At 46.2% G+C, this 109,053-nt stretch overlaps 1 protein-coding gene across 2 annotated transcripts; it reads right to left on the bottom strand.

Annotated features, from left to right (window-relative positions):
* Positions 1-48,488: 48,488 nt before the first annotated feature.
* Positions 48,489-96,709, bottom strand: LOC146811724 (perforin-1-like). Of its 2 annotated transcripts, XM_085618723.1 has the most exons (4): positions 96,599-96,632; positions 95,220-95,245; positions 59,855-60,439; positions 48,489-54,038 (listed from the first exon to the last, which is right to left on the bottom strand). In XM_085618723.1, the coding sequence occupies exons 3-4, from the start codon at positions 60,394-60,396 to the stop codon at positions 52,952-52,954; spliced, it is 1,629 nt and encodes a 542-aa protein (XP_085474849.1). In that variant the 5' UTR covers positions 60,397-60,439; positions 95,220-95,245; positions 96,599-96,632; the 3' UTR covers positions 48,489-52,951. The 2 variants fall into 2 exon arrangements, with proteins under 2 accessions (XP_085474849.1, XP_085474848.1); XM_085618722.1 differs by lacking the exon at positions 95,220-95,245 and having other exon boundaries at positions 96,599-96,709.
* Between the last annotated feature and the right edge of the window lie 12,344 nt (positions 96,710-109,053).

The following is a 109,053-nucleotide window of genomic DNA, read 5'->3' as shown; positions in this document are numbered from 1 at the left end:
TTTCTGTATCTCGGGCAGTAGCAAATCATTCCAGGCCTCGTCTTTTATCTCAGATTTCCTCTTCCTGATAGCTAGGTTATATTGTTTCCTCAATAACGCTATCAGCACTCTGTCTCTAGGTTTAAACTTTAGGGCCTTAAGAAGAGTTGAATGGGCCTTAGAACAGTTTGTATCAAACCATCTGGGGCCCTTTGGTTTATTAAACTTTGCCTTTACAGTCAAATCTAAGTTGACTTGGTGGCAAATAACACTAAAGGCCTCGACCATAGTGACACTAGGGTTTTTATTGTCTAAACAGATGGCAATTTCACCAGCGACTTTGGCCATAGTTTCCTGTAAAAAGGTTATTGGAGTAACTTGATCCCATTTGAGCCTCCGGTTTTGATCTCTTAGCACAAGATCTGTCGCACACAGTGTGTCCATCTTCCTATTTCCCAAGACTCCTTGAGCTAAAACCTCTAAAATCACAGGGTTGTGATCACTAAAAACAGAAGTTTCTACCTTATAGGCAAGTACTTCAGGTAGAACTCTTAAAGATACAAAAATATAATCAATAATTGTGCCGGAATCATTACCCACGTATGTCGGTAACCTCAGATCATTTGAGCAGGTACATGATTCATGAAGGTTGAGGGTAGCCAAGAGCAATTCCAAAACCTCTCCGTTTGGTGTGTGTTCAAAATGCGGCGGGGAGGAATAAGAAAAAAAATTCTCAGCTTCCCTTTGACAACCCGCCTGGCAAGGATGAATGTTAAAATCTCCCATAAGGATCACCTCATACCCATAGGAACTGTTCTCAATGTGAGTGGATAAGAGATCCTCTAGGGATAACAAATGCTCGTTAGGAAATTGACTGGCCGGGGAATTATAACAATTAACGAGTAAAATAGAATTACAATTTGGTGAAGTCAGTTCAACCACTAAGCAATTTTTAGATTTAGACTAAGGTGCCGATCACGATCCGGTAAAAACCGGGTACGAACCGTCGGACGGAGCAAAATCTCCGTCCGACGCGTACCCGGTCGTCAATTTTTACAAACAAGGAATCACGATTCGCACGGGTACACCAGTACCGTACGAATCGTAAAAAAGCCCGACCGACCAAAAAAAAACTACCAATGCGATCCGGAAAAGCGCCGACCTGACGTCGGGACGCTCGCAGCCAGCCATTCACGACCCAGGAATCACGATTCGCACCGACGTCACCCCGCACGGTGAATATTTTGCGGCAGCCAAAAATTGCCGGGAAATCAGGACGACGCGAACAAGGACCACCAGTACGCGACGGACAGACGACGACGCGAACAAGGAGGACCAGTACGCGACGGACACACAGGACCACGCGACCAAGGAGGACCCGTACGCGACAGGACGACGCGATCAAGGAGGACCCGTACGCGACAGGACGACGCGATCAAGGAGTACCAGTACGCGACAGACAGACATGGACCCGAACCTACGAGTCATCCCTGCCCTCATAGCAGTCCACCTCCTCTACAGGTTACGACGCAGACGCCGCAGAAGGTCAGAATAACTAAGGGAGGGGGGAAAGTGGGGTGGGGTGGTGGAGGCAGGACCAGGGCAGGCCACAAAACAACCACATAAGTCACACACCACACATGGCCTGGACATACCTGACTCCCATGCCCTGGTCACCACGAGGGGGTGGGGGCGTGTCCTGATAAGCCAGCGACCGCCACAACGGAAGTCCGTCACCACGCGAACCGGCAACACAACCAGACAGGTACGTCCCGTACCCACGCCTGAAGAGCGTGGGTACGAGTCGTACCACGCCCACACACGTCACCCCAACAATGGCGGGACGGATCGCACCCACGTGGCAAAGGCCTGGGTACGGCCCGCACAAGCATCACATAGCATGGGGACGGAGATGTACGGACCCTACCCCCACCCCGTATGCAAGGAGCGCACCCCCCACCCCAACAGTGAAAGTACGACCCGTACCCCCACCCGCGTATGCAAGGAGCGTACCCCCCATGCCAACAGTGTAATTACGACTCGAACCCTCACCCGCGGACGTACGGACCGTACCCCCACCCCCACCAGTGTAAGTACGACTCCTACCCCCACCCGCGGACTCACGGACCGTACCCCCACCCCAACAGTGTAAGTACGACCCGTACCCCCACACGCGTATGCAAGGAGCGTACCCCCCAGCCCAACAGTGTAAGTACGACCCGTACCCCCACCCGCGTATGCAAGGAGCGTACCCCCCATGCCAACAGTGTAATTACGACTCGAACCCTCACCCGCGGACGTACGGACCGTACCCCCACCCCCACCAGTGTAAGTACGACTCCTACCCCCACCCGCGGACTCACGGACCGTACCCCCACCCCAACAGTGTAAGTACGACTCCTACCCCCACCCGCGGACTCACGGACCGTACCCCCACCCCAACAGTGTAAGTACGACCCGTACCCCCACACGCGTATGCAAGGAGCGTACCCCCCAGCCCAACAGTGTAAGTACGACCCGCAGCCCCACACGCGTATGCAGAGAGCGTACCCCCCAGCCCAACAGTGTAAGTACGACCCGTACCCTCACCCGCGTATGCATGGAGCGTACCCCCACCACACCAGTGCAAGTAGACTCGTACCCTCACCTCGAATGCATTGAGCGTACCCCCACCGTGTATGTTCCAAGCGTACATATCCTGAAATCAGAGGTGTGTGTGCAGAGTCCACCCAGCAGTGCCCTGAGACAGGAGGGGTGTGTTCAGAGTCCTCCCAGCAGTGCCCTGAGACAGGAGGGGTGGGTGTGGAGTCCTCCCAGCAGTGCCCTGAGACAGGAGGGGTGTGTGCAGAGTCCACCCAGCAGTGCCCTGAGACAGGAGGGGTGTGTGCAGAGTCCTCCCAGCAGTGCCCTAAGACAGGAGGGGTGGGTGCCTATCACTCCCAGCAGTGCCCTGAGACAGGAGGGGTGTGTGCAGAGTCCTCCCAGCAGTGCCCTGAGACAGGAGGGGTGTGTGCAGAGTCCACCCAGCAGTGCCCTGAGACAGGACGGGTGGGTGCAGAGTCCTCCCAGCAGTGCCCTGAGACAGGAGGGGTGTGTGCAGAGTCCACCCAGCAGTGCCCTGACACAGGAGGGGTGTGTGCAGAGTCCTCCCAGCAGTGCCCTAAGACAGGAGGGGTGGGTGCCTATCACTCCCAGCAGTGCCCTGAGACAGGAGGGGTGTGTGCAGAGTCCTCCCAGCAGTGCCCTGAGACAGGAGGGGTGTGTGCAGAGTCCACCCAGCAGTGCCCTGAGACAGGAGGGGTGGGTGCAGAGTCCTCCCAGCAGTGCCCTGAGACAGGAGGGGTGTGTGCAGAGTCCACCCAGCAGTGCCCTGAGACAGGAGGGGGGTGTGCAGAGTCCTCCCAGCAGTGCCCTAAGACAGGAGGGGTGGGTGCCTATCACTCCCAGCAGTGCCCTGAGACAGGAGGGGTGGGTGTGGAGTCCTCCCAGCAGTGCCCTGAGACAGGAGGGGTGTGTGCGGAGTCCTCCCAGCAGTGCCCTGAGACAGGAGGGGTGGGTGTGGAGTCCTCCCAGCAGTGCCCTGAGACAGGAGGGGTGTGTGCAGAGTCCTCCCAGCAGTGCCCTGAGACAGGAGGGGTGTGTGCAGAGTCCACCCAGCAGTGCCCTGAGACAGGAGGGGTGTGTGCAGAGTCCTCCCAGCAGTGCCCTAAGACAGGAGGGGTGGGTGCCTATCACTCCCAGCAGTGCCCTGAGACAGGAGGGGTGGGTGTGGAGTCCTCCCAGCAGTGCCCTGAGACAGGAGGGGTGTGTGCGGAGTCCTCCCAGCAGTGCCCTGAGACAGGAGGGGTGGGTGTGAAGTCCTCCCAGCAGTGCCCTGAGACAGGAGGGGTGTGTGCAGAGTCCTCCCAGCAGTGCCCTGAGACAGGAGGGGTGGGTGTGGAGTCCTCCCAGCAGTGCCCTGAGACAGGAGGGGTGTGTGCAGAGTCCTCCCAGCAGTGCCCTGAGACAGGAGGGGTGTGTGCAGAGTCCACCCAGCAGTGCCCTGAGACAGGAGGGGTGTGTGCAAAGTCCTCCCAGTAGTGCCCTAAGACAGGAGGGGTGGGTGCCTATCACTCCCAGCAGTGCCCTGAGACAGGAGGGGTGGGTGTGGAGTCCTCCCAGCAGTGCCCTGAGACAGGAGGGGTGTGTGCAGAGTCCACCCAGCAGTGCCCTGAGACAGGAGGGGTGTGTGCAGAGTCCTCCCGGCAGTGCCCTAAGACAGGAGGGGTGGGTGCCTATCACTCCCAGCAGTGCCCTGAGACAGGAGGGGTGGGTGTGGAGTCCTCCCAGCAGTGCCCTGAGACAGGAGGGGTGTGTGCGGAGTCCTCCCAGCAGTGCCCTGAGACAGGAGGGGTGGGTGTGGAGTCCTCCCAGCAGTGCCCTGAGACAGGAGGGGTGGGTGTGGAGTCCTCCCAGCAGTGCCCTGAGACAGGAGGGGTGTGTGCGGAGTCCTCCCAGCAGTGCCCTGAGACAGGAGGGGTGGGTGTGGAGTCCTCCCAGCAGTGCCCTGAGACAGGAGGGGTGGGTGTGGAGTCCTCCCAGCAGTGCCCTGAGACAGGAGGGGTGTGTGCAGAGTCCACCCAGCAGTGCCCTGAGACAGGAGGGGTGTGTGCAGAGTCCTCCCAGCAGTGCCCTAAGACAGGAGGGGTGGGTGCCTATCACTCCCAGCAGTGCCCTGAGACAGGAGGGGTGGGTGTGGAGTCCTCCCAGCAGTGCCCTGAGACAGGAGGGGTGTGTGCGGAGTCCTCCCAGCAGTGCCCTGAGACAGGAGGGGTGGGTGTGGAGTCCTCCCAGCAGTGCCCTGAGACAGGAGGGGTGGGTGCCTATCACTCCCAGCAGTGCCCTGAGACAGGAGGGGTGGGTGTGGAGTCCTCCCAGCAGTGCCCTGAGACAGGAGGGGTGTGTGCGGAGTCCTCCCAGCAGTGCCCTGAGACAGGAGGGGTGGGTGTGGAGTCCTCCCAGCAGTGCCCTGAGACAGGAGGGGTGGGTGTGGAGTCCTCCCAGCAGTGCCCTGAGACAGGAGGGGTGTGTGCAGAGTCCACCCAGCAGTGCCCTGAGACAGGAGGGGTGTGTGCAGAGTCCTCCCAGCAGTGCCCTAAGACAGGAGGGGTGGGTGCCTATCACTCCCAGCAGTGCCCTGAGACAGGAGGGGTGGGTGAGGAGTCCTCCCAGCAGTGCCCTGAGACAGGAGGGGTGTAACACATGTGTGTGAGGCCGGAATTATCCACATGCATACTGCCTACAAGGGAACATGTCCCCATGAACTCATGTCAACAGACTCCACACACAAGTACAGTGATCACCAAGGATGCCACGATTGTTGCAGGTGGAGACATGGCCCTGCATGCATGGCCAAAGTAGAAGGGCTCCGTCACACACACAGCTCATGTAGACACAGCTCTGCGCTAAGCATTGGGAACACCCTGCAGGGAAGAAAGCTGGGTACACAGAGGAAGGAATACACCCTGGGACAATTGCACCATGCAGTAACTGCTTACATGAACAAAGAAAGTTAGCCAACACCTTGTGATGGCACACAGATCCCAGGGTCCCCCCAATGAGCAGCACACTACTACATATCCCACACACCCAAACCCTTAAACACCACCCAAAACCATGTAGCAGCCCCACCAACACCAATACCAGCATAGCAGTAGTGTGAGAATGAAAACAAAATTAAGCTTTATTCAGCATGAGCACAATGTCCGTGCATCGCAGGCAGTTCAATATTCACAAAGCCCATAGGGCAGTCAATGATTCCCAGCTGGATGGGGGACACAGTGGGATGCGTGTCCCCTACCTTGCCTGCACAGTCAAATGCCATCGTCTTCCACACTGGTGAGGGCATCGGGGGGGGGGAAGCAACAGGCACCGCACGGACATCAGGGCAAAGGGGCGGCGTTGTGGGTGCAGGGATGGAGGACTCCACCACAGGGGGTGGGTCAGTGCCAAAGGCGGAGGCCAGGATGGCACTACACACCTTTGCAAGGTCCTCCAGGGAGTCCCCTGCACCCGAAGGGACCTCAGGCCCCAAGGAGCGGGGGGGGTCAGAGGGATGGGTCGCAGCGCCACCGGGGGAGGGTGGAGACAGGGGGGGAGACTCAACCACCCTGACCGAGGACTTCATTGACCGCTTGCGTGGTGGTGTAACTGTGGGGCTCAGGGACAGAGCGGCCATGAAGGAGTCCTTGGGGGAGGTGTGGCCAGGAGAGCTGAGGGGAGGGGATTTGGAGGGATTGGACTGGGTGGAATGCGGACTCCCACTATGGCTGCGTGTCACACGTTTGCCCCCCGACCCAGTGGGTGTGCCTACCTCACCCTGTGTGTGCGTGTCAGGAGGATTGCGGTGGACCTTCCCTGCTGGTGTGGTGCCTGTGTCTGTTGATGTGGGTGCATGCCGACGTCTGGGTGTACGTGGGACAGGCATGGAAGTGGGAAGTGTGGATGGAGCAGGGGTACGTGGGGGGAGGTCGCGCTGCAGGAGACCCACTGCTGCAGTCAGTGTGGAGTCTATGGACCTCAGCAAGTTGCGTTGGTCAGCCTGCGATGAATGAATGCCCTCCAAGAATGCCTCGATGTTGGTGAGGGTTTTCCCGTGGGCATGGAGGACATTAAGGATCGCAGCCTGACCAACCTGCAGTTGCCGCTGGATGTCCACAGACTCAGCATTGGCGGCAGCAGTGGAGACAGGGGCAGGGGGTGCGGTGCCTGGCAGGAAGGAGACATGTGGGGACCGGGCACGCTGGGAAGGGACACGAGCAAGTGGGAGGCGGCTGATGGGAACTGAGGGGGCGGTGCGAGGTGTTGTTCCGCTGTCAGCTGCTGGTGCAGCCACCGCCCACTCGGAGAACTCCTCCTCGGACCTGTCAGCTTCGTATTCTGACGTGCCAGTCGACAGGTCCTCGGCCGCACTATCCTCCACCTCTGTCCCACTCGATGTGCCAGCCCCGATGTCACGGCTGGCACTGGTGCTCGGTCCCTCCGCCTTGCCTGTGTCCATGTCTCCCTCTGTGTCCCCCGACGATGCTGTGGGCAGGGTGGAGAGACAGAAATTAATCAGACAGCTGTACACATCAGTCACATGAGTCCAATCGACATAGGTAACACTGCATAGCCTGAAAAGGAAGATCCATAACATCTTCAAAACAAGGTACCGATGTAGGGCATGAAACACACAGTTGGATGAGCCACCATGCCACTGAAATACCATGGAGAGCATGAGACAATAGCTAAAGACAGGAAACGTAGTCTGACATAGCACCCAGGCCCTGGGGACAATCCAGCACTGCATCTGCACCACACAGCGTTGGCGAACATACCGATGACCAGGGACCATATCCATGAACTTGAGACACATGCTGCATAGGTAATGCAGAAGACATGCCCAACATGACTCGGTCACTGCACCTTGCGTGTGTGTCCAGAAACATCACACACTGCCCAGTCCCAGCAAGTAGAAATCCGGATTTGACACATAGGCATTGCCCGCCCCAACAAACCCCTACACGAGGCAAATTGCTGAGACACAGGTGGCACCAACATCTCATAGTCTGGGTGATAAACACAGGGGCAGGCAAAACAGCAAGATTGGACGCCAAACAGCCAAGGTGCGCCTGTACAAATAATGAGGTACCAGTGCCCATCCTCAGATGAGTATAACAAGACACACAGGCACTGGCAACTGTGAGTATGAAGAAGGACAATCAGGTCAGGCTGCACAGTGGACACCTGTACATAATAGCACGTCTATATACATGGTGACAGGGGACAATGGCACAGAGCACAACCTACGCTGTAGACACTGAGAGTGTCCACGTTTATGATGACACATACAACACTGAGGAAAAGGTGCCCCAGGGGACAGTAGTGGGCGCGCAACTACATGCTACTGAATGGTAATGACTGCAACACACGTCACCATCCCTGCACTATGCGCATCGCACACTCATGCACATCATGTCACAGGCCACTACATAGGACATGCGCGCTGTAAGGCATGACACATGAGAGACCAACTCCCATGTCTGGAGCCAGCATCAGTGCCAACTGACATGGAACCCACATGCAGTGAACTTGACAGTGCACAGGCAAGGTCCCACAACCTGTTACACACCACCCCCAGACATGCTGCTACAGTCATTGTTCTCGTGGACAAAGCGCCAGCCTACATTACCTTGTGAAGGAGTGACTACACACAGACCAGGGAACACATTGCAAGGAGGGGAAGGGTGGCAGGTGCGCAGCGCTATACTGGTGCAAACTGGATCTGCACAGCACCTTTAAACCCTGCCAGTGAATTCATGCTACTGTGCCCTTCCAAATGCCGGTGACACACAACAAACACACATGTACCTACCCCCTTCCGGCTGCTGCATCGCCTGTAGGTGCCTCTCCAGGTCTGGAAAGACCACCGGCAGCACACGCCTGTGGAGGTGGTTCAGACGGCGGCGGCCGCGGTTCTTGTGGCTCACAGGTGAGTCCCCCAGCAGGAGCCGTGCAATCCTCCGCGTCCAGCACCGGATATCCTGCCAGCGTTTCCTCACCTGGGACAGGCTCCGCCTCCGACCATCCACACCCCTCACGGCACTGACGGCGGTCAGCCAGATCTGCTCCTTGGCAGTGGCGCCCACCTGTGAGGAAGAACAAGTGACACCACATCAATACACCAGCCACATGTCACAGAGAGACATATGAGTACAAATTAGCTGGTTACAACAAGGCATGTCATGCAGTCAACGCATTGCACCTTTGTCATAGGGACATGATCCTCTGGGGGAAGGCCAAAAGCAGTACGTGCCATTGAAAGGACACAGGTGGAATGAGGGCAACTACACAATCAATGATCCAGGCTCACACTGTGCATCACACCCACCCCTCCTGTCTCAGGGCACTGCTGTTAGTGATAGGCCCCCACCCCTCCTGTCTCAGGGCACTGCTGTTAGTGATAGGCACACACCCCTCCTGTCTCAGGGCACTGCTGTTAGTGATAGGCACACACCCCTCCTGTCTCAGGGCACTGCTGGGAGGACTCTGCACACACCCCTCCTGTCTCAGGGCACTGCTGTTAGTGATAGGCACACACCCCTCCTGTCTCAGGGCACTGCTGTTAGTGATAGGCACACACCCCTCCTGTCTCAGGGCACTGCTGGGAGGACTCTGCACACACCCCTCCTGTCTCAGGGCACTGCTGTTAGTGATAGGCCCCCACCCCTCCTGTCTCAGGGCACTGCTGTTAGTGATAGGCACACACCCCTCCTGTCTCAGGGCACTGTTGTTAGTGATAGGCCCCCACCCCTCCTGTCTCAGGGCACTGCTGTTAGTGATAGGCACACACCCCTCCTGTCTCAGGGCACTGCTGTTAGTGATAGGCCCCCACCCCTCCTGTCTCAGGGCACTGCTGTTAGTGATAGGCCCCCACCCCTCCTGTCTCAGGGCACTGCGGTTAGTGATAGGCCCCCACCCCGCCTGTCTCAGGGCACTGCTGGGAGACATCAGGCACCCCCCCCTGGTACCCCCCCCGACAGTACATGGCATGTGTGTCACACCAGGACACAATGCCTGAAGTCACAGTCACAACATAGGGACAGTCTGTGGCAGTGGCCTATGCACTCACCTGATACCCTGGTCGCCCATACAGCATGGAGTACTGTGGGAGGATCACATCCAGCAGAGCCATGTTCTCCTCCAGGGTGAATGGCTGTGTCCTCTCCACAGCCCTTGACATGGTTCCAGGGAATCAGTAGCAGCAGCTGGGTCGACGAATGCAAAGATGTGCAGGCAAGTACTCCCTCATGGGACCTGGCTGCCTTATATGTGCCCTTCTGCCCAGTCTCATGCACAGGAGTACAGAGTGATTGGTCACTCACATTTGCATCCTATGTTTCCACCAATCCCTTCAAACCTAGCAGTCTGTGAGTTCTCTATCGGTTTCATTCTCCTGCATGATGTCAGCCCCACAAACACATTGCAACAAAGTAGAAGAATTCCAACTGACTTCTGCTGTGCACCTTCCAGAACAATTTCGAAATTTGAACTTGGTCTCCATGACAACCAGCATGCATGTAGGCCTTAATACTTGTCCCCTATGTAATTTGGAGCATCACACACAGGTACGGTGCGTTTCGGGGCCCTAGGGCACCCCAAATGCATGGCAACGGCCCGTACATGCATGCCTACGTTCACTATCACTATGGGTCTGCACGCGTATGCGTACTCGTAGTGGTACGGGCCGTACACTCGCATGTACGCTCACTATCACTACGAGTACGCATACGCGTGCAGACCCATAGTGATAGTGAGCGTAGATGCGTGTGTACGGTGCGTACCACTACGGGTACGCATACGCGTGCAGACCCATAGTGATAGTGAGCGTAGATGCGTGTGTACGGTCCGTACCACTACGGGTACGCATACGCGTGCAGACCCATAGTGATAGTGAGCGTAGATGCGTGTGTACGGTCCGTACCACTACGGGTACGCATACGCGTGCAGACCCATAGTGATAGTGAGCGTAGATGCGTGTGTACGGTCCGTACCACTACGGGTACGCATACGCGTGCAGACCCATAGTGATAGGGCCGTACACAAGCATCCATGCTCACTATCACTATGGGTCTGCACGCGTATGCGTACCCGTAGTGGTACGCACCGTACACACGCATCTACGCTCACTATCACTATGGGTCTGCACGCGTATGCGTACCCGTAGTGGTACGGACCGTACAAATGGCTGTACGCTCGCCATCACGATGGGTACACATACGGCAGCACTCCCACAGTGATTTGGGAACATACACAGGCCCTCTTAGCAGCAGTACGGCGGTTTTTACACATCACAGTGGTGATAGGCGACACACAGGTAGGAATAGGGCGGACATACTTGTCCATGGATGGACATACTTGTCCAGGAATGGACATCAAGGCATCGTCTGTGCATTACTACATGTGTGGGGCACAGGTGTGACAGGCTGTGATGTGGAACATGACTCCTGAGTGGGGAAGGCACCAGATGTATGATGAGATGTGTATAGGTGTACTGTGTGACGGTGCAATGTGTGCCAGGCATGCCCTTGACTCCTTTGACATGTGTGCATGTCGTACTGCGCACTTGGGGTGAGCGTCACTGGCATGGCACGGACACCAACACACGGAAGTGTCCCATGATGCCCGGTACAGGGGTCATGACACATGACTTGTCACTACCCACAGTGCACAATGTGACTATGTCATTTATGTGTCCGGGATTTTCATCAGGTTGATGTTGTAGCACCCTCAAAAGCTGCAGCCGTTGCAGCAACCAACATGTGTCTGTGTGTAGATTGTCATTGCACACTGTTCCGCACACCATGCCACATGTGTTATCGGATGTGAGGTGCACATGCATGCATGGGACACGGTGTAGCGTGACAAGGCCATGTCAGCATCCTCACAAGGAATGTGTGGTGAGTCATGACATGTGCACCTTCATGGCAAGGTGTGTGGGCAGGCCTAGTGTAATGTCAGGTGACCTGTGGCTCCGGTGTTCCGCAACCAGTCTCTGCAATCGGCATCCCACTTCTGCTGATGTGTGGGTGTATGTCACTCCTGTCTTCCGTCGGGCTGTTCACTTGCACTGGGACACAGCTATTCCCATGGCGTGGCATGGGGAGGTTCTCAATCTCCGTGTGTAGCTGGGTCTTGGAAGGAGTGTCACCTTGCATCCATACGTGTCCTGGGCATGTAGCACATACCTCACTCCCTATGTTGCATGTGTGTATTGCCAGATTTACATGTGCTCAGTAGACATGAGTTGTTGTCGTAGTGCACTCACTCTTCATTGTCACTTCCAAATTACTGCAGAGCGCCGCCTCTTGCCCGAAGGATTCCAGACTTGGCTGCCATGCAGGAGAATGACAGCATCCGGCTCTACCGCTTCACCCAACCGTTGATCCTGGAGCTGACGGCGAGACTGGCACCACACCTGCAACCGCAGCACAGGTATCCTACGGCACTGACACCCCAGCTGAAGGTAATGGCTGCCCTACATTTTCTTGCCACGGGTACCTTCCAATATACCATAGCTCATGTTGGTGGCATGTCCCAGAGCATGTTCAGCGGTGTGCTGCATGATTTCTTGGAGGCCATGTTGATTCACCTGGATGACTTCATCAAGTTCCCAACCCCGGAACAGATGACTGAGGTCAAGCATGGATTCTATGCCCTGGGAGGGATGCCCCATGTCATTGGGTCCATAGATGGGACACATGTAGCTTTGGTACCACCACACGCACGGGAGGTGGCGTACCGCAATCGGAAGCACTACCACTCCATCAATGCCCTTGTGGTGTGTCTGTCCAATATGGTGATTTCACATGTCTGTGCTCGTTTCCCAGGATCAGCACACGATGCCTACATCATGAGGCGTAGCGGGATGCCTGATATGATGATGCAGCTGCGCAACGAACGGGCATGTGTTGTTGGTGGGTACAGTCTGTCTGTCCTGTATTCTGTATAGCCGACCAGCACGACCGCTTCACCAGTTCTAACGATGTCCATGTGCTTCCCATGTAGGGGACGCTGGCTATCCCAACATGCCTTGGCTGCTGACACCTCTCCGCAACCCCATCACGCCGGCCCAGCTCCGCTATAACACCGCCCATGGCCGGACAAGGCGAGTGATAGAGAGGACGTTTGGCATGCTGAAGAGCCGATTCCGGTGCCTCCACAAGACCGGCGGTGCACTCCCTTATGCCCCGGCGAAGGTCTGCAAGATCTTCATGGTCTGCTGCATGCTGCACAACATGGCAGTTGAAAGAGCTGTGCCACTCATCCTGAATCAACATGACGAGGACCATCCACCCGTGGAGGACGAAGGGCTTGGCAATGGGGCTAGTGATGTGGAGGATGTGGAGCCGCAAGAGGACATCCGGACTCGGCTCATACGCGACTTCTTTGCTTAGTGGTGAGTACCAGTGTCTGAGTGTGCACGCATTGGTCCCCGTGTGGCATGCGTTGTGATGTGTGTCTCCACCTGCATGTATGGCACGTGGGTCAGAGGTGTGTGTGGGTGTGTCACTGGAGTGATGGTGGCAGTGATGGTCGTATTTCCCCAGTCATAATTGTGACCTAGCATGTTGTCATCCATACATGTGTCGAGTAAATGCACATGCAAGTGGCTGTGCTTTTTGTGGCTGACTTCTTGTGTGTCTCTCTTCCCCAGGTACCTGCGCATGCCGTTTGCTGGTTGCATTGTTGTGGCACTGCTATTCCTCATGGACATGACATCGTGGGCTGACTCAGCGTTACAGGCACGGACACGTTTGGAAGTCTCCATGGGGTAAGGGATGCATCTGGGGTGTATTGGGTGTGGCAGTTGTTCACGATGTGTGCACACTGCCCCTGTCGGGGTTTGGTTCCTCTGCAGCCATGTTGCATCCCCATGGGACACGACATGCAGCTGTGTACACCTGAATAGATGGGCTGCCTGGTTGACAGTCATCAGTGATGGGATAGTGGATTGTGATGATGGCATCAATGTGTTTGACACTGCCCTCGGACACATACGGTTAGCATTGGCTTGACATGGTGTGGGACTTCCACATCCGCGGATCTATGGTGTATGGCAGGCTCTCCGTGTGCAGCTGTGGGTATTTAGCTGTTAGCCGACGCTTGTGTGCCAGTACCATGGCTATCACGCATTTGTGCTGCAGAAGGGGGGTGCCAGTGTTGGACCCACATGTCACTCCACATGATGTGTTCATGTGTACTTCGAGTTGCCTCTGCAAACCAGAATACATGACTAATAAAGGTGTCCCTATGCCTCCAAGGTGCCTCTTCTCAGTCAATGCTGGTGTGTTGGCACGGTGCATCCTGCATGTCTGGCATGGTATTCCCTGATTGTGGCTATGTGTCAATGTGTCGAGTGGCAATATGCAAGCTGTGTGTGTGGGCTGACACTGTGTATTGGGCATGATGTCCATGACTGCGTGGGTATCGTGACATGTGCCATCCCCATGCATCCAACGTTGGACATGCCCCCATTCTCTGCATCCACCGGACTCAAGCTTGCAGGACATGGTTCTGCCACCTGTCTACACATACCTGGGTGCCAACCAGGACACTGGACTGGATCCCTGACCTCTGCGCATGACTGTTGGTGTACTCAATGTGTGTGTCAGCACGGTTGTTCGGCCCCCCCCTCAGCTGGTTGTGCCCATCACGGGTGTGTATGGTGCTCCATGTCTGTCTTGCCTAATAAACTGTGACCCATGTGTCCTGTGCCAGACTCAGGCCCCAGGGTGTGGATGGTTGAAGAGAAAAGATGACTCAGGCATGTTTAGACTTTACAAGACACATGTTAGGTAATAATGCTACCAGCAGGCATCTACTCTTCATAGTGTGATTTATTAGTGGGGGGGGGGGCAAAGTGAGGGGCTTTCCGGGATTAGGGAATCCAAAGTTCAGTAGGGGAGTTGGTGTCCTTGCCATTGGAAATCCTCAGAGTCCATGCCACAGTCTTTGTCAACATTGGTCAGCCAGTGACCAGCAGGGCCATGTGGCAGAGAATGTCTCTTGATGCTGTGATGCTGTTGCTCCAGTGGGCCAGGTGCCAGGCCAGGTGTCCTGGGAGATGGTGATGTAGCAGCCACCCTCACGGTCCTTTCCGTGGACGACCCGGCCTCCTGCGGGGAACCTCACCAGCAGGCCGTGACGACGTCTGGGATGCTCCGTCGGATGTTTCCTCCTCCTCCTCCTGATCCCTCCCTGTGGGTGGTGATGTTCTCCGCCTTCTGGCACAGGGAGGGTCGGCCATGGTGTCGGCCATCCGACGGAGTGTAGCGTGAATCCCCTGGAATGCCGTCACTTGCTCAGCCTGTCTGTCCTCCATCCTCCGTTGCTGTACCAGTAGACAGGCAATTAGCTCCGCATGTTGCTGGGCCTGCTGGGCCTTGATCCCCTCGAGGACGGACACAACCTGGGCCATGCCCGTGGTGTCCTGCCGGTATGAGTCCAGGATGTTACGGACATGTGAAAATACCGGATCCCCAGCCAACTGGTCAGGCTCGCGCCTCCGCCGTCCTCCACTCCCACCACCGCTGCCCACTTGCGCCTGGCCTGCACTTGTGGGCACATGGGGTCTCCGGGACCCCTGAGGGGTGGCATTGGCGTTGTCGCCTGCCTCCTCCTTGGTGCCCGGTACACCGTGTCCCTCCTGGCGAGCCTGGCTGTATTGTGGTGTTGGGGCAGGGATCCTGGGTGTCTCCTGGGATGTGGCAGGAGTGGGGGTGGTGGTTGGCACAGTTGTACCTGACGCAGGTGCTGCAGGTGGTTGGACACCAGAGGGGCCAGGTCGGTCGGGGTCGTCCGCAGAGTGGTGAGAGTGGTCGCTGCCGGTGGGATCGGTCTCCTGCAGATCTGGGTCCTGTGAGTGTTCCCCCCCAGTGTTGGGGGGTGCACCACGACGTTGACCTGTGTGTGAGAGAGACAATGTTAATTTTGGTCCATGCAACATCCATGTTTCATCTGTTTCAAAGTTGGCACATTTCCTCTTGGAATTAGGATCTGTCTTGCATTCCACTCACAGTGCACTTGTGCATGGGTGTGTCCCTTGGGCACCACTTTGGCCCCTTTAACTATGTGTGGCACAGTCTTACTTGCTGCGTCAAGTGTGACTGCAGTCAGCAGGGGAGTGGGCAGGTGTGGCGAGCCATGCATTGGCGCCTTCCGTGTAGCACTGTACATGCGCACATGGAGGGGATCCACACACTTATATGATCCAGGTAGCTGTCCTTGTTCACGTGTACAGGTTGTGACATGGCCCTATGTTTTGCCATGGTGAAGAGGGGGGGTTCTGGCACTGGCCACCCTTGTCTACATGCACGCAGTCTACCTGCTGACGAGCAGACATTCACACACGCAACACGGCTGATTAGCTCTCCCTGTGTCTTGCTCCCTCTGTGTCCCCCTCTCCCTCCCTCCGTGTGTCAGCCTCCTCCCTCTGTCCGTCTCCCTCCCTCTCTGTCCCCCTCTCCCTCCATCTCTGTCCCCCTCTACCTCCCTCTCTGTCCCCCTCTCCCTCCATCTCTGTCCCCCTCTACCTCCCTCTCTGTCCCCCTCTCCCTCCCTCTCTGTCCCCCTCTCCCTCCCTCCGTGTGTCACCCTCTGTCACCTCGGCCCAGCTCCCTGGGCACACACTGTTAGCAGATCTTTGAGTGGCCCTTGGCTTGTTGATGTGAGTTAGTTTCTGATCTCCAGGCAGCCATTGGGTGTGATGTGTGTCTGTGCGCTGCTGCTGTGGTGGTGTGTGCTGCCACTCTTTCACAATGTTGGCTGTTCATTAGCTGCTGTCATGTGCAAAACAGTGCCTTCACCCCCATGTGTTGATGCAAGGCGTCCGCCATTTGCTGGCAAATCATTCCTGTGTTGGGACACACTGTTTGTCTGGCTGTGACCTAGGCCATATGGGTAGAGTGAATTGTTGTCTGCTTCTGAGTTGCACTATGTGGTTTTTTGGGCCCAGCCTCCCGCCATCCGGGTTACCGTGTCATGTGTTGTTGTCTTCTGTGGCCTGTGACTTGACATTGTCCAGCTGGGTGCATGGGGCATGGTGGCAGCAGTGGCATGTGCGTGCTCATGGAGTGTGGTTGAGTCATGCGATGGCTTTTGGTGGTTGCGTGCCTGTTAGTGATGTTGGTTGTGGATGCCGTTCCCCCCATGTGAGGTGCGTTGTTTGTGTACTCACCCGGGTCTCGGAGTCCTTCTAATCCTTCGACTGCCTCCACCGGCAGTATGGCCATCACCCTCTCCTCCCAGGGATGGTACTGTACGGGTCTGCGGGAGGGCCCTCCTCCGGTGGCGTTGGCCTGGTCGTGTTCATCCTGCCTCTTGGCTCGGACCCTCCTCCGCAGATCGTACCACCTGTTCTGGCATTCCTGCCTGGTCCGTCTGGTGTCCGCAAAAGCATTCACAGCATCGACGATGGTCTGCCAAATGGCTGTTTTTGCTGCCTGGCTGGTGTTTCTGACCAATGTTCCAAAGATCTGTGGCTCGACTCTGAGGATTTGATCAACAAGAACCTCCAACTCTCGGTTACTGAACTTTGGATTCTTGGTAGTGGGCATGATGAGGGGTGTGGATGGTGGGGGGGGTGTGGATGGTGGGGGTGGTGTGTGGATGGTTGTGGGTGTGTGGGTGTGGTTGTGCAGGTGCGTGTGTGTGTGAATGTGATGAGGGTGTGTTTGTGAAGGTGGTTGTGTGAAGGTGTACAAGTGTAAGGTGTAGTAAAGGTTGATGTCTGGTGGTGTGGGTTGTCTGTGGGGTCTGGCAGCAGTGGGTCTGTTGCAAAGGCTCATGGTTTGTGTGTGTGGGCCCTTTTTATTGGTCCATTGGTGGGTGTGGCTGTGTTTGAACTTTGGGTGGGTGGTGTTTAGGGCCTCTGTTTGTTTTTGGCAGTTGCAGGTCAGTGAAGGTGTTGTTTTGGTGTTTTTTGGCCATGTTTAGTGGCTTTGTGCCATTCGAATGGTGTATTGTTGTGTTGTTTTGTTTTGTCCTGGTTGTGTCCGTGGGTTTTGAGCGTGTGTACGGTGTGTACATGGGCCATTTGGTTGTACGGTGCTGTCCTTGTGTGTGGCTTGGTACGACTCGTACATGCGGTTGTGATGTTGGGGCCTGGGGTGCGCTCCGTAGTTAGGAGGTTGTGTTGGGGGTAGGACTCGAACGTACTGGGTACACGGTGGTACGACACGTCCAGGGGTGGGGGTAGGACTCGAACGTACTGGGGTGTACATAGACGTTGGTACGACACGTACTGGGGTGGGGGTACGACTGGAACGTACTGGGGTGTAGGTACACGGGGGTATGACACGTACTGGGGTGGGGGTGGGGCTCGAACGTACTGGGGTGTAGGTTCACGGTGGTACGACACGTACTGGGGTCGGGGTACGACTGGAACGTACTGGGGTGTAGGTACACGGGGGTATGACACGTCCAGGGGTGGGGGTAGGACTCGAACGTACAGGGGTGTAGGTACACGGGGGGTATGACACGTACTGGGGTGGGGGTACGACTGGAACGTACAGGGGTGTAGGTACACGGGGGTATGACACGTACTGGGGTGGGGGTGGGGCTCGAACGTACTGGGGTGTAGGTACACGGGGGTACGACACGTCCAGGGGTGGGGGTAGGACTCGAACGTACAGGGGTGTAGGTACACGGGCGGTATGACACGTACTGGGGTGGGGGTACGACTGGAACGTACTGGGGTGTAGGTACACGGGGGTATGACACGTACTGGGGTGGGGGTGGGGCTCGAACGTACTGGGGTGTAGGTTCACGGTGGTACGACACGTACTGGGGTCGGGGTACGACTGGAACGTACTGGGGTGTAGGTACACGGGGGTACGACACGTCCAGGGGTGGGGGTAGGACTCGAACGTACAGGGGTGTAGGTACACGGGGGTATGACACGTACTGGGGTGGGGGTACGACTGGAACGTACTGGGGTGTAGGTACACGGGGGTATGACACGTACTGGGGTGGGGGTGGGGCTCGAACGTACTGGGGTGTAGGTTCACGGTGGTACGACACGTACTGGGGTCGGGGTACGACTGGAACGTACTGGGGTGTAGGTACACGGGGGTATGACACGTCCAGGGGTGGGGGTAGGACTCGAACGTACAGGGGTGTAGTTACACGGGGGGTATGACACGTACTGGGGTGGGGGTACGACTGGAACGTACAGGGGTGTAGGTACACGGGGGTATGACACGTACTGGGGTGGGTGTGGGGCTCGAACGTACTGGGGTGTAGGTACACGGGGGTACGACACGTCCAGGGGTGGGGGTAGGACTCGAACGTACTGGGGTGTAGTTACACGGGGGGTATGACACGTACTGGGGTGGGGGTACGACTGGAACGTACAGGGGTGTAGGTACACGGGGGTATGACACGTACTGGGGTGGGTGTGGGGCTCGAACGTACTGGGGTGTAGGTACACGGGGGGTATGACACGTACTGGGGTCGGGGTACGACTGGAACGTACTGGGGTGTAGGTACACGGGGGTATGACACGTCCAGGGGTGGGGGTAGGACTCGAACGTACAGGGGTGTAGGTACACGGGGGGTATGACACGTACTGGGGTGGGGGTACGACTGGAACGTACAGGGGTGTAGGTACACGGGGGTACGACACGTCCAGGGGTGGGGGTAAGACTGGAACGTACTGGGGTGTAGGTACACGGGGGTATGACACGTCCAGGGGTGGGGGTAGGACTCGAACGTACTGGGGTGTAGGTACACGGTGGTACGACACGTCCAGGGGTGGGGGTACGACTGGAACGTACTGGGGTGTAGGTACACGGGGGTATGACACGTACTGGGGTGGGGGTGGGGCTCGAACGTACTGGGGTGTAGGTACACGGGGGTACGACACGTCCAGGGGTGGGGGTAGGACTCGAACGTACTGGGGTGTAGGTACACGGGGGGTATGACACGTACTGGGGTGGGGGTACGACTGGAACGTACTGGGGTGTAGGTACACGGGGGTATGACACGTACTGGGGTGGGGGTGGGGCTCGAACGTACTGGGGTGTAGGTTCACAGTGGTACGACACGTACTGGGGTGGGGGTACGACTGGAACGTACTGGGGTGTACCTAGACGGGTGGGGGTATACATACACGGGGGGTACGTGTCGGACGTACGGGGGCTGGGGGGAGTGTTGGGCGCGTATGCGGGCACGTGTCTCCATGGTTGCTATAGGAGTTCGGTGCGGACGGGGTTTTTTCCATACGGTTGTACGCTCGGACGCACGGGATGGATCGTGATTCCTCGGTCGGACTTGGCTTTTCACGTTTGTAAGGTAAATCGTCCGAGGACGTGTCGGACACATTTTCCGACCCGAGGACGTGTGGGGAATGATTCCCAGTGCGGTTCGTATGGACTTTTTACCATGCGAATCGTGATTGCCAGTTCGTACGGCACTTGTACGATTCGTACGGTAAAAAGACCCGATACGAGTCGTACGGGGACATTTTTTGCCGGATCGTGATCGGCACCTAAATATGTCTAGGTTTACCTTTGACGTCAAGTGAAATATATACAGCCAACCCGCCCCTTGCTCTTCCTGCTTTACTGGGGTCTGCAGGTACAAAAAAATGAGAATAACCATCTAAGGCCAAGCAATCTAACGTTTCCCAAGTTTCCTGAAAAGCGAGAATGTCATAATTCCTGATTTCGTCCAACCAGTTCTTATCTTTAAATTTGATTCTAAGCCCAGCAATGTTCTAGCTCATAATTCTGCAGACCCTGGCGCCTGCAGAGGACTGAGCTGACAAACCAAGAGCAGGGTGTGGTCCCTCCACATCATTGTCTTGACTTGGCAAAAGTCAGTCATTTTGGTCCATAAAAGATAGTGGCGCAAAGCGGTTAAACAGTTCTAAGGGCTGTGTAACAGGGTTAAGCATAAAAGGTTGATGACGATGAACTGGTGCGTTGTTCCTTAAGTCTTGTCCCCATCTGAAGTGAGAATCCCAGTTGGTATTCCACCCTGGGGCAGGAGTCCTTGGGATGGATACATTCTGCTGTTCCCCATAAAAGAATTTCAAAGTGAGGGGGACCACGGTGCCTTGTCTTCGTTGGGGAGGAAAGATGTTTGCAAGAATATTGGGAAGAACGTATGCATTTAGAAAGCTCACAGCCACACAGTCACCTTTAAATTTTTTTGGCCGATTTCCCAGCCAGGGAACCCTAGTTGCTGATTTAATTACACTTACTAGGTGATGCTGTCCCCCTGGAGCTAGCCGCATATTACTAGTTAGCCAATGTAGGGCTTTGCTACACAGTGAATTAGAACTTTCCGCTATGCCTCTTTCCAGCGGAGGGACATTTGCAAGGACTAAGACCACAGGTGTGGCTTCAACAATAAATTGCAAAGGATCCGTAGTAAAAGTTTGGGCTTGTACTTGTGTTTGCACTGGGGGAATATTAGCCGAAGAGGTTGGGTTTGTTGGAGAACATGGTAGCGTAGAGCCCTCAATAATAGCAGTCAAAGTTGGTGGCGATGAATTCTCCCCAAGTGGTTCTTTTCCTTCTCCAACACCCATATCGCTTCCGGCGACAACTCCCCTAGAATTATTGCCCAAATGAGTAACTAACGTAGTTATATTTTCAATACCACTTGCAACTGTATTTTGGAGACCACCCAGCTTCTTAACCTCTGCTTGCAGTTTATCAATCTTGGATATGAGAGGTTTAACAATGATGTTGATTTTAATCTCAATGAGATCTGCAATTTTATCAAGAAGGACTTCTTCAATAGAACAGATAGGATGATCCTCAACGTGAGTCACTTGTTTGCATTTTGGGGTAGTAGCCCTCTTCCGTTTTGTCCCTGAGCGTAACCCACCCCGCTTTAGAGGAATCTTTGTACATTGTCGTTTAGGTCTGGCTGCGTGACCCATAGAAGATTGGTCGAGAACAGAGACCTGAGACTGCGTATCTTGGTCAGAATCATTATCATTGTAGTTATCTGCATTGCCCTCAACGAGCAAGCCCTCAGAAGCCGGGGTTGCATTATCCGGAGTGCCAGGTGTGACTTGGGAAGTAATGTCGACAATCGTTTCTGCACTATAAACATCTTGCATGGTAATTTCATCAGTCAAAGTAGTAACAAGTGTGGGTGGAGACAGACAAAGCAAATCAGGAGATTGGCTCAGCCCCAATAACTCCCTCCTTTGCATATTAATCTTCTGTACGGTCTGAACAAGGTAATTGTTAATCTTGTTTTGTTGAGCTCCAACAAGTTTTTTAGGCATAGCTTATAATATAACAAATGTTAATGAAGAACGCAAGTACGACTGTAAATAAGATCTTATATAGGTTAGGCTTACTTAAGGAATGATAACAAAAATGAATCCTGTGGCATTTCTGGCCCTGCCCCTGCCTCCTCCTGCCGATGAGGGCCGTAGAGGGCCCGCCCTTTGCCCGGGCTTCGCCCCGGGCGTCCCGCTCGCGTCCCGCGACGCGGGGCTCCTTCTCCCTTTATGCTGCCTGGAAGCGCTCGCTGGCGCGTGTTGCGTCACCTCCACGCGCCACCGCGAGGCCTGCCGGGAGCTATAGTCCCCCAGAGCGGTGGCGCGGTTTCCAATGCCCAGGATTGACTCTCGACGGTGGCGGCCAAAGCGTCAGGACAGTTAAACAATATGTGCCCAGGATTGACTCTCGGGGATGGCGGCTGGGATTCTGCCCAGTTAGGTTCAGGTAAGTACCAGCAAGTGGCTCTCGGCGGTGGTGACAGGTTCGTAAGTCTCCCGGCGCTCTGCCGGGCTCCTTCTCCCTTTATGCTGCCTGGAAGCGCTCGCTGGGGCGTGTTGCGTCACCTCCACGCGCCGCCGCGAGGCCTGCCGGGAGCTATAGTCCCCCGGAGCGGTGGCGCGGTTTCCAATGCCCAGGATTGACTCTCGACGGTGGCGGCCAAAGCGTCAGGACAGTTAAACAATATGTGCCCAGGATTGACTCTCAGGGATGGCGGCTGGGATTCTGCCCAGTTAGGTTCAGGTAAGTACCAGCAAGTGGCTCTCGGCGGTGGTGACAGGTTCGTAAGTCTATTTGGTTAGCTTGTTGATTTAATTCAAAACAGACTTCTCAAATATAGCCACTTCAGGACCTACCATCTCCAGGGTAGGAGTAAAGGTTGATTTAGGTTTGCTGCCTGAATCAAACCAGGTCCTGAAGAAGGTGGAATACAAAGCAACATAAGCCATCGAAACGCTCGTCGACCAGCCTGAGTGACACGCCTTAGCTCTCAGCACAGCACTAGAGGGTTAAGTCCTTCACCCCTTATGGTTTCATCTGTGCATGTTGTCTGGCTCTGGCGGGTAGTATGTATGTATAGTGTGATAGTGACATGGATGCGAAGTGTGAAGAGGTATATATGAGTATGGGGGCCTGTGATTTTGGATATTCTAATTAACTGTTAATATCCTTATGTTGGTTCTAATTGATACATATTTCATACTGTGTTTTACATGATTCTTGTTTCTTTATAAAAAAGCATATCTGTAAAGTTTGTCACATTTTTGTATGGTTTTGTATACAACAATATATTTAGATAAAAGAGATGAAATATATATATTTTTTTTAAATGATGAAAAAGAAATAAAGTATGAAATAAAGAAACATCATTAATGTGTACAATAGGAGTGTTTTTGTGCCCTATAATATGAGCTTGTAAAAGCCTTATGTAAAGAAATATAGGTCTAGAGGGATACTATTCATTTATAAGTTTTGCTTTTTCCCCCTTTTCCCTGACCTCTAATTCAACTGTTTTAGGGGGTTGCCTTACTTCTCCCACACTAGTGAGTGCCACACAGGGTTTACTACACACACACATTATACACACATGGGGACACACATAGCCGTAAGAAGCCATGTATGGAGGTGTTACATTCTCATAGTAAGAGGAAGTAAACTTGAAATGATGACCAGTGTGTTAAAGGTATCTATTGAGGAATAGTAAAACCTGACTCCATCGATGGCTGGAACAATGAAATAAAAGGCATCCAATGGTGGTGAATTACTAGCAGAGGTCATTAATTCGATTACAATCATCAATTCATGAAACACACATAAACAAAATTACTATTGTAGTCTTTGATATATTTCATCATTAAATAATTACGTTTTTCATTTTGTCTTTCGTACAATTCATCATGAAAAGCATTGTCTTTTATTCGCTTTCATACAACTTATCATTAAAATCAGTTAAAATCAACAATGATTTATCAAACCATATCCCCTTCTCATAGTGATATAATATATTGATCTGTCTCTGCCTATGGCAAGTTTCTCGTTTAATTATTAACAATTACTAATCTTATATAGTTTGTCAGCAGACAACTTTTTGTTATCAATCCTTACTTATCACACAGTGTTCGATACAATCTTTGATCCATTATAATTATTTTGAATCTATAATACAATACTTCATTAATTGTGAAACGACATTTATGGTTTTCAAATTCTCCCACTCCTTATCTTTCAGGATACAAAAAAAGGAATGCAGTAGATATTGTACCTACTAGTATATATTAATAATAACAACTACAACAATAATAATAATAATTACTATTATGATTACGATTATTATATTTATCTTATTATTGTTGTTATTCCCATCATCATTATTATTAGCTCAGTCATAGAGGTATGGCAATATCATCCTTAACAATATGTAAATGTAAATGTGCAGATATTTATATAGCGCAAATCACCAACCGGTCTCTAAGCGCTTGCTTAGGGAACCCGTCCTGGTATTCCCCTGTGAGATAACCCAGCAGGGCATCCACAAGGTGAAAGCCAGGCATCCCGCCGCGAGGGGCCATTGTGGAGATTAAGCAAGCTATTGCCCAGAGTCGCAGAGTGTGAACCCATGAATCGAGTATGCACTGGAGCGAGAATTATCGAGTCCATGGACAATTTATGGACTCAAGACCCAGCCGAGCCAGGAATTGAACCCTGGTCCCGGGCTGACCTCTGCTTTCAGGTCTGCCTACTCTAACCAGTGAGCCACACTTCTCCACGTCACAGTCGAAAGTTCCTAGACCACTTCCTTTGGGGGCCACAACAGACTGAACAGTAAAATATAAAGTGTTTAATGTTTTCCATTTCAAAATGATCACACATCCGCATGTAGATACTTGGTATTCCATTATCAATGATCTGCATTGCTGTTCAACCAAGAGCCTGTTATCTTTGCTTTACTTATAGGGCTGAATTCCCAAAGGTAAACTTACACTTTTATGTAAGGTTACAATTTATTTACTATAGACATACTGCAAGTTAATAGTAAGTTTATGATTGCCAACACTACACAGTCAGGGCGAAGAATTCCTCAGATAAAAAATAAGACAGGTCTATCTATGTTATTTTACATTGGATTAATTTAAAGCTACAGCATGGAATTTATTATGTTCTGTCTCTACTAAAGTGTCTGCTGATCCAAATTGAGCCATTACCTTTAATTCTACATCACTGATTGTTAGCATAGAATACAGAGCATTTCTTGCCAATTGATATTACTTCCCCATCAATAGGTAGCACATAACTCTCTTATTTCTCATCATTGTGTCAAGGTTCACCTCTCAAGATAGTCACCTCATTTTTTAATCAAAATGTTCTTACATATGTGTGATAAATGCCATTTTATCCACATTTCCCAAATTTGAAGCCTGATAGAGGCCAATGCGGGGTATGTATTTACATTCCCAGGTGTGATCTGCTACCCCATCTGACCAATTAAATTCTGTTTTCATTTTGATCCTTCTATCTCTTTAAATTCTTACAAAAATTATTCTGATCACCCTTGGACAAACTTCCTGTCTCCCCTTTGCCTTCATTGGTACCAAACCCTGGCATCTTCCTTTCATTAGATTCAGAGTGTTCAATTTCCCGTGCAATATCTAAAGCCTGCTCTAAGGTAGGATCCTCAATGGAATATAACCTGTCCTGTACTGTAATGCTTTTTGTTTTCTATTTCAACTGAAGACAGATCATTTACTGTTTATCTTCCCTTAAGCTGCATGTAGATGCGTGTGACCTTTAAGCAACCATATAACCATCGACCGGTCATCCAGCATTTGTAATCTCTGGGAAAAATGCATGTCTCTCTAGGACAACAGTTTGAATGACAAGGGCATAGTCATCCACCACTTCTGATGCTTCACTATGCTCCAAGCCCCTTCCTTCAATAACTATAATTGAATTGGTTCCCCACATAGGTGTCCCTGTTATCTCATTGTCCTGAAGAGAACTTTTAAATGTATTATATCCTAATGGTGTCCGCTGAAAGGTCCAGCATAGCATATGCCTCATATGACCTAGTGGTTGCATTGAAACCATCAAAGGATTATGATCTGATGTAATTCTAGGGATGATATCATTATTAGCACATGAAAGAATACTGTGATACTAGAAAAAGTCCAAGCATCAATTAGTCCCATGTCCCGTCACTAGCTTGCACTTATTTCCTAGACCACTCCTGCTCACTAAAACACAGCTCAGTTTGGAATTGTTGCTGAGTATTGGATGGAGAAAGCTGTTGCATGAAATGTTAGTTCGGTCTAGTTAAGTAAAAGCAGTTACTAATAACAAGCTGCTGCCAGACATAAATGTGGAATCCCCAGTAGCCTCCTCAGAACACTACTGGACCTGAGGAAGATCAGAGGAAGACTAAATTTGCTGTCAGAGACCTAAGATGAGCTGAAGTACTGGGCCTTCTCTCTTGTACCTAGGACTCAGAGAGTTATAAGGCTGACCTCCTAGTAAAGTTACAAGGCACATCAAGTTACAAAAGGCCATTCCTGCAGATATCCAGCTGACCATTTCCAACTGGACCAGACCTGGACCCTGCTGGTGGCCTCTGTTGGAGTGAGTTCTGACCCCCAAGTGCTAATCATGAGGTCCTGGAACCCTTTGCTTGGCCTGATTGGATTCCTCCAACCACCCCTGGAAACCTGGGCTTTGGAGACTTTTTGGCTGCAAAGACCTCTGGAGGACCAGGGCAAACCTGTCAAGCCTCTGAGATGAAGATTCAGGTTTCTCTTACCCTGAACTTTTCCACATCAGCAAATCTGATTCAGCTGAACCTCGCTGAGACAGTATCTGGACTCATGGAGCACTCTTTGGCTACAGCCTGCAGCCCTGCCCTGCCCTGCTGGAGGAATCTGGACTGCAAAAAAGTGAGAACAAAGTAATAAGAAAGTAGCAAGCAATGGGGTGACCCAGTTATGTGCAGAACCTGGGGATTCGTACATTAAGTGAACAGTGGTTCTGCCACCTGTTGTCTTTTAGAAAGCGTCAAATGTATTTATTCAATTTGTCCCTTTCCTCCGATGAGACTATCATTTAATGAAAAATATCCAAATTAAGCCCAAGCAAAAGAAACTCATGCACTTCTGAATTAGTATATGATTTTATACCAAACTGGTGAAAATGATGTACTCAGAAATGAGAACAGGACATATATATGCACACACAGATATATTATGTATATTTACACATATTGACAAATGACGTGAAGTGAAACAAAGAAATATATTTACATATCACAACACAATATATACATAACAAATGAACATATATTCAAGACACACATTTAAACACAGTGTGAGGTATATGAAAATTTGATTCAACCCGACTGGCAATCGATCTGGTTATTCTCGATTGTTTTGGGTGATCATTAACACTTGAAAGAATGCGTTGACGTTTCGACCCCTGGATGTTATTGCGATATAGTAATCGTCTGTGGGGGGACTTCTTCAGGACTATATACAGAGTCTGTGTGTGGCCTTAGATAAGGTTCCACCTTGATACCAAAATATTGGTATTGTCAGCACGGCAGCTTGAACAAGATATGTGGTTGACCTGAATCAAAAGCAGTTATCCTTATCAGCTGGTTGTTTTAGAAATCAGTGGCACTGCGTGCCTTCAACTCTCTGGCGTCTGGCGCTCGGGGTCTGCTATTGTTATTCAATACTTCACAGTGGGTAATGATTGTCGGGCCGACCACCTCCAGACAAAACTTCCTTGTGGGTTTCCAGGCTAATTATTGTCTCAGAGTTCTCTCTGGCATTGCATGTCTTGAAATCAATCCCTGGAAACTGCCTCCAGAGATTGATTTCAAGACATGTAATGCCAGAGAGAAGAAGAGAAGATGCCGAGCGCCAGACGCCAGAGAGTTGAAGGCATGCAGTGCCACTGATCTTTAAAACAACCAGCTGATAAGGAGCAAGCAAATAACAAACAGACTATGGGGCAATGACATACCTAACTTTCCACCAGTCTGTCACTTTCAGCAAATTAAATCCAAAGAGCCACAAACTGAAGTTGAGCTTAAAAACTCTAATGAACCTTGGCACAGCTCATATTTAGAATATACAGAGTAACATAACAGCCAATTTGGAGAGCTCAGCCGCACTAAAAAATGTCTGATAGCATGGATCAGCTCACTTTTCCAATGACCACGAATTAACACCCTTCAGAATCACCAAAGCCCTCAGAACTTTTCAATTCCACAAATACGACTGAAGATGTAGTGGGTATGAACAAACATCAAGGATGCAGTATTTGCATTTCTGCAGTAGTAAAAGTTGTACATTTGATTGTATTCAAGGATATTTGCAACATAAGACAGATTGTCTACAATATGGAATTGTGTATTTTGTTTATGACAAAACGGTCATAGTAATGAATATCAATCTGAATAAAATTATACCAAAAGTCTTCTCATAGGCATACGTCTGTAAATCAAATCAATAATGCAAAGATCTCAATCTAGTTACAGGTGAATCAAGACTTCTGATTCTGTCAGTTTACTTCACCCTTTCACAGACCCACACAATGTTTGATCATTGTGGGATTTACCTCACTTGAGCCAATGTTGTTGTACACCATACATTTGCTTTCGTTGTACCTATTAAAGGACTAACTAGTTGTCCAGTGCAACCTTTATGATGTGAATGAGCTTCTTGACACCTTGTTGTAGGGGGTTGTGAACAGTTAACCTATGGGCATCCGCAATCTAAAAATGATTCCCATATTTGCACATTTTGAACATGTGATCATTTAGCTTTTGTATGACACTCACACAATCCTCAACTCTGGCCAGTTCTTGCACTCATTGTTTGTGTGTAAATGTTGTTGGTTTCCTCCAGTGTTGGAACATGCATGTCTTTGCTACTGCTAATGCTAGCCATCTGTGTCTGTGGTTTGTGTGTACTACGCAATTGGTCATGTAGTGTAGAATGGCCTAACGGTTCGATGGGTTTACTGTTAAATCAGATTGGAACCTAATTTGGTCCTTACATCTGTCCTTTAGGGTTACACTTTTGGGCATTCCCATAGAATGTGAGTTGAATCGCAACTATTCTGCTTGCCCCTCAAGCACTCTGAGTGCGGTAGTAAGCCTACTCTGTGTAATGTCATTAGTGACCAGTGACAGTTATGAAGGTTTTAAAGTGGGAACATTTGAGCTTGATTCTCGTAGTTGTTTGTCATGGGTTGCCAGTATGCTTCCCCATTTCTCTGAGGTACACTCATGATTCAATTTTACTGTCATAAGGTCTTAGATGAATCTGATATTTGATTACACTATTCAGAGTCAATCAAAATACTATATGTACCAGAGATTGCACCATTGTATGCCCCTATCTTCTCAATGTAAATTAGAATGGGTGATTTGGGAACATTAGTTGAATGTTTGCCAGGTTGGCTATGTAGGCAGCAAAATAGTTGATGGTATTTCCATTTTTCCAATGTATCTCAGTCATTTTCCCATACTAACTATGTGAACAACCTGATGTCATTATGTGGTACTAAGTGCTCTATATTGCCAATACCTGCTGATTTCCAAACATTCCAATTAATGAGTGATCCACCTACTTCAACAAAATTTTTGTTCCACATTGGACCAGAGAATGAAACCATGGATCTACACAGAGCAATCTTGAGGAGCTCTCTAGGTCTGGAGCATGCATATTATAGTTAGATTAATAGTGAATGTGTTTGGTGCCAGTATTTGTATAGAGCATCGAGAGGTGTGCGTGTATAATTTATTAAGCTTTAATCTGGGTTTAGAGGTCCCCCATATAAATGATTTGATGGTCCTATCAATTTTCTTGATTAAGGATTTGTGTACCTGAATGGCAAGCATGCAGAAAAAGTAATTAATAGGCCCATGCAAAATGTTTGTTACACCAGTGAAATCGTGCATAATTGCCCACATACCATGTTGCGCAAAATACCCAAAATTACATCATTACACCAAATCTCATCATTTTCTGTCTGGTCAGAGAAAAATACTATTACAGGAGCATGGGAACACGCAAATAATATTTCTTGCCACTTTGTTAAGTGAAATGTGCATTTGTGCACAAGTGGCGCACATACATGCCCTAAGGGCATGTATGTGTGCCACATGGCACTTTGTAAAAAGGCAAAAAGTGCTGTTTGAAATGAAATCGCAAAATACCACCAACTTGAAGTTGGTGGTATTTTGCGATTCCTTAAGGCAAAATCGCAATTTGCGGTGCCTACCAGCATAGCATTTAGGGAATCGCAAATTGCGATTCTCTAAATGCTTGCGCAAAATAAGGAATTGCAATTTTGCGATTCCCTATTTTGCGAGTAGGTTTAAACTTACCTACATTGCTCACAGTGAAATAGCGATTGCAAACGCTGAAATTCTGCGAATTTCAGCGTTTGCGCTCGGTATTTGGCTTCCTACATCTGGCCCTAAGTGTATTACCCAATATTGCAGTTTTCTTTCTTTTCTCATTGCTGCATTCATGACCATGAGACCAAGGCAACAAGGGCAGTGCCTGGGACAACAATAGAAAAGTTAAGGGTAACCGTTTATAACAATGGCTACCCTTAATTGACGTCCATGGGCGTATTCCCACTTGTGTAACCCATATGTTCCAGACATCATGGCTCCTCACACAGGTGTCTCTGATGTTACCACTTCCAGGACCACATTCCACAGCCCATAGGTCTACCGCTTTACTGGCTGGCAGCGTTAACTATATCCAGGATAAATTTACGAGCAGCAGTGAGTGATGCTCTCAGGGCAACAGCTCATATTAAAGGTGTTGTGCCAGCATTTCCACCTATGGCACTAAGGGAGGTGCCGTCCGTCACACCACCTGTAGACAGTGTGCGGCATCTCACAACTGGAGGTGAGAAGTCTTTCTTCCAGCTCGGGCAGAAGGTGTTGTGTTCTGTACCTAACTGAAGCTTAGAATAGCTTTCAGATCAAGTTCACAAGTAAAAGTGCAATGTCTGTCTGCATGATGTTTAGATGTAGTGCATCAGGTCGTGCTTTCGTCAGTCACTCCATGTGGGTGAATTAGACACTTTGGGCCTCACTGACTTATTTTTGGCATGAGGCAGCACCGCAGCCTTCCTGCTGCGCTGCCCTATGTCAAAAGAAAAGGGCAGGAATGCTCCGTATCTATGAGATACGGTGCATTCCTGTCATCTTTTACTGCGCTAGTGCGCAAATGGCTGCCTATCGCCAACTCAGGCACCCTTGCACCATGGGACACCTTCCTGCACAAAAACAATCAATGGAGGTGATTTCCTCTTTCTGTGTTCTGTTGAATGCAGCACACATAGAAGGAGAAAAAATGAGGAGAAATAATTCTATTTCTTCTTGTTTCACCTCCCCCTATACCTCCCCTGGGGATGCGTAGGCTTGTTTTGACGCATTCCCAGGTTTGAGCATGTTGAAAATCTGGGAATGTGTCAAATGCCATGGGTATTACATCAGAACATCCACAGCAACACCCATGGCACGCCTCACTATCACAGTGTGAGACAACACGTCAACATGCCCTGCATTGCCTCACACCATATCTATGTGGCCAACATGCAGGATGGCTTTTTATGACCTCGTCGATATGGTGAAGCCCTGTGCACCACTGGAATGTCAATAAAAGTTACTTTCCGGCTGTACACAGGGCTTGTAAATAAGCCCCTTTGTGCCTCATAGAGTGCAAGGAATGCCAGTCTCCAGAGGCATGCTAATTCTGACATGCTGCCCATGGGCAGTGCTGGGCACCCAGAATCTCTCCAATGAGACTTCTGCGTTCTCATCCTCAAGAGAGCTTACACATCCGGGTCTGGTGGAGCAGTGTCTAATGCACCGCTCACATGGATCTACGGTAAGCCGAAGGTCACGGGATCAAACCCCAGTGGTTTCAGCCCAGTTTAATTCTACTGAGGGCGGGTAGGGTACCAATAAGCGCGTACTACTAGCCTTTCTTTTGCAAATATGCACATTATGCTGTGCTCAGATGTGCCTTGCCATAGGAACGGAAGAATTTAACGTCACTGGATTTTAAAATGAGGGCAACCTGTGATTTGGCTTCCGTGACTTATCGTGAGGAACAGAAATCATCAAAGCATGTATTTGATACAAGAGATCTGAATCCTTTGGTGTGTCTTCACTAACAAGCAAAAGTGATCCTGACTTAAGTTGATTACCTAGGGCCCGATTCACAGAACTAACTTAAGACAAAATCCTAAACTTACTACCATTTTGGTATTCACAGAAGACACTTACTCATTTTGGTATTCACAGAAGGCACTTATTCATTTCGGTACTCACAGAAGTTAGGAGTCCTAACTTTAGGACTCCTAAATGCCTTCTGTGAATACCGAAAGTCTTAAAGTTAGGATTTTTCTCAGTTTAGGAGTAGTAAAGTTAGGACTTCTAACTTTAGGACTCCTAAATGCCTTCTATGAATACCGAAAGTCTTAAATTTAGGATTTTTCTCCGTTTAGGAGTAATAAAGTTAGGACTCCTAAATGCCTTCTGTGAATACCGAAATGCTTAAAGTTAGGATTTTTCTCAGTTTAGGAGTCCTAAAGTTAGGAGTCCTAACTTTACTACTCCTAAACTGAGAAAAATCCTAACTTTAAGACTTTCGGTATTCACAGAAGGTATTTAGGAGTCCTAAAGTTAGGACTCCTAACTTCTGTGAATACCGAAATGAGTAAGTGCCTTCTGTGAACACCAAAATGAGTAAGTGCCTTCTGTGAATACCAAAATGGTAGTAAGTTTAGGATTTTGTCTTAAATTAGTTCTGTGAATTGGGCCCCTAGATCTGCTGTCCACTCAGTGTGGTCTCATTAAACTATCTTTGTCTAGAATCAGGTGTCGCGCCATCTTTTTATGATTTGGTTCCTCACATCCCCGACACTGCAGCCTCTTTGAATGCCTGGCTTTGAGGACGTTGGCTTCCCATAAGCGTCTGATTCTTTGAGCAGGTGCTCAGTGTACTTCTGGTGGCTCTCATAGGAGAAATTAAAGGATGTACACCTATGCCATTGGCGTAGACCTGTTCTCTGATGACCACAACATTCCTAAGAATGAATATCCTGTTTTTACTACAGAATTCTGTATTCTCTGCTCTAGAAGCGTGACTGGGGCTGAGAAGAACTCCCATGGCCCACATCAGACTGAAAAAACAGCTAACTCTAATAATGAGAACTGGATGCTTATCAAAACTCCACTTCCAAATTCAGAACTTCTGAATGTGGGCGAACTTCAAATTAGGCCCAAACAAAATTTTAATTATGCCAACGTAATTGGCATAATTTCAGGAATTTTGCGTGTTGCTGGTTACATGAAATTAACAAAATAACATAGTCCTCAAAGTACCCCAACATGTCGATTTCTGGTTCCCCATCTGTTTTGGGATGTACATCTAGTAACTTCAATATCACATTCACACCCCAGTGTGGCAGGAACAAAGTGCCAGAAATAATAGTTATGGGCGCTCCTGAATCACACATCATGTCCAACTTGAGAGTCGCACCCAAAGTTACTTGACATACGGGGGGAATTCTCAAGAACGTGTGATAATCATCACAAAATTAGCTTAGCGCAACTTTGCACATCGCAGTATATCGCGGGAAAATAACACTGTGTTAACGTGGCATTCACCTCTAGGTTAACAATATATCTGGTATAATAATTTCCATCAATTCAGAGTTTTTTGCTTCAAGCATCCTGGGACCGGTTTCGGGTTCATAACTCTCATCAGCCAGGCTATCTTGAATCCAGTGGATGGATATGCCCAGACGTGGGTCCCGTGCTCTCCATGCCACTGGAATCAAGCTATCCTGGCTGAAGAGGGGTGAAACCACAAAACCGGTCCTAGAATGCTTGTTTCCAGTCTAGGGTGGACCTGGCTTGGCAGTGTGGGCTGGACTGTTCCCATGAGGCACAGGGTCAAGACTGATTTGCATATGGCTGGGTTCAAACTGGAATGGCATGGTGAGCAAACAAACGATGGATTTAGGCCCAGATCTCTGTACTGGAGTGAATGTATGACATTGTTCTGCATTCTGTCCATCAACTGTTGTTTCCACTCAGAGTGCTCCAGGTGTCTGCTCTGAGCCATGATACATCCTGTGTAGTGGTCTCCTGGTCTTAGTCTCAGCTCAGTGTGTTCCAAGTTTCTTGTCTGAGCCATGGTGTATCCTCTCTAAGGGTCTCCTAGACTCAGTCTCAGCTCGGTTGTTTCCAAGATTCAGGTTTGAGCCAGGGTGTATCACTCTAGGGGTCTCCTCGTCTCAGTCTCTGCTTGTGTGTTCCAGCTCTCCGGTCCCAGCCAGGGTGCATCCTCTCTCAGGGTCCCTTAGTCTTGACGTCAGCTCTGTTTGTTCAAGGTCACTGGTTTGAGGCAGTGAGGCAGGGTGTAGCCTCTGACCATTGACCTAGAACATACTGAGCTGAGACCGAGATCAGGAGATGCCCAGACAAGATACCCTCTGGCTCGGACCAGAGACCTGAACAAACCGAGCTTAGGACGTATCCTCTTCCAGGGTCCTCTAGTTTTGGTTCCAGCGCAGTGTGCTCCATGTCTCTGATCTCAAACAATGTCCAGCCTCTGCCCACTCTGAGGGTCTCCTATTCTCAATGCAGGCTCAGTTGGTGTTTTCATATTTCACCCTTGCTTCTGGTGGGGTATCATGAACCTCAGTGTGGCTCTATAGGGGGTCTAGAGGTCTCAGTGCTAGATCTTTATGGGGTCTTCAAATCTCAATGTTAGCTTTGTAGGTGTCTAACATTCTCAGTATTGGTTGTGTAGGGTCTTCTAGTTTCAGTTCTACCTCTGTAAGGGCCTTCTTGACTCACCGTCAGCATTGTAGGGATCTCCTATTCTCATTGCTGGCTCTATAGCAGTCTTCTAATCTCAATGTCAGCTCTATAGAGGTGTCCTGGCCTCAAAGTCGGCTCTGAAGGCACCTGCTAGCCTCAGTATCAGTTCTGTTCTGAAGGAGTTCCCAATCACAGTGCTGCCTCGCTAGAAGTCTCCTTGTTTCATTGTTGCCCTGTAGGGGGTCTTCTAATCTCAATGTAGGTTCCATTGATGGTCTTCTATTCTCAGTGTTGGCTTTGTGGGGGGGTCCTTCTAATCTTAATGTATCTTGGCAATCTTCTGTTTGAAGACGTTTGAGAGGTCATTCCAGAGTGCGTGGGATGGGATGATGTCGTTGTTGGCAGCTGGGCTATTGGAGAAGTCCTTGACGATGGTGAAGCGTTCTTTGCAATTGTTGGAGCTGGCTTTGAGTCTGAAAGTTAGGGCCTTTTTTCTTTGCATCTCGTAGCTGTTGGTGGTAGAGGTTGAAGGTGGCTTTGTATCTGGATCATGCGGTGGTGTTTTTGTTGACTCTATTTTCTCACAAGGTGTTTACAGTGGCTCTTGGACTCCCTGATGTCGTTCATGTACCCACTGGGTCATTTACTGTTATTGTTGGTCTTGTTTCTGGTGGGAGCGGTGCAGTTAGCACAGTTGGTGAGCCATATATTAAGGAGCTTGGTGTTGACATCGAGGTTCCTGGTTTAGTTGGGTGGGCACTCATTGAGACAGAAAAGTCCTCTGCTTAGTAAAGACATGTACATAAGCCCTGAGTGCCTAATTGTATCATCTGGACCCCTAATGCAGATTATTTCTGTTTTAAGAGAAGATGGATCATGTGTGTGCACCATGGCAGAGGCCTGTTTCATGGATTGCTGTCTTGTTGGACCGGGTGTGGGCACCCAAAGTACTACCTTCATAGTGGTAGAAGGCTACTACCTTCACCAGGCATTAAACAGCACAAGTGATGTGGTGGCAGCGTACTGTGTGATGATAAATAGTAGTGACCGGATCCTTTTTACCCTGAGTCATTGAAGTGAGGCCTACAGGCTCACCCACTTTTTTAAAGGTTCCACTGCTGTGTGTTTAACTCACCCTAGGCCTACATTGGGTTGATGTAGAAGTGCATGCATAGTGAAAACATGTGCGGAGTGCATGTGAGTGTGCAAGACATACACCACACCAAGGGGACAGTGTGGAACAGTGTGACATGCTAAATGTGTGTGCGTTGCAGAGGGTGTTTAAAGTGGCACACTCTGGTGCAGTACAGAGACACTGTGTGGGTGAGGTACATGTGGAAATGCTGGTGGTAGCATGGTACAAGGCACACAACAATACTAGGCAATGGAGTGTGCTGTGGATGTGTGCTGAGCCCAGAAATGCTTGCACTGGTACATTGAAAGGAGGACCTTGAAACCGGTCCCAGGATGCTTGTTTCCGGTCCAGGGAAGACATGGCTTGGCAGTTCGAGCTGGACTGTTCCCATGAGGCACAGGGTCAGACTGATTTGCATATGGCCATGTCTGAACTGGGGTGGTGGAGTGAGCTAAAGAATGATTATGGATTAAACCCAGATCAATTGACTGGAGGTGAGTGTTTGATTTGCTCAAACGCTCCGTCCATCATCCCCTTTGGTATCCATTTTGGAAAGCCCATGCTGCCTAGTGAAAACATGAGGAGTAGAGGAACCTCACCCAGACAGAATTGTATGTTACTTCATTTCTGTGCGCTGGGTGGAACAAGCACTGGGTGAGCCAGGTTCTCCCTGTGCATTTCAAATGGATTTTTGATTCAGTGATAGATCACAAGGAAAGGGCCTGGACACATCTCTGAAAGAGAGGGATGAGGCTCAAAAGGGAAAAATAAAGGGTAGGGCTGAGGGCCCGGGAGTAACCTTTGATGCACAGATCACTGTGGTTGACATCCAGGTGTGAACTCTGGTCACTCCCATGAATCTTGCTGTTGGTTAATCAGCTTTTGAGCCCTATTTGCTGTTACAGACATCTTTCAGAGGGAAGGATGAAGGGAAGAGATGACCATTTCAAAGAAGCAGAACCCCAACATAAAACTTTAACCCTTTCGATGCGCATGACGGAGCGGTTCCATCATGCGCATCGGTCGCGCTGTGCGTATGACGGAACCGCTCCGTCACGGCCCCGCCCGCGCAACGAACCTTCAGCACGGCACGGTAATCAGCGCCGCGCTGAAGGGGTTAAAGGTCCAGACCCTAAATCACTTTTTGTGTCCGGAAAATATACGTAGGAGGATTCTAAGTCCCCATACTTTGTCATCTGGTAAGCAGCCAGCTGGGTTGTATGAGTAGGGGAACCTCTGCAAGACTGCTGCCTGTGACCAGGACTAGGGGCATAGCCTGCTAGTCTCACTGCTGGGTGAGAGGACATCACCCAGGGGAACCAAGATCTCCTGCCCTGGAGTCTGAAGCACAAGTACCTTCCTGCTCACCAAGACCAGTGCACCCATAAGGGAAAGGAGCGTGTTGGAGGAAGCAAGATCTAGTGGGGAGCCCAGATGTGTGAAGCTCCTGTGTGAGGTGTGAGAAACTGTGCTGCATTGATCAGGCATTGGCCGCATGCTGCATTGTGAATTTCAGCAACCCGTATGCCAGGAGGGGCTGCCGTGCACCGAGAACTGTGCCGCACTAATACTGCATTGATTGGGCCATTACCTGTGTGAAGATTGTGGAGGTTGGCGACCCGGCACGAGGGACCGCTGGGTGCTAAGAAATTTCATGGCATTGATTGGGCCATTGCTCGTGCGCAGGAAGTTGCCGCAACCTTGTGTACCAGGAAAAGCCACGTAGGAGGCAACCTGAGGCCAGCGTGACTGTACTGTGAGGTTCGTTGAAGTGACCCCGTATGCCAGGAGAGGCCACACGAAGCGCTGAGTCTGGAGGTCCGTGTCATTGCCTTTGACCCAAATTGCTGCTACATCCAAGACGAGGGAGGTTTGAATCAGAGGAGGCTCCAGTTCAAAGAACACGCCATCGGAGCCCTGTCGGAGTAAGGAGACTGCCCCCATCCCCAAGCGAGGAAGAATAAGATTTACTGCATGTGGCTGGAGAGGGAGCAACTCTGATTGTCAGGACGCTGGTAAGTGCAGCTCAAGAGAGAGAGCCGGCGCCTGCCAGGAGCTGCGTCTGTGAACGCTTCCAGCCTAACTTTGCCGATCTGGGCGAGGACCGCACTGAATTGCTGCCAGGATTCGTACTGCCGGAGCAGATAAGCTGAAAACCAGGCCTACCAGGCCTCGGGGATATACCGCCTTTGGTTTTTGCACCCCTACTTGAACTCTAAGTGGCTACACCTTATTGACTGAGCCAAGAGGGGAAAATCCCATGAACAGGGCCTACTGCTTTCCAATCCCTGGATGCTGCTGCATGTGAGTGGAGAATAGCAACACTCCATTTACATGGGAACTTAGTAGCCCTGGATGTGGCCTGCCAGCTACTAGGGTGCCTACCTCGTGAAGGGCTTTGTTATTGCTTTTTAAATATTGTTTAACTTTGCATGTGTAGAATTAGAATAAAAGTACTTATTTTATACAAAATAAGTACTTCACTGGACATTGATTTATTTTGTGCGATGTGTGCATGTTGAGTTATGAGTCGTGTTCGCTGATCTGTGTCTACACATCCCTCAAAGAGAGCCTTGACTTCTTGTGCTGCATTACCAATTGAGAGTCAGGTGCAGAAGGAAGCACTTGACCCAATTTATCCGGATCCATAGTGGGGTGGGCCCTAGAGCATAAGGAGTAAATGGCCTCAACAACTTCGGTTGGGCCCAGTAACCCCTGCATGCCCCGGGGCCCTCTAAATGGGGCTCTGCTAATTGGCAACTAGCGGTGGGTCACCTAATGTTTTAGGAGTGAAAAGATACAGAGGTGGTATTGGCCATTTCCAATTTACAGCAGCAATGCAATAAGTGTTTTTTAATGTCTACTTGCAAAGGCAACACGCTTTGGCAATGGAGAACACAGTGTAGGGAATAGACCTCATTACCATGTCCATAGATCCGAAGAAGAATTTATGTAGGGACAAAGGGTAGACGATTCCTAGGAGTAGGGACAGAGAAGTCCTTGCCAATTTTATTAGGGACCAGTTTAAGATACTGGGTGAAAGGGCGTAGGTTGTAGCAGACTCTGGGGAGGGAACCATGTTAGGAACCCAGGAAGAGAGTGCTGTGGACTCAGGCTCTAGAATCCCTTTAGCACAGAGAGATCTCAGACACATGCTGAGTGTGTTCCCTAATGCTTTTTTCAGAGTTTCACCAAGACACTCATCACCTTTAGTTTCTAGAATACCCTAGGTGTGTGTACACCACCTCTGTAGGAAAGTGAAGCATTATGTGGTGTGGAGGTTAGTCCTCCCCAAGTAATACTATCACTATACCCTGAAGATGGTTCTTGGATTTACACTAATAAATCCTTAGCTCAGTCCTGGTAGTGTGGCAAAGAGCAGTCAGGCTTTACTAGAGAAACGTGCGAAGTATTTCAGAGTACCACAATGAATGACAAGTTATTGACCCTACTCGAGAGAAATTTAACACCCATTTATACAAATAGAGTGTCTTTTTATCTTAATTTGGAAACCAAAATGAATGGAATAGCATACATACAAACGGAGTTATAGATTTTAGAATTGATAGAAAATCAATGCAAAATAATGCAGTAAAAATGTAACACTGGGGTCAATGGGAAAAAACACTAATGACAATCGGTTACTTGCAGGTCGAGTTGAATTGTACTCTTTCAGGGTAAAGGTGATGCAGGTCCCAAGGCCAAGCCATGACATTCAGTTCAATTTTACCTGGCCTATGGAGCCTGCGTGCACAGTTGTGCTGGCTGTCCTTGGTGCTGAACGGGAGCCGCAGGAGAGCTGCTTTTGCTACTGAAACAGTGCTGGAAGGAAAAAGATGCAAAAAAACAACAACAGATTGGTTGCTGATATTGGTCCAAGGTCAGATGTAATTCCCTCGTAATGCAGTGTCTAGTAAAGAGGTTGGTTGCCCCACTGTAGACCAACAAGCCTTGGTAGCAGTAAGCAGAGAAGAAAGTAACTTCGATGTCCGGTGGTACAGTGTAATGCAGTAGCTGCCTATAACTTCATGAAAGGCAGGACTATAGTTCCCAAAATACACTAGATCATTTGGATTTGAGAGATCCCTCAGAAGACCTGATGGCCAGCAATAAATCAGATCTGGGGCATTGCTTTACCTGCAGTTTGCAGGGGACTAGTGTCACTGGTCCAAGGGAGCCTGAGGGTGCTTCATGCTTCCAAAGGGGTCCCTCGGTCTGGGGGAGCCTAGGACAAGCCTTGAAAAGGCAGTTGCAAGAGTGTTACCACAAGAGCGGGGTATCCCTCTTTTGCTTTGGCCAAGTCTTGTTGTCACTGGTGTGGCTTACTTTCCTATCCTCCTTTGATTTAGGTTGTTCAGAACTGAGGTTCTGGCATTCAGGATTCTGTTAAATGTATGATTTAGGGGAGTTAGGGGTGTGGGAGCCAGTACCCAATGGGCAACTAGTCCCTCCAGCTAGCCTGCCCCTGAGATGATGACATCCAGGGGTTTGGGTCACCTTTTCTACTCAGAACCCTCGATTTTGCCACTCCTAAAGATGGCAGAGATCTAATTTTAGCGTACAGATCAGGCTGCTCACACTGGAGATGTGGCTAGACTTCAGTGTTCTGTGGGGTGTACACGTCCCTGCATAACTAATTTCCCACCTGCTAGGCTGCAGTTGTTCCTAGGGCAGGGGAGGGCTGTTTCCGCTACTGGGAGACAGCACTGATGCATATCAGAGATGGTGCAGCCTTTGAAGCTCATCGCCTTGATGTGCCACTTCGCTAGCCTGCTTGAGGGGTGGGAGGTTCGACCTCCTTCCTGCCCAAGCCTGTGTTCCTGACTCCTGTGAGTGATCACACTGCCTGGAAGAAAGTCAAGAATCCTGTCTTTGTGGCAGCAAAAGTGGGAAGCGCAGGCTGGCAAGCCAGAGCACAGAGAAGCTGGGGCAATCAGGTGGGCAACCTCTGAGGTTGCCACCTGGGTTAATGCCATTTAATCTTTTGATCAGTTAGGGGAGAGAGAAGCTGAGATCCATTTGGCTTCCATTCAACAGATAAATAATCAGAGAGGAATTGATCACTTGTCCAATTTATAACAGGGTCTAGGGGTCTGGCCGTCTATAAAATCCCTCAGTCACGTGGTAGTCGTAACAGCGGTATATCTTGATTGTCCACTTCAGTCTTTTATGTGAACGGCATCATCATTGGGTCTCGGTAGTGCTTTCCTCTACCAGGAGGGAGACCAACTGGATATTCACAGTAGTGATCAGGAATGGTGAGGGTGAGAGTGAGGTGAGTTTAAAAATGCCTCCATGCCTCTGATCCGTTTTTATTCTGCCAGGGATGGGGCAAGGTTAAATATGGAATGTGGTGCATGAATAGAAGGGCTACTGTTCTATAGCACTTGTATCAAAAAAGTGAGTGCTTGAGCGGTCAACATGTTTCAGCCCTTTAGGTGCCCGGTAGGGTCGGAGGGCTTTCTTCAGGGCCAAAATCTGCAAGTCACCGTTGCGTGACATGCAAGTGGAAGCTTTTCACCTACCCTTCTTCTCTGTGTGTCAATTAGTATGCTGAATGGTTATGGGTCAGTGGTACCTATAACTTATTGGGGCTTAATAGGCTCCCTCAGAGGACGTGCGGAGTGAACGCACTTCTACAATGAGAAGTCTTTGTGATTGCTTATGCTGTCTCCATCTGCCGTGCTCCGCCAGCACAACATAAAACTTGAAAGGTCCAGACCCTAAATCACATTTATTTTTTGTCTGGAAAAGAACTATAAGTAGGGGAATCTGAGTCCTTATACTTTGTCATCTGCTGAGCAGCCAGCCAGACTGCATGAGGAGGGTAAGCTCTGTAAGACTTATGCCAGTGACCTGGACTATGGGCCTAGCCTGCTAGTCTTTCTGCTGGGTGAGAGGACATCACCCAGGGAAGCCATGATCACCTGCCCTGGTGTCTGGAATACCAGTACCTGCCTGCTCGCCAAGACCGGTGTGTCCATGAGGGAGAAGAGCGTGTTGGAGGAAGCGAGATCTAGGCGGGAGCCCAGATGTGTGGAGCTCCATGGGGGAACTGTGGTGCACCAATCTGGCTGTTTCCATTTGGTGCGGTGTGAAGCTTGGCAACCCCGTCTGCCAGGAGGGGCCGCCATGCACTGAGAACAGTGCTCCTCCGATCCGACCATTGCCTGTGTGCAGCTTTGTAAAGATTGGCAACCCTGTATGCCAGGAGGGGCTGCCGTGCCCCCGGGATATTGCTGCCTCAATCAGGGCATTGCTTGTCTGCAGCGTTGTTGTGGTTGGCAACCCCATATACCGGGAGGGGCAGCCAGGTGCTAAGAAACTGGTGCCTGCCATTGCACATGTGTGGCAAGTTGCTTCGACCCCGTGTGCCAGGAAAGGCCACTCGAAGCGCTGAGGCCAGAGGTCCGGGTCATTGTCCGTAACCCAAATTGCTGCTACAACCAAGACGAGGGAGGCTTTGTATCGGAGGAGGCCAGAGGACAGAGGAGATGCAGTCGGAGCCCTGCTGGAGCAAGGAGACTACCCCTATCCTCGGACAATCTGGGCCAGGACCGCACTGCATCACTGCCAGGATGCATACAGCCGGAGCGGGTAAGGTAAGAACTCGGCCTACCAGGATCCGGGGAATATACCATCTCTGGTTTTTGCACCTCAACTTGAACTCTAAGTAGCTACACCTTATTGACTGAGTCCAAGAGGGGGAAACCCAGTGAGCAGAGCCTAGTAGTTTACATTCCCTGGATGTTGCCGCATGTGAGTGGGGAATAACAACACTCCTGTTAAATGGGAACTTAATAGCCAGGGGGATGGGCTGACAACTACTAGGATGCCTACCTCAAGGGAGACTGTGTTATTGCTTATTGAATGTTGTTTACCTTTGCATGTGTAGAATTTGCATTAAAATACTTCTTTTATACAAAATAAGTATTTGACTGGACATTTATTTATTTTGTATGCTGTGTGCACGTTGAGTTATGAGTCGTGTTAACTGATCTGTGTATACACTTCACTCTGAGGGAGCCTTGACTGTTCCTACTATGTTACCTATTGAGAGTCAAGTGTAGAAGGAGGCGCTTGACCTAATTGAGGGGGAACAATAGTAGGTTGGGCATCGGGACATCAGGAACAGCCTCATTTACCTTGGTTGGGCCCAGTCACCCCTGCGTGCCCCGTGACCCTCTGAACAGGGTTGAGGGTGTGACCTGCTGTGTGGATTGATTCTTAAATTAGCTAGGTGAGTCCAAAGTTGCTAAGGCTGTCGAGAAAGGCAGTGGAGTTAGGGTCTGTGGTGTCTTCGGGGTGGAAATTGAGGTTACCGCGGAGGATGTAGTTGGTTGATCTGATGGAGAAGTGAGCAACGAAGTCTGCGATGTGGTTTTCAGAATTCATCTCAAGTGCCGAGGGGACAGTAAGCGAGGGTTCCCTGAAATGTGGCATTGTAGTTCGTTTGAAAATGGATGTGTTCCATGAGGTTGGTTTCTGAGCCTGTGGAGGTGGTGCAGTCAATTGTGTTTTTGCAGATGATTGTGAGTCCTCCGCCTTGTTTGTGGGTTTGGTCTTGGTGTATGATTTTTCAGGTGGGCAGAACGGCTGCGGCGATGTCCTGGTTAGAGGCTGGGTTGAGCAATGTTTTTGGTCTGGGGGAGGAGGTCGGTGTGTTGCTGTTGAGGAAGTCCCAGATTTCGTTGGAGTGTTTCCAAGGGATCGGACATTGAGGAGCATGGCGGACACTTGGTGTGGAATGGTGGTGGCATGCATTGGTTGTTTGGAGGTGGTGGTGTTGGCATCTGAGGTGTCGCAGGAGAAATTGCAGTGAGTGCAGGAGAAACGTCCTACCGAGGTGCTGGGGGATGAGCTGCAGCAGTGTGTTTGTCTGTGAATGTTGCGGATGTCGGGGAGGACGGCAGAAGAGTAGTAGTGGCCTTTGTTGGCTTTGTTTGTCGTTGTGGTGTTGCATTGGATGGTCATGGGGGCCAGGGTTCCTTACAGAGATACGCTGCGGCCTGCATTAAATAGGCACTGAGGTGGGTGGGCCGTCTGTTGGCGGGAAGAATAGTGAGGGTTAGAACCTGGGCGGGGAAACACAGGCAGCAGCAGTGTCACTTGGTCAAAGGGCGGCAACTGGATGACGCTGGAACAACCAGGAGATAGCCACCACTAGCAAGTGGCAGCTGGGTCCCCGGGTGCCTCAGTCACAGATGAATGTCATGTCCATTGCTCAATACCATTGAAAACAGTCATTATCTGTGTGTAGTGTGTTTGGATGCCTTGACTCGTGGCTGTAGGTATGGAATGAGATCTTAAAATCACTCAGTGACTTTTAGCATGAACAAGGGCTAGGAATACACTTGGGATGAGGGACGCAGGAAGGCCAGACGCCATGCCATGTGTCCAGTACCTGGCATGCGTCAGAGAGAGCGCACATGGGCACAGGATAGTGCCAAAGGTCATGCTGTGCACACAGTGTTCTTCTCACATGACTAGAGGGATTGGAGCCATGTTGACTGAGAGCCAGTTGTACCTAAGGCTCAGCTCTGTGCCCAGTGCTACTTGTGCATTGTCAAAGCATTGTACAGTGGGTTATAGGGCCAGGGCAATGGACAATATCATTAAAAACTGAATATTGACTAAAAAAAATTGCGTTGGGAGCAGATGGACAACGTAACCCAAAAAGGCAATTGCTGCAATCTGTATGACATCATCAGCAAAGTATGTTTGTATGCAAGCGTGGATAAAGAGACTAGCACCTTGATTTTTTCAGATTAAAATCTGGAGACAGAGTCTACCCTACATAGAGTCCCATCTGCCTGTCCATGTAATGAATATGTGTGTTTAACGACTGCAAGGTTATGGAAATTATATCTATCAGAAAAATAGATTAATCATTTACAGACATTGCACACAATGTTGTCACAAGTCTTGCATCTGGTCTCTCCAGGAGGGATTACATCTTTTACAGCCCTCAGTATACTCCACAGGTTACTGGTTTGGAAAATACCTAAATTAGGATCTATGGCTAGAGTCCAAAAGGCCTTGTAGAAAATTCACAAAGTGTCATGACTTCTAACTTTCTTTGAAACTCAAAGATCCAGTATTACTCAACGTCCCAAAAACCAGGTTTGCTGCTTAAGGGGTCATAGTCATTTAGGTCACCGTGGCTAGGATTTGAAATTCCTTTTCTTGTCATTTATGTTCCAAAGGCTGCCTCAGGAAAACATTTAAACACTTTGGGCCAGATTCACAAAGGTAAACTTACATGTTTGTGCACATTTACACTTTTCCAGTATTCACAAATACGCATTTTAATAATAGCTTTACTAGTGTGGAGTCTTGGCATTTGGGCAGAGAACTCCCCAGATTAAAAGATAAGCCTGTCCTAACTTTTTGGTTGCGTAGTTCTCCGCCCCAACTGCAGAGTCTGCGCCCTTGGAAACTTACTATTAAAATGCAGTTTTGTGAATGCTGAAAAAGCGTAAACCTACACAAATATGTGAATTTCCCTTTGTGAATCAGGCCTCACTTGTTTGCTCTTTGTGCAATGACCACACATTCCACTATTTTAATAGCAAAAAAAAATGTATCAACTTACAGAGTGCATTATAAACCAAACCTCGCTAATACATTAGAATTCCTGTCATTCCCCCCTACAAACTCCCAACTTGTGAACATTATATCAAAACAAACCCCCATACTCTTTCACCTCTTTCCTTTCTTTTTCCATTCACAGCCTTTTCCTTGCATTCCTCAATCTCTCTCAATCACATTCCCACCAGTCATCTCCAAGCAAACTCCCCTAGTGTTGATCCAAAGCCATGAACTTCATCTTCCTCACCAATGTGCTCTCCCCTCTCCCCGAGGGATGGATATGCCCGTGCCAAACTCTCCATCTCTCCAACAACTACTGCTCCTGTGAACCACTAAAACCTGTCTTACTGTTGCAAGCCAGAAATGTTTGTTCCCCAGAAATGTTTGTTCCCCATCACTTTCAAATTAGTTCACTGAAACTACATCTCCTGTGTACAGTAGATCACGGGTGGTTCGGTGGACCTAAAATGTTTCCTGTCTACCCACTGAACTGACTCCCTGGTGTACCTAACTACATAATGCTGCCCTACTACAATCCTCTACAGCATTTCTGCCACCCCTCCTCTTCTACACCTATCCCCAGTCCTCCCAAATGACCTGTGCTACCCCTACTAAGTCACGTGGTGGAGACCAGCTGTGGCTTTGCTTCCCCTATGCCCCATCATCATGCAAATATTGAAAAAAATGAGAAGTTAGATGCTGTAACCCTAGCTCTATTCTTGTTGCATAATATCTCCTCGTTTGACAATCTAAATGTATTCAGAAAGCTTACCCATTCCTGAACTGGACATCTGTCTTCTTTGCCACTCTTGTTCAGCCAAACCCATCTTCCCCTTCCCATTTGATCTGTTTTAGAAGCCTTGAGCCAAATTTGTAATCTTTCCTTGTCCTTGAAGACATCATTTACCTTTAAACCACTTTCCCCCCATAAATCCAGAAGCTCTGAATCTCTAAGTACACCAAAAAACATCCTTAATATACATAACCTAAAAATATGGACATTAAATTCATCATAACAACAAAAATATAACACAAAAAACAACTGCACCAGTGAATCTATCAGCTCTGTGTGAGACTGTATGTTTCCTTCTCCTCCTGTCTCCATTAAAACCACCGCCTCTACCCAGCCTACACGCTGTTAACTGCCGGTTGCCTCTCATGTCATCTGCTCTGGTGTGAAACTCTCTCACATCCTTTGGTGAAATCATGCTGCTCCTTTTTGGAGTTTTATATAGCACAAACTTGACCCGAATGTATTGGAGCACTTTACATGAGCACCAGTTACTTTACACAAGGACACATTCATGTTCTGTAGGCACGGAGAGACTAAGTGATTTGCCCAGAATCAGAGGATGTTGAGATGACGCCAAAGGTCGAACCTGGTTCCCGTGCTCCAAAGTTGCCAGCTCCAGCCGTTAGGGTAAACAACCTTTACAACGCAACTTTTACAACGCGATGCCATTACATCGCGGTTTTTACAACGCAAGTCATTACAACGACTTGCACTAGATGGCGCTCTAGGACAAGGAATAGTATAATTTACTATCCAACACCTTCCCTACTGTACGTAGACTGGAGTTGGAATAGTAAATTATACTACTCCTAAGTCCAGCGCCCTCCAACGCAAGTCGTTGTAACGACTTGCGTTGTAAAAACCGCGATGTAATGTACCGCGATGTAAATGTATGCGTTGTAACGTCATACATCCTTTTCTCCCTCTTGACGGTAAACACGCTGCCACAGCGTCTGCCACTCCTCATTAGGCCTTTCTAGGTGGCCTTACTAGACCAACCCATGCCTGACCAGGTATGCCCAGCTTTAACAAATCTTCCCTTACAGCTTCGCACGAAAACACACCCCTGCCCTCAACCCTAAAACCATGACCCCATATTCAAAAAACATCCCAGCCCCCTGCCCTGAACCATAAACTACCCCTGACCCCCTCCCCCAGCCCACAAAACTATCCCGACCCATTCCCAGCCCACAAAACTACCCCAGCCCCCACCCTAAAAACAAAGCCCACAAAACTACCCCGACCCACCCCAGCCCACAAAACTTCCCCCGACCCACCCTCAGCATATCTGTGGTCTAGACGTCTGTGGTTACACCTGCGTTGTTCAGCCATGGTTTGTACTGACTGCGTGGTTCAGGCTGTTTTCAGCACGAAGTCACCCAGGGGAAGACCAGCTGTTGCTCTGGGTCCCAATATTGATTTTTTTTTAGGTGAAGTTTTCACTCTCTATAGATTTGGTGCTTTTTAACCTTTGTAGCACCGAAAAGTAGTTGCTTGCATTGCACCCTGCAAGTAAGCTAAAGTAAGTAAACCTATTTAAATTCTCAGGTAGGTATTTATTCTTAACTCCCGCTGTATTATGTGGTGTCAACTTGTGCAGTTTGGGTGTATAATGAGAAATGCATGCATTTAGGCAATGCAGTAATCCTGCACTTCTTTAACTAAGCAGAGTGAGATAAATGTGGCCAAATCTATCAACTTCAACTGTGTACTCAGATCAAATATCTCCCTTTTTTAACCTAATTAGGTACATACTCCTCATCTACAACCTTAAATTCGAGGTCTGACCCCTCACATTCCCAAATCTAAGCAGAGACAGACCACTCTATCACTCACCTGTAAAATGAACATTGGGCCCTATTGTCAAAAGGGTTCCGCAATCGTGGCGGAGGCCCCACAGTCTCTGCAGGGGCTTGCATTCATGGTGGGACCTCCTTAATGAGAAACTGCAATGCGGACGTCCCGCTACGAGTGCCTCACCCCCGATACGAGTGCAGAAGACCTTTGTGAATAGGTCCCTCAGTTTCAAGCCAGGGACTTGCTTTGTGCTCTGCAATGACTATTGCTATCTTATCTCCTTGGTTATGAGGTCTTCTCTGTGATGGACCATGAGCAGCATTCATACAATGATCCACAAACTGGGATTACAGAGCAGGTGGATGCACCAGATCTTAAGATATGAACAAATCACCAACAGGACGAAATGTGCAATGCTAAACAATGCTGAGTCCTGGCGCGTCACAGAGAACGCAACGGACTAAATGCGAAATCTAACGGGAGAAAACAAAATGAGACTTCACAGCTTCAAACCAAAAATGCTTTATTGAGGTTCACTAGGCTATGTGGCTTCAGTAGCAGGGGATATCATATGCACTATTCTATGAATAAAATACAGGACCAACGTATAGATCCATGAACCAATGAGAAAAAAGCATCAACAAGAAAGTAACTAAAGAGCAGGTCTAATTCTTGCATCAAATACCATATCTTTTTATGTTTGGTTAATTCCAACCAATAAATCATAAATTATGAGTTATTTAATGATGCACATACACACAGTTCAGCATCTAAAACCCTGCAATTCAAGAAAAAAACTAAAACTTAAAATTGAAGATTTAATTGTATTATTAGCTATTTGAAAATATTTGAAACTATGAAAAATAGAAATGCAAACATTGTTTAGTTTTTGTATACTTGACATATATTAGCAAAGCATAATGTAAAACAACTTCAATAACATACACAATCACGGTTAACCTATTGCTCAAACTACTAGATAGCCACTAGGCATACCATTTTATTCTAAATTATTTTGAATATTCAGTCTCACTTTTGCTCATTTGTAATTAAAATAAGCAACTGTGTAACAAATATTCCAGTGGTACCAGCATGGCACATAGAATCTTCAAGAAAAATTGTTAGTCACAGACCACACCCAGGGCATTAAAAATGAAACGTAAATTTACTATGATGAGATTTCAACAAATGGATGTGTACCTGAGATTTTGTGACACTGTTGTTTAGATGTAACCATTCTGCCGTGTGCAGTATTCTAAGACCCCTACAGCACAGCTCAGTTGCATCGTTTCGTGTGAGCACTCGGTATAAAAGGGAGACATTTTTTACTAGTTATTTTATGTTGTTTAAAAGCCTCTGGCCTAAGCAAATCACCTGCTGTAGATTCTCAAGAGCTTCTCAGCATGGGTTTCTCTTGATATATATTATCAGCTACCTCAGGGCTTTAAGTGGGATAAAAAAATGAGGGGCTCTCTTAAGGGGCGGGACCAATATAATTAAGGGCGTGGCTTTAAAACACATACGCTTAAAATCTGTGTTTAGCATAGTGTGCCGCCCGACATGTATTTTGCTGTTTCTGTCATTGCATCCAGATATATGCTACACCACGTAATAGCATGCCTACACGAAGTCAGGATTATTGGCTTTGTCAATGGTTGTTAGTTACATCAAATAAATAAGCAACAACATTTGTATATTTGTGCATTTAGTCATTCGTTCGAATATCGATGCATGCTTTCATTTACCCATTTTATACTGCACTTATTCATTAATTCAATCATTCACCCATGCAATCATTCCTCAATGCATTTGTTTCTTGGTGCGTTCAATCCTGCATTAAGTCTTGGATGCACACTTTCATTTACCCATGCGTTCGTTTGTTAATGCGATCCTGGGTAGATGAATTGCGCTCCCTTCTGTCAGCGGTATCACGCGGCAGGAATGTGTCCCACTGTTCCTGGCATGCTCCCACCCTCCTCCTCCGCCATCTTTAGATACTGCAGCTGATATCTGGCCAACACAGTTCTGCTTATATAAAAATGGGATGCGCAACAAGTCTGGGGTAACACATCTCACCCAGCTGCCAACTGTAAAGCGCAGCCGACTAGGGGTGCCCGGCGCAAACACCAGCTTGGGGGTAACATCCTGCTGTCATGCCCTACAACAGCAGCAGGTTCTATAGCATGCTTGTAATGCAGCTGGACTTGCAGGTCACATACTCCCCGATAACGCGCCTATAGCCAATCCACACAAACTGCAGGACAAGGGTTCTACTCTCAGTAAGATGATTCATGCGGTTACACCTGACATCCGACTGATTCTGCCCCAGGCAAATCGACATGTGAGGCCTCAGCCTATGTCGAAATGTCCAGTTTTCCAGCTTTGTATACTGCCCAAAACAGCTTTCCTATGAGTGCTAAGACATTTCACTTTTGGGAGGTCAGAGGCATGAGGCAAATGACATACGCAGCTTCTTGTTGAGGATCACACCTTTGACAAGAGTTGTGGGATTGGAGACGGATCTGACAGCCAAGGAAGAGCAGTATGCTGGCATCGGGAGTGGGAGGGGTTAAGGAATAGAGGTAAGATATATGGGTAGCGCCCAAAGTAAGAATTGGATCAAAAATAGGCCAGGGAACCCTAAAAAACAAAAAGTGTCCCAAATTTGCGGGTTGCGCCTTTTCACAAAACTCTGCATCAGTGTTTTGAGTATTATAAAAAGAAGGAGTTGGGTTTCTCTAAAAGAGGCATGTTTTTTTTAACTTCACTGAGATAAAAAAAAAAAAAAAAATGTTGCCAGGACTCTTTGTGCACGTATTATTTTACAATGGTGAACTACACCTGAATATAAGTGTGGACACTTCTCCTCAGGCCCCCTGCCCAATTTGCATACATTAATGAGCCAGCCAGGTGAGATACTGGGAATGACACCTCCGTCCTGCTGGTAAAAGGGAGATAATAGAGGCCCATTTTACTCTGGCCCCCACTGGGCGACTGGTGGCATCTAAAATGCTTAGACAGCACATATCGGCCATCACTCTGGCAAAAAAAGCGGCCCACCGCTGCAACTCAAATTCCGGCCCATTGCCCGAGTGCCCGCTTTCCCAATCTGACCCTGGTGGCACCAGGGAAGCAGGGTGGGAGAGGCGAACACCGCAGACAAGGAAGAAGGGCTGGAGGGTGATTGAGAACAACACCACAAACAACTGAAGGAAGGGTGTGCGGGCGGTAGGTGGTAACACTACAGATAACGGAAGGAGTGCAGAGGGGAGGAACAGGGAGGCGGAGAAGTACAAGAGGAAAGTATGAGAGAGTGCATACAACTGTGCTTGCTGCATGCAGTGTTTCTGGTACTATCAGGGAAAATAACACTAAAAACTGGCCCACCAGACCATAGAACAGGCCCAGAAACATATAAGAAACAATAAACGGCCCACACATGGACCGGTCAATCAAGCCATTCTGGCACTGCCAGTCTGATTGCCATATAGGCCAGTCCGACCCTGGATCTGTCTGCCCTGCTTACAGTGGAGGCACTGCTGGGACCTGCATTGCTTTAAGGAAAGGCACTTTTTCGAACTTCAGTGCTTGCAGTTAAGGTAGCACTGGGATAAGCAGTGATTGCAGTGGAGGCACCACTGGGATGTCTGCAGTGCTTACATTGGAGGTGATGCTTGGATCAGCAGTGCTGACAGATAGGACACTGATGGGATGAGCGCTGCATACAGTGGAGACACCGCTAGATAAGTCTGCAGTGCTTACAGGAGAAGCACTGCAGGGATCAGCAGTGCTTACATTGATGGCACTGCTAGGTTTGTCTGGAGTGCCTAAAGTGGATTCACTGCTGTGATCTGCGGTGCATACTGTGGAGATACTGTTTGGATCAGCGCTGTTTACTGTAGGGAAACTGGAGTGTATTGCTATGCCTACAGCAGAGGCACTGCTGGGATCTGCAGTGCTTACGGTAGGAGCACTCTTGGATTTACCTTGCTTACGGTGACAGCACAAATTTTATCAGCAGGCCTATATTTAAGGCACTGTTAGGATGTGCAGCGTTTGCAACAGAGGCACTACTGGGCATGTCTGCATTTTCTACAGTGGAGGCATATGGGATCTCTCTGCGGTGCCTAGAGTGGAGTTACTGCTGGGATCTTCAATGAGGGTCTTAGTGCAGGAGGCAAGGACAGGTGTTGGGGGAGAGGACAGGCATGACGGGACGGGAGGGGAGAGCACAGGGACAATAAAGGATGTGAGATAGGGGCTGAGGTTAGCACATAGGCAACTAAGGGCGGCCGGGGTGAGCTGGGAGCAAACAGATACACAATGGAGCAAAAGAAGAAGCCGGGACAAGCGGACAGACAACAGAGGGTCGGTGGGCAAAAGGGACTGGGAGAGGAACATAGATGAGGATCATTAAATGAGGGAGACATAAAAAAAATACACACTGTCATGGGGTGCATAAACAAAAACAAAAAAAGAACAACAACAAAAAGCAGCACCTAAAAAATGAGCAGGAGAAGGACACAAGTAATACGTCCATGTTCCAGGGAACGGAAAACACACAAAGAGTAAGGAAGCCTATGGAAGCTGGCCAATAAGAAGCAAGCAAATAGGAGGGACAATGAAGCCATGTAATGGTAACCAATGGGTGGCCTCTAAGGCCCCTCTAAGGTAACATGAGCTCTCGCAAGAGGCATTACTTTCTCTCTCGTAGGCGAGACCTAAAAAGAACTTGTATAATTTATAACTAATGCTCAGCTTGAATTCTGATTCCAAAATAATAAAAGTTAGACATCAAAGATTATAATTTTTAAATATGGTTGAAGGTGGCCCCATACGTAGATCAAAGCATGTTTATGTTGAAGTAAAGTTCTTTTCCAGACAGGGCCATATGTTCTGTTGAAGTAAATGACTTGGTCATTGCTTTCATTGGTGAGGGAGAAATTGGTTATGGCGGCCAGCACTGGTGGACCTCAGTGGTAGCTGGCTTTGTGCTCAGAGCAGGACAGCCCTGTCAGATAAGGGCCACACTCCACATTGATATCGTAAAAGATTTTGCCATGCTTCAGGTAGCAGATCTTCTTCTCAAAGCCATTGGTTTTCCCCAGTGCCTCCGTGCATGATCCCAGTTTTTCTGCCCAGAGATAGTCCTGATCGAAGATGTTTACTTCCAATTTGGAATTCGGGCTCAAGACAATGGGTCCGAAACTCATTTTGTAGTTCCAGTTTGGGTTATCATTGTTATCAATGGTGTCTGTTCGAATGCACCTATTCCCCAGGCACACCTTCACAAAACCATCTGTTTGTCCAATCATGTCCCCATACAACTTTTCCCCTTTCTTCACCTGTACGGTCAGCATGGCCAGGCCTCGCTGCTTGGGGCAGCAGTCTTGGGTGATCTGAGCATTTTGTTGGCAAAGGCATGTGCAAGGCTTAAGGGGGCTTGGCATTGTGTCCTTAGGGCAGGTCGGGCACTTCCTCCTAAAGGCTCTGCTAAGGATGTAGTCAGTAATCGCCATTTTCAAGTTCTCCTTGATCGTGGGGCTAAAATTGACCAGCTCATGGATGGGTGTCAATGAGTATGAGATAACGTCTGGCTCCTTCTTCAAGTTTTTCATCCAGGTCAACATCTCACTGCGGCTCTCACTCCCCATGAAGAGAAGAGAAATATCGCTTGAAGAGCGGCTTGTGGCCTTCACGAAGCGCTCATCATACTTCCTTGAGAATAAGCCATTCGAGAGCTGGCGCTTTTTAGCCTTCCGGCACACCTCATGACGGGTGGTTTTGGTGCCCATCCTGAACACTTGGGTGGAGGCCTCCGACCACAGGCAGTCACCTATCTCATCAACGGTCAAGCCATCTAGGGACAATTCACATGTCTTCAGTGCAGTCACCTCCTCAACATGGCCTCCCAGCTCCCCTCGGTGGATGTAGTGTGTGCCGTACAGCTGAAGCAGCTCCTCGTACACAGCCTTGTTTTGGGAGTTGTATGGGTCCTTCAGTCTTTTCAGCCACGACAAGAACATGGGATCAAGAGGGATATTTTGCTTCAAACCGAACCTGCAAAAGACAGAAGGGAAGGGAAAATATATGAAGAAATCACCCGTTAGCATCTCTCTAGTTTATTTATTTTTATTTTAAGGCATTTTTTAAGGCATTGGTGATGGGTTTCAATTGATGCATTTTTTTTATATTTCTCTAATGCTTTCCATCTCCTTTTTTGAAGGGGTGGGAGCCATGTCATTCAAGTATAGTGGCAGATTCAATGCAGAGACCAGGCAAGAATAGCCTCCTTCGGAAACATGCAGAGGATGTACAGAAGTAACGTATGGAGAGGTACAGAAAGGAAGAGAAGCTGGTTGCCCACTTCTGTTAGGAGAAGCCACAAGGTGAGAGGAAAATCTTTCATGAAGCAAGTATAAAGATTGCAGCCAGTACGGAGTGACATATAGGGAAGGTCTTCATTCTAATGATCTATGACATTAAAAACCATAGTAGAAACCTAAATTCAGAATGCAACATTTGCTAGCAGTTCTTACTATATGGCCTTGGGGCATCAAATCCTATTTCCATTACTGTTGTGTGCTACTCATGACGTAATGTTGCAAAAGTAGTACCGACTCAGGACAATAACTCCCCTAGCAATTAATATCAGGCTTAGCCTCAGTTTACATGATAGGCTGGGGAGCTAAAGTAGAGATCGTCTTAAAGTATGTCACAAGTGTGGTCTACCACTTTTATGTTATGATCTCTCATCTAGTTCTCCTGCAGTCAGGTAAGCCTGGATTTAAAGTGTTTATGAATTTAGGCCAAAGGACAGTGACAACATAGCCAGCTGGGGAGATGGCAAGTCTTTCCTAGCAATGCAGGTTGAATGAAAGCAAAACCCTCCTGGCCACAGCAAACTGGCTAGACAGTGGCAGGTACATTTCCAACTTGAATAAGGGGATATGAAGATCCATTGAGGTCTTTATAGACAGAGCAATCTGTCCACAAAGATTGATTAGTGTTTGAACTACAAGTGTGGAAAGTTGCAAAGGTTTTTCTCCGCAAACTGTGAAGTTTTTCAAACTTCAAAAACCTTCTCAAAGTTTTAAAACAGTTATGAAGTTAATAACATTTTTAGTAAATAAATTAAACCAAATTGAAGGAATTTGGGGCAAATAATGATCAGGGGAATGAATTGGCACCCAAATCTTTTACAGGAAAATTCTTCTGCTAAACAATTTCTGGCACACATTTACACCAGTACACAAAGTTTTGCAAAAACAGTTTTGCAAAATTAGAAAACAGTTCCATTTTCATGAGCTGCAAAGTTTGTATGCTTTGTAAATGTTCTTAGACAAAATAAAATTTCACATGCAGGTCTGAGGACACTAATGGGTGAGATTAATACAAGCATTCCTTCCACGTCCTTTTCTGAACAGGACTACCAGTCCACGGGTCTACAGTCAAATTTCAAGAGTAGGACATGGGCACAGGGCTAGAGGAAAATACATCTACGGACCTGTGTCACGCACTGAAATTTCTAAAATGGCGGATCTGTAATGATGCAAAAACGTTTTCTTTTAGATTGGAAGATTTTCAGGTTGTTATTTGCACTCTGGAAAGTGCCAAAACACATTCAAAGAAGGACTCTATACTGGAGTAGGGAAAAAGCAATCCATCTAGTTTCCATTGCAGTTTAAATGACCTGGGGTTTGCCGGTCTCCCATCCTGCTCCTTCTAGAAAATGCCTGTCTCACTTCTACAAGGCTGGACGCTTGACTACCAAAGGAATCTTGCTCATCTCCCTTCCTCTGGCTTTGTATGCCATCTGTTATACGTCATCTGTTATACCTGCCTTCTGGAATCCTACTCGTTGACTGCCCTCAACCTCATGTACATAAGGAGAGTCTCATTCATCCCCCACATAACTGCACATGTGCTAATAAATGTGTGCGTGGGGGCAGAGCCATGACAATGTCTTCCACGCGACTCGTGGGCGGGTTGGTGCGGGCCACAGGATAGGGAATGTGGATAGATTGGTAGGTCAGAGTTGTGAAGCTCCAATCAGTTAAATTATTAGGGGAAAGAAGGTTCTGGCACTTTTGGCCATTACTTCACTCTGAGTAGGTGGTTGTCAGGAAGTGCTTGATTCCTTCCCTCAATCCTTCCTTTTTAAAGGTAAGAATAAGGCTATTCTGGGATAAAGATTGGTTACTTTTTTCGCTCAGCATTTGTTTTTGACAACGTAGGGCAGACTGCAACGTTGGTGTGTAAAGAGTGTGCGTGGCTTGGGTTAGTTAGCCGCAGTGTGGGTCTACCTAGCTCAGCGGGGGTAAATGGAAAAGCTCAGAAGGTTCAGAAGCCAAAGGGGAAAGGTTATGAGGATTGTGGCTGGATCAGTAAGAAAGGATGCATGGATGAGGAGAAAAGAAGGGTGAGTGATAGTAAAACGGTGTAATGGGGAAAATACTGTGAAAACCGCAAATTTCAAGGGTGGCGGGCTGTTGGGTTTACAATATGTATTAGTGATGCAGGGGGTGGTATTTGTATTGTTGGACATTTTTGCCGACCTATCCTAATAAAATGTAATTTTCTATTACAGCAAAGGCCTGTGTTCGTCTCGTCTGATGCCATGTCATTCATTCCCACATCACTGGCCTCATTCACCTCAACGGCGTGTCACTCAGTTCTACATTTCAATAATGTCTCACTCTTTCTCGATACCTCAGTTCTTTCCTGTTCTATGGGTGTCTCACTCATTCCTCAAATCACTGACGCTATCCACGTTTACAGTCTCCCATGTTTCCCACAAAAGTGTCCTCATATACATCACTATTCTCCACATCACTTACTGTTCAATAAGTGTCAATCATTTCTAACATCACTGTGGAGAACCCAAACAAAAACCATTCCACAGCAGAAATCCCAGCAGTGACTAAAATCTTTGATAGAGTAACTTTATCTGCTACAAATACTATTCATGGAATTTTGCCCTCGAAGTCAGAGGACATTTCTAACTGGTTTGCATCACTTTTGAAGATTCAGTTCACCGATTCCTGGAAAAGATAATTAAACTAAACAGAAAAATGTTGATCCAACAAGGCTACCACACCACCATTCTCACCATCAGCCCTCTGTCAAATCAACACACTCCCAGTAAAAACAAATTATACTGAGGACCTTCTTCCATTCCTTAAAACAAATTAAAACATGCCTACTTAAACGTTAACTGTTGTAGATCCAATCTCATTTCATTGACTGTCTCCACACTTTCACCAGCGGATTTCTCCATATCCCAGCACATCTATCCCTCCCGCCCTGCACTCCTCTCCACATCTTTCACCTACTTTCTAATTTTCTTCTCTGGTACGTCTTCCTTCCACTTCCTTCCTCACTTTCAATTGTATCTCTTCTCTTAACTCCTTCTTTCCCTCTTGTTTACCTCGCTCCACAAGATCCCATTCCAGCTGACTACTATGTTGATATCACTCACCTTTTCTTCTTTCCTCAGCTCCCTACTTGTAGTCATCTCATTCACTCTGTCTACAGATGTCTTCTGATAGACCCTTTTTGCCTACTGGTTCCACATTAACCAAGTGGTTGCTCTCCCCCAAACCACTACATACCCCCTGCACGTTTTATTTGAGTTTCAGTAAAGGACTATTCGGAAATGTCATGCTTCTTGGAAGGCTGGTGAAGATTCTCGACTTCACCAAGGCAACGTTTCGGCCAGTCGGCCAGGTGCAGGTTGCGATTTATTTGTCTCGGATGTCATTCAACTGCCGGGAATAGTTTGGGCTTGCAATAAACTAACTAAAACAGTTCTGAATGAGGACAATTTGTCTTCTACTTTTCAGTCTTGATGTTAATCCTGGGAAGCAGTGGTTAAACAATTGCTGCTGTATCAGAGGGATTGCCATGTGGAGTGTGAGACTTCTGAGAACAAGAAATTGTCTGTCTACAGATGCCAGCTGATATCAGTCCACAGCCTTCCTCCCACAGCCCTGAGTGGGACCTTTTACCACTACAGCACCAAGCAGCTAAACCTGCAATTCTCCATTTTTTAATAAAAAAAACTTTTAAAACTTTGCAAGCTTTACACTTTATGACACATGCAAAGTTTAAAGAAACAGCTCTCATCATTTTTAAAAGATCAAACAACCTTGGTAAAACTAAGATGCTACTAATCAAACCCGAGGGAACTAGCGTTTGGAGTACTACAGGGCTCTTCCATGCACCTTGTGTTTTTTAACCACTATATGCCCAGTAGGCAGCAGCTGGAGATAATCGAGCGTTGGATCCCAATTCCAAGCCTTTGCTGACAATACTCAAATTTTGGTACTATTTGATTAGGGTTGAAACTAAATGACAAAGTTAAAATGTTGCCTCACTGATATCTGAAGATGAATGTTTGACAATGAAAAGAAAAGCAGGATAGAGTTATTCTGAACTGGGATTCTGCTACGTAAAAACTCATTAAGAGATTGAAAAACAGTGTTGAGCGTATTGGAAAGTAAACAATCTAAGGACGTTGCAGGACGAACATGTCACCATAAGCCCCCAAGTAAAAGTGATGTTTTGTTAAGCATTGGTGAAAGCTTACTTTAAAAACTTCAGATAGCACAAAATAGAAGAACCAAGTTAGCCAATGGCAGAGAAAGGAGAGATGAGATATCAGGAGCAAGGAGGGAGCTCTTGTGGCTCAAGATGGAGATTCTTGTAAACTTTAGGTATCAGTGTCTGGCACATAGATGTACCATTAGCAAGCATCTAGATATGTGACTGAAAGATCCTATACCACTATTGCATCAGATGCCTAAGAAATTCCTATACTAGGATTTCTTTTCATTTATCCAGGTTTGGTGGAAAAGTTTCCTTTAACTTAGCTCATGGGCTTTGTGCTAATTGAACATCAAACATAGTTTTCCATCAGGATATAATTACATTCAGATTTACCTTAAACATCTGCACGTTCATGATTCACAACTCAGAAGCAGGCAACAAGGTACCTAGGGGCCAGAGATATTTGCTTAAAATGGCTAAACATATGTTATCATTATCGTAAACTTTGTGGTCGTCAACGAAAGCCTATCCATGTGTGCCAATTGTGGGAAATTGGGACCTCAATGCAAGAAATGTTCCTTTGCTAACCAATTCAGAGGTGCAAACTCAAGATGATCTTTGGGCTGCTTCACTTGCTGTAAAAGTGGCCTTTTTTAAAATAAAATAGAGGTGGTTGGTGTCTAAGTAGGAAATTATAAATGGATTGCTGGGCGTCTGAAATGTTTTTGATAGGTATGTTTAAGGTGCCAATTAAATATGTCTTCATTTCCACAGAACACTATAACATGCTGTGGAAATTTTCCAAAAGAAAAGGATAGGTAAAAAGATCAAATCCACTCCTGTGGCTGGTTCTTATACTATAGCATCTATTTGGGGAGCAGTGTGGAGTTTGCCTGCTGTGTTGTGTGTGGCCAGCTGCGGTCCTTCCCTCACGAACGAGGTCTGATTTAATTGGAATATCACTCATTCTTACTCGACTGCCCTCATTTGCTTCACTAGGGTTCCTCCTACTTTCACACACACCACGGTGACTTACTCCTTGCTCATCACTGGTCCCTTGTCCTGCAACAGAGTGATCGTCATTCTTCTTCCTTCCTCACCTCATTGACCTTCGTTCCCACATCAGTGACATACTCACCAAATAGACTGAATCATTTGCACATTGTTGGTCTCATTCATTTCAATGCAGGCTCACTCGCTCCTTTCAGTGTGGTTGCGCACCCCTCCAGCGTCGCAGTTTTTGAGCACTTTGCAAAATAGCCCCTTCTACAGCATGTTGTTATGAAGATTGGCCATTCACCGACTCCATACCCAATGTTACTTACTTGTAGTAACTGCAGTGGACTTCGTGCTTTGTGAAACTGTATTTGTCGTGGAGCCTTTTGTTGTTCGCAAACTTGGCCTCCCCAGACTGAGAGCCGACGTAGACCAGTTGCTCCTTGATGTTCTGCCTGGGCAGTGGGCGAAGTCCTATGGTCCAGTTGTTCTTCACCCACTTTCCAAGCGATGCTACTACTTCAGCACTGGATGGGAAGTTGGTCGTGTCAATCTTCCCGTGACATTCATCAATGGTAGTCCAGTCTGCGAAGACGTCTGGCAGCTTCTGGATGTCCTTGTACTGGTGACTGTTCTGGCACGCGATACATGTTTTGCCAGGAGTTGTTGTCATCTGGATTATTGCGTACTGCTTCTGGCTCATTGTGGTGATATCGAAGCCATTCGCAGCGCTGGAAATGCCAGGAATGTATTTGTATGTCTTGCAGTCTTCAGGGGTGGCAGTCACACAGCGGCCATCTGCATTGGCTATAAGTACTGGGGCCACCACCAGCACCCACAGGGAAAACACTTGTTTCCCAATGTGGCCCATGACTACCACCGAATGGCGCCCTATCCAGAGACCTCTTTCTCTCCTGAAAACAAAGCACAGAGAATTATTGCAACTAGCGGAGTATCAAGGGTCCATGTAGACACCACCCCTACAATTTGCCATATTTTAGGTCACTGATTCTGTCAATATGTCTCTATGAGCATATACGGATGTAGTAACTTCATACCAAGGTAACTGTCCAAAATTAAAACACACTAGTCCTCTTTGAGAGAAGTATGCCAAAAATCTCGTAAATTAAAAAGAATAAACCTTGGTTTGTAGCTGTTTTGCATGGCAAATCTGGTAATGCAGGGAAGAACTGTATTATAATTATGTGAATGCGAAAGAAATACACTTTACATTTCAGTTTCCAACATTATCAAGGGGTAAAACCATAGGAAACCAAGAGGTTTATTTGCTAAAGTTTTGCAAAGGCATTCACGTGGCACAATGTAATAGAAAATGTGGCGTCTATTCACTATGCATTACACGTCCTGCAAGCACACCACTAAATTGTGTTGCACTTTGGAAGCACCAGGTCGCACTTCTTCCGCGTCACAGAATCTGGCTGTTATCAGCTGTGGCTGGTGAAAGTGATGGTAAGTAAATACCTACCTCAAATTACAGTGGACAAGCAAACAAGTTTGATTGCCTCAGGTGCGCTCAGAGAGGGTGTTACTACATTTTAAGAAAATTTAACTAAAAGGTGCCTTTTACAGCATAGATTTCACTTATATCCTCTAAAAATTCTGCCTGGGTGAAATTTTAATTATGCCAGAGTAATCTAAGTAATTTCAGTCATTTCCTGTTACACTTTTGACTTGAAATTACCAAAAACTACCCGATTACGCTCGTTTACGTAATTATGAGTAATCTGGCACAACAACCCAACTGCAGCAGCACATGATCAATGAACTCAGCTAGCACAAGAGGCTGCTGGCTGATTTGTGTTCTGTTCCATTTAGGATGCGAGAGTGCCTTTTGCGCTAATGAAAATATCACTAAACGCTGAATTACGCTCCTTGTGCAGTTCTGCGTAATCTTCCATAATTTTGCTGTCATTTTAGATATATACAGTACAATAAATCACACGAGTTACTCCTTAAATATTCAGTAAAAGATTTACAACATGCTAAGGAACCTAACCCTCTACAGGACTTTTGGGGGTGCACCCTTTATAAAAGAAAACTATATAATGGCAGTGTTGGAGGGAAGATTTATCACGGGCCATGGAAGCTAGGAGGAGATAAAATCTCCTCTGTTCTCTAACTTGTCGCTCTGCGGTTGCCTCTTCCTTAAAAGCGGGAAACCTGCCCAGGAAGCAAGTACCAGGCCAGGATGCAGCTTACTGTATGTCGAAGTTTCAGGGGGATGTTGACCTTTGATACCGAGCACGGAGCACTCGGGTAGGGTGGGGGCTACTAGTTTGGAGCAGGAGGCCTCGCAGAAAGAGGAACTGAATATGAGTTGGGTCAGACCTGCCATCAGCCTGCAATACACTAAAATGGCAGAGCTATGGTCAATTTAACAAAGGCCTATATTTTGAATAGAAGGGCCTACACAGGGGTTTTATGCTGGCTAAGTGGGAGGGATGTCTTAGGACAATTATATGGTAACACAGGACCCACTGGTCAATTTAATACGGCCTACAAATTAGGCTGGCAGGGCAAGGACAAGGGTCTCATACTTCAGGTGTGGACAGAACGGTCCAGGGGCCCCCTATGATACAAAATCTACCCTCTCTTAGCAGCAAAACACTGATTTGTTTAGCACAATTTTCCTAAACATTTACTAGCAGGTCAGGAAACTGGGTTAAGCTATTTTAAAGAGCATTTCTAAAAAAAAATAATCTAATATACCATCTTGCTTCGTTTCTACAATGAACTTTCTCCCATCCTGTGGCTTTGAAGCAGATCCTAAATCATACAGTTTCACCACTTTAAAGCACATTATCAGTGATGTGTTAAGGGATGTGGGGCCAGATGTACAAAGCATTTTTGTGTTCACAAATGCTCCGATTTGGAGTTCGCAACATCAAAAAGGCCTTTTGCAATGTACTAATCCCATTCAGGGGTCAGTAACTTTTTTTGACTCCTAAAATGAATTAAAAAATATATAAGGAATCATAGTTCGGAAGACGTTATAGATGAGCCTTAAAAATAGCATTTACTATCCATATGTCTCAATGATTTAGGTCCAAAATAGCAGTTGTAAAGCATAGAAAAGTTACCACTCCCAAGTTGACGTGGCAACCCATTCACAAGACGGAAGGGGTCTAAGATGAAACTGTCTTACTATTTGATAATGCCCTAACTAGATTTGAATTAGACTTTTTTTTCAAAATGAATAAAGTAGATGGAGATTCATACTAGTTTGGTAAAGGATATGTTATACGCATCTAAAGGTGAAGCCCTTGCTAAAGGAGTTTGAGGACTAAATTCACATGTAGACACCTCTGTGCAAATCTCTTTGGATACCTTTTAGGGATTTTATGAAATACGTTGTGTCTCCTATGAAGAAGATCTCTGTTAAATTCTTCAAAATTGTAAGAGAATATGTTGAAAACGAACTCCTTAGAAAGTAATTAGTACACACGTAGGTCACATGGTGTACTGGAAGAATTAGTTAAGGTTAATGTCAACTTTATTAAGAAAAATATAAAAATGCATCCTCTCTTCAGTGCAAAGCTAAAGTCAAATATTATGACAGTCAAAACATAGTAGGCAAATTATAAACATTATTTGAAAGCTTATAAGGAAGCTTACTTGTAAAGAGTATTGAAGATGAAGCTAGCAGAGTTGTGAATAAAAATATTAGTGCAAAAACAACAGTTGATTGACAGAATGCAGAACAATGTCATACATTCACCCCAGTACAGAGATCTGGGCCTAAATCCATCGTTTTTTTGCTCACCATGCCGTTCCAGTTTAAACCCAGCCATATGCAAATCAGTCTTGACCCTGTGCCTCATGGGTACAGTCCAGCCCGAACTGCCAAGCTAGGTCCTCCCTGGACTGGAAACAAGCATCCTAGGACCGGTTTCAGGATTTCACCCCTCTTCAGCTAGGATAGCTTGATTCCAGTGGCATGGAGAGCACAGAACCCACGTCTGGGCATACCCTTCCCACTCGGTGTGACAAATGCAAAAACAACAGTTGATGGACGGAATGTAGAACAATGTCATACATTCACCCAAGTACAAAAAATATTAGTAACTGTTTTAATTAAATACTATGAGAAATTGCATGCTGCAGAGGTTACTCCGTCAACACCAGCTATTAAAATACATATTTTCAAGTATTAAAAATGATTCTTTCAAAGATTGTGAAAAGGTAGAGTTAACTATTCGAGAGCTTACATTGAATCTACTGCAAAATTCTCCAAGTCCAGATAGAATAAAGTTTTTTCATACTAATACCTGAGTCCTTTGAGATTATTTAAGACATTTTTCCCGGATAAGTCAGCAGGTTCTTTTTTTGAGCCATAGATTTGTGTCAAGAAAGGATAGATGTAACTTTATGGAAGAACTACAGATCAATTTCGCTGACTAACATGGATTGCAAGTTATATGCTAAATTGAACATTCGGACACTAAAGATTCATTCTTCCTAATCTATTTGCATATAAGCAGGGGAACATTGTTTTAGGATAATGTTACTTAAAAATATATATATATTAAGTAAGACCTAGGGTATGTCCTTAAATATTGTTGTTTTTGTAGTTGGTGCACGAAAAAGCTTTTGACCAGCTGGGTTCGGAATACATGTTTTAAACTTTAAAATGGCATAGTATTGGAACAAAATGTTTGAAGTATATCATTCTATTTGTTAGTTTATTGCTTAATTTCTTTCAGAAGCGGTACAAGACAGGGATGTCCCTTATCACTGCTTTTGCCTTTTCTAGATTTAGAACTTTTTCTACATCAGATTAAAGAAAATAATGTTTTCCTGGCAATGAATTAAAGTTATCTGCATATGCATCTTATTACACGTTTCAAAACAGTGTATCACAATGCAACAATTATTTGCTGAAGTGGATTCATTTTCCATTGATTCTAAGTATAAATGAATAGTTGATAAGGAAGAAATCTTGCTATTGAATACGTTTGGAGATTATTGTTAGATTTGGAAAACTCAGAAAAGCAAGGATTTGAGTGTTTACGTCTCTAACTCAATTGAAGAGGCAACTTAAGTAAACCTTGGGGATAGCAAATCAAAGATGTGCATAGCATTGAAGTGGTCTTGTGAGAAGTTGGCCTGGTATATGCTGTTCACTAGTTCTAGTGACCACCTTGTACCATGCCAAGCAACCCTTATGGTGTGGTTGTAAGTCAACCTTTTCGGACTAGCTGCCCTAGTGGTAGCGTAGGCTAAGCAGTCTTTGAGGCTAAACTCGTGAAGCGTGTTAAGCAGGCTGTTTTACCAATAGTAACCCCCTTTTATACCAATGAAAGGACACCACACAGATATATATTCAAAATATATATGTATTTATTTCTCAAAGTAACCCCTAGTCTCTTTATGAGCACAGGAGCACAAATCGTCAAACAAGATTATCACAGAATACACAGAAGTTGCACTTTATATGGATAGGCCCTGGTGGCCACTCGAACCATATACTAAAATAGTGGTATAAGTACCACGAACAGAAAAGGAAAAAGGCCTAGGGCCTCTAGAATCGCTGGGCCTACAAGGAGCTAACGTCAGTTAGTGACCAGGAGGTCCACGGGTGGCGTGTGCAGAGCAAATAGTCACACGCGTGCTCCCATAGGTTTCAATGGGTGCGTAAAAAGTACAAAGTTACTGCAAAAGGAATCTTCCGGATGACCTAGGAACTTAAGATTTCGAACACAGGCACTAGAGATGTAATACTACACTTGGGCACAGGTGTGCCAGCTTTACCTCACCCACAGGAAGCGGGTGCATAGGCCTCGAAGTGCGTCGGGTTTCTTCTATCTGTTCCGTGGGGCCTGTAGACAAAAGTGCTGCAGGCGGTCGGTCGGGAAGAGATGCAGTGGATCCAAGGGTGGATCGGAGATGTTGAAGACCTGTAAGCAGAGGGGACAGTGTTCACAGTCACTAGCCAGTGACCAGCGTGGCACCAGGTGGGTACCAGGCGATGTCGGGTGCAAACAGGTGATGAGGGGTAGCTTGTCTCCGCAGCCACGTGGTCCCTGAAGGTCGAGGACGTCCAGGAGTCGGCTCACGAGCTGTCCCACGCAGGCTCTCGCTGTCGGCGGTGTCGGCGACTTGATCGAAGCAAACAAGCCTTGGCAAAAGCAATTGTAGAAGGATTCGGAAATCAGCTGTTGGTTCTGACCAGCAAGGTCAGAGGGATTGCTCCTTTGGAGGGGAGCAAGGGCCAGTCTGGAGCAACCAGACCAGCGGTGTTTGTCGTAGATTTCGTCGCCAAGATGGCCACTAGCCAGCGGGCCAGCAACCGGTTAGGCGCGTCGAGTGGCAAAATGCAGAAGGGCCCCACGCAGATCGTGGAGATGCTGGAGGGCTCACCTTTGGTGCAGATGCTGCTCGAGGGTTGGGCTTCTCAGGACCCAAAGCACAACTTGGAGGGAGCCTCGGTTGTTGCACTTGTCAGCTTGTCGTAGTCGTTCCAAGATGGCTGGCTCCACGTGTCTCGGTGCCTCCACGGGTCTCCTCTTTGCAGGGACTGTGGATCGGGCGGTGAGAGGTCTGGAGGTCCAGGTCTTGTCAGTCTCTGGGCTCGGGCTCCGGCGGGAGGCGGCGGCAAAGCAGACGTTGATTCGCTGGATGGTGCTTGCGTTAGCAAGGTGGTCACTCCCTGACCACAGGGGAGATTTTCTTCAGTCTTCTGTGCAGCAGAATGTCGAAGTTCCCGTCTTCTTCTTAGTTTCAAGTTGATTCCAGGATGTCTGAAGTCTTAGGACACAGCTCCTACCTTTATTCAGATTCTAGGGGCCGGACTACCTGCTAGGTCCCCCCCTATGGGTGGGACCAGGAAGGGGGGTGGTTACACCCCCAATCCTTTGTCCAGCTCGCCCCAGGCCCGGGACTGGTGTGCCCCAGGACCGGTTTGAACTGGCATATGCACCGAGGCTCCTTGTGAGCCACAGGCATGTCTGGTTTCTTTCAAGCCCTACCTGACCAATACACAAAATCCTGTCTGGGGTGGTGCACGCACCTCCCCTGGCAGGAAACCCTTTGTCCACACCTCCCAAGCTGGAAGGACTCCCAGCAGCAGGAGGGCAGACTTGTGTCTGTGGTGGCAGCATCCATTTTGTGGAGCTGAGGCTATGTCTGATTTTACCCGGGTTTCAGGTACTGTACATGTCGTGTCCCTCTAGAAGGGTGGAATGCTAACCCCGTCGCCAGAATTGGCGAGGGGTTAGTATTCCAATTCGTATGACACCTTACTCGACATGTTTTGATAAAGCCAAACCAAAGATAGCATTTAACCGCGAGGTTCATAATGCACTTAAGAGTATATGGTATGACGATATCTGGAAACAGTAGAAGGAAGTTGTTCCGACCACTGCAGACAGGCTCAGCTCATGCCAGAGCACCATCTCACATGGAACCAAGCACTCTGCCTTCAGGATTGTTAAGGCCTGCTATAGGAGTGACTTATAGGTTACCAGGTGTCCCATTTAAGGTTAGGTATAGGTATACTACACCTAAGTAAGAGGTGATTACACCAACTTACCCCAGCTGAGTGATCAGCCAGTTGTGTCAAATCGTTAGGCCAAGCCTGGGGTGGCATAATACATGCTGCAGCCCTTGGCAGGCCTTGGGTACACCAATGCCCTGGGTACCTAGTGTACACTGGTACAGGGGCTGACAGGGTGATCCACTTCCAATTGGTTATGCACCTAGGGTGCATAGTTTTAATTTAGTAGAGAGAACAGCAGGCTGGGGGTCTGATTGGCAGGCCCACAGCCTCAATATGTCAAAAACCAGTGAAGCAAAAAGCAAAAATTTGGGGTGACCATAGGATAGCAGACCCTACTCTCCTACACAACCCCCCCCCAAACGCTGGGACATTAAACTAGCCTTGACCAGTCTCGTCTTCATGTCCTAAGTGGAAGTACCTGGAGAGACCATCTGCATTCCCATGGTCAGTACCTGGCCGGTGCTCCACTGTAAAGTCCATCCCCTGTAGGGAAATGGACCACCTAAGCAGTTTGGGGTTTTCACCCTTCATCTGATTTAGCCACAAGAGGGGCTTATGGTCGGTCTGAATCTTGAAGTGAGTGCCAAACAAGTATGGCCTCAGCTTCTTCAGGGCCCACACCACAGCAAAGGCCTCCCTCTCAATAGCTGACCAATTCTTCTCTCTGGGGGTCAACCTTCTGCTAATAAAAGCAATGGGTTGGTCTTGACCATCTACATTAAGTTGTGACAGCACAGCTCCCACACCCAACTCAGAAGCATCTGTTTGGACAATAAACTCTTTGGAGTAGTCAGGACTTTTCAGGATAGGTGCAGAGCACATGGCCTCCTTCAGGTCATCAAATGCCTTTTGACAGCTTACTGTCCACTGAACCTTTTTGGGCATCTTCTTGGATGTCAGATCATTAAGAGGAGTCACAATGGACCCATAGTTCTTAACAAACTTCCTGTAGTACCCAGTCAAGCCCAAGAAAGCTCGAACTTGAGTCTGGGTGGTTGGAGGGGACCAATCCTTGATGGACTGTATCTTACTCTCCAGTGGTTGAACTTGGCCCCCACCTACAAGGTGGCCCAAATACACAACCTTACTCTGCCCTATCTGGCACTTAGTAGCCTTGATAGTGAGGCCTGCCCTTTGCAGAGCCTCAAGAGCCTTCTTCAGGTGGATCAGGTGATCCTCCCAGGTGGAACTAAAGACAGCAATGTCATCAAGATATGCTGCGCAAAAGTCATCCAACCCAGTAAGGACTTGGTTCACCAGCCTTTGGAAGGTGGCAGGTGCATTCTTCAGACCAAAGGGCATCACCACAAACTGATAATGCCCACCTGGGGTTGAGAATGCTGTTTTGGCCTTAGACTCCTCAGCTAATCTGATTTGCCAATAGCCAGCTGTCAAGTCAAATGTGCTCAAAAACTTTGCAGAAGCTAGTTTGTCTATGAGCTCATCTGCCCTTGGAATAGGGTGTGCATCTGTCCTGGTGACAGCATTGAGTCCTCTGTAGTCCACACAGAACCTCATCTCTCTCTTGCCATCTTTGGTGTGAGGTTTGGGGACCAGAACCACTGGGCTAGCCCAGGGGCTCTCTGAGGGTTCAATGACACCTAATTCCAGCATTTTATGTACCTCAGCCTTTATACAGTCCCTGACGTGGTCAGGTTGTCTGTAAAGTTTGTTCTTTACAGGCAGACTGTCACCAGTGTCCACAACATGGGTACACCAGTCAGTTTGACTAGGTATCAAGGAAAACATATGTGAAAATGATTGTAGAACCTGTCTACATTCAGTCTGCTGATGGGCAGTGAGGTTGCCTCCAAGGGTCACTCCTTCAACTGAGCCATCTTCAGGGTTCTGAGACAACAGGTCTGGGAGAGGGTCACTCTCTTCCTCCTGTCCCTCATCTGTAGCCATGAGCAAGCCCATGTCTGCCCTGTCAACATATGCTTTAAGCCTGTTAACATGGAGTACCCTGTGGGGACTCCTGGGAGTTCCTAGGTCCACCAAGTAGGTGACCTCTCCCTTCTTTTCCAGGATTGTATGGGGTCCAGACCATTTGTCTTGGAGTGCTGCTGGGGCCACTGGCTCCAACACCCATACCTTCTGTCCTGGCTGATACTCAACCAAGACAGCCTTTTGGTCATGCCAAGCTTTCTGTAAGGCCTGGCTTGCCTCAAGGTTTTTAGATGCCTTCTCCATATACTCAGCCATCCTGGAGCGGAGACCAAGTACATAGTCCACTATGTCTAGCTTAGGCTTTTTGAGAGGTAACTCCCATCCTTCCTTCACCAAACACAGTGGGCCTCTCACAGGGTGCCCAAACAACAATTCAAAGGGGCTGTAGCCAACTCCTTTTTGTGGGACCTCTCTGTAAGCAAACAGAAGGCAGGGTAGAAGGATATCCCATCTTCGCCTGAGCTTTTCAGGTAATCCTTTGATCATACCCTTTAGGGTCTTGTTGAATCTCTCAACAAGCCCATTGCATTGTGGGTGATAAGGGGTGGTGAACTTGTAGTTGACACCACATTCCTTCCACATAGCTGTCAAGTATCCTGACATAAAGTTGGTACCTCTGTCAGATACTACCTCCTTAGGAAACCCCACTCTGGAGAATACTCCCAGCAGGGCCCTGGCCACAACAGGTGCTGTAGTGGTCCTAAGGGGAATTGCCTCTGGATACCTGGTGGCATGATCCACTACCACCAGTATAAATCTGTGCCCAGATGCAGTGGGAGGATCCATGGGACCCACTATGTCTATTCCCACTCTTTCAAAGGGAACCCCCACCACAGGTAGTGGTATCAGGGGGGCCTTTGTTGTGCCACCTGATTTGCCACTGGCTTGGCAGGTAACACAGGAGCGACAAAACTCCTTTGTATCTTCATTCATATGAGGCCAGTGAAAGTGAGGGACAAGTCTGTCCCAGGTCTTGTTCTGGCCTAGGTGTCCTGCTAAAGGAATATCATGGGCCAAGGTAAGGAGGAAGCCCCTAAATTGCAGAGGTATAACCAACCTCCTGGTTGCACCAGGCTTGGGGTCTCTAGCCTCTGAATAAAGGAGCCCTTCATCCCAATACACTTTATGGGTACCTTGAGCATTCCCAGCAGCCTCAGCAGCAGCCAGCTGTCTGAGGGGTTCAAGAGAGGGACAGGATAACTGAGCCTGCCTCAAGTCAGCCCTTGAAGGTCCCCCTGTCCCCAGAAACTCAACCTGATCAGGTTCAAGCTCTTCAGGGACAGTTCCTTCAGGGTCCTCTAGATCAGCTTCCTGGGAAGGCTGATCATCACTCTGAGGCAGGGGGGAAGGCACAGCCTTGACCCTCCTGTTCTTCTTCTTGGTAGGTGCTTGGTCCATTGTTCCAGGATCCAAGACCTGAGGTTCAGTGAGGCACTTTTTGGCCTGTGACCTGGTCACAGCAAGGACATGTGATGATATACCTAACATCTCTGCATGAGTCCTGTACTCCACTTCTGACCATAGAGAACTCTCTAGGTCATTGCCCAACAAACATTCTACTGGGAGGTCTGCACTAACCACAACCCTTTTGAGGCCAGTTACCCCTCCCCATGAGAAGTTAACAACTGCCACACTATGTGAAGTAGTGGCATTGCTGGCATTGGTCACCAGGTAGTTCTCACCTGGTATGTACTGTCCAGGATCCACAAAGCCTGGTGTCACCATAGTGACACTGGCACATGTGTCCCTGTAGGCTTGAGCCACTTTTTCATTTATTAAAGGAGTCTGTCTGTACTTGCCCAGGTTACTGGGGCTCACAGTCAGGGACAAATCAATGTCCCCATCACAGATCAAGACTGCCTGTGTAAGGGTTCTGTCTAAGTCAGAATCTCCTTCAGTTCCCATAGTGATTCCCACTACACCCTTTGTCTGGGGACCAACACTGCTAACAGTAGTACTGGGAGCAGGTGCCTTAGGGGCAACAGTGTTGGGGGCTCCACCCTTTTTGCAATCACTAGTCCAGTGAGTCGTATTTTTACAATGATTGCACCAGGGTTTCTTTTGACCTTCTTTCTTCTTTTTGGACTGTTGGGACCCACCCTCCTTAGTAGTAGTTTGGGGCCCTGTTGAAGACTTCTGGTCTTTAGGTTTCTGATCTCCACCCTTTTGGTCTGTTTTCTTCTGATCACCCCCTTGGCCCTGGTTCTGGTTCTTTTGCTTAACCCTGGTTCTGACCCATTTGTCTGCCTTCTTTCCCAATTCTTGGGGAGAGGTCAGATCAGAGTCAACCAAGTGTTGATGCAGTTGCTGGTTTTGACAGTTATTTAAAATCTGTTCTCTCATCATCAAATTATACAATCCTGTAAAATCAGATACCTTACTTCCCAGCAACCAACCCTCCAAAGCCTTAGTGGCACATTCAATGTATTCAGACCAGTCCTGAGTCTGTGTCTTTTGGGTGTCTCTGAACATTAACCTGTACTGCTCAGTGGTTAAGCCTAACCCATCAACTAGAACACTCTTCAGGACTCTGTAGTTTCTGACATCCTCTTCTCTAACAGTGAGGAGTCTGTCTCTGCCTCTTCCTTCAAAGGAGAGCCAGAGGATTGCTGCCCACTGATCTTCAGGAACCTGCTGTACTTTGCAGGCTCTCTCAAGAGCAGTTATCCACTTGTGGATGTCATCCCCACTTTTGTAGGGGGGCACAACCTTAGACAGGTTTCTATTGTCGAAAACCCTATCTTTGTCCTTAGGGACAATGCTGCCACCAGTGGGTATAGACCCACTCTCTTTATGCTGTCTAGCCTTGCTAAGTTTCTCTTCCATCAGGGCTACTTCTAGCTCCTGCTTCCTGATCCTCAGCTGAGCCTCTTGCATCTTGGCCTCATGTTCCCTCCTCTGAGGGGTGGTCATCCTTCTCCTGGAGTGACCTTGAGAGCCTCTAGAGCCATGGGAAGCATTGGAGTCACCTGAGCGATTCCTTTGCCTTCTAAGCCCTGTGTTAAGTCCACTGGGGAGATCCAGTGGGTTGAACCCACTGTCAGTCCCCAATAGCCTTGGTTTAGCTGGGCCAAGTATAACACTTGGCACTGGGCTAGTTCTCCCTTCATCCTCACTACTGTCAGTATCCTTTTCACTCTCATCCTCTGTGGTAGGCATCCCATCTAAGGGGTGACTATTGGGAAGGGGTACTTCAGTGGCATCTTTAGAAGGGGGGCCTCCTGTTCCTGTCCCTAAGGGGGCTAACTGGGAAGCTTTCTTGAGTGCTCTCTGATTCTCATCATTCTGTAAGAGCTCTCTGAGCTCAGCAGAGTTTGGGTTCTTGGGCTGTTTAAGGCCTCTAAGAGTTGCCAAATGCCTGAGCTCATTCTGATTAAGGGTAGCAAAGCTGGATGGTGCCCTCTGGGGGTCACTCTCAACAGAGATGGGTACAGTGGACCCCTCTGCCCCGGCCATTGCTCTTAAGTGTGGGTGGATGTGTTGCAATCTACCTACACTTGGGTTTACCTACTAAACCTATCTAGTAGTTGTAGTCAGGGTGTGCTACTCCCTTTGCTCTACAACAACTAAGTTCAGTAGAACTTATGTATATCTAATCTTGTTTTATATGTACCTACAGGTACCTATGTGATCTTTCAATTGGTAACCAAGAGATTACAATGGTAAAACACAGCAAGCTCAAATCCAACCGCTGCTCACCAATGTGAGAAGTTGGCCTGGTATATGCTGTTCACTAGTTCTAGTGACCACCTTGTACCATGCCAAGCAACCCTTATGGTGTGGTTGTAAGTCAACCTTTTCGGACTAGCTGCCCTAGTGGTAGCGTAGGCTAAGCAGTCTTTGAGGCTAAACTCGTGAAGCGTGTTAAGCAGGCTGTTTTACCAATAGTAACCCCCTTTTATACCAATGAAAGGACACCACACAGATATATATTCAAAATATATATGTATTTATTTCTCAAAGTAACCCCTAGTCTCTTTATGAGCACAGGAGCACAAATCGTCAAACAAGATTATCACAGAATACACAGAAGTTGCACTTTATATGGATAGGCCCTGGTGGCCACTCGAACCATATACTAAAATAGTGGTATAAGTACCACGAACAGAAAAGGAAAAAGGCCTAGGGCCTCTAGAATCGCTGGGCCTACAAGGAGCTAACGTCAGTTAGTGACCAGGAGGTCCACGGGTGGCGTGTGCAGAGCAAATAGTCACACGCGTGCTCCCATAGGTTTCAATGGGTGCGTAAAAAGTACAAAGTTACTGCAAAAGGAATCTTCCGGATGACCTAGGAACTTAAGATTTCGAACACAGGCACTAGAGATGTAATACTACACTTGGGCACAGGTGTGCCAGCTTTACCTCACCCACAGGAAGCGGGTGCATAGGCCTCGAAGTGCGTCGGGTTTCTTCTATCTGTTCCGTGGGGCCTGTAGACAAAAGTGCTGCAGGCGGTCGGTCGGGAAGAGATGCAGTGGATCCAAGGGTGGATCGGAGATGTTGAAGACCTGTAAGCAGAGGGGACAGTGTTCACAGTCACTAGCCAGTGACCAGCGTGGCACCAGGTGGGTACCAGGCGATGTCGGGTGCAAACAGGTGATGAGGGGTAGCTTGTCTCCGCAGCCACGTGGTCCCTGAAGGTCGAGGACGTCCAGGAGTCGGCTCACGAGCTGTCCCACGCAGGCTCTCGCTGTCGGCGGTGTCGGCGACTTGATCGAAGCAAACAAGCCTTGGCAAAAGCAATTGTAGAAGGATTCGGAAATCAGCTGTTGGTTCTGACCAGCAAGGTCAGAGGGATTGCTCCTTTGGAGGGGAGCAAGGGCCAGTCTGGAGCAACCAGACCAGCGGTGTTTGTCGTAGATTTCGTCGCCAAGATGGCCACTAGCCAGCGGGCCAGCAACCGGTTAGGCGCGTCGAGTGGCAAAATGCAGAAGGGCCCCACGCAGATCGTGGAGATGCTGGAGGGCTCACCTTTGGTGCAGATGCTGCTCGAGGGTTGGGCTTCTCAGGACCCAAAGCACAACTTGGAGGGAGCCTCGGTTGTTGCACTTGTCAGCTTGTCGTAGTCGTTCCAAGATGGCTGGCTCCACGTGTCTCGGTGCCTCCACGGGTCTCCTCTTTGCAGGGACTGTGGATCGGGCGGTGAGAGGTCTGGAGGTCCAGGTCTTGTCAGTCTCTGGGCTCGGGCTCCGGCGGGAGGCGGCGGCAAAGCAGACGTTGATTCGCTGGATGGTGCTTGCGTTAGCAAGGTGGTCACTCCCTGACCACAGGGGAGATTTTCTTCAGTCTTCTGTGCAGCAGAATGTCGAAGTTCCCGTCTTCTTCTTAGTTTCAAGTTGATTCCAGGATGTCTGAAGTCTTAGGACACAGCTCCTACCTTTATTCAGATTCTAGGGGCCGGACTACCTGCTAGGTCCCCCCCTATGGGTGGGACCAGGAAGGGGGGTGGTTACACCCCCAATCCTTTGTCCAGCTCGCCCCAGGCCCGGGACTGGTGTGCCCCAGGACCGGTTTGAACTGGCATATGCACCGAGGCTCCTTGTGAGCCACAGGCATGTCTGGTTTCTTTCAAGCCCTACCTGACCAATACACAAAATCCTGTCTGGGGTGGTGCACGCACCTCCCCTGGCAGGAAACCCTTTGTCCACACCTCCCAAGCTGGAAGGACTCCCAGCAGCAGGAGGGCAGACTTGTGTCTGTGGTGGCAGCATCCATTTTGTGGAGCTGAGGCTATGTCTGATTTTACCCGGGTTTCAGGTACTGTACATGTCGTGTCCCTCTAGAAGGGTGGAATGCTAACCCCGTCGCCAGAATTGGCGAGGGGTTAGTATTCCAATTCGTATGACACCTTACTCGACATGTTTTGATAAAGCCAAACCAAAGATAGCATTTAACCGCGAGGTTCATAATGCACTTAAGAGTATATGGTATGACGATATCTGGAAACAGTAGAAGGAAGTTGTTCCGACCACTGCAGACAGGCTCAGCTCATGCCAGAGCACCATCTCACATGGAACCAAGCACTCTGCCTTCAGGATTGTTAAGGCCTGCTATAGGAGTGACTTATAGGTTACCAGGTGTCCCATTTAAGGTTAGGTATAGGTATACTACACCTAAGTAAGAGGTGATTACACCAACTTACCCCAGCTGAGTGATCAGCCAGTTGTGTCAAATCGTTAGGCCAAGCCTGGGGTGGCATAATACATGCTGCAGCCCTTGGCAGGCCTTGGGTACACCAATGCCCTGGGTACCTAGTGTACACTGGTACAGGGGCTGACAGGGTGATCCACTTCCAATTGGTTATGCACCTAGGGTGCATAGTTTTAATTTAGTAGAGAGAACAGCAGGCTGGGGGTCTGATTGGCAGGCCCACAGCCTCAATATGTCAAAAACCAGTGAAGCAAAAAGCAAAAATTTGGGGTGACCATAGGATAGCAGACCCTACTCTCCTACAGGTCTCCTTTAAGAATATTCTGTTGGAGATAACTGATACCCTGAAGATGATACCAGCTCCTTTTTTTTATTTCTACACTATCTAATTTACCTAGATTCCTGTTTAAGATTGTCAAGATTGAAAACATGTTAGTTGTATTTACTTATCCATCTGCAAATTTTGGTTTTAGTTATTTAGTACACATGATTTAGTTATGCATACACGTGTAAAAGAGACAGATATTAGCACAGTGTTTGGAAAAATACATGGAAACTCCCACATTTTTCATATAGTTAATCAGAACTAAGAAATTCAGCACACCCAAATGGTGATTAAAACAATATTTGAATTATAGAAGTGACATACAAGGGAAATAACCCCTGACTCATAGGTCATTAGTGTACACCTACAGAAGACCAGATTGCTGCATCTCACGCAGAAGGAAAAGGAGCAGTTTGAAAACTCACTAACTAAAGAGTAAATATTATCCTCAGTGAATCTTATAAAAGATCAATTTGCTGGATACACTCCAGAGTTCTACCATGCATATGCTGGGCTACTGATGGAGAAGTTGGAAATTTGTAATGAGTCCAATGGAAGGGACTGTCTTTCTGACTCATTCAGAGAAAAATTCTTTGCAATGGTCCCTAAACCTGGCAAAACACACAAGGACTAAATTCATCCACGCCGATGTCAACGATGACAGTAGATAATAAAATTCTTACCCTGCCATTGTATTGAGAGCCCTGAAAATAGTCCAAGATATAATACATCCTGAACAGCCAGGTTTGATTACATAGGAGAACACTATACATAACCTGCAGAGCCTGGTGCACATGATCATTTTCTTAGACATATCTGAGGAGGAATACACAGTAGCCTCACTAGGCATCAAGAAAGCATTTGATACCATGGGAACTCATGATCCAAGCCCATGAAAGATATAATGTTGGCTAGTTTTATCCTGGTTTCAACTCTGGTATTGGAAGTGTCAGTACAGATTGCTACTCACTTAGCCAAAGTTTGAGGCTTGCAGGACATTGTCGAAAAGACATGGCAGGGGGATCTACCAGACTCCAGAAATGTCTGTGTTTTATCGATATTCCAAGGTGGCACTAATGTCTAGTATTCAGAAAAGGCTGATTTTAGTCAGTTTTCCCGGATGGCAGAAAATTCTGCAGTGATACATATTACTGAAATGGGTCATTTTTTATGCTGAATTTTTGCAATATGAGGGCGTCTGTTTCAGTGCTAGGCCCACCCACACAATAGGGATTGAGCAGTGTGGGAGTAATGAGGAGTAGAATGTTTGTTACTATCAATCTGCATTTTTTAAAAAATTTTATTGTGCCATTTTCCATTGAAAAAAGAAAAAATGCATGGCAAGCAAAACAATGAGATGTTACCAGGGCAATTCATCTTTCAGATGTCTCACTGTTGCGGTACTCAGTAAGCCTGCCCCACGCCTCGACCGGTTCACAAAATTTTCGACCATGCATACATTCCTTCTATAACAGTTACCGAAACTCAGTGGTTAGGGGATCCAAGAGCTTTGCAACCATCTTCCTCCAAGTTAGTAAATCCTCAGCCACCTTGTCGTTTCTGTGGATATGTTTGATATGTCTCTCATCAGCCAGATCCCATTCTAGTAAATCCCACCTCCAAACTGCGATCTCCGGCTCCCAGGGTGCCTCCAGAGAATAGTGATACCTCACCTTGCCAGAACCACCTTGAGCGTCAGCATTTGGGCTGACATTTGTCTCTCGCCTGCTGAGCACCCCTAGTAAACAGAAGTTCTCCGTCTTTTTCAGGGTTCCCCCATTTATATGAGACAGTGTGCTAACCACCTCCATCCAGAAGCCCACTAGCCAGGCACAAAATCACGTCATGAGTTAAGCTGCCCGCATCTGCTGCACTTGGTGGGATTCTCAGGGTATATTTTAGAGAGCTTCATTAGGGTCAAGCAAATAATTGAAGAGAGTGAGCTGAAAGCGGGTGTTGGGCAACACCAGTCTGACCTTCTCACATTCTCTCCGACCATTCAGCTTCAGTTAGCTCGTCTGAGCAGTCCGCTCTTAACCTATCTCTAGTACTCACTGTATGCCCCCTCTTGTCTGACAGTAGTCCTATATGGAGGTGTGTAATCAATCTTCTACAACTCGCCAGGTCTATCAGCTGCCTCATACCTGCAGCTCATCTGGGAATGAGGTCCAGAAGACATAGGTTGTGTGCGCCTAAGAATTGTCCCTGTCCTACCCTAAAGCACTCCTGGGCCTGTTCAAAAGAGATAACCCTCTTGTTCAGGTAAAGATCCCCACAGTCAGGCATACCCCCATCACACCATCCGGCATGGGACATATCCCTTAAAGAGCAGAAACCAGTCTCAGAGCCAACAGGGGTAGGTCTTCTGCATAGGGTGCTCTTCTCAGGACCACTAACACCACTCTGTGCCACACTCAACCCATCAACTGCAAAAAATATGGGAGGGTACCAGGTACCCCCTTTCCCATCATGAGAACCTCTATTAATGTGTGTGGGTCGTAGGACTCCACAAGAATAGATTTTTGCCACGTTGGGTTCTCATCAAGCCCCTGCACCCCATGCTGCAGTTGCGTTGCCGCATACTACAGAAAAAGATCGGGTAGTCCCAAACCACCATCCCTCCAAGGGAGCTTGAGAATGTCTAGCCTGACTGGCTCGGTCCACCTGCCCATATCAAGTCCCTCAGTAGGTTATCGAGTTGCGTAAAGGTAGACGGGGGTTTCAGCACATTAAGTTCCGTAGAACATACAGACATCATTGTAGGAAGAGCATCTTTGCCCCAGAGATCTGTGTCATCATGGACAGATCGAGTGTTTTTGTGAATTTGATTGACCAAGTCAGCCCCCCAAGCATCTTTCCTCCATTAAGAGCATAATGGCTTTCTTGGCTCAGCGTGAATTAAATTGTGAGAAATTGGAAGCCGTCCCACTCCCAATACAACCCCACAGCATCACTGCATCCCCCTTCCCAGTCAAGTAGGAGGAAACAATTGGGACTTTGTTCTATCTGTGCGCACCAGCGAAAAACTGCTTAGCTCTTTCTAGCCAAAACAAAGACTGAGGGACTGGGGCTATGTTAGGTCCAGCAAATGCGCTCCTTCAATGTACTTTAAAGACAAGAGATATGCAGTTCCTGTGTGCAAGTCTAGGTCTGCCTGTGGGTCGGGTCAGTGACAGTGCTCATTTTAGAAACAAGGCCCTTCACACATCCCAAAGGGTGTTATGCTTCATCATCGGGCAGCTCCTCGTTGGGCCGGTGCTGCAATGCTCAGCGGGCCCCTCAGGGGGGCTCTTTGCTGGAGTTCTTTTCTTTTTGCCGATGCGAACAGTGAGGTGTGGTGGGTGACTTGGTGTGAGTAGAATGGAGGAGGAAGGTGCAATAAAAATAACTAAAGGAGCCAAAGGCTAATTTAATCACTGAGTTCCTTTGTAATGGTTAAAAACATGAGTTAAGCGAGAGTGGATATAATGGTCCACTCCAGCTATAGTTAGTGTAAGTCAACGGTCAACATGTTTCATGCCCATAATTGTCCAAAGGATCGAAAAGGATGGGTGACAGCTAGCATGTCTGCCTCGTCCCTCACACCAGCTCCCAAGAGTCTGAGATCACATGCCCAGTGCCCACCCGCACCACTGGATATGTGTTTATTAGTCACATCTATTGTACTAAATTGTTGCTGAATTACATATGTTGCAGGATAGACCACGTCATGCAACCCCACCGTGTCAAATGCCCTCTCAATACCAAGGGCTGCCACTGCATACTTATCAGCTGAGGAGGCCAACATGTCCATGATATGAGTGAGATGTCATAGCTCAGGGTTCTCCAAAGTCAGTCTTACCAACGTTGTCCTGAAAGCCGTGATTTTAAAGTTGTAGCTGAAGTCTTTGTTTTCGAAACTTATTTAGGAGCACTTGGCGCACTAAGATACCGCCCAGAAAGAAAAAAATATCTATTTCTACATTCTCTTGGGTTCGAGGGTAGGTCAATATTTAAGCATTTATCTGATGTGGCGGACAATGGTGAAGAGTTAGACGATTATCAGGTGACCGTATCAAAACTTAAGATTCGATTCGACAAACAACCCAGTTTGATTGTGCTAAGGCATACATTTTTCAAGAGAAAGCAAACTGAAAATGAAGATGTCGATGGTTACATCTCCATTCTCAGAAAATTAGCTTCAGTGTGTGTGTTTGAAAATTTTACTGAACAACTTATTCGTGACCAGTTTGTATGCCATGGTAAAGATAAACATATTAGGCAGAAATTACTTTCCATGGACAGTCCCACACTTGATGAAACTATAAAAGTTGCTAAAAGTATTGAGACCTCTCAAGTTTCATTAAAGGAACTTGAAGATAAACCGGTCGATAGTGTTAATTTCGTTGGGGGTGTGAAGAAAGATAAGAGCAAATTTAGTAAAAATACTACTAAGAACTTCTCAAATATCAAATCGGATGTATCTATACCTAACAATGTTTGTCTGCATTGTGGTAATGCATCTCATGTCAAGGGAGGAAAATGTCCTGCCATAAATTCAATTTGTAATTACTGTAAGAAAATGGGACACTTTGCATCTGTCTGCCTCAAAAAGAAATTTCAAAAAAAATCTATAGCTTGTGTTGTAGAATCTGCTGATGAATCAGAGGGAGAGATTGTTTCTGTTGTTCATGAAGAAGGATCTCACTGGTGACTCCTCATGTTGTGTTGATCCAGTCGTTGAAATAGTAGTGGGAGATAAGAAACGTAATCTTCTTGTGGATTCTGGTGCCAGGATCACAATGATAACCCAGAAGCTATTTTATGAAACCTGGGGGGATAGAGAATTATTTCCTCCTGATCGATCACCGGGTTTCTTATGAATGACAGAAAATCGATCTCTTAGGTTTCATTGAAGATGTCTTAATTTTCAAGGGGAGGAAAATCAGGGGGAAAATTTATGTAGCAGTCAAGGGTTTGAACATTCTAGGGTGGTTTCACCAGGGCCTCTTTGGCATGATATTAAAACCAGGAACTAAAGAGCAAGTCTTGTTAGTCACCTGAGAAGGAGAGTGTACTAAGTGGAAAAATGAATTTCCTTCTGTTTTTAGTAACAACCTGGGTAAGATTGCAGGATTCAAACATAAAATAATTGTTAAAGATGGAGCTTTCCCTGTCAAGCATAAGCTTAGAGGGGTTCCTTTTAGTATACGAGAAGATCTCAACAAAGAACTTCTATCACTTTGTGATAAAGGAATTATTGAGCCCACAGAGTCCTCTCTCTGGTTGTCACCCCTTGTTGTTGCTCGAAAAAGGGATGGGCAGCTGCGTGTGTGCGCGGACCTCAGGTCTCTCAACAAAGAGATCTGGGTTGATTCCCACCCTTTGCCCAGAATATCTGACCTGTTCACATGTATCAAAGGTGCTTGTGTGTTCTCAAAATTAGACTTGGCTAGTGCCTATCATCAAATAGAATTGCATCCTGACTCATGTGCTTTGACTGCGTTTGTATCCCCTCTTGGCACGTTTCGGTATCGGAGAATGCCGTTTGGGTTAGCCTCCGCGGCGTCAGTGTTCCAGAGGGTTATGCAAAACATGTTAAGAGGTGTTGAAGGAGTCATTGTCTTTCAAGACGATGTCCTTATTTACGCTAAAGATAACGACTCACATGATGCTATCATCAGACGTGTTCTTGAAATTTCCAAGAAAAGTGGAGTTGTACTTAAAACTGAAAAGTGTAAGTTTTCCTGTAGTGAGATTGAATATCTTGGACACTTGTTATCTCACGAGGGTATTAAGCCTAGACAAGGTCTAATTGATGCTATTTTGGAAGCCCCAGTGCCGAAAGATAAGACAGGAGTTAAGTCTTTGTTAGGTCTTCTAGAATACTACTCTAGATTTATTCCTAATTATGCATCAATAGTCAGACCCATTAGCAATCTACTCAAGTGTTCGAGGAAGTTTTTGTGGTGTGCGGAATGTGATCAGGCATTTAAGGATGTTAAGAGTGTTTTAAAAGAAAGTGATGCTCTTACTCCATTTGATCCTGATCTACCATGCTGTATAACTGTGGATGCTAGTCAGAGAGGAGTGGGTGCCACGCTTACTCAACAGAATGGTAATGTAGAAAATACTGTTGCATTTGCTTCAAGAGTGCTCAGGAGTGCTGAAACACAGTATTCTGTAATTGAGAGGGAACTACTTGCTTGTTTGTGGGCTATAGACAAATATCAACCTTACGTTTCAATTTGCTAACTGATCACAAGCCTTTAGTTTCTATATTGTCCTCTGGCCCTAATAAGTGTTGCACTCCAAGGATTATGGGAATGGTTAGCAAACTTCTTCAATATCAATTTGAAGTTTTTCACATTTCTGGGGGTAAAAATACTAGAGCTGATTTCTTATCTCGTTTTCCTCAGAGGAGTGGACATTGTGAAGGAACCAGTTTTCAAGACTTAAACGATGAAGACAATGAAGATTGTTTTGTGACCTCACTAGATATTCCTATTCTTGCAGTTGGTTCTAAATCTGATTGGAGGGCAGCATTGTTGGGTGATTGTCTTCTTCAAGAGGTATGCAAGCTTGTTAGAAATGGGAGGCCCAAAGAAAAATCTTTGCCTACAACTCTACAACCTTATTGGAAGGTTGAGTCTGAAATTTCTGTAGAAGATGGTCTGTTGATGAGATGTGATAAACTTATTCCACCTCACTCTTTGAGGGTCAATATTATCAAAGAGGCCCATGAGGGACACTTAGAGATCACTCTCACTAAACGACGAGTCCGTCAAGACATTTGGTGGCCTAGCATGGATGTTGAAATCTCTACTATGGTTGAAAACTGTCCGGTGTGTCAAACATCAGAAAAAACATTGAAAGTGACCACACCTCCTTTACACCCTATTGAATGTCCTTCGGGCCCATGGGTTAAAATAGGCATTGACATTATGGGACCTTACGAGATTCTTCCTTTGGGAATGAAGTACATTTTAGTAGTGATGGACTATACATCAAAGTGGCCGGAAATTAAAGTAGTCAGGGAGGTTAGTTCTTCAAGTGTCGTCAAGTTTCTCAAGTACATATTTTTGAGGGAAGGGTTTCCACAGTTACTAGTTTCTGATAATGGGACCCAATTTCTAAGTGAAGAATTTCAATCTTTTCTAATGCTAAGTGGCATTAAACATCTCAAGAGCTCACTTTATCATCCACAAACCAATGGCCTCGTTGAGAGAATGAATAGGGTTGTAGGTGAGTGTGTCAAGTGGGTGGTGAATGGGAGACATGATGTATATAAGTCTCTTGAAAGTATGTTGTGGTTTTATAGGACCACACCACATTCGTCTACAAAAGTTTCTCCTTTTGAGATACTAAGGGGTAGGAAAGCTAATACCAGTTTCCGACCAGGATGGATGGGTAAATGGGTAGAATCTCTGTTTGATGTTGATGCTCTTATGGAAACAGTCAAGGTCAATTCTGATATTGCACAGGGAAAAGAGAAAATATGGTTTGACAACAAGAAAAGTGTTAAATTTGTTGCTCTTTCTGTGGGTGATTTTGTACGTATTAAGAATCCTGTGCACACCAAGAAAGGGTATTGTAAATTCGGAAATCCTGTCAAGGTAATTCGGATTTACAATAACGCTGCCCAGGTTGAAGGGGGTTGTTGGTGGAATTTGTCTAGACTAATTAAGACAAGATCTTGTCCTATATCTAAAGATTCAAGTTTGACAAGCAAAGTATACACCACTTCCAAGCTTTCTTCTGGACAACGTAGAAAGAGTTCTAGAGTCCGTGTTATTCGTCACAGGTTTCGTGATTAAGAATTTATTTAGGTTTTTATTATATTGTATTATAAGATGTGTTTTGTTTTGTGGTTAGTTTAGTTATTGAGGAGAAAAGGAGGTATGTTATATTCTATGTTCACTGTTAAGCATGAATCATCACCTGCTCCCAGCTGAGTGTGTTTATGTGATGTCACCTCCTGATGTCATAGTTGGAATGTTATGATTCAACTGCAGGAGACTGACTGATGATGAAGGTGGTTGGCAGTTCAAGAGCTGTGTAGTTATCTTTATCAATAAACTCACTTTGATACAACCTGCTCCTGAGGGAATTACTACACATGGGAACAAAGTAAATTTTCCTCCCTGGAAGGCGTTCAATTCAAATGGAACGTCCTCCGGCAGCGGCAGTCTTCAGACTTCAGTTACAACTTTAAAATCATGGCTTTCAGGACAATGTCGGTCCCTGATTTTCATCAGGCAACCATTAGCTTCAACTGGAAGAGGTTACCCGAGACTGTTAAACAAGACCTCAGTTACATTGCCATAACTGCGACTTGCAGGACAACGTTGGTCCCTGATTCTCATCAGGCACCTGCTAGCCTCGATTGGAAGAGGTTACCATGAGGGATTTATACCTCAATTTGGGCTGTCTACTACCCCCTAGCCTTGAAGAAGACCCGCCATGACATCAATGAATTAGGCTGTTGTCAGGGTCGAAACGTCGGCGTTACACGTTGGCTCAGCTACACCAAGTCTCATGGTTTAGAATAATTAGCACTTTTGCCTTATACCGGAGACCTTGATTTAATTTGTTCTGATCTCTTTTCCTCAATTGTAAATCCAGTCTGATCGTTTGTAAATAATTTATACCCACACCGGTATATAATGCGTTCACATCACCACAGTCACTGAGCACTTACTTCACTGTACAATATGTCACTGTTTTGACAGCCTTAGAAACTAAAATAAACATTCTGATTGTATCTTCAGTAAAAAGAGTAACTGACATTTATGAAGTGAAGTTTCGTTTGAATTCTTGGTGTGGTTTGTGTTCCTTTGGTATCAAAATTGGATGATACTATCTAAATTGCTTATGTGAAGAAATCATTCTTGTACCCTACGGAACCGCTGTGGTTTTGCGGATAAAATACCAAGGCTGCATAGTCTTGAATCCACCTCATGCCACATTAGTCCAGCATCAGGCACTGCCTGTCTCATTATCTAACTCTTGCATGTTCTCTTTTGCTTATCTCACTCTTTCTTTGGATAAATAATTAAAGTATAGAGAGGAAAAACAGCTGCCAGTCCCAAAAATTAAGTGCCAGTGGGCTCCGCTGTGGCCAGCAGTTAAAATCACGCACTGGGGCACTGAAGATTTGCAGGGGCGAGGGAGGGTGGCATAAGGAGGGGCTGAAGGGTTGCAGGGACCACAGAGAGGCCCAGCAAGTTGGAGCAGTGAGTCATGAAAGGGGCTGCAGGGTTAACAATAGCACAGCAGGGGGATGTAGGGCAGCCAGAGGGGTTGCTGGAGATACAAGAGACACACAAGTCTGTGCAGAGTTCAGGAGGAGAATGCAGAGCAGCTGTAGGAGCAGGGCAGAACAAAACAAGGGCTGCAGAGATGGCATGGAGACAAAGAGTCTTTTGAGAGGCAAGAGGCACAAAGAGAGCATGGCATGCAGACAGTGAAGGGGGACACAAAGAAGGGCTGCATACTGGGGGTGGCACACAGAATGGGTGCAGGAGCAAGGCAGGGGAACACAGAGGAGCTTCGGGGGCAGATAGGAGGAGGAGGGGGCACACAGAGGCTTTCCAGGGGGGACAGGGGAGGGCACATATGAGCAGTGCATTGGGGGCACACTATTGCTTCTTGTGGGGCTATGAGGCACAGCACATAAGGGGTGGAATCCACAAACAGGTAACAGGGGCAGGTGGTGGTGGTGGAGTACATGGACTACAGGTGGGGCAGTAGCATAGCGAGGGACTGCAGGGGAACAGGGACACATAAAGGGGAGGTGGGGCATACATAGGAGCCACAAAGGGCGGGGGTCCATAGAGGTACTTTTGGTATTCACAGAATGCACTTACTATTTTTGGTTAAACTTACTATTTTTGGTTAAACTTACTACATTTGGTATTCACAGAAGGCATTTAGTAGTATGCCTTCTGTGAATACCAAAAGTAGTCAGTTTAACCAAAAGTAGTAAGTGTAACAAAAAATAGTAAGTGCATTCTGTGAATACCAAAAGTAGTAAGTGCCTTCTGTGAATACCAAAAGTCGTAAGTTTAGGATTTTGTCTCAGATTAGTTCTGTGAATTGGGCCCATTGTGAATATCTGTGAAATCTGCATCCAAAAATTGAAGAGGCACTCAGCAAAGGATATTCCATCAGAAACTTTACTTTCAAACCAGCATTTCATTCCAAACATTTTCAAAGCCTGACGTGTTTCAGAGCTGCTGCTCTTTCATCAGAGGCTTGCAAACAGTCCACAGAAGCAGTAACACACCCTCTTCTCCCCTCTGCATGCTAGTAAGTAATTGCCCTCAGGTCAGTCTCCTGCTATGCCATCAAATGCCGGCCGTTCAAGGGGAGGTTTACTAACATTGTTGTCTAACACACTTACACTAAAGGTATAAAAAAATTCTTAATACATCTTCTTATTACCATATCATTCTTTGTCAGCCTTATAAAGATAGAACCTGGATTCTTATAAATTTCTATTATAATAATTTCGGTTCCAATCAAGCAGAAATCTTGGCTCCCCTAAAAAAAGAAATTGATACATTGGAGAACATATATCACAAATCTTGTGACATAGTTTGGATGGACGATTTTAATGCCCACCACTGTAAAAGGGCTGACACACTTGCATGTGGGCTGACAGATATAGAGGGCCAATCTGTTCCCCATTTTAGTCACAATAAGTATGGCGAACTTCTTAATAGGCTACAGATAGCGAATAATCTTGTAATGATAAATCCACAAGATATTGTTACCGGTCAGTTGGATTTTGCGTTCTCTTCTGCTTCTTATTTTTCAACTCTTGATTATATTTTGGTTTCAGACTCAATCAGAAATTACTTTACCCAAATTAACAAACATTCTGCTAAGTTAGCCATTAAACCTTTGATTGCAAAGAAAAATGGGGTGGCTTTAAAGTGGTAAAAGGTGTATTCTGCCAAGTTTGTTGGGAATATAATAGCTAAGCAGGCATCAGAAATATTGATATGTCTTGACCCAATTAACAACAGCGAAATGTCACTAGCCTTTGAACGAATCCTATTGGAAATTAATAATAATCTGCTACGCTCTATAGCCAAAGGGAATTGTAAGCCCTCCACTTGGTTTGACGATGATTGTGTGATAGCACTTAAAAATCTTCACATGGCTCTGAAGGTAAAACCGAGAGATCAGAACTTTGTGAAGACATAATGGCAGGCATACAAAAAAGCAAGGATAATAAGGCTAAAGTTTCTAAAGGATGAGATGTTGGAAAAGTTGCAAAGGGCCTCAGCACTAAATAGTTCAAATGACTTTTGGTCCGTAATTATTGCCCCCTTCCTGGGAGATGATAATATGATGACTACAGATATTCATGTGGATGAGGAGGCATGGATCGCACACTTTGAAGGTGTCTTTGGTAACACACACAATTTAATTCCCCACCTACCGCCTTTGTTGCCATCTAGTTTAGAAGATAGGATTATTTTTAGCCTGGAAGAGACACAGCTTGCTCTTAGCCAGTGTAAAAGATTAAAGGCACTGGGTTCAGATGGGGTCCCAATTGATTTTTTCCTAGATAATCAAGAACTTTGGGCTCCACTTCTTACAAATGTTTTTAATGAAATAGCCCAATCAGGTGTACCATCTTCTTAGAAGAAGACAGTTATCATTCCTATCTATAAAAAAGGAGACAAGTCGGTCCCACACAATTACAGGCCAATATCTTTATTGTATTCAACAGCTAAATTAATAGGCAGGCTACTTTTAAATAGACTGGAGGAATGGGCCAAGGATAAGAATCTAATAATCCCTTCAGAAAAGGTAAGGGAACAGTGGACCAATGGTGGAATTTAAATCCAATTATCGGAAAATATACTGCGGCTACGAATTGTCATTTATACCGTGCCTTTATGGATTTGTCGTAAGACTTTGACTGTGTGGCACAATCTAAATTATGGCTGATCATGTAAGCCATGGGAATCGAGACGCAGATAATGAATGTTCTCCGTGACCTATATGCCGAAGCCACGGCCTGCGTCAGATTCGGCAAGGATGGTGAATGCACAAGGCACTTTAGAATTATTAGGGGTGTGAGGCAAGGATGCATGCTCACACCCTTTTTATTTGCTTTGCATACTAATGCCGTCGAATACGCTCTGTTAGGTTCCACTATAGATATTCCCTATATCAACTCCTCCCCTGTCCCGATACTGCTCTATGCTGACGACGCTGTGCTCATTGCACGTACCGGTAATGCGTTACAGCAATTAATAGAGGAGTATTCAAAATGTATGAACAATTTGGACCTGAAGATTAATTACACTAAATCCTTTGTTCTTGTGGCAGGGTCCAAGTGGCAGAGACAACGTCAATTGTATATTGAAGGCTTAAAGTTAGAGGTCGTAGATTATTTTAATTACTTGGGGATCATGTTTGACAGAGATAACAATAGGAAAAATATAGTCACCAATAGAGGACTATTGATGTTAAAAAACATTGGGGCTCATTTGAAAATTTATGAAGAAAATTGGGACTAAGCCAATTGAAATAATAAATAAAGGTCTCTGAGGCAAAAACACTATCTGCTGCATCTTATGGTGCAGCCGTTTGGGATATATCTGACATCTTTAAATTACAGCTTATAGAGGATGTATTTTTGAAAAATGTGATATCTCTTCCTCAATCTTCCTCTAATTATATCTGCCACATGAAGCTGAGAGTTCCCTAAATTACTGACAAGATTCGGATCGCTCCTATTCTGATGTAGCATTCAGTATGGCGAAACAAAACTCTCCCGTTAACTAGAGCTATTATAAACGATTCTCTGAATTTAGATGGTGTAAGAAAAAGAAGCTGGCTAAAATATATCAGGAATACCTTGCAAGTCGTTGACCTATATAACTTAGATGAGGATCCAAAATTGTACGTGTCATTGACTAAAAGAGAACTGAAGACTTGCTTATTATCTTATTTTAATTCAAAGAGGTATGATTCTAACCACAAATTGTCTACAGTAAGACACCCTCAAACAATACCTAGCATAATTAACACTAAGGCCTCATATCTAACATTTGTGTCGCATCCCCAACACAGATACATCTTAGTGAGATTTTGCCTAAATTAGATTCCTCTTATGCTAGCCTACCCGTCCAAAATTTATGGTAGTGCACTTCCACCTTGCCCTTATGATATGCCATCGTCTCAGAATGACCTGCATTTTTTATTTTTCTGTACATTTTACGAAACTGAAAGGAAAAGATTTTGTTGTCCCTCTTATCAGGAAAATTAATTTAAGACAACGTTGCAAAGCCCTATATTATCTTCTGTCATTACCAGACCCTTTTACATGTTTCTCTCTGGCTGCATTTTTTAAATCTGTTTTAAATAGAAGGAAGTTGAATGCATTACCAGATTTTAAAATGTAATTAAAAAACTGGCTCTGTTGGAAATCTGTATACATATATATGAATTACTGAAATGTTTCTTAAACCTTTTTTTCTTTTTTATCCTTAAATCCACAATTGTTGTTTTAAACTATGTTTTAACTATATGTCAGCCCAAATCTCTATTGATGAATGTATGTTTGCAGAATACATTTTATGCTGATATTTTATCTGCGAAATAAAGTTATACTGACTGACTGACTGACATCACTCATGACATCTCAAATGACATCACTGATGACATCATCCAATGAATGTGCTAGTTTGTTTTATAGTTTACATAGTGGTGGATAACTACCATAATAGTTTTCTACATAATTTTGTACCACCTGTGTTCAGATAATTGGTGTAAGTGGTTATAAAACGCATGTGCTGTTGATGCACCATAGGTGCGTAGAGGTATAGAGCACATTATAAATCCTTGTATTGAAGAGTAACTCTGTGTGCAGGTGACAGACTACTTGTGTTCATTATGTACCACACAATTTTTTGTTAATGCAGAAAAAGTTTCCAGCCGAGCAAAGATTCTATATACCACATATTAAGTATTGTAAGAAGCCTTGCACTATTAGACAGAATCATCTCAGCATGACAATATCTACTTAACAAAGATAACTGTGTGCAACAGGTAGTAGCATATGTACGTGTGCTTGTTTTGCTTAGGAAGATGGGCTATCTGTAAATAAATTTTGCACCTTCAGACTTTGGTATTTTTAACCCCTTCAGTGCCACGCCCTTTCCCCGCCCTGTGCCGGGCGTTGCATTAGCGGGCGGGGTTCATGACGAGATAGTCTCGTCATGGGCACAGCGCAACCGCGCTCCATGACGAGACCATCTCGTCATGGGCACTGAAGCGGTTAAATCGCTCTTTGGATATGTTTTGCATAGAGTGTACACGGTTCTTAGTAAATACTTTTAAAAACTCTGTGCTGCATTCCTCATGAGAGTTTTACTGTCTGCAACCAGTGTAGTACAGAATAAACTCTCTCCATGGAGTACACAGTGTTAACAGTACCCAGTTATTTACTCATATCAATTGTATTTCTCAATGTAGGTTAAGTGACTGTCAGGGGTTTGATACAGGTAAAGACTGTCTGTAGTAGGACATTAGTTATGTAACAAGGCTTGAGTATCTGGGGGAAAATGGTTGTCCCTGAACAGGTGTATACAGATTGAATACCGTGTGCAGGATAGGTTACCTTTTCATTTATGGTACATAGTCAATATGAACTCAGATACCCATGAAGTGTATGGTAGAGGGTCAATGCTGCAAATAACACAAGCTTGTTTTACGTATCGGGGTTGTATCTTCAATAGCAGTAAAGACTTCATATTAGTCTAAGCCAGAGGTCTTCTATCTGTGAGGTGCGACCCCCGGGGGGCCCGGAGTCCCGGGAAGGGGGTCGCGCATTTCCAGGCCTAACGTCTGCCTGGGATTCAAAACCTGCGCTTCCTATTGGACAGAGGTCAAACGCGATCCTTAAAATGCTTCAGCTGAAGTTAATTGCATGTCATGTGCTGTAAAACCAAGAGGCCAGGCAGACCGGTAAAACAACAGTTCAAATCAGTCTTCATGCCAGCGAGCCTGCTTGCCTGAATGAAATTTAAATGTGTGCTAGGAGTAAATCTGCAAATGTAAAGGATGCTTGGAAGTGATTCTGGCTTTAATTGCTCAAATCACTTCAAGCATTGTGATGGCAAAGATGTGTTTTTTTGTGTGGTGGTTATCAACTGGGCTGTGAAGCGTGTGCTTTTAATGATAACTCTATTTACACAGCGCTTAGTTCCCTTGAGGAGGTGTCGAAGGGACAGGTATGCAAAAAAAAATGCATTACTTATGGTCTGATATTACACCAATTTACATTTTGGAAGCTCCATTTTACCCTAAAACTCTTTGCACATTTTGTAGAAGTCTATCTTATAATGTGTGTAATGAAAGTATAAAATATTGACTTACACATTCACAGTGCTTTCTGTCACAGGCTGTGACCTCATAGCACTAAAAATACACAAGTCACTAGTTTCCACTGCATCAACCAAATTTTATTATGTGTCTCTCTGGTTACACACAGTGCATTAAATAATAGAGGTTTTATAATGTACTATGTATATATATATATATATATATATATATATATATATATATATATATATATAGTAACAACTTTTTAAATTTATTTTTCATTTAAGCTACTCATTATTCTATATGTAGCTACAAACAAAATATTTTGGGACTGATTTATGAGAGGCTTGGGCCGCTGGAGCGTCAGTTTTTTTTAACCTTTGGCGGCACAAGCATCTCAATCATATCAATGAGGCGAGGCAAAGTCACCCTGCTTGGCTTTGCATGGCCTTATAGATATGGAGTAAGACAAAACAGAGCAAGTCGCTGCGTTTCCTTACTCTATGTGAAGTAGGCGTTCCATAGGCGTTGCGGTGGGTGTTCCCACACAACGCCCATGGATTTTGATGCTGCCCCAGATTTACAAAACCATGTAAACCTTACGCCTCCCCACACCAAGCGTAACAAGGAGAAATGTTTTAATTTCTCCTAGTTTTTTCCTCTTTCCATGTGTGCTGCATATTGCAGCACACATAGAAAGAGGCAAACCCCTCTCAGGATTGTTTTTGTGCAGGAAGGTGCCCCCTCCTGCACACATACCATCCTGCCTATGTTGGCGCTAGGCAGCAATTTGTGTGCCAACTTAGGGGGAAAAGGACAAGAATGCACCATATTTCATAAATAAGTTGCATTCTTGCCCTTTCACATTGGGCGTAGGGCTGCGCAGCAATAAGACTTGCGGTGCTTCCCTATATCAATGCCTCATAAATGAGGCCCTTTGTTTGTAGCCACACCTTTGACCACGCCCCCAACCACTGACCTTTGGTTTGCTAAACACTATTTAATTTATTTCCCCAATGTATAAATGATTTGCTGTGGGAATTGGGGGTGTTTATGGTTGTCAATAGTTGGCAATGATGAGGAGGCCCAAGTTCTAGGAATTTTTGTCAGGAAGGGGTGCTTACGCCTAAACGTTTTTGACAGGGGATCTTGGCATCACAAAGTTTGAAGACCTCTGGTCTAAGCTATTTTACACTTACTTTTATAGAAGTAATTGTATACAGGTTTAAAGAGTTATGTGTACAAAAGAAGCTTGGATGATGTAATCAGTGATGTCATTTGAGATGTCATCAGTGATGTCATAAATTATGCATTAGAACATGTCATGAATTAGGTCATATGTGAGGTTACAAGCAGTAAATATTAGGGCAAAAATTATAGTTAGTTCTACTAACTATAACTGCAGAATTTCTGTGTTTTTTTTTTTACTTTGGAATGGTAATGAAGACACTGAGAAATTCATCTAACTATAGAGCTACTTTGGTTTTTTCAATGAATTTCTAATTTGTTTTTTAAACAAAGAAAATCTTTTTATTACATCTAACAATAACCTTACTTTAACCTTTGCTTTTTTCAATGAATGTATATATATATATATATATATATATATATATATATATATATATATATATATATGTATATATATTCCAAAAGACTTCTGATGTTAGAGGAGCGCCTCAGCCTCTCGGGTCGGGGCCCATGTAGATGCGTCAGCCATCTCAATATATCCCAAACGAAGAACACGTACTGTTAGGTAACGTGAAAAGGGCCACACCAACGTGCTGCATCAATCCTTTATTACGAGGCAAGATAAGCATAACGCGTTTCAACTCAACATGAGTCTTTGTCAAATGCAAATGTCAATCAGCCGGATTCGTTTGACTTTTAAACATAATTGCCAACATGGAAAAAGGACAATTCCTTTAAAGCAGCAGTACATCTTTAAAATCGGAGTTTCATTTGGCGTTTTATTTAGTTATGGTAGGTATATTTCCCATTCATTTGCAGATTAGGTTCATCTCAAAATATAGTATTTCCGTAATTTCATTCAAACCATAACTATTGATGTAAAATTCATACATTGTAGTCATTTAGTACCACAATAACCATCATGCTCCATTCCTGCAGCTTCACATTTTTTAGTCATTAAATGCCTGTTTCTTGACACTGTGTATAGAGTACCTCAATTAAACGGAAAGTTCCAAGCTTACGCTGCATTACAGGGTCACAGTGCAAAATCACAGCCAATGTCACTTTAAAGTTCTTACTGCTTGCCTTCGAATTCAGTATTAACCTCAGCCCGAAGTGCGCAGGAAATTCCCTCGCAAACCCTGGCTGTTCCAAAATCCATTTTCAAAATAAGGAGCGGGCCCCTCATCGGTGGCCCTGCTATCAACACTTCATCAATGTCAAATGTTATATATATATATATATATATATATGTATATATATATATATATATATATATATATATATATATATATATATATATATATTATCTACTGGCAGTCGCCAGTAGATAGTTATAGTTAGGACCGTGTTTCCATAGGAAATCCGCAACATTCTATTTGGAATAACTTTGGCGCCGGTCGACGAATCCTCGCGAAATTTTCAAAACTAATGGGGCGCTATGCTCCGCTCCTACCCTGAAAGTCTCGGGGGGATTCGTCAAGCGGGGGCTGAAATAAAAGGGGGGTCCCAAAACGCGTTTTCCCCATGCATTTTCCCATAGGACCTTAAGTCCGAGCTACAGCCCGAACGGCTGAACAGAATTACTTGAAATTTGGCAGAGAGGTAGTCCTCAGGTCAAGGATGTGCCTTTTGTAGGTCTGGTGTAAATCTGTTCAGTAGGTCCTGAGAAAATAGCATTTAAATCAATATATATATCTGTAAGCGCGCTCCGTGCGCTTACCGTAAGCTTACCATACGCGTATGGTGCCGTGCGCGAGCTCAATTCTGATTGGTGGTTACATGACTGTAAACATTCGAATCGGTCGAAATCAGGAAGTGTCGGCCGCCATTTTCTGTCTCTCGCACTGAGAAACAAAGGTGGGGAACGTGAAAAGGGGGCAACGAAGAGAGTTGCAGACCCCCTAGTGTTTGTCAGGGGATCCAAGAAAGACCCAAAAGTACGGAAAATACATTTAATAATTTTAAAAAAAAATCGCGGAGTGCGCGTACGGTAAGCTTACCGTACGCGCACGGCAAAAAAAAAAAATAAAAAAAAAATAAAGAAGTAACAATCACATTTATTAAATAAATTAAAGGACCCACAAGGGAGAAAAAAACAAATGTTACTGTGTAAAAAAAGGCGAGGCGCGCACGGCATGGACTGCGCAACGTGGGCGCTCGGTACGCGAAGCGCACCGAGCGCCCACAGCTCGCGCACGGTGCGCGAACATGGTGTGCGCACAGTGAAAAACCAGAAAAATAAATAAAAAATAAATACATAACTTAGCATTTAAAAAAACGTACAAATTCACTGAAAAAACCATAGGTTTCACACACGTTATAGTTAGGAATTATCATTTACAAAACCTTGCAAATTCACTTAAAAAACCATAGGTTTCACACATGTTATAGTTAGCTGTACATTTCACTCGTAAAAAACCAATGAAATTCCACGTTATAGTTAGATCAGGTAACTATAACTTGCGCGACCGCAATCCACAATGTGTAATTTCAGATGTCATCATTGATGTCATGAGTGATGTCACTGACCATGTCATGAATGATGTAATATGTGACGTCATCAGCAGTGGATTGCGGGTGCGCAAGTTATAGTTACCTGATCTAACTATAACGTGGAATTTCATTGGTTTTTTACGAGTGAAATGTACAGCTAACTATAACATGTGTGAAACCTATGGTTTTTTAAGTGAATATATATATATATATATATATATATATATATGAATACATACACATATATATGAACTTATCTTTTTATGATACAAACATACAAAGAAATATTCATCTTATAATAGAATGCAGCATTATCTCCACCAGATGTTAAATGTGTGTAATTTACCAATTTACCTTTATTGCTACTTTCTTTTTTCTTAAGGGTACAGAACAAAGAAAACACCCCCCCCCCCCATTACAATAAATTATTACCATTAACAACCACCTAGCAACAGTCACAATTGTATTGTAATTGCATTTGTATAGCGCTTACTTCCCCATATGAGGTGCTTTATACCGGGGCAGTGTGCTGCTCCAGAACCCAAGGATAGATCGCTAAGGTGTATGGCTGGAAACAAAACTTGTCACCTTTTTATGGTTGGTTACAACAAACAAAAGGTGGGTGCTCACGGTGCTATCTTTTTAAAGCTCTAAATGTCTCATACACTGTACTTTATCTGAGATAACATGAAAGCTAGTCATAGTATCAACATAAAACTGAATCATTTGGTACTCACAGTCTATGTGTCAGCACACAGGAATTCTATGAAGCAAAATACAAAACATTTCTTTATTTAAAAAAAAGACAAAACTATGGGCTTTGTCTATGCTTGTTTCTTTAAGAGGGAGCATCCACCAGTGCCCCCCACATTTTCTGGCCAGTTGTATTGTGAATAGATGGGAGACAGAGGAAATGCAATGGTCAGAGGTATAGTAAACAAGATAATAACAAAAATACAAGCATGGACTACTGCTAGTATTTCATAATATCAGCAGCACCTACAAATCTCATTTCTTATTTACTATTGCAAAAACAGTATAATAAAGTGCAGTATCTATGTAAATCGTACTGCCACTAGCTTGCAGCTTTGAAGTGCTTTAGTTAACAGATGCAATCAGTTTAACAATATTAGTTCAATCAGATGGATCTTTCACTCCACAGGGCACCCCTACTTCGGTACATAATAGTAACCTTTTAACCCTCTTCCAGAATGTGGTATCGTCCAATTCACCCTGCCATATTTTCAAACTAAGGCTCCCTTTACAATCTGAGCCGTGATATGTGGAGGAAAGGGGTGACCCAGAACTACCTTTACCTACAGCCATTTTGGTTGTGTTTACGTCTGGGGGCTGCAGTTTGGGGAATAACAGGCACAGACATCGCCTCCACCTGTCATCACACGTGTCTCCCGTGGCAGCAAAACGCTGGAAAAGACGCGCCCGATAATTACGGAAGTGCATGGTGTTACTGCGCCTCCTCCTGGTAATTACCAGTGAAAAGTGTAAATACGCTCATCAGGCCGAATATACAATAATATTTCTGCAGGGCGTTTTTCTGGCTCGGCACAGTTACCTCTCAGATGAAGGAGAGAGGTTGAACCTTAAGTTAGGATAGAGTGCAATTTACCCTGACCCCACGTGTGCACATGTCTCTGTCCTCGGTGGATGAGCACCACGATCCTGCCACATCAAATCAAGGGGCAGACCTCCTTGATCTGGAAATGCCACCCTCCCTTTCCTAGTTTTCTTGGACAAGGATTGATTAACTTCTTTCGTTCTACGGTGCCACTAGGAGAGAACCATTTTTGGGCATGATTTAGGAATGTTTTAAATTTTTTTTTGCAGATTTTTATAGCGCGAACTCGACCCGAAGGTATTGGAGCGCTTTACATGAGCACCAGTTACTGTCACACAAGGACACATTCATTTTTGGGAGGCACGGGGAGATTAAGTGAGTTGTCAGGAATCACAGGATTCTGAGCCCAGGCTCGAACCTGGTTCTCCATCTCCAAAGTCGGCAGCTCTGGCCCTAAGGCCACATCCTTTCCCCAATGTTGCTGATCTGACAACACTTCCAGGAGCCCTGTATCGGAAAAGACCTGGCTGAAGTACTCACCCCCTGTTCTCCTCTGGTCAGCGGGTCTCAGCAGCTCTCCTTACAGCACCCAGCCACAGCTCCTTTTTGTCGCTTCACAGACCCCTCCTCTATGCTTGCTTCTGCTTGCCCCTTCCTCTTTCCATAGCTGCTGTCGCACCTTCCAGCATGTGAGCTCTATCTTTATTCACCACTATTTTCACACTTCTTAACACATCCTGCCTGCCCACGTGTCTCTTGCGGCCTTCCAATTTCCTCGTCTCTGCTTCTCAAATTCAAACGATCTCTCTACATTAATAAGGCCCGTATAAAAATATATATGTTAGGTATTTGATATACGGACCGAACTCCATGGAGCCCTGGCACACGTACTCTCTGATTCATGCTTTCTTAAATCACTAGTACAAACCGGGGAATTTCCAGAATCTTCAGTACTTCTGTTTTGCCTTCTGGCCCGCATCTTGGACGCCCACCTCCATTTCATCTAAGTTTGGCTATCCCTCACCCTATCCAGAAGGATTACAGCCTCTCTATCAATTGCACTTCCGGGTCCTCTGCTTCACGCATGAGGTACATCATCTCCACATTTCAGAAATCCATCCAAGGTCATCAGGTCACAAGGGAAGTCAACATACCAGAGGGGGCTCCTAAAACAATTAGTCATCCACTGCACAAGCTCTTTAGAATACAGGCGCAAATCCCTTCATTTTAGCAGCTCTGGAGGCCTACCCTGCTATCCTTTGTCTTGCAGAAGGCTCACTAAAGATTCTCAAATGTATAGCTTGAGTGAATATTTACTTAGTGAGATAGATTTACTAATATTTCACGCAATGCAGTGCAAAGCCCTAATTTGCTGAGCTGCTTAGCGTTAAAGAAGGTGAATACGACAACACCATCTTTAGTAAGATATGGAGCTGCTGCTCTCTTCTCAAGCGCCAGTGCACCATTTAACTGTCTTGAACCATGCACAATCCTTTACACCATAGTGCAAAGGTGTCTGTGTGATTCTAACATACAATTTGAAGTGGAAAGTTACCCTTTCAGTTCAGAAACTATGCTTATATTTGTTTGTAAACTTTTTCCACTTTCTAGTGTGCTGTACAGTGCAGCACACATGCAAAGTTAAAAAAAAGTTTAGAGAAAAGAAAACTTTTCTCCCTCTTTGTGTCTGCCCAAGGAGGCATAGTTTGTTGGTACAAAGGCTTGTCTAGAAATGTTAGTAGATAAAGCTTTCCAACAAAAACCATGGGTGGTTGCATGGGAATTCCCATGCACCACTCCTAGGACGCCCGCTTGATGCAAAGTACAGCAAAGTAGCGCATAGTGCTATATTGCTTTCCTTTTATGCAACTTCCAGCAGAAAGTAAATCCCCAATCAACACTTTGCTCTGGTTTGTATCACTTTTGCTGACTTTGCACCAGTGCAAAGTTTTATAAGTCAGTCCGGTGCAATCCTGCTATGTGTATGTAGCCACCTAGTATCACATGACTTTGTGTGGGTTGGAGATACAGACCTATGCAGACATCAATAACACAGACATAACTCGGTAAATTCATAAAGATACATTTACACTTTACACTTACACTTTGCAGCAAATATACCATTATTGGCTATGCACAACTTTCAAGAGTAATTCTACTGCAAAGTGTAAAGTTCCATGTCTCTACCCCCTGAAACCAGGGATGGAGCCAAATTTACAAGTGGGAAGTTACTACTTGTATCTTTACACACTTAGGCGGAGACCTCCACCAACAGGACGGAGAACTTCATATGGTAAAGTATAGGGACAATTTTAAAAGTTTATTAAACGTTAAAAAATGTGAAAAATATTTTTATGTTAAACATCAATGTATATAAATTTCCTATATTTATTTTAAATGTAGACCAAAATAAAATGCTACTGCACTGCTAATTTAATTTTGAAAAAGACATGTAATTAATTTAAATATATTACTTAACATTTTTTTTTAATATTTACTTCACAAAATACCACATAACGTAAGGGGTTTATTTTTAATATGTAGTAAAAAGTATCAAAAGATATGCATAGAATTAACTTAAATTAATGTATTTTTTCAAAAGTTTCATTTATGTTTAGATTTACCACAGGTTATTAAAATATTGTATAGCAGAATAATATTTCATGTTTCTATATCTAATTTCTTAACATTAAATTACATTTATATTTATTTATAAAAAGTCTAAATTAATCAAAAAATGAAATATTTTAACATTATTTCCTGTGGTGTGTTATTTTAAGTTCCTGGCTTTATTATTTTCTTTGGGAGGGTACTGCAGTACTGCTGGTTTGCCACGTGCAGTGCTAGACCTACTCCAGGGCTGAGCTATTTCAACTGTTTGGATCCTTTTTTGCTGTAGCAGTTTTAGAAGTGCAGTTTGTGAATAGAAATGGGATAACAGTTTAGTGGGTGGGTGTCTATCCCTTCCTAAACCCCTCCTTAGCCCCCCAAACCAATCCTTACTTCTTCCTAAACCCCTCCCATTTTATTGCACATGCGTAGTGCTATTGTAGCACCACAAAATGTAGAGCAAATTGCAGTTTGTGAACTGGTCCCACAGTGGTCCAGTTCATCGTGTGCAACATATTCAGTAATATTTTTTGCCATGCATTTTTGAAGCAACTGGCTGAAGTGTATCACAAAAGTAATTGTCTTACACACCCTGTGTGGATAAATCTTCACTCTTCGTCAAATTACTTTGAAATATTTGCACAATCATAACATATGGACAATGGTCCAAGATGTACTATTTTTTGATTCACTCAAAGCCGTCACCAACTTTATGCAAATCAAATCTGAATTTGCTAACTGACCTGAATGAATAAATGAATATTAGCTTTGTAAAGCGCAAACTTTGCCCATGGGCGTCAAGGCACTACGGAAAGGGGCCAGGAGACAGTTGTGAAAATTTGTACAGAGCTTACAGAGTTGAAAGGGTGAAAAGCCAGGTCTTCAAGGCTTTACGGAAGAGAGAATAAGTTTCCATGCCAGAGATTGAGGATGGAAGGGAATTCCAGAGATTGGCCGCAGCCAGAGAGAAAGCTCTAACCACCTACGAGCTGATTAATTTATATTCATTATCAATTAATTGGAGGTCACAATTTGCGACCCCCTGTAACTGGCTACAATCAAAGGAATGTTGGCCTTCAGGAACAGCAGACCCCACCTTGAGCCTGTGATTGCATTTCAAAACAGAATACTTATTTTTTCAAAGCAGCCCGTTTCCCTTAAAGGAAACGTGGCTACTGTAAAACAAAATGTGGCAAACCCCATTTTGTGATTAGGAAAAACTTGAAGAGTGTATAATTGAGATATTTGACCCTTTGGGTCACCAGGACACATTTGAAGAGGTTTACCCTGAGCCTATTTGTGATGGGAGAAGGACGCGTCAACACGTGGGCCCTGAGTTGTGAGACATTCTATGTAAAGCGTCTGTACCTCCAGTATTACTGACACCCCTAGGACTGGAAAAAGCAGCTTTGGCCCTATCGCTATCCAATAACCCTTTGTGCTGATGTATACAGTCTGTTCTAGTCTTTCTCTAATTCATCAACCCCAGGCATGGGATTGGTCTGAATTAAAACACTTTGGGGCATATTTACAAGCACCTAACACCCGTTTTGCGCCACTCCCCATATTTACATGGTGGTGTCAAGCCACTTAGTGTGGCCTAACACCACCTTGAAAATATCCTACCGCTGCAATCTGCAATGGCAAAGGGGAAAGCAATGGGTGTTGCTCTGGGCGTTCCACCACAAAACCTATTGCAGCAGTGCCAAAAACTAAGACCAGGCAACACCTGGTCTTAGAATGGCGATACGAGGAGAAATTATTAAATTCTGCTCGATTTTTCATCTTTCCATGTGTGCTGCATTCTGCAGCACACATAGAAAGAGCTAATCACCATTATTAATAATGTGCAGGAAGGTGCGCAAGGGTGGCTGTGCTGGCGCTAGGCAGCTTTATTAGTGACAGTGCAAAGGGAAACACCGGGGTGCGCCGTATTTTTGTAAATACGGTGCATCCCTGCATTAAGAAAATGTCTGAGCACAGCATTGCAAAATTTGGTGTACCACAGCGCTCCTGCATTTTCTTGTAAATATCCCCCTTTGTTTATATGTCTGAAATCAATTCAAAACCATCAGGCTTTGAAACTAGGAAAATTAGAGATATCGAATTGTTTCAGGATAGGTCTTTGGTGTCTATGCCAGACCCATTTCAGGGAGGCCAAAGGGCAGCCAGGGCTACTGGGCCACAACTGTGATAGTTGGGGGTAATTGCCTCTGGTGGTCATCCTACTATGGCTCTTGCACACACTACTCAGGGTAGCTAGAGAGGGCAGTGAAAGGCTTCTCAGGAATGGTAGTAAGGGGTGCAGAAATACAAAACTAAAACATTCAAGCAGCATGCACAATAGCTAACAGTCCAGCCCAGTGATTGTCTCTCTAGTTATCTTAATGAAAAGAAAATTCTTTGATGTCAGCAGGTTGAAATGCCACACCCGTTTATGGTGGTTCAATTACCTGGGGCCCCGTGACAAGAAGGGTGGCTCTACTTCCCGTTTTGCCAACCTTGCGCTCCTGCTGGCCAAGAGAGCCATAGCTGCTGGATGGAAGGCTACCAGAGCCCCATCCCTGCAGGACTGGCAAACGGAAATGCTGAGATGGGGTAGGGCGGAGGGGGCTGAACTGAAACGTGAGGAATATAGAGGCCTAAGGACAACACCGATTTCGATGGGATGGTACACAATGATAGAGGAATATGCTGCGATAGACGTCTTGTCCTATTGAGGCGGGTTCGGATTATTGTAGGTGGGCCTACTCCACAAGAATGGGACCCGTGAGCTCCTCTCGACACTTGTGGGATATACTGTGTGGATTGGCAGGACGATGCGGTCTACCTGAGTCAGTCCTCGGAGCCAAGTCACATACAACTGCGGATACGAGAAAATATGCAGATACTACTGGTGGGTGTTTAAGGCCGAGCATGCGGCGAGGGAGGGGGAAGGTGGGTGTGAGATTTTGTTAGAAATTTTATGTCTGTATTAGAAATTGATAGATTTGTTTGATGATGATACGATTCTTAGCGCAGAGATAACTGTCGATAATTCTTCGTAATTTTTTCTTTTTTTTTGCCATTTGGGACGCATTAGCGACATTAGACCACTAAATGATCCCACGCAGGGAATATCAAGGATTTACGAGATTGGTGGAACGTGATATTCTACATGCCTTGTCAATCTGTGAACTATGTAACGCATTTATGTGTCCATATATCACTGTATGATGCCCTGTTCAATGATTTGTGTAATGCAATAAAAACAAATAAAAAAAAATAAAAAAATGGTGATTCAATTACTGGGTTTTACGATCCACAATATCTTAAGGCACTTAGCAGAGACAAGCAGTAATAGGCAATAAGTAGGCAAGGATGGGAGTTCACTATGCTTTCACAATATCAGGTAGACCATTGCAGGCTGATCTTTCTGTGAGCAAGACCAAGGTGTTATTCATAAACTGCATTTTGTAGTTCATTTAGTAGTCCTACAATAGTACTACTTTTATGCTACAAAACGTTCTTCATAAATCTAGATCTTTTACAGTGGATTTACATCCACAGATTGCATGCTATAGCAATAAAATCTCTTACTATATTCCTTAAAATCCTGCATGAAAAATGGACTTTGAATTCTAACTTTTATTAATAATTTCCTCCCTTATTTCATTTATTTTGAATGCACTCTGCTTCGGTTCTACATGCCTCCTCTGCGTGGAAACTGCTCTAAATCTCATTCCTGTCTATCTTAAGCTTTTTTTTAAAAAAATCATAATAATATTATTCCAGCAATTTATCTGCTTCTCACATACCCCCTTTAATGATCACATCTAAGCTACTGATGGATTGCAAGCAAACTGGAGTTAATGCATGGAATGGCCTTGATCTCCACACATGTACTCCTACCTTTTAGTACTAAATGTGGGAAGGGTGAGAGGAGTGGCTGGAAAATAGGGAACACTTACTACTAAATGGGAAGGGAATAGAGAGGAGTAAGGAGGGGTTTAGGGAGAGTTGCAGTCCTACAGACACACACACAAAAGAAAAAGCTCACTATTTTTTTCACAAACTTCACTTCTAAAACTACTACAGCCAAAATGGTCCCAAATCAGTTGTAACTGTACTCCAGCTTAGCCTTGAAGTAAATCCTGCTTCACACATGGCTGATAACTGGTACATAAGTGCCCTCCCATAAAAAATAATGGTGACAGTGACTTAAAATATAGCCCCTTAGAAAAGAATGGTAAATTAGCTTATTTACGTAATATGTATACATTTACTTTAATGTTAAAAAAGTAATAAAGCAATAAATAATAATTGGCAATTTATTATTTTTGAAGTGAAAAATAAAGGTGACTTTAATTTTTTAATAAATTAATTACAACAAATAAAAATAATTCTAAACATAACTTTTAGTAGTTTTTAGTACATACTAAATTAATATATAAACTTTATACCTAAGGTCAGAAATGTTCAATTTTTCATAATCGTTTACATAAATTATTTAAATATAATATATTTAGATGATATAACTATTTAATTTTACATTTTTAAGTAACTTTAGTCTTGGAAATGGTGAATAGCTAATCGAAGAAAAGTTATTCAGAAGTGTAAAAGTAAATTGACATCATAAATCTATATGTATAAATTTACATTTGTAAATAGACCTCCAGTCTCAAAGGGCCCAGTCACAAAGGTTCCTTTACACATGAATAAAAGTGTGAATTTACTCTTGCACTTTGTAAATGTACTACTTTTGGCAATTTCTCATTCTCTAATGTAAAGTTACTTACATGATCCCATCCTCTGAGACCAATGGGGGTGAAGCTACATTTATGAATGTAAAGTTACTGCTATTATCTTTTCATACATAGACGGAGGTCTCTGCCACCAGGGCGAAGATACATATGATAAAGTATGGACAAATTATAAAAAAGGTTATTAGACTTAAAAAAAATATAAAAAATATTTAATGTTAATGGGATTTAATTATGTAAATGTATTTAAAATATAGCCCAAAATACAATAAATGCTACAGCACTATTAACTTAACCTAACTAACAGACTCATCCTAGACCCCCCAAACGAACCCACATCGCCCCCTACCTGAGAGACCTCTACTAACTCCTCATAGAGAAGAGATGCCACTTCAAGATCCTCACGCACGCCTACAAAGCCCTCCATGACATTTTATGTTATTGGATTTGCAGAGCGCATACCTGCACCAGCAATGGGGCGTCCCAGCACTAATCCCAAGGCAGACAGGGAAACAAGGACCGCAAAACTAGGCAAGGAAGTTCATTCGGAAAGAGATAGGTTTTTATAGTCTTCCGGAAGGACACATGATCATGGATATTTCTGATGTTGGCAGGGAGGGCGTTCCAGAGTCTAGGAGCAAGGACATGAAAGGAACGCCCTCCAGCCCAAGCTTTCCTGACACGAGGAATGCACGCCAGGTGTTGGCCAGAGGAGCGCAACTGGTGGTTGGGTATGTAGGGTGTGAGGAGATTGGCTAGGATATCGGGGTCTTGGGCATTCAGGATTCTGTGAGAAATGCCAGAACTTTGAAATTGATTCTCTTCTTCACCAGGAGCCAGTGAAGCCCACTCAGAAAACTGGAAGTAGGCAAGATTTGGGCAGGCCGAGGGGCATCTGGGCATCAGAGTTTTGTGCCCTTTGAAGGCGATGTATCCCTGCTTTGTTGGCACCCAGATACAGAGAGCTGGCGTAATCCAGTCTTGAGAGCTTAGTGGCTTGAATGATGACCTGGCGGGTGTTGGCATCGAAGAATCCAAGCAATGGTTTGAGTCCAAGCTGGGGTCCAAAGCAGACTCCGGCTACCGACTTTGTTTGTACCTGGTAGGTCAGGGTAGAGTCAACCCAGACGCCCAGATTTTTTACAGTCTGTTTAGGCACAGGCAGTGGTCCTAGGGTGGGCGGCCACCAGTGTTTGCTCTAGAGGTGAGTGTTTTTGCCTAAGAGAAGGATCTCAGATTTATTGGCATTAAATTGTAGGCAGTTGGATGTCATCCACGAAGCAATGGCCGTCAGGTAGTTTTTAAACTTGGCAGCATCTTGTACGGAGTTATCGGATAATGCGACCACAAGCTGTATGTCATCAGCATAGGAGACCACAGTTAGACCCCTATCCTTAGCCACTGCTGCTAGGGGTTGAATTTAAATATTGAATAAGGTGGGACTCAGAGCAGAGCCCTGTGGGACCACTTGACACACGGCGTGTGTCTGAGAACTGAAGGGGGTGCAATCACTTGGAAGGATCTCTCAGCTAGGATGGGTGAGAGCCAGTTCAAGGCCGCACCTCCAATACCGATATCTTTTAGACGCTGCAAAAGGATCTGACGAGACACAGTGTCAAATGCAGCGCTAAGATCAAGAAGAATCAGAGCTGAGGTGAGACCTCCAGGGAGCACCAAAGATGTTCGGTAACTGCCAGTAGGGCAGATCATGTGCTGTGGCGTGGTCAGACACCATTCTGCGAGGGGTCCAGAAGTTCAATAGCTTCTATAAACGTAGTAAGGATGGAGTTCATATATGATTCAGTGATTTTAGTTACCAGAGGGAGAAGTGAGATGGGGTGGAAATTTTCAGGCTTGGAATCATCCAGGGTAGATTTATTGAGTAGGGGGATCACCATGGCATGTTTCCATGCAACGGGTACTACAGCAGAGGACATAGACAAATGCATTAAGTCGCAAAAGGGTGGAAGAAGCTGAGGTAGGAATTTCTGGAACTGATCTAGTTTGAAAGGGTCTGCTGGGGATCGTGATTTAATTTTATTGCAGATGGTTGAGAAGGTAGACAGGCTTTTAGGCTCTATGCCGATTCACAGCTTCTCCAGCATGTTGCAAGAACTTCAGGTAATTTCCCATTACCTTTGGGAGCTGCCAATTCATACCGACACCAGCCCTTGTCCCACATCAGCTCTTCGAGTAATCTGCAGAGCACTCTCCTTCTTGATCAAGACTTACTTAGAACAGGAACAAAGTAGGATGGGTTGGGCCCCACTTTTATATTCATTTTTCAAACAGGGGATTTTGATCCACTGTCTAATATGAGAGAACTGGTTTAAGGTGGTTCTTTTTTCAAATGAAATTATCTGGTTGCAGTGGAGTCAAAGTCTTTGTGCAAGGTGAAGGCTCCCCCAGCAGGTATTAATGATGCTGGCTGATAGCAGGACTATCTGAGAACACAGGCACAATTGGGTGCTAAGACTCACATCTGGTTGTCACAGGCCTCCCTGAAGAAGTAATCTTGGATGGACAAAAGGGCAGACCCAGGTTGGAAACTGCCTGACCTTTAAACAGCAGAATTTTCTGACGTGCCATATCTCACCCACCATCCACCAAATGGTAGTGCTCACAAAGGGTGATTGAGCAATCCTCTGCTAAAAGGTCCTCATTGCATTTCCAACTATAGTCCTGTCTCCATCTGCCCTCACGTGAGTGTCTGGTTCTGCAACCTCCATCTTCAGGAAAGTAGGATATGCACTTGCACTTTCTGGGGAGCTACATCCCATGCTCCATCTTGTGCTATGCTAAACCAGGATTCCAAAATGGATCCCACTGGTCCCAGCAGTCAGACTCTTGTTACCATTTACACCGCACATACACATGCTTAAAATGTCAGCATAAGGGTGTGGGTGCTAGAACTTAGCAGAACTTTTACATGAGTTGACTAATAAGCAGCACTCCCTCCTGGACCCAAACAACGTCCACTCATGACTATTAATTAAAATCAGTATGCTGACACTATTGCTTCGTGTCAGCAACTCAGGACATGGGCAGTAGTCCAATATCATCAGGCAGGCGTTATGCTCCCCTCCGGGCCACAGAACAAGCTCTGCACCTTGGATTCACCATGGACAGGCCTATGCCTTAGCATACATGGTAGATTTTCATGGCAGCTGGGCCAACAAAAACTGAGGATACCTGTTTCAATGCAGTCAGGTCATTTAGGGCAGAGGAGTCTGTTTAATATGGAGGGAGTTTTCCCACCCAAACAGTCTAGCTCTAACATTTTCTCAATTTCTTGGGTGACTACATACCTTCTGGCTTCGGATATTCTCAAGGATTCACTAATACTTTTACCTAGTACGGTGTACGGATCTGGGTTTCGATCAAGTTTGTTCTACCAGGTTTACTGTAAAAGACCTGCCCTGATTTTTGTATAAGACAAGGCAGTTCTCTCTTTTGATTGGAATTGGTAGAGAAGCGTCTCTTAGATTTAGCCAGTTTGCATGAGCTCTTAAGGAAAGCATCTTGTCCTCCTAAGAGGTTTCAGCATCTGTAATTCCAATTAAACAGATGTTTTCAGGTTCTTTCCACTTTTCAAGCAGGTAATCATAGTATATGTGGACATGTGGTTTCAGATCAAGTTAAGACACTCCATATGCTACAGGTCCTACTGTATCCAAGATGTCACACAGAAAGTGTGACTGAGTTAGCAGTTTTTGTTCTGAAATATGGCAAACATCTTATCACCCAGTTGAAAAACACAGAGACAAATTCCTTGATTGAGGTGGACTTCTTGCATCTGTTGTTCTATTTGTTGTGCTTTTAAGCTGGCTGCATCCACTCGACAGATGACATCCAACTTTCTGTCTTTTCCCATTCTTTAGGTATATTCAGGAAGTTATAGAATTGCCAACTAAACAACAGACCACATGGAGCGATGCTCATAAAGGGTTCTGCCATTGCTAAGGGAAACAAAATTAAAAGGAAAGCTCATCCAAATTTTTCCACCTCATGTGATGGTTTCAGGAGCATGGATTTGATGGTCTTGTTGTAATGCTCAACAAACTTGTTGGTTTGTGGGTGGATGACTGCAGCTTTATATGCTTTATGTTGTGTGTTTTCCAAGGTTGTTGATACAGAGAAGACATGGCATTGATGCCTTGCTCTGTAATTATTTTGGAATTTAAACATACCATTACGAAGTATGGAAGGTGGGTGGCAGAAATATCTCTGGTTACCATGTGGCATAGTAAACTATGGCTGGGATTTATCAGTGGCCTCTTCCAAAGCCAACAATATCCATTCCCATCTTCTGGAATGACACCTTGATGATGGGTGTTGGACTTGGCCCTGCTTGCAGGATCATCCCGGAACTTTTTGCCTTTCCCCTTGGCCTTTTTGCTGTATGGATGTGATTGAATGCTGTGCAATGGTGTGCATAGGCTTATTTTCACCATGGAAGAAAGTGTCACTTTTAAAATGTCACCCTGTCTGTGCGCTACTGCTTGCCTGAAGTGGGTTGCAGGTCTAGTGTTCGAAGTGACCAAGGCTGACTCCGCCCCTTGAGGTGTGGCCGTCTCACATACCCCCAGCTTTTGGAGGGAAGCCTGGCAGACAGGGTACCCTACACCTCCCCCAAAACCAGTTGAGACCGGTTTCCCCAGAGAGCCTTCTAGAAGGTTCTGGGCCTTTCTGGTAGGTGGGGTGAGGAGTGCATATATAGAGGAGCTGAGGCTCCATGTGACAGTGCTGTGCGTGGACTTGGATTGAGAGGGGACACTCTGCCAGGAGGTACCGCCGCAAGGGCCTGTGTGCTGGCCCCTGTGCCCATCTGTACACCCCTCTGCTGTCCAGAGGGCTAGTGAGAGCCCGCTGCTGGAGTGAAGACTACTGTGCCAGGAGGAGTGCCACTTTACGGGGGTTGACTGTTCCTAGGAACTGCTGTCCTGTCTTGATGAGTGCCCGCTGCCAGCTGATCTTGCCCAGCATTGCCAGTCCGCTCTCTTGCCCTAGCGCCTCGTGAGCACGATCATTTGGTGGCCTACATGCCAAGGAGGTGAGGAGCGGGGGCACTACCTTCTTGTGTGGGACCCTGGAACTGTGCGCCATCTAGCGCCTTGTGAGCGCTATCTTTGAAGTGACTGTGCTGCTCTGCCCACACTCTAGCGCCTGGTGGGCACTGTTTTCCTGATTACCAGAAGAGGTACGCTATCTTTGGTCCCTGAAGCTTCTGGTGGGACCTAGCGCCTCGTAAGCATTATATTCAAGGTGCCAGGGGAAGAGGAGCTGACGCCTGCAGTGCTGTGCTGTCAAAGCGCTATATTTCAATTACCCCGTGTGTGTGCTGCATTGTGGTGCTGTCTGGGAGAGCTGCTTATTTTTTTTGATAAACAAATTTTTATTTTCAAATAGGCATCAAGATCAAGGAGGACATACAGCAATTTGAGCAATTTGGCCGCAGCCAGACCTGTCACAAAGTAATTGAAAACCAGCAGCACGAGTATTCTCTCCCATCCCCCCCCCCTGGTCCCGCCCTACGCATACACTCCCTTAAACAAAGCCCCCAAGCCATTTCCCCCATATTTTACGAAACTTTCTGGGGCAACCCCTTGCAGCGTATAGTGTCCGTTCCTGTGCCGCGCACCA

This window comes from Triturus cristatus, chromosome 7, assembly GCF_964204655.1.
Source record: "Triturus cristatus chromosome 7, aTriCri1.1, whole genome shotgun sequence".
Classification (NCBI taxonomy): domain Eukaryota; kingdom Metazoa; phylum Chordata; class Amphibia; order Caudata; family Salamandridae; genus Triturus; species Triturus cristatus.
This window is presented reverse-complemented; position numbering and strand designations above follow the sequence as displayed.

What these genes read in the sequence shown, in the direction of transcription:
- LOC146811724 (XM_085618722.1), bottom strand. Translation starts at nt 60,396, where the DNA reads ATGGGCCACATTGGGAAACAAGTGTTTTCCCTGTGGGTGCTGGTGGTG. An exon ending in GTCCACTGCAGTTACTACAA is followed by an intron (nt 54,039 to 59,854) that starts GTAAGTAACATT and finishes TGTCTTTTGCAG; the next exon opens with GTTCGGTTTGAAGCAAAATA.